Below are 121,896 nucleotides of genomic sequence, written 5' to 3'. Positions count from 1 at the left end.
GGCTCTGCTTGGAAACAAAGTGCGCCGGCATCTTGGGTTTCCACTGGGATCGATGGGGCCAAGGGGTGTCACGTTGCCCGTGGGGTCGAGTATCGGTGAGCGGCCGATCGCTATCATAATCACACTTCCCCCTCTCATCGCCTTCCTCCTGAATAAAACATCGGCCTTCCTGCTCACGGATCCCTGCGCTCGCCAAACTCTGGAGGGAGACGCAGAAGTAACGCGAGAGAAAGATGAGCTCTGTTTATCTCAAATGGACTTGATTTGACGGGGGTGGAGGGTGGGCTCACAATACTGAGGGACAAACACTGAAAGTTGTTGGCGCATCACGAGGGCCACCCTGCTGCTCCTCCAAACTGTTTCACAGAGGGACCAATGTGATGAGGTGGCCTCACTTTTGAGATGGCAAAGCCATGACTTAACCTTCACCAGGAAAATCGTCGGTCAAAACTAAATGAAAATGAACAGTGAGTGATCAGCACAGTGTTTTCAGGGACGCAGGCCGGGCCTCCACAGTGGGATGTCGGTGTTAAAGCCCAACTGTCGGAGGAGAAAGGCGACACTTGCCGTGGAGCTATTAGCACAATGAACAAAGTGGTCAGGAGGGGCAGCGGCCTGAAATGGAGCGCGCGGGGTGTGAAGTGACAGTCAGCACATCTGCTCTCATCAATAATGCAGCGGCCCTTTAAACGGCAGTTTGTCACGTATTGAGCGCTGCCGACTGAAATCAAGCTGGACACCCAAGATGCTGTCAGGGGAGAGTGACAGCAGAGGGAGGGAAGGAGAGGGGAGCACAAGCCAAAGTAAAAGTTTCACCCTCACTTTTCATTTCACCGCAGGTCAGGAGTGAAAAACTGAACTGTGACCAAAGGAAAAGACTCGTAATGTTACGGCCTCCTAATGTAACGTCCAGCGCAGGTGAGGCCAGCCTTTGAAGCAAAACATGTGCTTAAGACACAGAGGCATTTCTTTGTCGAGTTTATTATTAAAAACCAAAAAGACACGGTCAGGGTCGTGGAACAAATCAAGTTTCATTGGAGAAACACAAGGACTACTGGAGCAGTGCGACCCGAAACAAAAGACAAAAGAAACTTTCCTCCAACAGCCTGGAGGTGAAAGGAAAACAAAGGTGACACCAGAGTTCATTTTCCAGTGATGAGAGGATTCCTCAGCACCACAATGACAGAGTCTCCTCTCAGGAACATTTTCGAAATGTAGCGGTCCTTGTTGACGGGCTTGGACTTCTTCTTTCCTTTGCCACTCTTGGGAACCTCGGTCCACATCTCCTTCACGTTCTCCAGCACCATGTTGCAGTGTCTGGGATTGGAACAGGGAGGCGGAGACAGGGATTATGACCGACATGTTTTGATGCTTACATTGAGTCCATCCATTGTGCATGTGTTATTCAACCAAGTGCGATGCTGTGTCACGTTTGCTACTACTCGTATCCACAGCTTTTTCCCCCCCCTTTCTATTTGATGTTGATCATTCTTGATATTTCTGTTTTTAAAATCCTTTTCAAACAACAAATTTAGAAGATGAAAACAATCTGTAGACCAAACTGCTGCCACACAACGTGTCCTGGTTATTTATTATAATGTCCCTTTTCTTGACTGCCACCTCTTCAGGACCTTCAGGATGTCTCCAGGACCCAGAGACCACAGGTGGGATCAGAGCCTTTGACACTTGTCACCCTGGTCATGGACTGTTTGTCCCTCTTCCCTCGAGCATCCAGACCAGAACCTCCCATCACAGGAACAGCTTCTTCCCCTCGGCTGTCGGACTGATGAATTTGTGATCAACCTTTGTTGTTTGTGGTTATTTATTTTATGTTTATTTTATTATTATGATGATTATTACTATTATGTTCATGACTCCACCTTATTCCAAAGCAATTTCCTAGGAGGTGGGATCCCCACTGACCATGGATATAAAGCTGATTCTAATTCTAGATATTCAGCTAAAAACACACTGAAAACCACCAGAGGATCTAATCTCATCATGTGCACCTTCATGATGTGTGTTGTTTGCTGCTTGTTTCAATGTGTCGGATGATATTTTCTCTGGTGACGATAGGGAGGTGCGTCCGATCCAACGATAATCGAGATCGACCAGAGTTTCCACGATAATTCACTGTGAATGTTTCATGGTCCGGCCCTAATCGTATGTGACTAAAATTATGCTGTATTTTCTAGAGATGCAACAATGAGTCGATAAAAATCAACACGGACACTTGTTGTTTTCACTTTAAAACCATCAATTATGTTCTGAAACATTTTCCAACACGCAAATATCACAGTAGTTCAGACTCTGAAATCTGTTCCTGTGGACCACGTGTGAGAGGGAAGGGAGGGTGAGTACACCTAACAGCCGTCCCTGTGTGTCCAGATCCAAACTAACTCACATTACATTGAAAGACGTGGTTTAAATGGTTTTAAATCTCATCTTAATCTTAGCCAGCTCCAGGCCACAGCAATAATGGTGAAACACACTGCAGGCCATCAGTTTCAAGACACACGTGACTCAGGCGCATGACTCGACCCAATGAAACAAAATCTTCAATAAAATAAATAACAGTATGAGAAAAGGATCCATCAGTTGTTACCTGTCAAAAGCCTTGACTCTACCAAGTAGCTTCTTGTTGTTGCGGCAGTTGATGAGAACCTGAGTGTTGTTCTTCACTGACTGGGTCAGTACAGACAGAGGGCCTGTGTTGAACTCCTCCTCCTCTCGCTTCTGCAACTCCTCAGGAGTCATCTCTGACTTGGGCTTTGTTAACAGACTCCTGACATGCAGCCAAACAATACACAGGTCAGTGTGAGGCACATCAAATAAATATAATGCAAAACCAGACCACAAATGCTGAAGATTGTATAATAAACAAACTGTCACAAAAAACTGAAGGATACATCTCAATTGACTAAATGTTAACATTTACATAGTGATGGACACACGACACTCACTTTCAATAAAACTATAACTCATCTATTATTGAAGACACTGCAATATTTAGAGTCAAACACGTCACAATATTGCGGTTTGCATGAGATAGGGTGAAAACGTGGTTTAGAAACGGAAGTGTAAATGCATCGTACATGATCACACAAAGGCACAGAGGAAGACGGTAACTAAACACCGGGTCAAAACCAGTCAAAATGAAGTTAAACGATAGATCGCGACGAGTACAGTGATTCATAATACGATTGGTTATACGCTCAGTCAGATTTTACAGTAATCCAGAAACATGAAATACAGAAACAGCCACACAAAGGCACTTCTTCTTGGCTAGCTTCACAACATAAACCCATATTTGACGAACTTTTCCCACGTTGTAGAGCAAACATGGACCACGGGGAGCAATAGGAAATCGCCCGTTTGACTCAGGCGGAGAAGTTATAAAGTGCAGTTAGCCGATGCTAACCGGCCTAGCCTGCTAACACCTTAGCATGAAGGCTACCAGTTACCAGCCGATTAGCAACAGGAAAGGAAACACACAGTGAACAAGCGGTCGGTCACTCGCGCCGTCACGTCAGGTCAACTTACATGTTTGTTGGCGCCTTATGTTAGATGAGGTTTTAGAGGAAAAGCGCTGGACCGCCTCCGACAACCAAACGACAAAGCTACCTCGCGTGGACAAAAGCACTTCCGGGTGATCAAATCGGCGGTTCGGGCACATCGGACAACTTCCGGGTCAATTCAAGCGCAAGGACAAGTCCAAATCTCGTGGTTATCGAGCATGTTGGGAGCGTTTCATGTCGCCGTCGGGTGAATATGAAGGTTTTGTTGATTAAAAGGAAGAATATATATATATATATACTCAAACCTGGTTGAACATAACTTGGTTCAGATGACACCTGTTCGACAACTGTAACTGTGGTAACTGTTTCTGGTCAAACTGTGGAAAAGATGGTGCTTTGGTCTGAATAATAACGTGTAAGGCAGTTCCATATTCAGGTGTGGACTGACTGGTTGGTATCTCTTCAACACCCTCAGACACTCACCTGTTGGTCGTATACCTTCACCATAAACGCTCCTCTCTTGGCTCAGGCACCGGGGAACAAGTGTTGGTGTCAACACAATACTGAAGAGCTGTGCCAGTGTTGATACCTGACCCCGCCAAGTCTGGCTCTACACTGAGACAGTCATTGAACACACACAAGCAGCCTTTGTTCTACAGGATAAAGACACATTAAGGACATTCAGACATCTTTGAAGAGGTGACGGAAAGTTTGCACAGTCACATCAGCATCTTGTGGAAGATATCTAAACACAACAACACGGCCAGAGGAGGAACTGTGTCAGGACTGTTGGACAAAACACAATACTGCTCCGCTGAGATTCTTGTCTCACCTGTGTTTAACATGTACGTTGCAATGTAACCCCACTGTTTTTCATTTAAGTGAATACAAAACTGAGCTAGTATACTTAGAAAATCGAAGATTGAAATTATTAAATTGAATTAAAACCAGTGTCAGCAGATACAAATATTCTAAAGCCATTTTAAATCCTTTATTGCAAATAATGTCATGCATTACAGAGACAGTCCACACGTTTCAGAAATTAACATCCAGTCAACAATGGTTCAATGAAATCACCATATTTATATAAACGTGGCCTTCTCAACAGGCCCGCTGATGTTGGTGCAATATTTTTAGTAATTTGACACAATGGCCACAACATGATTTTCACATTTCACTTCCATGGTTATCAAAGTTAAAATACTGAATTGTTTAACATGTACATGGCTTTTTCTTAAAAAAAAAAAAAAAAAAAAAACCCAAAAACAAACACGAGGCCTCTTTGGTTTACAGTTTTAAGATTATTAACAGTCTTTAAAGTCAGACCACTGGTTTTACACAAGGATCATAGCAGTTAAGCAAGTTATAAATTATGAAGTTAACAAATTTAGCATTGTTACATATATATATTTCATATGGAAAAAACAAATTTCACTGCACTAATGTTACTTGCTCTTTTTTTTTTAATGGCATTGGATAACTTTCAATGGAAAAATCAACGAGTGAAAAGAAACTCGAAGAATTGAATACTTATTACAAATTTGTTTTTGGATTAAAGTGAGAGTGAAGCTTTCTTGACATATTTCAGTCACCGTTATTAATGCGCGACTGGCGTGAGTTTTAAATAATTCTAAATAACATATTGCTATTGAAGGTAAAAAGAAGAAGAAGAATACAATTGATGTATCTTGACAAGTATTAAAGTGACTATTTATATAAATTATAACGACACAGTACGCGCATTATTTATGATTGTTTTCAAATGAACAATACTTTGTCAAATTCTCTGTCCAAATGTCGCCGAGGGAATAATTCATATTTACCAACGAGCTGGAGGACCTTTAAATGCTTTTGAAATGGAACGAAAGTGTCTATGTTGTACACAATTGCATTTTGTGTCGTCGCCTGCCATTCATTTAAAGTTGGTATAACAGGCGTTAGAAAGCATGTGTATATGACATTCTGAATTGTTGCTACTTCCCCCCCACTAAACACGCAATAGCGACACATTTTAAACGGATCTTTTTTTTTGTCTGTCTATTTCTCAAAGTTCCAGCAAGCAGATGTGGCGCTGACTTGCGGGATGTAACTTTGACATTGGCCGCAACACCCCCTCCTGGAGCCAAACATTCCTGGCGCCACCCTGGTCGAGGCGCACTCCTCCTGACTGGGCCGCGGGATCTGGTGCGAGTAGAAGTAGCTGGCCTGTCCCGACACCACGTTCAGGGCGCAGGGCTCCGACATGTGCAGGGGGCGCGGCGGCATGGGTGCGGACCAGGCGGCGCCCAGCTGCTGACCCCGGCTCTGCGCGCAGCTGAGCCCGATGTAAGACATCTCCTGGTGCACCAATCGCTCCGAGTCAGCCGCACTCACCCTGGACCTTTGCGTGACGACGGCCGCTGCGTGGTGGTGGGAGAGCCGGGGGTGCGGGCTCAGGTAGCCGCCCAGGTGCGTGCGCACCGGCGCCGGCAAGAGAGGAGGCAGCGGCCAGTAGAAGGAGCCGGCGGCGGCCAGAGTCAGACCCACCGCCCCGCTGGAAGGCACGAGTCGACAGCCGCTTCTCTTCAAACCGAGCTTGCTTCTGGATCCCGGCACCGTCCTGCGCCTCAGCTTCCCAGACGCGCCCCCGATGAAGACGTCCTCGCTGCACGGGTCCAGCATCCAGTAGTTGCCCTTGCCCGGGTCGTCGTAGTGGCGCGGGACTTTGACGAAACACTTGTTCAGGCTCAGGTTGTGTCGGATGGAGTTCTGCCAGCCGGCCCGGTTCTGCCGGTAGAAGGGGAAGTGGTCCATGATGAACTGGTAGATGCCGCTGAGGGTCAGCCGCCGCTGCGGACTCTGGCGGATCGCCATCATGATGAGAGCGTTGTAACTGAAAGGCGGTTTGTCGGCTTTGACCGAAGACTCCTGCTTGTTGGTCACTTCGCTCAGGTCCGATTCCTCAGCGGAACCAGGGGCTTTGCGCTCCCTTACGCGCTGCTTGGACAGACAGTCCCGACTGGAGGCGCGAGTCCCCGGGTCACGCAGCCCCTCTCTCCTCCACAGCAGGCTGTTGATGCTGAATGGAGACTTGTGTGTGGCGCCATCAGCAGCCTTCAAACCCTCCATGTCAAAGTGAACTGACAGAGTGGTTCAAGTGGATCGCACGTGTGAAAGCGCGCTCGCACCAACAGCCGCGCAGCCGACGCGCACTGAGCAGACGCGCAAGTGCGCACGCTCTTTGTGGATCAGACTGAGCAGGAAAAGGTGTCTCTGCTCACAACTTATAGTCTTAAAGGTGCAGCCTGACATTTGTCCTTCATCTGATGCCAGGTCCGATCAATTGTACACGTAGCAAATATAATTTCACAGTCAAAACAATGAAAGGCCGTCACTACACATTGGTGAGGTTTGGAAAGAAAAAGAAAAACAGCGCGCAACAGTGGACTCCCTTACGACTGCATAATAACGTATATGACAGATTATTACTACGTAATAATACTGAAGCGATATTACTGCAGATCCAGCTTTAGTGACGAACGAATGCCATGGCACGTGCGCGCACACAGGATGTAAAATCGAACTCAACAGGAAGTCCGTGACACCTTTCAGATTTAACATTCAAGAAATTCGCTTTTCAGAATAGTGCTACTGTAGAATATTGTGAAACATTTTCACTCATTTTTGAGTCTGAGGATTTTAAATTGCAGAAATAAAAAATGGATTGTAGATTTTGAAAGATCAGACCTAAGAGCAGGAGCCAATAAATGTGTCTGATAGAGCAGCTTAATGGTTCAAAATGATATGTCTGAGAGTTGAGATTAAAGAGAGCTCACGCTCAATCTGGGTGACTGATCGATGAACTTTCAGGTTGAATGAAAACACTTCCGTGAGTCATGAAACTGAAGCCTCTCACGGGTCTTGCCCTCCGGCTGCTTCGCTCTCATCCACCTTGCTCCGCTCACCTCTGCTGACACCAGCACTTGGCTCCACTCCCCGCTGAGGAAGGAAGCGTTGATCTGTTGATGGCACCCAGTTCAAACCCCTGCTGTCTGAGGAGGCGTGTCATGGTGATCAAAGACGACACCACCACCGACACACAGAACGTGTGTCGCGACCAGGCCGTCCTAATCTGATACAGCCTCCCTCTGGTTACCTGCTGCTCCAGTCAGGACTCGCAGGGAATATTTTTCACCACACTCAAGGCCTGAGCTTTAACTTTGTAGTTATTTGAAACCTGGTATAGATGAAAGGAGCAAGGACCCATCAACTGCAAAAAAAAAAAAAGGATTCTCCTCTCATGTAGCAGGTCAGAGAGTTGATGAAGAAAATTATTATTGTTTTTAATTTGCGAGACTGTGATTTTCTAATCTCTCTTCTTTCTAATCGTCGTCTTGACTCGCTCCCCGCTGCAGAGCTTCCTTTCACTCTACAGGTCGCTGCAACTGACTCTCATCTCCACCCTGTCTGCACCCTCCTCTTCGCCCCGCGGGCCTGCAGTCACACAGTAACATCATAGGCACTGCCCATCACATCAACTGTTTTCACGTCCTGTCATCCCAGCGTTGATCGCTGTCATTGGCAAACATCATGGTCCCAGGGGAAGATGAAAAATAGATATTATTATAGATTATTATTATTAGGGAAGGTCTGATCAGGAGTATTGCTGCCGATCACCGATACCGATCACATGGATTGACAATGAATTTGTAATCAAAATGATGAGACCTTCTGTGTGCATGATGTGAAAACATGGACTTTAAATCATTATAATTCTGACACGTTTTATATACCTCTTCAAGCAGGCAAAAATAGAAAAACCTTGCAGAAACTATTGTGTCAGAAGGACAACTGAAAAACATTTCATTTGATGTGAGAAATCTCTAGAGACTGTGCTATGTAAATATTGACAATCCCATCAGTTGTTGTGATCGGCAGTGACAGGTAGTGATCAGCATTCACAGATCTCGCTGAAATCACCCCATCATGATCGGCATCCCTAATTATTATGATGATGATAAATATAAATCTTATAGAAAATCGCAATAAGAACAAGTCCAAAATGAAAACCAGATTTACCCAATTAAGTCTTCTTCATCCAACTTCTGATCAGCAGGAAGAGCTACTTTTGAACTACCGACGTGGTATATGGTAACGTATGTCTATTGGTATACAAGGTGCGCGCACACACACACACACACACACACACACACACACAGTATATATTACTACAAGACCAAAATCAACAACTGATTCACCCCTGTGCTGGAGAATAACAAGGTCAGAAATCCATGTACCTGGAGTGGGCTGAGAAGACTCGCTGCCACACAGTCCACAGAATATACCAGACGTTGTTGAACCGCAGGCCATGAGCACCTTTAATATCTATGAATTAAAAAAATAATTGAATGGAATCCAAGTATAAATTACAGTATCTGAACACAGAATACTAATTGGGATGCATTGACACTGGAAGCAGAGAAATGTTCACCTGTGTTGTTGTTGTTGCAAAATGCCCAGAATTTTGGAGAAAACAGTCAAGAAAAGGCCTGAAGTTGTTTGTCAGGTTCCAACACCACATGTGTTTAACGCTGCAGCTCAATACTGAAGTGAATTGTGAAAGAAGGAAGAATTTATTGGACACTTTAAGGAAAAGGGTTTGACAAAATGACCAAGACAAATGAAATGAGCAAAACAGAGATTGGTTCAAAGAAGACAGACTTGTTTTTCTTGTTCACTGATTTAAAGACAAACCTGTTATAGTACAATTGAAAGCTGCAATAAAAGCCATGAAACAAAACTGACAGAGACACAAAACAGTTCATCCACAAACATGAAAATGAAGACGACTTGACAGTTATCACATCTCCACAAGAATGGGCTTCCTCTGTAAAAACCACAGAATCTCTCCTGATGAAGAAGTCAGTTCAATGGAGCTGGACTGGCACTCTATTCTGTCCATCTGTGGCCACAGTGTGGCGCTGTGCAGACGTAGTAGAGTCTCATGGCGTCCTGTCAGCAGAAAAACTCATGAAAATACAGGCCACACAGCGGACCAACTGCAAAGCACACGACTGGACCAGAGGTTTACCTCGGCCTTCATACTGTGTGACTGGAAGAACACTGCCTCCTTGTGACCGCACCTAGGATGACACGTCATGTCAGCTTCAACACAAAAGCAGAGCGCAACACCACCAAGTCAGCATTAAGGACAAGTCGGTTCATTCTGAACAAAGTTTGGTCTGCCTAAAGCATCGCGTCAAAACTTGGCCGCCAATAGATTCCACCCAATGCTTAAGAATAACAGCCACTTTTGAAACATCTTTTAAGCGTGTGATTCTTAACTACATGGCTGGAGCCCATGGTTGGGCCATGAGCGCCTCCTAGAGGGCTGATAGAAGTTTATTTGTTTTACACCTTTGGTCCCTGAGATGCTCAGTTTTAATCCATGAGCCACGTATGGTGGCAGCAGTGTGTCACTGAACCGACTTGACAGCTGCAAATCTGTGACAGTTACCAACTATAGAGAAGTTCTTGAAAATGCTAAAGAAAGTGATGGCGCCCCCTACAGTAAACACCGTTCATGAAAGCACCTGTTGAAGCAGCTTTTTTTAATTAATTTGAACATTTTATGGCAACACTTTCATTTACACTTTACTTCTATCTTCTGAATGAAAAAATATATACGTTACATTCAAGCAATATATATATATATATATATATATATATACACACACACACACACACACACACACACACACACACACACACACACACACACACACACACACACACACACACACACACACACACACACACACACACACACACACACACACACACACACACACACACACACACACACACACACACACACACACACACACACACACACACACACAGCTTGGCCAAAAAAGAAACGGTCGCCACCAAAAAAAGGGTCATACACTCTAATATTTCGTTGGAACACCCATAGCTTTGTTTACAGCACGCATTCGCTGTGGCATTATTTCGATATGCTTCTGCAATGTCACAACATTGAGTTCCATCTAGTGGTGCATGAATTTTTCACCAAAATCTTGCACTGATCATGATCGAGTCTGACCGCTGAACAAAGCCTTCTACAGCACGTCACAAAGATTCTCAATGGGGTTCAGGTCTGGACTCTGTGGTGGCCGACCCATGTGTGAAAATGATGTCTCATGCTCCCTGAACCAGTCTTTCACAATTTGAGCCCGATGAATCCTGGCATTGTCATCTTGGAATATGCCCGTGCCATCAGGGAAGAAACAATCCATTGATGGAAACAACCTGGTGCGTAAATTTGATGAACATGACTTGCCTCTGGTTCTGCTGCTGGTTGGACTTTTCCATGAAAAATATCTTGGCGCTGATCACATGCTTTCATGTCATTTGACAAGGTTTTGGTTTGTTTACATGTATATGGTTATTGAACAGAAATGAAATGACAGTGATGAATCAGTCGAGTTGCTTGAATGTGCCCTGGATGTGTTTGCTCAGGAAAAGGTGAGAGCTGAGATCCAGCCCTGTTTAAAGCCAACAGAGGAGGAGCAGAGCAGAGCAGAGGCACTTACTTTGGACAGGGATGGTCTTCTGTTCGGGGTAATGTCGGGTCCTGCGACACATCAGCGATGATTTGTGTCAACTCACTGAAGAGGATTAAGACGCATGATGAGACAGAAATCCTCTACACAGTGAATCGTCAACGTCTTGCCAACACTCACTCAACCTCGTGGGTGATCTTGTTGACGTAGATGCAGCTGTTGTCTGCCTCCTGCTGGTAGTCACAGTTCCTGCACTGCGAATGACACGCCACTTATTAGACGGGGTGCGCTGAAGTAAACAGCAAGTCAAACACGCTGCACACGTTCACATCGCGCTAACTACACACGAGCGTGTGGCAAAGCAACACTCACGGCATACAGCAAGATCCGGTTCTCCTTGTCTTCCTTGGGGTACAGCATGTTGTTGCTGGAGACACAAAGCCACAGCGTCACAGTTATCCGTGTCAGTCTCCTCCGAAAAGGAAACCTATCGACTAGCATCCGCAGCTAAGTGGCTAGCCTCCACTTAGCTGTTTTAAACGTACCATTCTTGACAAAACCGGATGCCAACGAACCCAGGCTCATAATTCCCTCCTTCTAAGTCCATTCTCAAGTAGAAACACAAACTAAAATCGATTAGACGCGATGCTCTGGTGAGCTGTTCTCGGAAGCCGCGTCTGACTGAGCTCGGCGTTTGAAAACAGTGCGCGGGCGCATGCGCCAGGGATAACGGTTTGAGTGGAGAGAGAGCGCCCTCGAGAGGCTGGAGGACCAGCTGCACGTCTCAGTCCCGGCCGAATCGTGTGTGTTAGTGGCGTCACATGTGAACAATAATGCAGTCTTCCTGTCTGCTGAATGAAACAAAAGTTGTGTTTTTATTTGTGCTATTATTCATAAGCTGAATCAGTGCATTATATACTGCGTGAAGAGATGAGGTGGAGATATTTCCTGGGGCATTTAAGAAATAACAAAATGAACAAAATACATGAGGATTGTTCTGTTGCTGTAACAGAGACATGTGACACATGCTTCAAACCAAGATGAAACCAGGCGTGAAGATTGCAACTGTTTTTATTGGCAAATGTGGTCACCAGTTCTCCGGCCACTAACCCAACCGAACCCCGACAAACACGGTGTCATTGTCCTGCGTGGCAAAGATGTCGTTCCTGCCGGGTCCCCACAGATTCACTAAGACCTGGTCCTCCTTTTCCAGCCTGAACACGCAGCTGACACTGGCCACCTGGCTGCACTTGTCCGGCAGAGAGGTGTGATCCAGAGACACCACCTTCTTTCCGTTCTTGCAGATCCCGCACTGACCACGGCCGTACACGGAGGTGTGCACGGTGAAGTGGTAGAGGCCGTCCAGCGGGCAGGTGAAGACCCCCGTTCCAGGGCTGTAGCCCCCTCCCTGGTTGATCAGCACCGTGGCGAACCTCAAGACCCCAGAGTGGCAGGGGTCACCGAGGGCTCACTTGGCCGCGAAGGCCACTGGGCCTGACGCTGAAGACAGGCGTGGCGCTCAGTTCATGCTGGACTGACGCTTCCATTTCAGTTGGAATCTGAACCGATCCAGAGGCCGCAGATCTGCCAGATGGAGTCCTATGTTGAGTATATCTGGAGGAGGAGTAGGGTTGTCACCGCGTCTAGAATCCTGTGCCATGGACCTTGACTTGGTCTGACAGCATCCAAACCTGTTGAAAAATAGGTCTCACTACATTTTTCATGCGGTAATTACAAGCAAAGACACCCACTTTTATACCGAGTTCTCCCCCCACCCCCAACTCTCGGTTTGTTTCCCGCCGCGAGAGCGCGCACGCCTACTACGCAAGAGGAAGAGCATCGCATGACGTCACGTGACGCTCCTATTTCTCCACAACCGGTGCATCTGACTCATTTCACAGATAAACACGTCTTTCATTGAGCTTGGTTGGAGGGTGTTTTACTGCCGTGTTCCCGACCTGCGGACACGTCAAGCGTGTGTTAGTTACGCAACACACTTCAGTCAGGAAGCAGCCGAAATAAAAAAAAAAACAAAAAAATGATCTTTCAGTGATGTTTTACCAGTGTGCAGCGCTTAATGGTTGGAGAAAAGGAGCAAAAGAAAACAGTGGATAACATTGTTTTAAGGTCTTTGAATGGATCATCACACGAGGAACTCGGAATGGAAAATGGAAATAGAGACACGCTCACCTCTGTTCTCCTTGGAGCAAAACACTGGGTCTTTTGGACCTGAACCTCTGAATTCTGCTGCGCAGGGTGGGAAGACGAATCATTTGGAAGAAGGAAGGATTTATGGAGCAAATTGGTAGAGTGAACGAGAAAACAAGAAGAAAACAAAACCAAAAGAACAAAATAGAGATTGATTTGAAGGTAAAAGAAGAGAGAATTGTTATGACATGGAGATTCTTAATAATCTATCTACTTTTGTCCTCAACATGCTGATATTATCCTGACTGACGCGCTTATTTATATACAGTCTGGTATTATTGCCATTCTAAAGTAATAATGTGCTATGATGAGGAACTGACGCTTAAAAGATTCAGCGTTTGATGTGAATCATGATGATGGTCAGATCTAAAGACAGCGCCACCGAGAGGATGAAGGTGAAACTGCATGTCTTAGTCCAAGTCAAAACGGATTGTTTCGGAATTACCTTTAAACGTTTGCAGACAGGTTGAAAACAATTATCAACAGTAGAACGGATGGCAGTAAACTTGTTCATTTATTTCTTAGATACGTGAAGCATGTGCAGCTCATGTATCTGAAGCAGATGATTTAAGGTTGCTCTAACAAGTTAAAAATTATTCACACCACAGTTCTGATCTTTCAATACCAACAATGCTTAATTTAGCATGTACGTCCACTCACATTTGCCAATTCAAAACTCAACTTCCACCAACTCATGCAAAATATATTTTTTTATCTGCTCAGTATTCACATGGAAAAATGGTGGATAAAGTTGGTCATGTTTTGTGAGCTGTGTGCGTTTAGCAATGGCGGCTCCCTGTTATATATATATCTATCTCTCCGTCCCCTCCCCAACTCTGAGCCCTTGATCCCTGGGCTAATTCCATGATTCGTCCAAATCTAAATCCACTGAGGGAGTAACAGAAGACACACAATAGGATGGAGAGCAGGCTTGATGGAAGCAGTGAGCAAGCACCAGTGGGCGGTCAGTGGTCACCAAGACCCACTTTCCTAAAAACGTGTGTGTGTGTGTGTGTGAAGGTGCCCCGGTGCCCAGTGCGCCAGCTCATCTGCAGCGAGTCTCAGGCTCAGATGACGTCACCCTCGCAGCCTCTCTAATCGAAAGAGACGCTAATCCTGCTCCTCTCCAAAGCCTGGCGGTGGGTTGGGACTGGAAGGGATATGGAGCCAGACACCAGGAGGAAGTTGAACAGAGTGGACTCACTCAGTCTGAGGCAGGACCCACTGATCCTCCACGGAACTCTGACTGTTGCTGAGGGTGTCGGGCGCCCCTTCATCCAGGCTTCGCCGTGGAGGCCACACGCCTCACTGAGGGCTCTGCAGAAGGGGGCTGCTGTGGGAGCTGCTCCTCCCAACCTGCAACCCTGATCATGCCACCGGTACCTACCGTGGAGGAGCCCGGCTTCTCTTCCGTGGATCTGTGCCAGGACGGAGGAGACCGCTGCCGCCAGACCGTGAGGTAAGAGGGGCAGCTCCGCTCTACTGTTGCTGACCTCCATTTTCATCCACGGTGCCACTTTCTTTGTGGGTGTTTCTGAACTGAATATGACTCGGGGGAACCTTACGAACAGCCAGTGGTGGGTTTCCTTTCTTCAAGTTTGTCTTTGAGAGCGGCCTCAACAGAAAACAAAATCTTGCTTCTTACTTCTTTCACAACCCCCAGAAGAGTTTCCATTTCGTGGCCATTTCCTCATCAGGTTGCAACCCACCCACCAGAAAGCTGATTCCAGAGCGATATGTTGTGAAACCACGCTGCATTGAATTGAACAGTGAACTATCTTTCTAAATCAAAATAAAACTTCTGAGTCCGATTTTTTTTTTCATCTCTAGCCGCAAAAAGCCCAAATGAGCTCAATATCTGTCACCTTTTCTGTCCCATATCAGATGTTTTTATTCCTGGAACGGAGGGGAGAGCACACTTGCTCGACTCGCTGAGCTCAGTGGAAACTGCTGATGTGTTTGCCGCAGTTATCTCCGAAAATGAGTGACCGGTGAATTTTTATTTGCTTGGATTATATATATGGCCATATAAGTCCATACCCCAAATCCTATTATTGGGTTTATTATTATTATTATTATTATTATTATTGGGTTTTGTGTGTATTTTTCACAGAAACTGTCACATACAGTGATGAGAGCAAAGGTCAAACAAATTCAACCTCACCTCAAGATAAAATGTCTTCAAACTTTATTCTCATGAATACTAAATGCAAGACATCCAGTATAAATGACATCCTCCCAGCACACTGTTAGGAGTATAAAATAAAGTAAAACATGCATTCGATAGTCATAAATATTGGACTTTCCCAGGCGCCGACCGTCGTGCCACTCTGTGTCACCCTGCATCTCATCCATAAATGTAGTGACAGAGGCGGAGGAATCTGAACAGTTGTGTGATTATCAACTGGTCAGACAGCAGTTGTCAGCCCCAGCGGTGGAACAAACTTGATCCTCATATCAACACAAGACAGTTGTGTTGGTCAATTTGGCCTCATCAGCGTATGTTTTTGAACTGAGGGAGGAAACCAGAGCAAATCCACAAGGGCTCTCAGCAGGTGACACAGAAAGGACCAAGGTATGCATCAAAAACAAGAAAGAAAAAACAAGGTTCAACTCCAAACTTCCTTAAATGGGACTGCTAATGGCTGCTGTGCCTCTCACCCGCCTGGAGGGACTGAAAAAGCCTGGCCTCCTGGACGGAAAGTGAAGAGCTGCGAGGTTGATCACTTTCAAAAGTCTGTCCAGATAGTCAACAGTTTGTTGTGGACTGTCATGGTTCAGGCGGAAGGTTGGACTGTGATCAGTCAGTCAGGCTCCAGTTGGTGGAGGAATCCTCTCTAAAAACACCTGCCTTGGATGGTATTCACAGGTCACTGAAGTTGCCCCAGACATGGCATCCTACATGGCATCATGCCTGCCCTGGCCTCATCTTCCTGCTGGGAGTTTTCTCTTTCTTTCCAAAAAGAAGTGGCCACTGAGTGAAAACGTGCAGGTGTGTGGCGCTGTGTATCTGGCAGGGATTACATCCTGCCTAAGCTTCTTCATCATAATAGCTCCTGTAAGTTTCCATCCCAGGTGGCACAGAAACCGCTTAGCGTGCGACAGTTGTCACGGCCTCACATCAGAAACTGCACCGCGGGACGTCCATGCGCGTCAGCTGATCTCGTCCGGACGGGAACGGGACGTCCTCGCTCTCCAGTTCAGTTGTGGTGTTGAGAGCAGTTTGTTATCACGGCAGCCTGATTCAGACGAACATACAGAGTGTGAGTTCAGCAGAATTGCTCAGCTGCTGCATCAAAGCCAGTGGCTTCCACCTGTTGGGGACCTCTGCTCTTATTAAAGCATGTATGTTGAATAGTTCTGCTGCAGTATTGGCTTTAACACTTGGATTTACAGGTGGGAAAAGTGAGTATCCAGGTTTACGTGGTGACCTGGTCCATTTTTTCCACTTGGTTCTGCGTAATATGATCTGATTTACATCGGAGTTGGAGAGAAATACGAAGCCAGTGGAGCAGTTTCAGGGCTGTAGCATGGAGTCCAGCAAGAGGCAAGTGGGTTTCCCTCAGGCACTCCGCTTTCCTCTCACAGCCCAGTGAAAGGTTAACTGTCAGAACCCGCATGGATGAGCACATTTCTGAATTAAAAAATCACAGCTCTTTGCTTGACACCAACACATCTGTCACCCGTTCTTGACCTCATGTTCATGCTAGAATTCCCTCGATCAATGAAGTCTCTGTCATGCAGGAAGTAAAGACTTGAAAGAAATAGTAAGCAATAAGGAAAGAGTGTAAAAAAGAAAGGTAGAGTGAGAATCGCCATGTTCAGAATGACATCACTGACACCTGCAGCAGCAGTGGGGACCACAGCGGCTGCGTGAGAAGAAGCTGACAAGGCAGTTTTGTGCTTGTAAATGTAGTCGTCACAACAAGAGAAGTTGTCGAAGTTGTTTTTTTTTCAATAAATGTGTGAGTCAAGATGGAGGTGAGGAACTGGAAGATCATTAACTTTGCCTGAATGCCCATATGAACACTAGCACTGTGGTATTGTGTCATGTGTAAACTGTTACTGTCCTGAAAGTTTATCCCAGTTTTGCTTTGCGTAAACGTCAGACAAGCACAGTAAACGTGAGCTGCTGCGAGCAGCTGATGAGTCGCACGTCAGACGGCGTCAAACTAACTCAGCCGGTGAAGACGGTGAGTCCCAGGGTGCAAAGAGGATCCGGCTGCTGCCGAGGCCTCTCTAATCCCCTCTCAGCTTTTCTGGGAGCCACAGAAGCTGGATATGGACGGAGACTTGAGCCTGGAGGGTATCACCACTTCTGATCAAGTTCTGCTTCAGAGCCAGTTGACCCTCTTCCGCTCGCTAAAATGAGAATTTGCATTCATTTCCTCTTCACTGAAGCAAACCCCTCCATCACTCGAGGGACTTTTGTCTACATTTGTGGTAATAATCCCATGATCTGCCAGGGTTATGAAACAAATCCCCCGGATTAAAGTCAAATAATATTGAGTTATCTCTTCCAGAGACACAGGGCTTTAGTTGAAAACAGAAATGAAATCACTGATTCAAAATGGGATGAGGAAATGTAGATTCTAGTGAAGCCTACAGGAAGAAGAAATGATTTCACCAATAAATCTGTCGGGGGGATTTTTAAACCTTGAACAATGATCACGTTTGTGCACATTTCCACAGAGAGATGGAGGAGTTATGCAGCCAAACTGCCGATGACATGGAGAGGAAGGACCAGAGAGCACCGTTTCAGGTGGGTTCCCTGAAAACATGACGTCACTCGCCACCTGCTGGGCTCTGAAAATAAGGACACTGTTTCATGAAGCCTCATCTGCCCACCATTTGGAAATTTCGACCCGACATACTGAATAGATCAGGGCTTCTGAGCCTTTTTGATCTCGGGGCCCACCTTCCCAGAGCAAATGGCCCTGGGGCCCATTCAAGAAATAGAACTGATTCATGACTCTTGAGTGTGATGAATGACCATATTTAATCTACTGACGCGTGAAACAAACTTCTATGGTGCAACAACCCATTTTAATCTAGTTTAATTTTAACTTTTTAAATTTTATTATATATATATATATATGTATTTTATTTTATTTTATTTTATTTTTCTTCTCTGTGTGATGCTCTCCCTGACTGCATGCCCTTTCTTGCCTCTATTGCTGCTGGAAATGTAAATTCCCTGGAGGGAGTCATCCCAAAGTGATCAACAAAGTCTAGTCTAAGTCTCTAAGTCTAAACCAAAATGACACCAAACCATGTGTTCAGCGCAAAGATATTTGTCATGGAAAAGTCCAACCAGCAGCAGAAGCAGGTGCAAGTCATGTTCATCAAATTTACTCAGTGAAAATTGATCAAATTGTATATCATTAACATTATTATTAACAATTCACAGTTTTTACTCATTTTGTTTTTTGGTTGGTAACTGTCACAGATTTGCCAAGTCAGTTCAGTGACTCACTACTGCCTCCATACGTGGCAAGTGTATTAAAGCCGAGCGTCTCACGGCCCAGAGGTGTGGAACAAAAAAGCTTTTACTTCGCGGCCCGACCATGGATCATTCATTTTTAAACTCATTTTTACTTCTAAACTGTCGTGCATTTCTCAAGCCTTGGATGCTGAGAAACAACTCACCGGTGAAGACTGAAGCAGGTCATAATGCCGACTCAGGCGAGTTACATTAGTCACACCTACCTGTCTTGACATTCATAATGAAACACTGTAATATGGGAATAAAGTGATACATTTCAATGAAAATACTCAAGTCGCTGGACTAAACTTGAATGAATTTGTCTTGAGATGGTGAAAACTCTTATCAGGATTAAAAATGGACGTCTTCACCTCCCTGAATGTAAAGAGCAGCTTCAGCTGTTGCAGTGCATTGTGGGGGTTGTCGAGTGTGCTTTTCTCTGGCTGGCCGACGTGACCGCAGCTGCTGCTGCTGCTGCTGCTGGACTTGCTCTCCCTGCAGATCTTTCCGGAGCCCGTGGAGGTGGTCCTGATCCCCGACGTCTCCCTCCACAGCCTGGACAGCAGCCAGGAGAAGGAGCGGCTGCCCTCCATCGTGGTGGAGCCCACGGAGGTGAGCGAGGTGGAGAGCGGCGAGCTGCGCTGGCCGCCAGAGGCCGGGGACCTGGAGGAGGACGAGGAGGACCTCTTCCTGGAGCAGTGCATCCCCCCGGCCAACATCGCAGACTGGGGCGAAGAGGACGAGGACGAGACCACCCTCATCCACAGCCAGCAGACGGGCCTGACTCTGATCGGTGGGTCACTGCGGCCTCAGATGCTGCAGCTTGATGGGACTGAGTCGCACAAGTGTTCACAAGACGCTTGTCACACTCCGAGTGGAGATCAGGAGATGACACAGGCAGGAGGTCGAGCATGCGCCCGATCTCTCGGTCACTGCTGAACCTCTTACTTTCACTCCAACGGCCTGAGAGCAGCGAGGCGGGTCCGTGCTCACTTCCTGTCTGACCTGTCCTGTTTTTTGGAAATGTGGAAGCTCTTTTCTCAGAAGCCAATTCATCTCAGCAAAACAACTTCCCAAATAATTACTCTGGATGACTTTTCAGTTTTGCCGCTCCGTCGCTGCAGAGCAGACGTACAGTAGCTCCATGGACCTGAGCCACACAGTTTCACTGCTTTAGCTCACAGTCTCACACATCAGTCATCTTCACCCATGGAATATAGCCGGCATTTATTTTGTTTATATGCTTGTAGGAGATGTATTGATGTATATGTCAGCATCAGAATCAGAGAAGCTTTGTTGCAAATGTCAGTGAGGGTCACACCAACTAGGAAAGTGCTTCTGTACATCGTGCAATAAAAATAAAAATAAAAATAAAAACAAAATTAAAAATTAAAATTAAAATTAAAATAAAAAAAATTAATACAACAAACAGCAAGGCCTGCACCATATTGACCGGCATTAGTCTTTATTTTTTTCTTTTAATGACTATTATACAGCATGCTCCTGTTATTGCCCATAAATCACACTTTAGTTACAGCATTGCTGTAATTGTCATCATGGACAAAAAGAGCTGTATTTTCATCTGGAACGTCACAGGTCGGTGCTGTGATGTTTGTCGGCTCCAGCCCTGTGTTTCCTCTGTACGGCCTGTGACTTCGCCCCAGTGTTTGACATCACTCTCACGCCTGTTGATCTTGCAGACCTCCAGTCGGACGCGTTCCGGGACGAGACGCCGACCCTGCCGCCCAGCAGCGCCCCGGCCTTCAACTGAAGCAGCACTTCCTGTGTCACAACATCTCTCACCTCCGTGTTGCAACATCTGCCACCGACCACGGTCAGCTCAGCCTGAGGCAGAGCAACCAGCAAAGTTCGCTCTCAAACTCCCGCCAGTTCTGACCATATGAACACTTCACTACTGACTCGGAGTCTTGTTTCCAGCGCGTGATGATCAGCCTTCGGACATCAGCGGGTGAAAACCCTTCTCCCCTCCTTCACCTTCCTTAATCTCTCAGGACAATGGCCGTGCGCCTGCACGGCCACAACATTTGGGAAACACATTCCAAAACATGCTGTCTGTTATTTCAAATCAATTTCAAATGCTGAGGCTGCAGTTTTCGCTTCCTCCTCTCGGCACTATTTTCGGGATCCAACGAAGCTGCTGTGACAACATTGATGTAGTTATGTATATTTCCAGTGAGTCTAGATGAGCGTGGGAGGAAGTAGCTGTGATTCAGATCATGACTGACCTCATGAACAAGGGCTTCATCACTTTAGAAAAAAATAAAAACCTGCGTTAGAACGGTTTTATTTGAATATGAAGCATGTATTAGTCAGCAGTTTAGTTTCCCCACGTTGTCCTGGGTCGGTCGCTTGTCAGCGCCGTGACTCGTCTCACTGCTTCACAACCAAAGCATGCATTATGTTTGGCTCTCACCAGGGATTAGGCCAGACTCTTCAGCAGCCTAATCTGTATATGCAATGTTTTTGTTTGAGACGGAATCAAACGGTGGGCGGAGTCATCATGGGATTACTGTGACTCACAGCTGTGGAATAAAATTAACTGGAGATTAGTGATGTCACTTGTCTGTTGGAAACAAGTGTGTGTGTGTATATGTGTTTGTCCTACTTTGTGGGAACCCATTCTTGACAAAACACTATCCTTGTGAGGACCGTTTGTGGGGCTCTTTTGTTGGACCCCACAAAGTTAAGCCTCAAGATTTGAAAACAACTGGGTCATGACCGTTGGGTTCAAGTTTGCTTCAGAGTCCTGGTTGAGGCAGGTCATGTGATTTGGATGGTTAGGTTTAGGGTGAGAGGCAGGGGAAAGGGTGATGGACACGAGAGGTCCTCACAAGGATAGCAAAACCAAACGTGCGTGTGTGTGTGTGTGGGTATAAAATGGACAGAAACCACAGAGGCTTCAGACTTCCTCACAGCTGCTCACCAGTAACATCAGACTGCACAAGTAAGTAAAATGATTTGATCATTCATACTCTCCAGCGGAAACGGTGAATTTTTTGTTTCTTCTGATGCTGAGATGAACCGTAAATATTTTCCACTGCTGCTAACAAGACAATGAGACGCGGTGAAATCTAGGCGTGAGGCTGAATCCTCTGAGCCACGGCTCAGTAACAAGTCACTTCTGCTGAAGATCAGATCCACGCGACTCAAATGAAGCTGTGAAACCTTCAGGCAGATCTGTGTCGACTGCCATCCTCCACATTTGACTTGAACAAACTCAAACTGGGTCAGCAGTTTCAGGTGAAGTGGTTCTATATGGAGTAATCATGACCATCATGAAACAAACATCAAACAAAATGTACTAAATCAAAGGAATATTTGGTGTCATGAACTGAGTGAGTGGCATGAGAGCACATGCGCCGCAGCCTCAGCTGCAGATGCTTCCAGCCGTTTCACTGGAGCAACAGTGTTGACAGCTTCAACACACACACACACACACACACACACGAGCACCTTGGCTTGGTAACTGCCAATGAGACAATACGAGCCAGTAAAACATTTGTTTCTGTCCAGGTGACACTTATTACAAGTCATTATATCATGAGGCTTCCCGCCATCTAAACATGAGAGACGTGATCCAGGCCCTCCGCCTGTCTCCTGGGACCGAGCCTGTGTCGTCCACTCAGACTGAAAAGCTCCATGTAGAGGTCGACTTCAGGTCCTCACCGTTTCCTTCTGACTCGTCAAACCATGCTGTAAATGGCAAAAAACTGCGCACGCAGCGGTTTTCACCACCCGATGTTATTGCACCTTTCTTGTCTCATCATCAACATTTCCTGAGAATGAACGAACAGATGCATGAATAACTGAAAGATGAGAGAGTGAATTTTTCCTGTGTGAGATGAAGAAAGTCTCCTGCGGGTCAAAAATGCGAAAAGAAAAAAGTGATGAGCCCTGGAAGTGACATGCATGACTTTATTTTTTTCATCCTGAGATAACGGTTAACTCCAGATACGATGGTAAATGTCAGCGCATCCTCCTGTAACCACTGTGTCCCCCATGGCTTCGCAACTGTTTGTCAACGTCTGTGTCTGTGAGTGAGAATATCTCTGCGCTTTTAACACTCTGGTCAAGCGCCTTCTCCTCAAAACAATACCACATGTGACTAAGCTGCATGTATTGGAACTGGCATACGTGACTTTATCTTTTCTTATCCAGACAAAACATAACAGTTATCTCGGGTTGAGAAAAAGAAAGTCATGCATGTCCCTTCCAGGGCTCCGTAGTTTTGTGTGTGTGTTACTGAGCGCACGACTGATGTCCTCAGACAGAACCTTCCCATGGAGCCTTTCGACTACGGCCTGTTGGACGGCTTCCTGGACTACGACAGGAACGACACGGAGATTCCGCCGCCGGTCTTCCTGGAGCCCGGCCTGCTGCCGCAGCAGGTGGTGTCTCTGGTGTGCTACGGCGCCGTGCTGCTGCTGGGCGTGCCGGGGAACGCCCTGGTGGTGTGGGTGACGGGCTTCTGCATGCCGCGCTCCGTCACCTGCCTCTGGTTCCTCAACCTGGCGCTGGCCGACCTGCTGTGCTGCCTGTCCCTGCCGCTGCTCATGGTGCCGCTGGCGCACGACGACCACTGGCCCTTCGGCCCGCTGGCCTGCAAGCTGGTGAAGCCGGCCATCTACGTCATGATGCTGTGCAGCGTCCTGCAGCTGGTGCTGATCAGCCTGGACCGCTGGATGCTGGTGAGCCGGCCGGTGTGGTGCCAGAACCACAGGCGGCCCCGGGGCGCTGCTCTCCTCTGCGCGGCCGTCTGGCTGCTGGCCCTGCTCGGCAGCGTTCCCCACTTTGTCTTCACCATGGAGATCAGCGCCGGCACCAAGAAGAAGGAGTGCCTCCTCAACTACTCGTCCTCCCAGCAGAAGATCCTCGTCACCTGCTACAACTTCCTGCTGGGCTTCCTGCTGCCCCTGCTGGCCATCCTGGGCTCCCACTGCAGGGTCTACCAGAAGACGGAGAGCGGGGGGTCGCGCGGTCGCCACCGCTCCAGGAGGACTCTGAGGATCATCGTGGCGGTGGTGTTGAGCTTCTTCCTCTGCTGGTTCCCTCTGCACCTGGTCAACCTGGCCTCGCTGGGCGGGGCCTCCGCCCGCGGCCCCGCCCTCTACATGGCCCACGTGCTGGCCCTGTGCCTGGCCTACTTCAACAGCTGCCTCAACCCGCTGCTCTACGTCTGCCTGGGCCGTGGCTTCAAGGACAGCGTCCACCGCTCGCTGCGGAACCTCCTCCACTTCATCAACGAAGAAACCACCGTCAAGCACAGCGTCAACAACAACGACGACATCAACGAGACCAAGACATCCAGCCTCGGCCGAGAGATTCACCGACTCTGATTTGGGCCCCTAGACTCCAAGCATTTTCCTGTGCATTTTTGCTACGATACATCTCGTAACCGGCGACCGTTGCAGCTGTGGAACACCCGCGTCTCGTGAACACTCTCAGAAGGAAGTCATGTGACTCAGCCCGCTTTTGGTGCTGACTTTCGACACACAAGCTCCAAAAAAAGCAGCATGACAGGGACAGAGGAAGCGATGGTGTAACAGCTTGTGAGGAAATACTTTGCAAAGTATGTGATAACAGCTGGATTGTGATGCATATAATAAAACCTCTGTTATGTGCATTAAACCACAAGGTGCTTTTGTTTGTGTATTAAATCTCATTGAAGGCAGAAGCAAGTGATATGCACAAGTTTATTTTGAAAACTAAGCTCCACACAGGAAGACAGGTGGACACGTGTTGACAAGAGTGACAAACGCGTGCCATCGTGCACGGTACTGTGGCTGGGCCCTTCATGCTGAGAGAGATGTGGCCTGCAGTCAGTCGCTGGCTGAGTGAGGCTCCTGGCTGGTGTTTTTCTAAAGTCTATTGACGATCGCATCAGTGAGATTTCACCACTTCCTGTATCAAAAAATGACAAGTTAAAAAATGAATTTGCGGATGAGAGACGTCCACACCCGGCGGGTGAGTCTCTGTCACACAAACACACGTATCCTTATGAGGGCCTCTCATGGCCATCACCCTTTCCCCAGCCTCTCCCCCTGAACCTCACCATGCAGAGCACATGGCTCACCTGAACCAGGACAAACCAGAAGCCAGTTAGAATCATTTGACATTTTCACCCTCATAAGATCAGTGTCTTGTCAAAGATTGGTTCCTACAAGAACATGAATAAACGTACACACACACTGTGGTAAATGTGCAAACTCTGTCCGTCACTGTTCGTACTCAGTTGACCTCAGTGAACAAAATCCATCTGAGAAGCGTCTTGACAATAACCACCACTTCTGTAAAGGCGCTGTCACCACAGTGTTGTCACAGGAAGCTGAAGAACACTTCTTGTAATGACACAAAATCCTCTGTCGAGTGAACAACTGTCCTGGCACCACAGTGTGGCCGCCCACACCGCACCAGTTAAGATAAGCAGAACTACAGTGTGTGAAGAGCACAGTGAGAATTGACATGACAGCTCAATATCACTCTCTTGGATGGCATCGCCGCGCTCATGGCTACATTCATAAAAAAACAATTTGGTCATGGTGTCCAACACTGTAAACAAAATTGACACTTTAATACTAGTGATTTACATGAGACATAGCCAGAGTAACGTGAGAGTCTGGAGAGACGGATAGTTTGGGCTGAACAACAGAAGATACAAATGTGTGCTCTAACAAAGTGACAAAGAAAAGGAGTTTGGTTACAGGCTTTTCAATCACACTTGAAACAGTGTTGAGTCTCCATTCCAGATAAGTGGAACTAAATACTTCAGAGCAGCATAAATACATGAAAAAAAGATGTTAAAACATGTTTATATATGAACAGAAAAATCACGATTCTGGAGAGAAGTCAGAGAGGCAGGTAGGTGATGTTAATGAAAAAATACAAAATAAATAGAACAATGTCAAGTGCTGGTTTGGGTGGCTTCATTGTACCATGAAGTATGAACAAGTATCTGCTGCTGGGAGGCTTCGTGAAACACTTCATGGCTTTATTTTCAGTGGCCACTAGATGGCACTCACTATCATTTCAATGAAACCTCACTTCATTTGTAATCCAACAGCGACACCTACTGAGCACTTAAAGTAAGTGTACAGTGTCAAGAAGCCCCAGCAGTGACTGGGGAAGAGAGAGGTGATGCATGAAGAAGAAGCTGATCCAGGGAAGTGACTTCAATATGGTTGGCTTGGTTTATTAAAAAAACGTATGAAGAAACGATGGATGTGGTCATGAATCTGATGTCCAACGGGTTCATTGCCAGTCATCGGATCTGCAGGAAACGTCACTGCTGTGGTTCATGCGGTTGGTGTGTGAAGTTCAAATAGAGTTACAGTCACATTCAGGTGCTGGGGGTCTAATCTCTGCGCAGCCAACGCCTCCACTGACCCCAGGCTCAGTCCGAGTGCAGTGCTTTGGCCATGAAATGCTGCTCCTGCTCCAGCTTGAACACGGTCCGACGGACTTGATAGAAACACGTCCGGTGAGAGACGTCCGTTGCTTCTCTGTCAACAGTCTCAGATTTGGTCTGGCTCCTGCCGCGGCGTCTGCTCTGGACTGTCCTCACACAGTGGTCATGACTTTCAGAGAGCCAGAGCGAAACCTCAGGATCTTTTTCTTCAGAGCGTGCGACGCTTTTATCTTGACGAAGGCCTTGGGCTGAGCGGGCGGGTTGGCAGCAGCCTGTGGCGACGGCGTGGAGGCGGCGGCCAGGCGCGGCGGCAGCTGGTGGGGCCACACCAGGCCCCCGCTCTCGTCCGAATCGCTGGACAGCGAGCTGGAGGCCGGGGAGTACACCTCGCTCATGCTGGACTCGGACTCGGCGGGGGCGGCGGCCGAGTAGGCCTCCTCCCCCCGGCACAGCGGCGCCCTCTCCCGGTGCTCTGAGTGCCAGCGCTGGGGAAGCTGCTTCTGTGGCTGGGGGTAGTGACACGAGGAGCCCTGGCGGGGCCTCCTCGCAGGTCGTCGTTGCACCTGCTCAGGAGCAGGCTCCCCCTCGTCCTGGCTGAGCTCCAGGTTGGAGCACCATCGCCTCCCCCCGCCGCTGCAGCCGGCGGGGTGCGGCCCTGGCTCTTCACAGTGGTTCACACACTCCTCAGGTTTGCTGTGATGCCTCTCGCTGGTGCTGTACCTGCGCTCCAGCGCCACTCGCTGGGCCAGGACACTGCTCTCCGACTGGCTCCGGCTGGTTTTGCTGCTGGACTTCTTGCTTTTCTGTTTCTCGCTGTAACTCTTCTTGGCAGATCTGGATTTGGCACTGTGGGGCTCGGGGGGGGAGACGGAGCGGTGGGGTGAGGGCCGGTCTGGATGGTGGCGCCGGGGAGAGCGGCCAGAGTCCTGGCCAGGGATGAACTGAGCGCTCACCAGGTGATCCTTGGGAGGAGCCGAGGACGAGCCGTACAGGTAGCGCTGGGGAGACAAGGGCTCGCAGCAGAGATTTGGAGCAGCGAGGCTGCAGCTGGGGTCCTGGGAGGGCAAAGGTGAAGGCAGCCTCCCAGCCTCAGACTGTGTCCGGCACTGGGGGTAGGGCAGGTCCAGGTAACTGTCCTCTTCCAAAGATGGGGCCTCTCCCGCCACAGCCTGAGCCACGGGCGACTCACAAGCCCAGCCGTGGCTCCTGTGGCTGGAGGGCTCAGTCGGAGGTGGGTCTTTGGTCAGGGAGCGATGTCTCTTGTTCAGAGAGCTGTGACCCGACCCGTTGCAGAACAGGGGGTCCGGACTGATGCTGGTGCGGGGCTTGCAGGGCCGGGGAGGCAGAGCGTGGCGCTGGACAAGACTCAGGATGTAACTCTCCACCCTCAGGGCCTGCTGGTAGCAACCCTCTCCCACCTGCTCTGCATGCAGCTGCTCCTCGTCCCAGGGCGGGGAGCCGCGACTGCTGTCCCACTGCCAGGGGTCCCCGGCACTGGCTTCCTCTGCAATGCCCTCTAGTGGCGGGTAGGGAGCAGAGAAGGACCGAGGCAGGCCGCCGCGCAGGACTGATGACTCAGCATCTCCGTTGAGTAGATGGGGGTCTCCTGACGACAGACAAGAGACGGGACTGTGACAAAATCGCATACAAATTAAACACATCTGAATATTGGGGGGAAATAACTGGTTTAGAATTGATATTTAATTTCACCGATAGAAGCAACAGGAAGTGAGCAGAGACTTGAGAATCAATACTCTTTCATAGAAAGTTGAAGCCAACACTAGGGGCACTGTGGGGCCACATCCATGCAGACGCTAACAGCAATATGGCGAACCTGCTAACAGCTAATGGAGCGATTCGTGCTGAGTTTTTGAAGAGTTAGAGATGAGGGACGTGTTTGGTCTGCACCAGGGTGTGGAGCGTGCTCGGCTTGTATACCAGACACGCTGCCGGTTACAGCTAAACCAGTCATTCTTAACCATAGCGAGCGCCTCTCAGAGGGCCGCTAAATGTTTTTTGTTTTACACCTCTGGACCGTGACACGCTCAGTTTTAATCCATGAGCCACGTATGCTGGCAGTAGTGTGTCACTGACCTGACTTGGCAGCTGCAAATCTGTGACAGTTGGAGAACTATGGAGAAGTTGTTGGAAAGAAACAATGATGAAGAAAGTGATGGCGCCTCCACAAGAGTAAATACTGTTCATGAAAGCCCCTGGTGGAGCAGTTTTGAAATTGAATTAGAACATTTTATGGTGATACTTTCAATTACGCTTTACTTACATCATCTTTGGAGTTTAAATAAAATATATTGTTTTTATTTTATGATATTTCGACATGGTCTTATTTTATTCAGAATTGTATTTTCCAATTTTCTCAACAGTTTGCATCAAGTGTGTTTTTCCTTTAGTAAAATGAACATGACTTGCACCTGCTACTGCTGCTGGTTGGACTTTTCCATGACAAATAAATATCTTTGCACCGAAAACATGGCTTGGTTTCATGTCATTTCACAGGGTTGTGGTTTGTTTTACGTGTCAGTAGATTGAATATGGTTATTGATCACAAATGAAATCAAGAGTCATGAATCAGTCCTATGACTTTAATGGGCCCCGGGTCCATTTGTTCTGGGAAAGGTGGGCTACCAGATCAAATAGGTTCAGAAGCCCTGAGGTGAACACCAGCCGAACCCATCAGACCAGTCATTGCTGGCGTGAAACCACTCAGGATGGTAACAAGCTCGGCTTCACCGAGGACCTTCAACGCCGTCAGAACAGGGTTGGGAACAGTCCCTGCTCCCCCAAAGAAAGTCTGGATTTCTTTGCACCTTTTGTGAGAAACTTCTCATCCAGTCATGTATGACATCAACAATTCTTCATGTTCACCAAGTTTCTATGAGGTTGCTGGACTTCTGCCGGGTCAGTCCTCACCCAGAGACTTTGGTCTATCTTTGGCGTGCATCCTCGGCGAGGCGGCCTCCGTCGGGTCAGTGGGGTAAACCCTCGGCGACTGAGCTTCACTGGACTCGTAGAAACCTGGGGAGGAGACCTCAGTTAGGAGCGCCGTGCTCTCCAGAGCCAGCTGAGTCAGCGGTGCCTCACCTGAGCTGGGCCGACTGTCCCCTGCCTCTGCGTGCCCGTCACGGTCCTCGCTGTCCACCCTCAGCTCTCCCACTTGTTGCTCCAGCGTCTGCATCAGACCCCAGGGCGAGCTCTGCAGGGCGCTCTGAAGCACAGTCACACAGCGCACGGTAAACACTCCAGCTGCCAAGCACTCTTCCCCCCGACTCGGCTCCTTCTCAGGTTACTACAGCTGCAGCGGCCTCTGAAATCTGCCTGACACCAGGGTCCAGGAGGAAGTCAGGGATCTTTCCAAGTGTGTTTAACTCAAGGATGGAGCTGGAGTGAGTACTGCGTGGGACGTCCAGCTCAGCTAAACTACAGGACCATTCCTGTCAGCTCCATGACAATAACAACAAACAAGCACCGTTCAAATGAAAAGGTGTCCAGAAAAGAAAGGTCCTTTTCTTCTTCGGCACTTGAGCGCGCAACTCTGCGGCCACATGTAAACAGGAGCGGCGAGAGTGGATAAACACAAAGACTCTTAAGTGCATCTCTGCGCAGCCTTCCGTGCTCGGGTTCTTTTACGTAAGCCGGCTCATACAGGATGCAGTCAGTTGGAACATGAATTATTCAAAGGGCTGAGTCGTGGAGGGAGCAGAGGCCCCCTCTTTTATGTCAGGGAAGACTGATGCATGCATTTATATAAATACAGACACATGCTGACAAATGTGCCTGCTGCCCGGCTGCCTTCCCTTTGTATCCTGCCTCTTCAAAACAGGCTCTTGGGGGATTCTGTGCAGAGCAGTGCTGCTCATCGGAGGCCTTATTTATCATGTCCTCCTCAGTGACATACAAATAAAGAAACGTTGAATTAAGTTGTTGTTGTTTCATCATCTACAGACCAGTAAGCTCGGATCACAAGTGGAACGTGAAAGGGGTCATTCCTCGCAGGGTGCTTCCACAATCCCAGCACAAAGCAAATGTGCTTCTCAAATGAAACGTCGCGCCTCAGTTTGTGATGTTTTTCCCTGGCTGTCTCATGATAAAGCACAGCTGCGTGTTTGTCGAGGCCAGTTAGGATGAAATCACTTTCTGTTTTCAACTTCTTAATGAGATAACTCTTCATGTGATGTGCATGTGTTTTCAAACCACGAATACATGGAGGATATTCTGATCAAAATGCAAATACTATATGAAGAGTGAGGCCAGTGAAAACAACCTTAAACAAAATAAACAACGTTATCCAGCCACCAGAAAAGAGAAGTTCAGATTAAAACACAGGCAGCAGCAGCAGCAGCAGCAGGAGCAGGATTGAGAGTCATGCTCTCATGACGCAATGTCTGCGGGCAGGCAGCTGAACTGCCGCGTTTTCAAGTCTTTTGAGTGGGCGTGGCTTACACCATGACGACCTTTGCACCCCTCGGTTTGATTGATAATTAACAATCAGCTGTGTGGAGGAACACCTGATGTCAGTTTGCAGATACTTCATCTATGAAAGTCCAAATGAAAAATATGCAGATTTTCTTTGTGAGTTATTGTGTATGTGTATGTCATAAAAACATGGACATCACTCCCACTTTTATGGACAAAAAGATCTTATATTGTATTGTCAGGACATTGATAAGCCATATTTCATGTGGTTTCAATAGCATCATGTTGAAATCAGCATATTACAGGCACCAGTCGCTCTGACTCTCCGTTTGAAAGCAGACAGCAGAGACCTGACTGTCATCCAGACAGCTGACCGTGTGACCGGGGAGCTAATGCTAAAGCTAAACCTCAGACGATAAACAGTGTCTCAGTAACAAGTCCAGGCTTTAAGTCAAATCCTGCCTCATAACGGTGGAGCCAGCACAACTTCAGTCAGTCTCACAAGAAAATGGGCAACAGCTTTGTCCTCTCTATTTATAGGCTGCAACTGATCAGTGGCCAAGTGTGTCACATTCTTCCCATCAAGCTTCGTGACAGAGAGAGAGAGAGAGAGTCCTGACAATATTTGGAGTCTGCCCCGTGCTCCTCCGCATTCTGTCAAGCTGGGGCTGAAATACTGAGGGAAAGTTGGAAATAAAAAAAACAAAACTTAGAGAGATATAATTCATTCAAATCTGGAAGTATACAGAGACACTATATGAGGAAAAAAAGAAAAAAATACTATGAGAAAAGGAATATAACTGCATTGGAAACAACATCCACAGAAATGTAGAGATTAAAAAAACATTTTCAAATAGCATGACGAGGGAAACTGGGTCAGCCCCTCGCCTCCCCTCCCCGCCAAACTAAACTAAACATAAAAAGAACAAATTGAAATAAGTCAACTTCTATTGGAAAATATGAGCTTCCCCAAAAGATGCTGGAGGGTTGAGGCCCTCTGCTAGTGACAACACTTGGGTGGATGGTTGCCCACCCTCTGCTCGCGGCTCTCACCCTCTGAATTTCAGTCCGGGCCTGAAGGCTCCCATGATGCAAATGCAGTTGAGGGGCATTTGACCCACGCTAACCTCTGCCTCCCACACAACCTCTTCACCCCGGACATCAGCGGTGCATTGTCCCGACAAGAGTGCGCATTGTCTGCGCTGGACATGAGAATAGGAGGCCTTTTGTTTCAGCCTCTGACACGGGGGAAAGAAATGGATGGAGGGAGGAAGCACAATGGAAATCAATTCGTCAATAATGCGGTTTCCACTCCAGTGAATGGCCTTTCGGGATTAGACCCGACACATAGGAAGCCATGGTGCGAGCTGCTCAACACGGCCAGGTGCTGCTGCGCCTCCGCTGCAGGTTCCTCTTGCTCTGTAACTGCACTCCATTATTGATGGTCCCCCCCATGGGCCCGTGACAGTCTGGATCACCCCTGTTTGACTGCCTGCTCCGGCCCTGGCGGCTGGGGGAGGGGATGAAGAAGCACACGGCCCAGACGGGCCTCACCTCAGCACACAGCCAACACACAAAGGTGCACAGGCTGGGAGCACCGTCGGAATAGAACTGGACCCAGGCTCAGGGTTCATGGCTTATGAGCAGCTGCTGGGAGGGACTTTACACGAGCCTTTGATCCAGACAGAGACGGATGCGTGAAGAATGTTTGCATGAAGTGACAAGCGCTGTGTTGCGTGTCGAAGTGTCCTGGCTGTGTAGCCGTTTGTGTTGTTATGATCCGCTCACCACAGGACTTGACTTGACGTTGCTACACTTCTGGGTGACAACAGCGACGCTGCAGGAACTAGCTTCAAAGCTCCACCCAGAACTCAATGTTTCAGCATATATTGCATCAAATATCTCAAACCAATAAAATGATCTTATAATGTCTACTAACTTGGTTCTGCTGAATTTGAACAGCAAAACAGTGAAGGCTACTTCAGCGCAGACACTTCCTGGTGACAGCTGACCGTCAGGCGTCAACATAAAGTGAAAGTATGAGCCCATCTTTCTTCCCAAATGATGAAGATCTTCATGAAAAAATGGGTGAAGCAAGTTTAGAGACCAAGGGACGAGTGGCAACCAGTGCCATCTTGGTCCTGTGCTGCGCTGAAGATAATGGCAACATGGGCAAAACAACAAAAAAACAAGCTCAGAATAGAAACAAATTATGGAGTTCTCTGTCAGAAGTGCTTCACAGTGGGTGACGCAGACAAAAACTTCCACCTCAAACTATCTCCATCCTCTCTCCAACACGTTCCCGAACCTCCTCTCCACCAGATCACGTCCTCTCTGGAGCTTCAGCTCTGTGACGCCGAGCTCTGCCTCTATGGAATCAGATTTGGGTCAATAGTAATCAACAAAACTTTTTACATTGCAAACGAAACATGTTGTAAAACCTTTTGTTTGATTGTTATTGACCCAAATCTGATTCCATATGCCTCACGCCAATGTGTCAGAGCGACAGTCAACGCACATCGCAGACCCAAGACCAAGCGCTGGCACTCGCCTCTCTTCATCCCTTCACCATCATCTGCTCCAGCTGAAGTTAGAGATGAATAAATCTGCTGCCAGAGCCACAGCTGGGTCGAGCATGCAGCAGGCCAACACCCCTCTCGGCCCCGCCCCCCTTATTTTGGAAGCCGAAGAGCGTGACTGTTGTTTGGTGGCATGTGGGCTGAAGAGACCTGATCCAGTAGATGCTCACGCACAAGGACACAAATGGGAACGGTGTCTTCATCTGATCATTCCAACTCTTCAAACCTCCCCGCTCTGCTGCGGCCAGTTTCCGCTTCCATGCTGCGTTTCAGGGGAAACTTGGGGTGCAGGCAGACAATGTCAGCTTTGTGGCGCTGAGCCATAATCAGCCGCCGACGCCAGATAGAACTAGAGCGAGGAATGGAAGGAAGCCGAGGAGGCATGCGGCCGCACCGCTGGACGCTCTTTAATTAAAGCAATGTTGTGGCCGGCTGCAAACACAGGCGGCGGCAGGAGGCCGGAAACACACACACACACACACGCACGCGCGCGTCTGTGCTGGGGGATTTGGGGAGGCATTCACATGACATAAGCCTTTCCCTGGCCTTCGCCATTCGAACCAACCAGCCACACCATGAACACGAAGTGTGAGTCCCATCGTGATAAGGTGAAAACCTAAATCACTCCTGGCAGCCTCAACGCTCCACTTTCCCATCTGGAAACAGGAGGCTGAGCCAACACGATCTGATGCCATTTCTTTACAGCTTGCTTTAACTTTGTTCCACTTTTTTTCGGGTGAGCATAAGTTGCTATTTTTGCTCATATTGAAAGTCAAAGTCTGTGACAGACAGTTGAATATGTCACACAACCTAAACGCCTAATAAACTGAGCTCAACAGCTGTTCATGAAAGACAAAAAGAAAAAAACCTGTGGTCACAAAATATGTTCCTCAAAAGCAGGAAACAGTGCTTCAGAGGGTGATGAGTTTCAGAAATGTCTCGGGGGTTGGACAAGGGTGAGGGCTGCTCCCTCCATATGGAGAAAAAATCCTGGTGCGCACCGTGACCTCATTTCCCTCCAAGCTGTTCATGCACAAAACGGTCCGACGTATTTAGAAAACCAAATCTCTGTGTGTTTCAGCGACACGAGCTGGCAACGCTCGCGTCCTTCTCTTCTTCTTAGATGGTGTAGCAAGGCTCTCCGCAGCAGAAAGGACAACAAGAGAAATGAAGGACAGATGTTTGGAGACCCAGTCAGGGAGGCCGGACTTGGATGGTTTGGACAGGTGGGGAGAAGCCGCTGTGGAAACAAATGATCGACCAGGAATGTTGGGGATGGAGACACTTGGGACGTGGAGAGAGGACATAAAGAAGAGGCTGGCTCGTCGAGGAGCTGCGTCTAAACTGCAGAAGGCCCTGTTTCCTCTGCAGGACGCCCTAAATGTATTATTAGTGCTGTATACTGCCAGACTCGTAGTCTCAACTCACTGGTTCAATTGTGTTTCCGCTTGGTAATTTGGGGCCCAATACGATCCAAATTCGCAGCTTATTTTGGCCATCGCGGCCGCCATATTTGTTGTAATCTTGTGGTAAGTGGCGACAGTCGCGGCATGGAAGCGCTGCTATTGATGGGATGTCTGACGCTGATGACAGGAGGAAACCACAGATAAGTTCCAAACTGTAAACAATTGTTCACAAAACTAACTCATTGCTTTCTAATCGGAGGAATATTTGGCGGGGTTTCGGACGGCCAGTTTCAAAATCCTAGCTAAAAACCTGCCGAGGAGGAAGGAGAAACATGTATAGTCTGCCTCAGAAAAGCCGATGGAAAAGTGGGGGGCCTTCATCGTCACATGAAGTACTTGTGCACAGGGTTTTAACTATGACTGTGTCAGCGGCGGTGAGGACAGTAGAGGTGAGCGTCTGGTGCGTCACACTCATACAAGACTGATGGACTGTGTCCGGCTCCTCCAGCAGTGTGAGGTCAGAGCTCGGTGCTTCCCGGGTGCCGCCTGCTCTCTCTCCCACTGCTGTCAGCACCTCCAGCACCTCCAGCTCCAGGAGCCAGTGTGGGGCCACATTCACGGTCATGTCTGTACACGACACACAGCAAAGCGTCCCATCAGCTATTTTGGTTTCTCCCGCGATCCCTGGCGGGGCGGCAGCTGTGGGGAAAACAACCACGTGCTAACCCACTTTCCTCGACTTCTGTCGGCAGCTTTGAGACGCTTTTGTCTCACACAAACACAGACGCAGGCCGCTAACCTACATTTGCAGTCAGAGATTTGGCTGGGACGCAGATGGCGACCTGATATGATGAAGCGTCTGCACCAGAGCTCACTCACCACCGGCCCGTCGGGCTTCAGAAACACAGATCCACTTGGAAGGAAAGACGGAAAATTGCACATGAAACGGCGGCTTCCTGTTTCCGTGTGATTCAGGAGGGTTTCTCAGAACAGAACCGAGTCCAGACAAATGTAAAGGCGCCACAATTTCCCCTCACGAGTGAGAAACATTCCTCCACCAGACACAAGGACGAATCTACTGCAACATGGGGTCCACCATGTCTGTCCCGGGGAAGCTTGAGTTGAGCCAGGAGACAACACACATTCTGGCCATTTAAAATGCATCTGACACGCAGCGACTCGACTCATACGGCCTTATGAATCCTCAGGATCCTCATACGGCTGCTTGCCTTGACCGCGGCTCCACCAAAGTGAAAACTTGCATCGTCTTGATTCATGCTCGCGTCTGCTCACTCTGTTAGCATTTTCTGCTAACCATGACGGAGCTAGCATGAGACACGTGCTCTTCTCACTCACTGTCTGAGAGACACTCTGTGACGTTACCAACACAACGAGGATCCACAGAACACCGGCTTCTTCTTTGTTGTTTTCAAGCAGTCGCAGAGTGATGCAGCGCCACTCACAGGACTGGCATGTGTACAGCAATGACCACCATTTTCTGTGGGAACCCTCCATATATATTCACATTTTCCACCTCACATTTCTGAATCGCATGAACCAAAATTAGTTGAGTTATTTGAGGAATCCCTGCTACAAGTTGTGGACTGACTCTATTATTTCCACTCAGTTTTACAAGGTATCAAGAACGTAATTGATGTTATCTCTGCCAAGGAGGTTACGTTTCTAACCGTGTCGGTTCGTCCACTTCTGTTCAAAATCACGAGAAAAGTTAAGGATGGATTTGGGTGAAGGTTTCAGGAAATATGAGACAATTTTGGGAGTGATCCAGATCACTGCTTGGAATTCTTTTTAAACACTGGAAACAGGACCATTTTTTTTTTGACCAAATGATGTTGAGGTTGTGTGGACTGAAGCTGAAACTGTTCATCCTGAGAAACGTCTCATCATAATGCAGCACAGTGTGACAAGCTCAATTGTTTTACAGCGTGTGCGTTTGTTTCACGTACGTGTCATTTGTGGCTATTCAATTTGGGCTTGTGCCCCGGCAGATATTTGGACTCGTGACCAGTCAAACAAACTATCGCATCATGCCAAAACTATTAAGCTTCCCCGAGGCTTCCACTCGCGTCATTAGTATTCTGCTCCATATGCCTCCATTGTTAGGTCCTGAGTGAGGAAGAGGAGGAGGAGGAGGAGGAGGAGAGGCTGAGGTGTGGAGAGGAGGCGGCTGATTGAATTTCTCATACACCCCTTTTTAATAATCCTTCCTTTTGTGGTGATGTTGAGACAGCTGGCGCACGTGGGAGATGGAAGTCCAGATCCAGCCATGATGCACTGGAGTGGAATCTGAGGCCTGATGTGAAGATGCTGTGGCGTCGCTCAGTATTGGACACCTTTTGTCAGAGCCATCACAACACTTTCAGGTGGATTATTTAGGGAGAGAATCTAGTGTGGCTGTATAATAAAGATTTTCATCACAATTCAGTCATTATTTTGACAGAAAAAAAACATAAATCACATGTAAAAATAATTGTTTAAGGTTTATAATTATAAAAACACTTTCATATGCATTTAATTAAAAAATAGAAAAAATTTAAATACACCCTTTTGCTTCGGTAAAATAAATGTTTTCGTCAAAAGATGTAACGGGGAATCAACTAGAAACGAAAGGGTGTGAATAACGGAACGAGTTCGTGTTGCTTAGTGAGCGGTTTTTTGGTTTTACTCTCAGGACGGTCGCGGCAGCAGAGCAGTAAATCAGACGTGTGAAACCTAGGACGATATAGGACGATATCGGATGGTGTGTGAAGTGCGCGGTGACACTTGGTTCAGTTGTAAAAGTGCAAAAGTGCGTGTTGAAGGAACAATGGGCCATTAAATAGTGGGTCCGTGTCACATATGGGGGATCGCTCCTCCCCCTGTTTGCTTGCTCAAGGGCACAAATCTCCCCCAAAAGACAGAAACGCGGACTGTTGGTCAACTTTTCCATGAAAAAGAAAGACGGTGGCGCCTCAAACGAGAGAGTGAAGGACCTACCAGCTGGCGCCTGAGGGTCCAGTTCTCCTGGCCCCAGAAGGAGGGCAGCGCTGCTCGGCTCGGCTGCTCTCCCAGAGCCAGCGCCCCCACCACCAGACATTCCTGCCGCTGCCGGCGCAGCTCCAGCTCGCACAGTCCGGCCAGACTGGCCTCCAGCCGCTCCTTGGTCCGGCTGCGCTCCGCCGTCACCGGGAAGGAGAAGGCGCGCTGCATCCCACCGCCCCCCCGAGTAAAAACAAACAAACACCCGCTCCAGTCCGTTACAGCCCGGGGGTCCTCGCTCACTCCGCGTCCGGCTCCGGATTCACCAGCTCGGGACGGAGCTGTAGAGGTCCATGCTGGCGAAAGTGCGCTGGCGCAGGAGCCGCACGCGCTTCTATCTTCCAGCTGTCAAACACGGGCTTGACCCCGCCCACCGGCCCCCAAACCCCCAAAACCAGGCTCGAGCTTGACTGGGCGCGCGCCCCTCCCCCTTTGGTTCGTGCGCGGGACCGTCCACCTCAGCCGGGGCCCGGCTCGCTGCGGCTCAGGCGGAGGATCCGGACCGAGAGCGGACACACGATGTGACGGACGCGCTTTCACAGTGGGAGACACGCGTGACACCGGCCCCGCCGTGGTGCGTTCAACAGCTGCAGCCAGCTGCCCTCGCTCAAGCAAAACACGCATAAAACACCCCCCAAAGTGCGAGTCTTGACAGCGCTTGGACTGAAACGAGTGTTTGAAAGTTTGGAAAAAACTAAAAAAACATAGAAAAGTGGCGCTGAGACTGAACCTGCCAAGTTGGAATTGACATTTTCGAAAACCCGTGACGGTGGAATGACCGATGTTGCGTTCAGGACAGTTGAGAAATTTCCATCCGGCAAAGTTGAAGTGCGGGAAACATTTAGAAAACCGACTGGGAGTTGTTTTACCACCGAAAATACCACAGGATATTATATTAATATTTAAATTTCTTCCTTTCATTTCTTATTTGGCTCATTTGAGTGAGAAAGACATTTTTTCAGACTTGTAATCTGAAACCTCCGAGTCCACGGAACTGCTCCGGATGCTAAACCGTTAGCTGGAGCCGAACTTGGATGCTCGTCCTCGTTCCTCCGTCAGCGCTCGGCGTTTGTCGAGCACGCGCGTGTGATGACGCAGGGAGTCTACAAGCGCGTCAGTGTGATGATCAGTGATGAAAGTGCAAATGGCAGCTCATTGTGAGGTGACCGGACTGTTGACGCGTCTCAAGTGAGGACACGCACGTGTTCTGGACAGTTTCCCACCATTTAACCGACAAACCAAACAATATCGCAGAGCGTCAAGCTGTCGTCAGGTCAAAACAGAACAGATTTAATCACATTATGCAAAACACAAAACAATACGTATGATTTAAAAAGTAAATCTGGAATTTCATTTTAAATTTAGGTTTTATAAAAAGACGAAATTTGGACTCGATATTTTCATTGAATTCTATTAAAATGACAATATCTGTTTTGTTTTTTATTTTCAGTTTTTTTTTTCGGACAGAAATCGTTCATCAAATCAAACCTGTATATTCTACGATCAGACATGTATCGTGTCAAACATTTCTTATTTGTTAAAGTCTCGATAAAAGTGCTATTATTCCAGAAGGTTTCACATTTGAAAATAAAATGTCGCAGCTATTTACATTGTTTACAATTTACTCTCTACATGTTGAGCTCTCTCCAGAGCCTTTCTACATTTCTCATAAAGCTGTTTTATGAAAGTCATCCTGAAGATACTGAGAGTTGATTCCGGTTTTATAAAAATTATTTACCTTCTTGAAAATCAGTACATAAATAACCAGTTCCTGCACAGAAGCATGAGTTTGCTCAAAAGATTCTGGGTTATAAAGGTGAAAACATGACATCAAGAAACATCTGAATCGACTCTGTATTTTTATTTTTTTATGTCCAATCCCTACGTCACATGAACCAGAAAGCCACTTTGATCTTCGTTCTATGAGGCAAAGTCATCGGCGAGTGTCGACCTACGCGCAGCGCAGGCAACATGTACCTACTGTATAGTTATCTTGTATAAATCAACTGAAAATCTCTAGAGATCAAAATATTTTCTAAAAAAAAAACAAAAACAGAGTGGAACAGAAAAACACCCGCACATGAGTCAGTGTGATACAAAGGAACTTGACTGGTTCCATCATCCGTGTGAGCAGCTGAAATGTCTGGTCATTCTCTATATAGGTATAAATCGGTGGCAGAATGGTTCATTCCTACCAACTTTTCAAATCCCTCATCTTTTCCAGGCCGAACAACGCTTGAATAATAATAAAAAAATACGTCAATCAAACTTGAATGATTTGAATATTGAGCAGGTAAAGCAACAGTAATCACGTTTTCATGACTCGACAATCTCGTCTTCAAGTGGGTGAAAGTGATTTCTATAAAACAGAAAACATTTCCAGCAGCTCACATTCGTCACGACGCGGCGCCTTCTTCCCAAGCCACAGCAGGTGCAGCCTGCAGCAGATACAGGCACCTCACCACACACACCTTCACCCCTCACTCACTCGCTGCCTTCAGACAAAACTGAGATTGAAGAAGCAAATGTTTGGAAGTGGACTGCTCGTCTCAACGCACCGTCCCTGAAAAGGCCATAAAGTGCTTCAGCTTCTCGTCGCTCCGGACACCAGGAAGTGTCAACCTCAGCAAGTGCTGCCCGCCGGCGCTTGTTTCTTTTTAAAAAATACATTGAATACAACTAATATCTGATCAATACTTCATGTCAAAACTCTGGAAGATCCACTTGTTTTGGTTTCATTTCGTTGCAATCACGTTGGTCCTTTTGCTTTCTCTCTTTTTTTATTTTGTTTTAGTTTTTTAAACGTCTAACCAACTTGAAATGATGCCGGGAGTCGTGCAGGATGAAAAACAGTTATGGATATTTTTTCCATTGAAGTTAATATGAGCCTCTCCATCAACAACTCAAACAGCTTTGGACCCATTTAACCAGAATGTGAGAGCGAACGGAGGAATTTAGGGTGTTGGTCCTGCTGTGGAATCACAGAACAACTCCAAATATTGGAGGAAAAAAACACTAGAAGTGGGTGCAAATACATAGAAAAAAATCTTTTACAGAAAATTCATTTTTGCTTGCATTTTCTTATTGTTTAATTGAAATATATTCTTCAAATAAATCTTTGTCATGCCTAATGCAAGACGTCGGCTGGTCGTCACTGCGACTCCGCAGCCATTAACTTTAATATTTGAATCACTGTGTATTGGCTCCTTTTTCTGTCTTCAATCTAAAAAACACTTGAAATCACATGCGCTTGAAGAACATGTCAGCGCTCCCCCCGCCACACCCCGCGCCCCAAAAGGCTCAAGAGGTTCGAGCCACGGTGACACAACTGAATGGAACGGATGTTGCCAGTGATGACGAGGCTTCATGAAGCTTTGTCCTCATTTCCAGAGCCCACAAGGTGGCGGTCTGTGCCAACAAGTATTTGAATTTAAACAACCATTTCAATGAAGCCTCACCTCATTTTTCAACCAAGAACGCCACCTACTGAGCTCTAAAAATCAGGACATGGTTTGATGAAGCCTCATCACTAGTTTATGAGGCCTCATGAAGCAGTCTCCTCACTTTCTTAACCCACTTGATGGCGCTCTCTGCTCTAAAATCTTTGGACTCTAACATGCATTTCAATGAAACCTCACATCGCTTATAAATCAAGAGCGCCACCTACTGAGCTCTGATAATAAGCAGCGTGTTTCATGAAGCCTCATCGGCCCATCACTGGACCCAACACCTTGGTAACCAAGACACATCTTTTCATGAGAGATATTTGGATCAGTACAACGAGATGTCAGTGGAGTGGCGGAATGCAAGGCAGCATCCAGATGCATAACCCTTGAAAAAGGCGCTTTGGCTGCGAGAGCCAGACAGTAAAACGAGTGGAACCCGCAGGCGCTGGCCTGCGCACGCACGCGTGCGCCAACACCATGGCCGCTGCACACTGGACATGTCGCAGACACATCTGGCATGCGCTTGTTTTGAGAGTTAAAAATCAACTGCTTCAGATCTCTGATCGTATCTACATCGATGAACAATAAATACTATGTCATTTGAAATATATATATATTAAATAGTGAAATATTGTTATATATATTTCAAATATATTCTTTCTAACCGGAAACATTTGTGATACAGTCACAGGTAAGTCATCAAAGGAGTAGGAAGTGCGGTCTGGCTGCAGGGTCCCTTATGTGTGGTCGACGTGGGCTGCCAATACATTCGACCAGTCTCACACTGCGGAGCCAGACTGGGTCGGCCGGGGAACCCGCCCCGGCGCCGAGCGCTCCCAAGCAAACAAGGCAATCCTCCTGCTTACAACAGGGCGGAGGTGAAACTGCAGTTGGACCACGGTGAAGGGGACGCTGCAGCGAGGACCACGGGGGCCGGAACAGTCACGGGAGAGTAGAAAGACATTTAGATTTGGACCCCAGCGCCGGCTTGTTTTGGTGGACTGCACCTGCCCTCCGCTGCTTGTTCTGACACACAGACAGGAAGTGAGCACGATAACACGGACCGAGGGAGCTAAGTCGTCTAAACACATGCAGTAGTTCTCTCTTCATCCACCCACAGGAGGATGCACTTACTACTTAGAAGGGAGGAGAGAACTGACCCACAATCCCTCAGTGATACTGCAGACACCTCACTTCCTGTCTGCGCAGGAAGGAGCTGCTGGAGCTCTAGGTGTCAGATGGAGCGCCCACCCTGGGTGCCGCCTCCTCACGTGTCCCCGCCGCCGTCCTGCCGCATCTTTGCATTCTATCCTCAAACAATCAAGCTCTATATTGCACAGTTTCCCCTTGTGGCCTCCAGGGGGCGCGTCAGTGGTAGCGACTTCTCTTCTCCTCCGGCTCTGAGCTGTAGTCCCTCAGGCCAATGCCTCGCTGCAGGTTCAGCAAAGAGTCTTTCATCTTCGTGAAGAGAAGACAGAAGATAGAGATGAAAAACTCTAATTTCATTGAAATTGTGACAGAACTTTGACTCTATCGACACATCAAAGACATTGAATTATGATGTTTTTTTCTTCATTTCAGGTCTTAAATGTATTAGTTTTAGCAGCAAGAGTTCTGAGCTCACCTGATCCAGCAGCACGACGGATGACTTGAGAATCTCCCTCCACTTCTGCAACTCGCCGTCATGGTAACGCTGCTGTGCCTCCAGCAGTTGGGCCCATTCCATTTGTGTTTGCGGAAGTTTGCTGGCGAAATACAAGGGAGTTTGGAATTTGGTCACCTTTTGTTCACTTGCCGGTAAAAAATACAATATCAAAAAATGAAACATCGGCATGAACAATGATGATGCAATGCCATAATTATGAAAGTATATATTGGATTTTTAAACTTTTAATAAAAAGATTTGAGCTTTTTTAAGATTTTCACAGAAGTACATAAAATATTAAATTCTATACATAAATAAGTCTTCATAATTCATACTTTTGTTCATAATAAACATTTTATTGACCTTTATGTTTTCTGAAAAAAACTTTTCTCAAAAATCAACTCATACTCAATATCCTTAGTTATATTTATAAAATATTTTTCAATATTAACTTGGAATATAGCTCACTACAGGCCACTAAAATGCTTTTATATTTGCTAAAATATATAAATAATCATAAAAATTGTAATAATAAAAAACAATTAAATGGCTCACATAAAGTTGGACTCTGAACTGAAATTTAATTATTAAAAACCGAGTTATTTTGAAGTCTTCATCCACCAACTGAGGCTTGGAAGTGGCATGAGGCATGAGGTGTGATTGGTCCCCACAGATGAGGATAAACTAGGCGTGTGTGTGTGTGTGTGCTAGCGAACCTTTCATGAAGCCGCAGCCCTTGCCACGTGGTCAGAGACTGGGCCGAGTATTCCAGCATCCAGAGCTTGTAGAAGAGCATCATGTTGAGGAACACCAGCAGCACCAGACTGTGGGACAGAGAAGGGATTTCAACGACGCTCTCTGACAGCGGACCTCACAAGACTCAGCAGCTCTCAGAGCTCAAGCATCTCAGTGTGTACCTTAAACAGATCCTAAGGATGGCAATGCAGAGAGAAGAGAGAGGAGTTACACTGAGACCCGGGGTGGCGTGTCAGACAGACGATGGCCGCGTCACACAGACACCAGGTCAGCAGTGTGTGTCGGAGTGTGTGTGTGTTGCTTACACGAAGCTGATGATGAGCAGCAGTTTGGAGACGCTGTAAAGTGCCAGGCCCCCCGGCAGGTGATGGTGCTCCGGAGCCTGGTGCCGGGTCTGCGTGGAACCCGCCACCTGCTTGATGCGCTGGATCACCTCCTCGTCTGTGGGCGTGGTAACCGGACTGAGGGCCTCGTCCAGGTGCTGGCTGCGCAGGTGAGGTAGCGGCCGCTTCTTCCGTCGCACCGTCGAGTTCTTCACCACTTTGGCCTTGGGGGAGAGTTGGAGGGACTCGGACTGGATCTCCTCCAACTTGGACAACTCCAACTCTGAGAAGAAGAGGCGCGGGTCACACATCACTACACTCATCTGGCCACAACGATGTCTCTTAACATTTAAACAGACATTTATCTGTCCAGTCAGACACAGGAACAAGGTTGGAAATGCTAATGCTAACGTGCATGCTACACAGTGTCAGTATCAGTGCTGTGGGCTCAAGTTGTGTCGTCTCCTCATACAAACATTCAGGTTTTTCAGATAAAAACTGCGATCATGAGTAGTATCCAAATTTCCTGCGCACCCATCGACACATCATCACTATTTACAAACTCTCGCCGGCTCTATTCATGACCCAAAGATATTCTCAAAAAGATCAATAAAATGTTTACTTCGTCATCGTCAAAGTTCACTTTAGTTTCATATTTTACTACTTGGATATGAGAAGACTCTCCTGCGGGAGACCCACTTCTCCGGCTCCTGCTAGCAACGCTGATGTTTACCGAGCTGACGGAAGTTCTCCTCCAGCCCACTCCAGAAGTTTTTCTCAATGAAGCCTTTGACCAGGCCCCACGGCTGCTTCCTGAAGCGGAGCTCTGTTGATACCCTGCAGACATGCAGACATTTAACACCGTCGCTCCCAAACCTGGAGAGGCAAACGTGCGGCGGTGGGTCTGACCGTAGACGACACTTGTTCTTGGCCACCCTGGTGAGCATGTAGCGGTTGAGAGTGTAGAAGTAATCATGGTACGGCACGTCGTGCGTGATGACCTCGGCGTCGATGATGTAACACTCGCTCTCCTGACTGGCTTTGTACAGCGTCTGCAGCAGAGGCGCGTCACATGAGGAGCAGGTGAGACGGAGACGGAGCCTCTCTCGGCTCTTCCTACCTGCGTCTCTGTCACGGTGGCACTCTTGGGGGCCAGGGGGTTGGTGAGGGAGATGGTGTACATGATGTCTCTGGTCTGGTTCCCAGCATCCTCCTTCTTCCACGGATGGTACACCACATCTAATTGTGAAGTGCAGAATAACATGAAAATTGAAAAGCGCTTATTTCTGAAAGTCAGAAAGGTGTTTTGTTATTTCCTCCTTTTTTATTTGGATTTTTTTCTGATGTTTTTAAGTGATCATGGAGGTGTGTTTTCTACAAAGAGCTCAGAATAATGGTGAGGCGTTGTCATTTTTTCAGCCCACTAGATGGCACTCTCTGCTCTAGAGTCTTTGGATTTCTACAATCCTTTCAATGAAACCTCACAATGTTTTCAAACCGAGAGAGCTCTGAAAATAAAGACAGTGTGTCATGAAGCCTCACCAGGTCTACTGTCTGAGCCCAGTTCATACTCTCTGCTGCACTGAGGCTGAGTGAGCCACCGGTGCAACCTTGACGCGAGCTCCACCACTTCACAAGGACTGACCTGAGAACCGTCTCTGCTCCATGAAGTCGCTCATGAACTGGGACTCCGTGAAGAGAAGGTCATACAGCTTGTCCACGCTGAACTTGTAGACCTCGTTGATGTGCTGCCGGCCGTTCAGGTCCTCATGGAAAGCCTGGACTTCTCCTGAGCAGAGTCAGAGGCGGAGCTGAGGATCAGCCCCGGCTACTGCGCCAGCAGAGACGCTCACCTTCATCGTGCGTCTCCGAGGAGTCGCTCAGCTCCGTGGGGATGTCTTCATTGTCGTTGAAGTCCAGTGAGCGCGAGGGAACGGGAGCACCAGACCCGCTGGTTTCGTTCCTCTCGTCCACCAGCAGCGGCACGGCTAACAGCTCGCCGTCTGTTTGGCAGTCGGCAAATTCTTCCGTTTGGAGCTCGAACTGAGGGAAAGGAACGACCCTGTGACGACACACACCTGACGCGGCGGCTTCTTTTTGAGATGGAACTCACCGTGATGGGAGGCTCGTAGTTGCCTTTGCGGTCGATGGTGCTGTTCTGGACCTTCTTGTGCAGATGAGGTGGGCTGGCGTCAGGCTTGGCCTCGGCGCTGCTCTTGGAGATGTTGTCGTTGTTGATCTCGTTCTCTTCGTTGGGAATCTCTTCACTGAAGCTGGAGAAAAAACATCATTCTCATTGAGAAAATACTGTGCAGGAAAGTGGCCACACTTTCACATGGAAATTATGCATTTTCTCAGCCTCTTAAATGGCTGTTCGACCTGAACTATCTGATTTAAATGACACATTTTCAGTATCTACACCTGCCATATATTGTAACTTAATAATGCATGAATGATCTTGTCAAAATGAGCAAAGAAAAGACACATATTTTCACACATATATTCGTCAAAGTAGCTCCGATTGACCCTCAGTGCACAGCAAGTCAACAGTGTGACACTTCTGGATGAAGCTAGATGAAGTGTTAGCCTGTTAAAATGGTTTGCTGTGGTTCAGATGATTGACCCAACTCACCCCATGGTGTTGAAGTCGTCGTCGGGGGGAACGTAGTCCTCGTCGTCGCTGGTGAGGCCGAGCTCGTTGCCGTAGCACTGATGAACAAAGTGCCATAGTTCTTTGGGGCAAAGCGGCTGGGGAGCAAATGCAGAACAACTTCTCAATAAGCTGCTTCACGCTCAGGCCATGCCAGCGCAACGTACTTTGTCGAGCAGAGCGTTCTGCCACAGTCTGAACATCATCATGTACGTCCGGTCTCTGGCTCCGAACGAGGTGAAAAAGTGCTGCGGGAAAAGGTGAAGCAGTTTAGAAATGGCGATACTTTTATTTACACTTCACTTGTATCTTCTTTGGAGTATTATTTTCATTTTTGGATATTTAGACATGGTTTTATTATATAGATTTTATTCAGAATTGTATACAGTTTTTTCAATTTTCTGAACAGTTAGTTGGTAGTAAATTTGATGATTATGACTTGCACCTGCTTCTGTTGCTGGTTGGACTTTTCCATGACAAATATCTTAGCGATGATCACATGGTTTCATGTCATTTCACAAGGTTTGGCTTTGGAAATCAAGAGTCATGAATCAGTTCTGTTACTTGAATGGGCCCCGGGGCCATTTACTTGAATGGGCCCCTGCCACACATGGAAGTGGAGTTTTGTTCCCACCTTCTCGTTGTCTGTGCAGACCTGGATGGCGTTGGGGATGAGGCGGGCGGTCTTCTCTTTCGTCATGGAGCAGATGTCTTTTAGGCGCACCGTCAGCTGGACGCGACAACACAGGTTAGCCGGCGGCCGCGACTCCTCGCCGCTAACACGAGACGAGCTTACCAGCGTTTCCCAGCGAAAGATGTTGCTGTAGAAGCAGATCCAGTTCTCCGAGAGGTAGAGTCGTCCCTGCAGCAGGATGTCCCGTTGCAGAGCGCATGAGTAGTCTGAGGCAGAGCAGGGTGGCAGGTCACGTGACCAGTTGATCAGATGGATAAAGAGTGAGACGCTCAAATCATCTATAGAGCGACGGCTCACACTCGCCAAGCACCCTGTCTGCTTTAACTTTGCATTCGTGTCCCCTTTACTGTGAGCAGTGAAACAGAGCTGGACTGGCCAGACGTGAGCAGGAAGTCTCGTCTTCACGGATCAAACGGTGAGGAAAACAGATATTTTCTGCCAAATATTAACTTTTAGGTGCCAGTTAAAGGCTTCTTTGTGAGGCTTCTGAAAAAGTCAATCTCTGACTCATCAGCGATCAATGGCTGCCGAATGATTGACCAGCGGCTTGTCACTCACCCACGATGAGGCGTTCTGTGTCAGGTAGCTGCTTGAAGAGTTTCCGAAAGTCCTCGTTGCGCTGCTTGTACGTGGGGCTCAGCACCTGCACAGACATGCCATCACACACACAGGTCTGTGTCACCAGGGGTTCACGGTGAAGTGCAGCGTTCCCACACCCCCCAGCCACCATGCTGACACCAGTGAGCCTTCTTGGTCAAATAAGTCAGAGTCACGTTACAGAGCGACATGCTCTTTTAACAACGAGGCTTTTGTTGAAGGACGACGGATGGAAGCTCACACAGTAAACAACATGCACGACCCTGCTCGGCCTGACTATTGCTGCCCAGGAAACACTTGTGCCAGATGATTTCCTACGACCGGAAACAATAGCTGTCAGCGCTGAGCCCGCTCAGCAGTGGCTTCACTGAACTCCGCTCGGGACACACCTACTCCACAGACACGGTTGCGCAACCCTGATGGACGGCGCTGGGAGAGCCTCCCCCGAGCCGCGAATGGTCTGTGGGGACCCTTCAGGAGTGAGAAGACTTACAGCAGGGACCTGCTCGGCGTCCCAGTCTGGCTCCTTCAGGTCCGAGGCTGCCCAGCCCCACTCCCAGCCCCACTCCCCAGGAGACGGACCCTGCAGCAGCCACCCTGCCAGGGCTTCGTCCAGCTCCAGCACCGACTCCCAGTCCGAGCTCACGCAGTCCTCATCCTCTCCCATGATCCCTTCTGGTGAGCTGCTGCGTTTCAGTGTGAAGCAGTGGACGCAGCACACTCCAACCACATGATCCCCGTCTCGCTCGCTCGCTCTGTCCTCCTCTCTCTCTCTCACTCCCTCTCTTCCTTTCACACACATGGAGAAGAGCTACGGCCGTTGCCCTCTAGTAACCCCGGCCAACAAGTGCTTTATTATCATGCCTTTTTTCCCTCTTCCTCCTCTACCCTGGGAGTGTGTGAGCTCCGCGCGTCCGATGCTGTTGAGCCCCGACTGCCTTGTAACGACCTTGTTTACAACAACCAGAGCTGGCTAAGTTTGAGCCGAGCAGCCGGGCTCCAGGACCAGAGGAACTATGTGAGGAGTCTGGCTGGCTGTTTCAACAACTGATTGAATTACGGCGAGCAGATGTGAGTTTAACCTCCAGTTACCTCTGTGAGAGCAAAGCATCCAGCTCGCTTTTGTTTGGCTCAGACTCTAGCACGGGAAAGTGTGGATGATGATCTGTGACAGATATGTGGGCGTGTTCTTCTCTTTCCGTCTTCCCCAGCCTGGGGTTGCAACCATGAACTTATGATACTTGATCCTCCTGCCTCGCTCTCAGCAGGCACGCAACGCTTGCCTCCACCAATTTAGCAGCAGACAATCAGGATTCTCCACTGTTGGTCTGCCAGAAGAAAAAAAACGTGACTAGGTCATCTTCAGCTGCAGGTTCGTGGAAACGCTGTTGATCTTCCACTTAGCTGGGAAGGGCTGGAGTTTCTCAGCAACAGTGGTATATTTGTTCCAAACATTAAAAGCTTCAGAGTCTGGTGGTGTCGTTCACACAGAAGCCATTGTTGCTTCAGGTGAGCGCGGAGGTTGACTCGGCATCCGCAGCTTTTATTAGGTTAACTATTAACACCATGGACAAACAGACGGGGACGGGAGGGAGCGGCACCGGCACCAGAGAGCAGAGCAACTCTAATGCTAATCAGGAAATCATCTGGTGAAGCGCCATGTTCTGTGTAACGCAGCAGCGAGGTGTCGATGAGAAGCAAAGGCTTTTCAAGAGACTGCATGGTGCACACGTCCACCCGGCTCAGAACTCACAGGAGGACGGACTGGATTCTCGATCACTCTGTCTCAGTGCCATGGGAGGTCATCATCGCCATGGTGACGTGCACGTACAGTACTCATACATGCACAGGCTGCCTGACATGCAAGCGCATCGCCGATGGGACACGCGAGCAGAGTCGGGGGGGAGATCAGCGTGAGAGTGGATGGATCAGCAGCCAGTCGTTCATCAAAATACATTGAAGAAAACAAAGACGGGATCAGGTGGGAAATTCACCTGCAAATAATAAGGATCATGGATCAGCTTTAGAAACCCACGCGCCAAAACTATTTGGATAGTTTGAAGCGCAGTTTGAGAAAGTTTGAGCAGCAATCAGAGCTGCTGCAGAGGACTGGAGCAGCGGAAACGTGAGAGGTGCTTTCTGGCTCCTCTGAGCCTCCTGTGAACTCAGCAGGCCTTCAGGGTGGTCTCCTAAGTGAGTCCTGCTGCGATGCTCATTTCCAAACCCTGCAGCCAAAATGCCCATTTCCCGTTTTGATTAGTTCACAGGAAGCACAGCGCAGTGGCAGAAAATCAAAACCCTGCGTTGTTTACCACGAGCTGTTAGTTGATTCGCTGAGTACAGAAGCTGCCTGTGCTTGTTACCACCTGCTGCACCAAAGGGTTCATCTGCCGATGGAAGGACCTAGAACACATCAAGTGTTTAAGTTTGTGCCTGAGCTGCACCAGAACATATAAGGTCATACGATGAAAAGAGGACGCCATGTTTGACTTCATTCAGCCATTTGAGACCACGAATGAAAAATACAAATAATGTATCGCAATCATTACTACAAACTTTTTTTTGTAATAGTCACCTAACCTTACATTTTACAAATGTTTTTTTTATTCTTTTCATTAAGCGCTAAACTTTGTTACTCCTTTTTTTAAACAACATAGAATTCAAATTCATTCACCTATTTTATAGTTAAATTAATGAATTTTACTGTTGACTACTTCTTATATATCTTTGTTCATTTTATTTTTCATATTATTTATCATTATAATTCCATCATAACTATAGTTTTCATTTTTTGTTTCTGTTAAAAATGTCAAATACTATTTCTCTTACAACTTACTAAATGACACTTTACTGTAATTATAAAAATATTCTACTATTTCTACAGCCTTGTTTCTCATCACTATCATCCAACGGATATTTTCAGACCTGTTCCTGGTGATCTAACTAATAAAGAGTAGTGCATATTAAATAACAGGGAGCAGCCTGACAGCTTGTCCTCAGACGATCATGAGCATTATGAGTGACAACTACACTGGAGTCGGTTGAGCAGCGTCTGCAGGCCCTTGGTGAGTGGTTGCCATTTCTCAACTGCGGCAGTTAGGTGGGAACAGCACTGACAGGTTAGAATGAGAAGCAGGCAGGCGAGGGGTAGGTGGGGGGAGAGAGATTTGCTTCATCCAAAAACTCCGACAACCACTGAGTGAGAACCAGGGTTGCAAAAGAACACGAGTCATGCTTACTCTCAGGATGTGTTGCCTTTCATGCTGGGGAGAGAATGTACACACAGGGACAAATAAAAATAAAGAAATCCAAATTCAATCGTCGGTTCAACACTTTTCCGGTGCATGGAAACCACTACGACGCCCCTTAGTGGTGCAATTTTAAGCTGCGACTTGACAAAAACCTTATTGAGAAATGCTTGTTGTTGCTTGCACCCGTAACTCGCCGCACCACAAGCGTCCACCTGTTGCTCTTTTAAGCCTGAGCTAATCCTGCATGGAGACCAGTGACCCACAGAGGTGATCTGGTTCTTGCAGCAACAAGTCCAGGTCAAGGACGAGGACCCATCATCTGCTGAGGGCCGTTTATCACCAGCAGGGACTGTGTGACATGTAAGGCTCAGCACTCACTCCAAGCAAACATGCCACCAAGACACAACACAACACAAGAGGAAAGAAAATGGAGACTTACGTTGTACCAGCTTTGGCTTTTCTGCAGGGAGAGAGAGAGAGAGAGAGAGGGAGAAGATATTTTTACTCACACATTCAGATTGACTTGCAGAATTAAACATTGAAATGGTGAGGGAAAGCGCCCCCTGTTGGAACAAAGAGCATCTGCCTATTCCAGTGTTTTTCAAGTGGTGTGTCACGGCACGCTAGTGTGAGATACTGTCAGGAAGTGACCCCCATATCACCTCATTGGTCCAGAGACAGAGGTGGACGATGATTACATTAAATCATCAACCATGAGAACGTGCTGACAAGCTACCAACCACATGGATTCGGTCACATTCTCTCTATAGACGACAGATCTATGCAGAGGCTTTCATTCGTCCTTAGCTGGAAAACTAAATGCAGAACCAAACAAATGCACTCCAAAATGGGAAGAGTTGTTATGAAGCTGAGACAAAGAATGATTTGTCGGAAATTCCCCAAGATAGATTAAATCATAAATGCAAAATAGATAAAAAAAAAACCTCGATTTAAATAAATAAATCACGATATATTATTGCTCTCTCTGGAGACATGTTTTCCTGCTATTGTTTCAGCAAATATATATCAAGCCAGAATTGCTGAGTGAGTGAGATTTTTTTCACAAATTAAAAGGTATTTTCTACAGGACACCAGTGCACTTTGGCCGAGGTTCCTCTGGTGGTTGAGAGGTCTATTCTTTAGAACGGAGTGCTCTGGCTGACCTCTGGGTCCTGCTCATGGGCATGGCGGATTACATTTGATATCTCTAAATAGCTAATGCTTACTCACAGGCACTTATTATTTGCTTAGTTGTTCTTAGAGTAGATGCACAATGGAATTTGTCAAAATAGAGCGCACAAAAAGAGGCATGAGTATGGGAGGGTTACACTGCTCTAACGGCAGAGGGCAGCAGAGATAAACAATAGCTCAGTTAAAACAATGACGTAGCAATATTTTGTAACATCCACAGATTGTTAGAATTACTCATGGAGATCATCTGGGAAGGGAAGGTCTGAATCCAGAGCCTGAAAACACCACGTCCCTTAGTGACTTGTGGTGAGATTCTGTGTATAGTTCACCCGGCCAGTGAAGGGCAACAGCTCAGTGAACAAACTCTGTTTCTTCCAGAGAACCCATTTGGAGGCGCCGTGGTTGGCGCCTGTGTGTGTGGCGAGCACAGGTGACACATTACACAGCGCCTTATCGGAGCAGCTGTTTGAACCAGAGGCCCGGCGGTGACAACAGCGGCGGCTAATGTGGGCTAATCTGATTTGAAGGTGAGAGAGACACGAGAGCAGAATTACTTTGAGGCCCGGGGAACTAATCGCATGTGTGTTCCATGTGCACGCAGCCGCCATGACCACACTGATGTTTACACTCAGACTGCAGTTGAGATTTTGTCAATTTTGTGATCGACTGAGTGCAAAAGGACAGATTTTTTTACTGGATAAATACCAAAAATAAGTTTAGATGGGTCATGCAAACATTAAGAAAATAGCAAGAGAGCATGTGATGGGGTAAAATACCTCCAGTTATTTCTTTTGCTGAAAACAATACAAGTGGGGGAGACATGTCGTTTTCACAGGCCACTAGATGTCACTCCCCTGCTCTATAATCTGGGGCTTTGAACAAGCATTTCAAGGAAACCTCACATTGCTTTTAAACAAAGAGCGCCACCTACTGAGGTCTGAAACCTCATCAGCCCATCCAGCGTTCTAGAGTTGTGCGCCTGCATGGTGCGTACAACCCAGCAGCCACTGCTGTGGGATTGAAAGATGTTCCTTCATTCCTATCACTCCACTGGATCCTAATGTGCGTAACAAAGGTAGTTACTCAATAATGTATTCTAAGGGTTAACTTCTTGGATTATTGGGCCATTATTGACCGTCATAAAAACAGGAGTCCCATCATTCTTCATAAATGTGTATTACCAGTTCAGTATTCATCTTCCTTTGATTTTACTACTTCCACTGGAGGTCTTAAAAATAAATAAAAAATAGCCTGAAAACGAGCTTCTGCCAGACTGCTCAGGTGAGCTCCACAGATTTGACTGGTTTGGACATCTCACATGGTCATAAAAATAAATACATAAAATAAAGAACAATTATTCATTTTGAATAATGCAAGTAAACAGTGATTGCTTACAGTCCTGAGTGTGTTTTAAAATACGTATCATGACTCCTACATACATTATTGACCAGTGACTTGAAGATAGTGGAATGACGTGACATTATTAGAACAGCGTTACAGCCATTTCTTCGCATTTTTCCAGCAGAATACGATGCACAATTGTCGTCATTTAACATGTAGTGTTTCAGTTTAAATGCACAATCCCAGGCTTTACTTTACTTACCATTCAGCAGTAATTCTTAATAGTATCTAAGTGATTCCTCCAAAATAAATACATAAAAAAATAAACAAAAAAATAATATAATAAAACAATCATAATAATCGAGTTTCTACTATGCAGATAAATTACATTTGTTCAGATTAGGATTGATTGGATATCAGGCTATAAAATGACCATGACAAATGATTTAACAGTTTACTGCTTTGGTCAGTATTTGATCAATCATTTGTCATCACAGGGATGGGCAGAGCTTTGGGGAGAACACGAGGGGAAGGGAGAATCAGAGTGGGTCCCACAGTCACACGTCTACTTGTGGGGTCAACTGTCAGTGGGTGAGATGAAAACAAGAAGAAATCCTTACTTTAATCAGGTTTAGTCTGTCATACTGAAAGAAAATTAAAAGAGAAAACAAAACGTTAACCAAAAGCTGAGAGTGTCATGGAGCAGAAAAAAAAGACAAACAAATAGAGAAAATCAAAAAGGACTAAACATCCCAGGGCCAACTGTAAAAGCAGCCGGATTGATTGTTGGGGTACGAGCGGCGCTGCTGTCGTCATGTGAGGTCGGCCGTCCCATTTGTTGGAGGCCCTCTTTTATTTGGATTTCATTAGAGGCGGGATGATCGGGCTCACGTTGCCGGGACGACCTCACGCCATGCAAACGTGCATGTGACTGTCAATGGCTAGAGAGGCTTACGTCGTGGGATTGCTGAAACGTGGTGGGGGCGGGGGGAGTGACACACAAAACTGTGGAGTGATGTAATCGATTTGGCTGTGGACGGTTTGTCTGTCAAACCGATGCATCAGCACCTTCTGTTCCTTTACTTGGCTACGGATCACTATAAAGAGAAGTTAGTTCAACTGTGCACGGCACTTTGTCAACTTGAAAATGGATGGGAATCTGAGCACCACTTTTACACAGTATGTTATATGTATGTGCCTTTTCAGATGACATCACAAACAAGGAGCTTAGCAGCGTTAACTCCAGCACCACCATGCCAATGTTGTGCAGCACTAAAGAAATATGCAGCAGGGTGGACCAATGAAACAGAGGCCCACCCACCATCAACACAAACTTCTGAAACACACAAAGCTACAGCTACACGTCCGGACTCTAGTCATGAAGATGTGCACTCGATTATGCTCAGAATTTTGTCATTTTCATTGCCATTTTGTACAAGCAGTCTGAGTGGATAGTCATGTACTGCACACCTGACCTGGCAAGTACTTTCTCTGGATCTTAAAAACACAACGGATCCCCAAACTGCTGACATTATTTACAGGAGGAAACAGTGCTCTTCACCTTCCGCTGATCATTCTACTGTTGCGATTGCGATCTCACTAACACTCAATTTAAATGAACATTTAATGTCGCCATAATATGGCAACCAACATTCTTCCACTCCAGCTAACCATGTGTTTGATGGTGAGATTGTATTTCAATGTTTGGGGGAGGGGGGGGGGGAATTCAAACTTCTAGGAAAAATAATAAAATAAACAAAATATTAAATGTAATATATACAAAAATATTTGGGATCAGCAAATACACACAATTCTACATAATATAAACCTACAGCCAATAAATAAATTAAGAAAAAATAATAAAAAAAGCCATAGTTGCACACTGATGTTTCCAGCGTTAGATTAAAAATGTGCTTTGATAAAAATCCCCCATATATTTATTATAATGATAATGAAGCATGAAAACCGCTTCATATTTCAGCGGAGTGACGGGCAGATTTCTGGCGAAGCAGCACCATGTTTTGACTGACATAATTACCAAAATAAAACCTTGAAATGGCTTCCAGACCAAGAGAGACAGGGAAGACGGATGATATTAAGAGAGAACTCTGCTTTAGTATGTGTTTCCCATCTGGACGCACCACTGTGTGCTACAGAAGTGAAGGAAGAGGTGTCTCCCACAGTGGTACCATTTGCAATGACTGTTGCGAGCACACTGAGGGAGAGGCGAGGTTCAGGGGCAAGCATTGCAAACAGGGTACCAGACAAGGTGGCGGGAGCGGGGAAGATGGAGGACAGGAACATTTCACAGAACAGAAAGAAAGAGTAATGCTTACTTTGGAAAGTCGCTTGTGAGACTAGCATGCAATCAGGAGCAGAACAAAGAAAGATGAAGACAAAAAGAAAAAAATCAACGGCTGGAAGAAACAGCTGAAAGAATCAACAGAAACAGTCAGATGACACACGTTAATTCATGTCATGTAGCGGAGGCGGCGCTGAGGGAGGGGTGCACACCGTGTCTGGAGATGAATGAGTGAGGAAGACACAGCCTCAGAGGATGAAACGCTGCGCAGCAGCCATCTTGAAAGGGGACTTCGGTAATGCACAACTACTGTTATGTTCCGATATGGCATGATCGGTTCAGTTTGTAGATGCTGCTGCTGTTCCTCATGTATTATTCACAGCACAATAGCCAGCAGACTTGGACCCTCACAGCCAAATTCAATTGGACTTCATCAGCTTCAAATCGGAGCTACTGTTATCTTTACTAGCCTTTAAGAGGCGCACTTCGATCCCATGTCGCTAGATCTGTTCTGCATGCCCCTAGCACAGCTCTCCATGTGACCTTAGCAAAATGAGAGCTAGGACTCACAGCTGTGACTCAGATTTTACGTCGGTACATGCCATCAGAAACAAGGCCAGTCTCTGCCAAAGCCGGTACGTTAGGTCGGTATAGTTTGGTTGAGGAATGCTGGGTCTTCAGAAAGATCATTGAAGGCCCAGAGAGTTATGAGGAGAACTTAATAAAATATGCACGGTTATTATCATAAACTCAGCACTCACTTGCTACTAGTGAGGTGTGGCTCATGAACACGATGTGACCAGATCTTATTATTATTTGGACACACCTGTTGATTTATAAGACTTGGACTAGATTTATATGACACTAATTTTAAGTGTACACATGACCACCAAACTCCACTTGTCCAGCTCATGCTTTTCCTGTGTCCTATCGATCGATAATTTCTATGTTTATATTCTAAAGTTAAAAAAAGGCAGGTCTCTACTTGGAATCCTGGGAGTTCTGGGAACATAAAAAGCATTTTATTTCATAGAGCTATCTGCTTTGTCCATTATATATTTTTTCTTTGGCATGTGTAAAGTGCAGGTGCAACAAACTAAATGATTTCAGAGAATATATGTTAAATACTGGTTAAAGAAATAAGTCCTTATCAGCTCAGTATTTGTTGCGCAGACAGAAACGTGGTGGATTGAATGGATGTTTCGAACTCAGTACAGTGAGGCATGTTTCAGTCAGGACGGAGGATTGGCAGATGTCCACAATGTCATGTGACTAGGTGGAACAGGTGTTCAGAAAAACTCGGGACAGACATACAAATGGGAGGCAGAATATCATCCCAACTGGCTTCCCTTACTATAAACAGTACTTTGTGGGGCTTGGATGAAATGTTTGAGAGGGTGTCTTCATCGTATTCACTCATTGGACGATCAAACTCCCTACAATCCATGGTTCAGCCCACATGCTATCAAGTACGTGCAAATGAAGATGCAATGTGAGTTTCTGTAGTAGTTTAATATTTATAGTGAAAAGAACTTGACAGAAAGGAAATGTAATTTAATTTTTATTGTATATTATCATTCTATTTTTTTCAATTCATGCTATTCCTATAGCAGGTAATTCATGTTTCCTTTATTGAATTTTTTTTTTCCTATGGGATATTTTGATCAGCCAGCTATTTTGCCCATACTAGCTACTTATTCATCTTTATGACCTGAATTTATGGGTGAATGGGGGTTTTTATATTTAAACAGGGAGGAAATGGACACTTCATGAGCGCAGTTTTCTGTTCTCACCTTGGAATTTTTCCCGCCGCTCCGCGATGACTGCAGCGAGTAGGTCCTCTGGACGACCTGCTCCGGCGTGGAGGGGGACTTGTCAGAGGAGTGGTCCGAACCCTTCTCCACCATGTTGTCACCCTCGTGGCTCTGTGGCGGTGGTGAGCGCGAGCGTTTACGCAGGACTGGCGAGCAGGCGGGGGTGCTCTTGTTTGAGTTACTGGCAGTGCTGAGGAAGAGGGAGAGGAGGAGTGTTAACACAGTCAAATTTGGGGTTTTGTCTCATGTATTCACAGCAGTATTAGATTACAGAGCAACATGCTTCCGGAACATTCAGTCTGTTTTCTTCGCCTTACATCACAGAAGGCTTAGTAGGCTTCAAGTGCCATGTGTGAACCTGCTTAAAACAGCTAAGCTAATACTGGAAACCACAACAACAACAAGCGCAGCAGTGAGGGAGAAGAATGACGGCAGCCCACACGACCGGAGGACATCCAGCTCTTTATACACCACCACCAATCCATATAGATGGGTTATTAGGTTAAGAACGGCCCCGAATCCTCGACACAAATGATCACTGGGACGCTGATTTGATCAAATTCAACGTTTAGCCGTGCTTCACTGGCCTTTTATTCAATAGAGAGGTGAAATCAATAACTGGTGCAGAAACTAAACTCACTTTCAGACAAATCAATGAGGGCAACACCATTTCCTGAATCGAAGGCAAAAGAAAGTCAGCTGTTTGTTGGTCAGGTCCACAAGACAAGGACCTCCAGACAAGGCTTATAGAGCCACTGACATGGCTGAGGGAAACATGTAGCATGAAATGATCCTATATCAAGAGTGAAACCAAGTTTATGGTTAGTGCAGTGAGAAGTGGAAACGAACAGTCAGCACCTGTCGACGCATCCATGAGGTGAAGGAAAACAGGCTCTCCAACTTCAGTATCAAGAGATGCCCAGCTGTATAAGCCTGTTCTTCCAAAAAGATAAGGTCATCAGAAATGAGTGGAGCGACTTAAAAACGACCATCGGCTTCACACTGTGAAGAGATCATTTCACTGGCAGGAACCTTTTGGCCTGAAAGTTCACCTCTGGCTTCTGAAGCTGACTGCAATATCCATGAGTTCCAAACGTAAACAAGCAGGATGACATCAGCGGTGACAAAACTCAGCCGCAAAACAAGTCCCTCTGTTCACCCACTGACAGTATACCTTCTACTGCTGACCCTTCTGAAGAGAGTATCATACCAATTCATCTTCATCCTCACGGAGCCATTCATAGTCATGACTGACGTCCGACTCTGCTGCGTCAGACGCTTCATCCTTTGACAAGCGTGAGCCATTGCCTCCAGAACGATGTGGTTTGAATAAAAATAAGGCCCTTGTTTACATGGACTGTCTCTTCTTACTCAAAAACCACTGGCACAACGCTCAAATGTTCCTTGATTTCCTCGCAACCTCCTCCGCTTCTGTCCACTCAGCTCGGCTCGTTCACAGAGTTGGTGGCTCTGGTTATGTCGCATGATGTGGTGTAATTTATGGTGGAATATTGACATGAAATTGTATTGAATGTTTTAGGTTTTGGGTCCAAATTAGAGCAGATATCCTTCAGAGTCAGAACCAAGACAAACAATGGCATCCAAGGAGGAGGGACAGACCAGGGTGTTTCATGCTCTTATCTAATATAAGGACTTTAGTAAGTCTTGACCAAAACAAGAAAAATAGCCTCATCATTAGCACAAACCTCCACCAGGCAGCTTCACTCCACCCCAGACCAGTGTCATAGCCATATCATGCTGCCGGTGGCGTGTCTATACCTTACCTTATTCTCCTCCTATGATGAGCACCTATTGTTCTCCTGTTGGTTTAGGGATGGACCATTGTGTGGAGCGACAAACACACAACTGCCAAAAACCGTCCCATCCTCAAAGAAATTCCTGGATCCAGACGTTGATCCGGTCCACTCCCAAAATAGAGTTATTTATTCCTTCTACCATTTCCATTTATTTCCTGAAAATTCCATCCAAATCCAACCATAACTTTTCTGGTTATTCTGAACACAGACAAATCAACCCCATCCTCGGCAGAGGTCATTGCCAACACAATACTACTACGCTGGCAGGCCTACTGTGCCAAAAGTTGGACATGATAAAGTGCCCGCTATCATTTCTGAATAATAACATTTGAACCCACACATCTGTATGATGCCAGTGATATTCTTCCAATCTGTCTGAGTCTGAGAAGGACGTTTAATGATAAAAAAAACAGCACGTTTTTTTAAGATTTGCCAAGAGTCCAGCGGGCACCTGGATATGACTTATCCCCACTGACCTGAAGGGTCCATTTAGAGGCCATTTCTAGCCTGCAGATGATGATTGATAATGCACAGTTTCAAATAGCAGCCAGAGGCCGGTGCTGCTTCTATTTTTACCCTGTAAACACCAATAATCTCAACACAACAGGAAGCAGAAGACACTGACGGTCATGAAGTCTAATGATCAGCATCGGAGCCGGAGTTGTCAACACTGAGACCGTCAGCGGGTGGACAGGTCTCACTGCCACTTGCTTGGGCATCATTTCCAAGAAATTTGCTAGGAGGTATAGAAAATGCTACCATTGCTAGTCTACATCAGTCAAAAACAAAAACAAAGTGTTTACCTTTACCTAAGAAAATAGGAAATCTTGCGCCACACAAACGACCTCAGAGGTCCGTTTCCAGTGCAAGATGCTCATGAAAATATGTACAATTGGCTTAAACATTTCCAAACAATTGAGCCTTGCACATCAAAACAGGATTGAAATTGCCTTGCTGAACTTCACTTTTTAATTCTAACAGGTTTGTTGTGATTGATTGTTCTCATGGAGGGCAATTTAGTTCATCAGAGTGGGTGTTTCATTGAGAGTCTTGAGCAAAACAGCAGACGCATGAATGGATCGTTACTCTGGCAGGTCCTCCCTCCCTCACACACACACACACCAGAATGAACAGAGAGCCATCACCACCTGGTGAATGAGTGACTCCATCAGCAGTTTGATCTGGAGTCCAGCTTTAGTCGACATTGTCTTTAAAAATGAGGCTTGAGCTTCAGGCGCCTTGACTCAGTCAGGGTTCACATCTCGCCAAACGTTCACCGTCCATCAGCATCAATGACAGAGACGCTGAATGACAAACAATTGGAAAGCCGCATCGCTGTGATTACTGCCCACACGACTCTACTCAACTCAGAGTGAACATCGCTATAGCAACGGTGAGCAGATAGAGGGGTTTAAATATTCAGAGTGTGCGGCTAAATATACTGCACCAGGGCTGCCGTCGGAGCAGGAAACACAGCGCAGAGGCAAAAGTGACAGTCTGTGCCGACATTGGCACTTTCATGCTTAATTCAGTCAAATTCCAACATGCTTGAAATAAAGGGATCCACGCCTCCTCAGGAGCATCCTGGCAGAGCTAACACAGCTCACATAACAAGTGGCGCTCAGTTGCAAAAGTTTAATCAGCTTGACGTGTATTATGAGGATAATTATTGGCAGTAAATATGGAATATAGCGACCGCAGACTGCAGTTTGCTTGATGCAGCTGGAGCACCAGGGCTACCTGCTCCAGAGGTGCAGGGAAGTCTGGGCCGCTGTCTTTACAATGCTGATAGTCCAGCCATATATTATTGATGTTTTCATGCATAACAAAAAGCATGAATGTTAAATAAAGGCATCTATTCTGAAGTCTAATACACATGTCAAAGTATAGTGTACAATATCTACTTTTATTACACTATATTCCATTAAGTTGTTTAACACAGTTAAATAAATGGTAAAACGCAAACATGAATTTCTAGTCGCCTAAATTGGAATTAGAAATTCAACACATAATCTTGTTCTCCTTTTTTCTCTTTGAACTTCTCCCTTCAGGGGTGGCCACAGCGGATCATCTTCCTCCATCTCCCCCCTGTCCTCTGCTTCCTCGTCTCTCAAACCTCCAGACCTCATGTCCTCCTTCACCACCTCCATCAATCTCCTCTGTGGCCTTCCTCTCCACCTTCTGCCTGGCAGTTCCAACATCTCAACATCTCCATCTACCAATGTACTGGCTCTCTCTCTCTCCTCTGTACATGTCCAAACCATCTCCATCCAGCCTCTCTGACTTGGTCTCCTAAACACCTGAGCACATGTGCTGTCCCTCTGATCCTATCATCATCCTGCTCACTCCCAGAGAGAAGCTCAGCATTTTCATCTCTGCTACCTCCAGCTCTGCCTCCTGTCTTCTCCTCAGTGCCACTATTCCCAAACCATACAACGTTGCTGGCGTCACGATCCTTTTGAACACCTTCCCTTTCATCCTAGCCGACACCCTTTTGTCACACATCACACCTGACACTTTTCTCCAATGATTCCATCCTGCCTGCACCCTCTTCTTCACCTCTTTCTCACACTCTCCATGGCCCTGGACAGTTGAGCCTCAGTACTTCAAACCTCCCACCTTCTTTATCTCTGCATCCTGTAACTTCACCTGTCCACTCGGCTCAGTCTCATTCACACACATGGATTCCGTCTTACTGCGGCTGATCTTTATTTCTTTATTTATATTTATTCCAACATGAGTTTGAGGCAGAAAAAGAAGGAGACCGGCACAGAAACATGATGTCTGACCATTTTAAGAAGCACTTGGTTGGACCAAAATACTGTGAGGTCATTCACAGCATCATAGATTGCCACACACTACGCCACATGAACATCAGCCTTTATGATGTGACGCCTGAGTATTCCACTCATCTGCATCTTCAGTGGGGAACAGTGGCTCCCACCAGGAGCTCATCTGCATGACAAAGCGGCGCAGGGACCAGCAGTGACTTCACAGTGTTGCCACATGTCAGTGCTGAACAAAAAACAGGTTGAATTCTTACACAGCATGTGAGACGTGTTCTATAATGAGACAAGGATTCTGCCTGCACCACTTTGTTACAGTCTTTTATTTCAACAAGCGCCAAATCTCTAAATCCAGCTGGATCAAGCTGTCCAAACCTCTCGCTTCACCACAGTCCAAAGTTCCGGGCCTTTTATTAGGGCTTCACTTGTTTTCGCAGTGTTGCTGACCCTGGAAAATACCCATCTGGCACCGGCTCCTCCGCTCTGCCTGACTTGAGAGGCCACGAGGACCAACACGCTCAGCGGATAACAAGCACACATGCACTCACAGAATCACAACAGGAACGGTGAGTCAACAGAAACATACAGGCTGAAACGACTCGGGAATATTTGGACAGGTCATGTGATGACATCATCTCTTCCATAACTGCTCTATTTGGCAACAAAGAGTTAATGTTAAGCGCTAATACAGTTGGGAGAAATGGGGACCAAAAGGATGGATATGTCATTTTATTCTCTCTAGATTTTCCCACCGTCCCAAGAGGCAGGGGACACCTTAGTCCGACCCTCAATGGGCACCAATGGTTACCACCAACAGAGAGTCAACAATGAGGTTTTGGACTGTGGGAGGAAACCGGTGTTCCTGGAGTAACCAATACAAACACAGAGAGAACATGAAGTCTAAACCAATAGTAGCCTCAAAACCTCAGTCAAAAGGTAAGACATGCCCTCCTGGTGGTGCTAGAGTTAGAAAGTCGACAGGCTGGCAAACATTCCTTCACAGAGAAATATTGTCATTTATCTGACAACTTCTCTGACTAGGACAATAATCAGAATCAGCTTTTTTTACACCACCATACAACACCACATTCATTTGCTACTACATCCACACACAGCGCAGGACACATACAACTGCAGCCGCCATGTTTGTTATGATGGTGGGGGACCATTTAAGACACCAAGAAACACGTTTGAATGATATAACCAAAAGTCCAACCAGAGTCTGACTCAACTTGATGCTGTTGAGTGTTTTTTTCAACTATGTGTTCATCGACTAAGAAAACAATTGAGTCACTCCTTATGTAGGGACCATCCCACGCACCCGCTCGGCACGGAGCGACAGCATACCGTTGGTGAAAGACACAGTCCCTCAGCACCTCTCCGTAGCAGCCCTCCAGGCAGCGGCAGCCCTCGCTGGCCACCGTCACACACTCGAACACCACCATGTCCTCGAAGCCGGAGCCCAGTAATGAGCTGTTCACCCAGCGGATCATTTCAGAGGCGGCGCACGGCGTCGTGCCTCCTCTCCCAGCGTATGCAGACGAATGATGGCGGGAAAGGTAAATAGAGACGGTGGGAGAGGCAGGCAGGGAGATTTTCCTCAGCAGGATTAGAGACACTGATCTTCCCTGATCTCCTAACAACCAGATTACACTGCCCTTAACACCACCTGCCAAAGAAGAGGCATCGGTGGTCTGAGGTCCCGCAGCCCAATTTCACAAGCCTTCAGATGGTCACATGTTTGTGTCCGTCATCACTAACCTGCTGGTCGCCATGAAGAGCCGCTCGGCAGCGATCAGCCCTTTTCAAACAGCTTCATTCATGCAGCGGGAGCCGCAGTTGAGGCACAGGAGGAAGGAGGGATGGAGGATGGGAGGAGAGGGAGCGGGATGAAGGAGGGTGGAGGACTTCTCAAACATGCCAGGAGGAGAAAGAGCAAGAAGCAGATGCGCCAGCGGGAGGCGATGCAGATGCTTTACCCACAAGCAGACAAATACAAAGAAGCTGCAGATCAGTCTTCCTTTCCCTTTTTTTGGATCATTCAATGGCTCCTTCTTTGTTTAATCCCCTTCTCGCCATCCTGCGCTTCATCTGTCTGATCACCGAGTCCGCCACTGCACACGCTCTGCTCTGCTCTTCTCGCGAGCGCTCGCACGTTCATGGCTGCCGACTGAGGGAAAGAGATTGGTGGAGAGAGATGGATGTCTTTCACTTTGGTTCCACCTCTGCTTGGTGGTGAGCTTCACTGAGCCGACTGCCTCCTCAATTATTCATCGCTTTCATGAATGGAGGGGCTGACATCATCACCGCTCACTTTACATTCCAGCTCCCACTAAATCAGGCTATTTCATTCTGCCTGTCTGTCTGTCTGTCTGCCCATGTTGCAGGGACTGACCCCAAGGGAATAAGTTAATGATCATTTTCAGTTGAAATCACATTGTATTTTTAACACAAACATCATTTTCCTATATTTATTGTGTCTCCACGGTCCGATGCTATGTATGTTTGGAATGCAATGAGCCCAACGGGTCAGGCGGTGGCAGTAGTGCTATGAAGCTGCCACGACACACACAGCAGTTGCGCGAAGAAGAGCTAGCGCAGCAGTAAAGCCTTTCAAGTGGAAGACAAAACCTTCAAAACACCACCAGAGGGAATCCACTTCCATCCAACAGATGACTGTATCTCAGTCAACATGTGTTTGTTTATGAACAAACCAACGTCACCCTCGCTGCTCATGGATTGGTTGTTTAGAAGCACAAAGTTTTATTGATAACACAGGATAATAGCTGAGAGCTGCGAGTCTGTTACGAGATCAGGGTCTGGTGGTGCTGCAGTGTTCAGCCAGGCCAAGCTTTGGAACAAAAGGAGTGGGACCACTGCGTCCCGCCACACACCAACAGCTGACCTAGTTTGAGGACCTCTGCTCTCATTACTGCAGCACCCAGGGGTCCCTCATATGGCTACAGCGTTCAGCAGTCACTTCCGCTGGTGACTGACAGGCTGGTCTGAGGGGGCACTGGAGCGTTCCTCTCAATTTTGGATTTTTCTCTGAGCAGGAGGACAAGCAGCCTGGTGATCGGTCATCATGGCAACACTAATGTGGCGATGCCTGCTTAGTTTGGAAATGTCTGTCAGCCTGACTGAGGCACGGCCGTGCGGTTGCCATAGCAGCCTGTCAGACCATTCATGTGCACCGCCAAGTGACGGGTTCCCAACTGAAGAGTGAAGGAGCGTGCGCTCGTGTGCGTGTGTGTGTGTGAGCGGGGGCGACGACACCATCGTCTGATACCTGTACTGTCTGTATAAAAGTCGCCCGGAATACACGTGTCGAAAAAGTGTCACTCAACTTTGGTAATAGAATGACTATTTAAAAACCTCCCCTAGAAGAGGAACTGATTCCAAGGCCTAATTAAAAGGTATATTAAGGAGTCAGTACAGTCCCAGTCGCATTCACTCTGCGACCCATTCTTCCACTGGAGGCTATAATTAAACACGCTGATTTGGATTCAAGAGCACAGCCCTGAGTGAGCGAAGGCGCCGAGGACACGTCAGCGCGAGAGGCAGCAGGGCCGCGGCCGATGGACGGAGCCCTGTGGGACACCACGTCCTGATGGGTCAGGACACCAGCGCTGGCGGAAGAAGAAGAGAGCAGGATGGTGAGGGGCCGGCTGCACCGGGCCATGCACTCCCACTGCCAATATGACTTTGAGTTTGGCCACTAGGGGAACTATTGCCTCTGTTCTCGTGTCATTCAGACCCACCTGCATGTGAAAAACACAGCAACATGTTTGGCGTGTCCAACACTCACACACCGTTTGTGCTGCCAGGAGGCTCCCAGAGCCTTCATCAAAGGCACAGATAAATCGGACAAATGTCCCACACGCTGGTCGGTCGCTGTCTCATTAATGTTGAGCGTCTCCTTTAAATAGACGATAAGTGGTTTGCAGCACTTATCTTCTCGGAAAAGCCCAAACAAACAAGATCCAAATAGAGAACAGGCTCCGCTTAATGGAGACTGACTGTATTACTTGGTCAGGAAATATGGAGGAGGAAGTAGACAGAACATTACAGTGAGAGAGGTAAACATCATTTTCTGTCCCTGAACGCAGCACCCGATCCATTAATGACTGGACGCCGCGTCCAAGGACATCCATTAATGATGAGGTGGAGCCCGTCACCATTTCAGATTCCAAGCAGTAATTACTCCAGAGAAGTCCCTTTAAGGGAAGTGTAAATACAACACAGCACGTGGTTAGTGTTGAGAAGGTGGGTAGATTTCTTTCACAAAATATACACATTTTTTGGTATGTTTGTAATAATAACTGAAAGAAGGCTCAGCTCTATAATACGTGAAAATAAAATGGATAAAAAAATAAAAATCAAAAGTTCGAGAAAACCCCTGATAAAAATACAATAACATCCGATCTATTTTGGCCTTTGTGTTTAACACATACTATTAGCCACTACATGAGTATGCAATGATTAAAAAAATCACATTTAATTCATTAATATTGACATGACATGACTGCAGCAAAAGTACTTGATTCCACCACTGTGAAGTACGATGGGTCACCCTGACACTCGGGTGTGGAACGGTGAGCTTATCTGAGTCATATTTCCACATGGTGTGATCAATGTTACAGAAACACCGGTGCTTTTGTAAACAGTGCTCATATTTCACCGCTGCTATTCATCACACCGGCCCTTGATCCCACACGTCTTTGGGAAATGCACAGAAAGTGGAACAACCTGGAGCGGCGATGACAAATGGTCTACAGTGAACAATGCAGGAGTAAAGAAAGGGAAGCGAGTGTTGTCGCAGGAGGGAGGCAAGTCAGCGATTTCACTTTAACATGAAGCCCCTGCTGTGAACTCAGGGGCCCACAGAGGCGCCACGTGATGGTGCGGCGCTCCATCTTGAAGGCAACAGAGCCGAATGTTCACCACACTATAACTCGATGGATCAGTGCAGGCTGGTGGTTCACGCTTACAACAACAGTGTTCTGCATATGTAAGAGCGAGAGTGACAATATTGGACATAAAAAAATAATCCCCATTTGTCACTTTATTATAACTGATAAATAAATACTGTCACATGAGCAATGGAAATCATCTCATCATCCTTCTTCAGATGACAGTTTAGCGTGTTTGTTGTTATGCCACGCCGGGAGCAAGTGAACCGGCAGGTCAAGACAGGATTTGCATGGCAGTGAGCCACATTTATTGACCAGCCTTCCTTGCTCTCTTTCATCCTTCAAAGAAAGAAGGCAAAATGAGACTTATGGAGGCTCCAGACACATAGGATGCCACGTGCAGACTAAGCCCTGTCCTAACCTCCTGTCGATGCCTCGGCTGCGTGTGCACATCTGCGCCTCAGCGAGTGTCTGCAGATTTGAGTCACACCAAATGTCCTATCAAGAGCAAACACGCTGGCACCGAGGGCCACGGCCAAATCCCCAGCAACCTGCATCCTTCTCGCTCACTCACTTCCTTCCTTATCCAGCGTGAGGATCCGTGGGACGATCGTAAAACACACCACAATCCAAGTCACTCAATGAATCCCTGCGTCCACAAATAGCTGCTCTGGTTTGTAATTGGACACTACAACCGGAGATATTGACTGGCCAATTGACCTCGGGGTCACAAGGTTTTTGCCGACTTTGCAGATGAGGGAGGAGCAGCTAATCAGACGACAGAGGCTTGACCATTTGCTGCCTGACTGTTTTGACTGAGTGTGCAAAACAAGGCTGAAAATCAAGCGGGAGAAGGTCAACCCCGCTACAAACATTACGTAACACAAAGCATTATGGGATGAAACTTGTATTGACAGCTGTGCGGGTCAATGGGATGTCGCCGCAGTACGCAAACAGACAACTATTGCACCTGCCTGCCACTTTCCACGACCTCCAACCAAAACCGCAGTGCCGGTCTTTGTGCGTACAACAGCCATATGATTGGTGTGTTCCTGCTGAATTTATTCACAATCTCGTCTCTTCTGTGAGCTGGCATTTCAGTCAACAAAACAACTTTGGCTTAATCCTGGTTCTGCTCAGTTTCAGGTCACGATACACAATATAGAATTATAGTAGGTCGTAATATAATACTTGGAGGTGACAATGTTTTTAGCTTTGTCCCTCGCTGAAATCAATGCAGCTGAATAATAACAATAGTAGCAATAACCATAATAATTTTTCTCCCTGTACTTAACAAACCATTTTAAACAAGGTCCAGTAGAGAATAAGATTGATTGATGTGCAGATGTATTTATGGAGCATTTTGTTGCTTCATATTTTGCTTCAAAAGAGATCAATTAATAAACTTAATTTTCAATTCTCTTCTGGCTATAGACAATAGGGATACGCTTTTTTTTCTCTTCAATTCGAGGAACATTTAGGGCTCAATAAAAGTCAGTAATATTAAGTGCAGATTCAGTAAAATAAATTATAAATAAAAGAAAATAAAATAAAAAGTAAAACTTGTGTCATTCAGGAAAAAAACATTATTTAAATGAAATTTAAAGCCTAGTAAATGCTTCATACGAATTACTTTCCTTCTATTAGACTTTCAATGGTATACATATTTATCCTGAACTGCAGCATTAAAAGGTTGGGAAAAAAACAAAAACAAGAAAAAAAGAAAAGAAGAAAAGGTTTCCAAGGCAGGGAATCTGCAGCCTGATGAAAGAACATTGTCTGGAAAAGAGCGAACAGAGAGGAAGAGAGATATTCAAATTGAAGAAAGGCCTTGGAAGGAAGCAGGACGCACGTTGCCCAAACGGCTCCCTCTCATTTTTTTTCTTCCTGCAGTGCTCTGTAATTCGTCTCTAAAAATACCAGGCGAAAGGGGGAGGCGGAGCATAAACAAACAGAGACAGAGGAGACGGTGGAGCAGAGATGGAGCTGCAGGAGCAACAGCGGGCAAAACACAAACGTAGTCGCTCCACCTGGATGTTGGTGCAATCGTCAGTGGGAGGACGAGGAGAGAGCGGGGCGATGCGAGGCAGCATGTGTGGCTCTGCTCCGGCAGCCACGTGAGCCGCGTCTGCTCAGCTGTGCCGCTCTCACTGAGCACACCAGAGGGGACATGAGAGGGGTCACAGAGGGCAGAAGAGGCGCACATGAGCCCCGACAGCAGGGGAAGTTTGACACTGACTGTTGTCCTGATCTGGCCCCGCTCTTCACCACAACTCACATGCAACTTCAGGATGACAACACAGAGCCAGCCACGGCTGCCGAGTCTTACCAGGCGAGCTTGAAGCCTTTCATTAGTACCAGGAGAAGTGTCTAAGGTCCGTGGCGTGTTGTGGGCACCGAGCTGCCCGGTGACGCGGCTGCATGCTGCCTCCCCAGCCTCTCATGCTCAGAGCAGGAAGAGATGCGCGGACGATCCAGACACAGACGGATGGCAGAGGAGCGGCGGGACGCCCAGCTTCGCTCTACATTCCTGCCCTGCTCTTCATGTGCCGCAGTGTTCAGCACTGCTGCCAGAAACTCACATCTCCCCGGGGGTTCTTCAGTTTCCCCCAGAGAGAAGGAAGCGACCTGCACTGTAACCCGCAGCAGCAGAGACACCGGATCCCTCTCCTCCGGAACTTCGGCTGGCTTGCTCAGGATCCACCTGATTCCTGTGACGCGGGCCAAAACTCTGTCTGTCTCTCCCCCTGTCAGTCCTGTGCTGCGGATGAAAGCTGCACTTGCTGCACTGGCAGTGAGCAGGCGCAGCAGCCTCCCTCTCTCCCTCCTGCTCTCTCCCTCCTCTTCCCTAGATGGCTCTCTTTCGCCGGCTCCAGATAGCGTGGAGGACTGGAAGAGGACTGCAAAGCACTGACCATCACATCGCCAGAGCAATGACCCACAGCGCCCCGGTGGAATCTGTGACAAGGATATTGAGACGGGGGCAGGAGGAGGAGGAGGGGGAGGGGTGCTGCTGCGGTACTTCCCTCTTGTGCTGGACTCTGATCAGTGTCAGCAGCTCACCATGTTAATCTCTTAATGCATCCAGGGCACCAGAGAAGTGCCTGAGTCCAGCTCGTGATTTACAACAATAACACAACATTACGACCACTGGCAGGTGACAAGACCTGCCTCCATCCCATGTCGGCCGCACCTGTCTCACGATACCAGAGAAAAACACTCTCACCACTTATATTTGATGCCATGTTTTCCTAGTTATTTTCCAGATGTCTTAAGCACCATTATCCTTGTGAGGACCACTCATTGACATTAATGCTTTTTCTAGCCTCTCAGCCCAAACCCAACCATCCAAAACAAACAAACCTAATCAGGTTTCGTACTCTACAACTCCTCACTTGGGGGGAAGAGGTAGTAGTAGGGTACGCTACACTACATAGTAATGGACACTTGTTCAATGTGCAATACCCGTCTCTCTGGTGCAATAACCTATTGTAATCTAGTTTAATTTTAACTTTTTATTTTATTATCATTATTTTCTTTTTTTTTCAATTTTATTTTTATATTATTATTATTATTATTATTTTTATTTTCTTCTCTGTGTGATGCTCTCCCTGACTGCATGCCCTTTCTTGCCTCTATTGCTGCTGGAAATGTAAATTCCCTGGAGGGAGTCATCCCAAAGGGATCAACAAAGTCTAGTCTAAGACTAAGTCTAAGTCTTAACTAGTGATCGGCCACAGCCCACAGGATGGCGCTCTCTGCTCAAAAATCTTCTGACTCGACCGACCATTTCAATGAAACCTCACCTCATTTTTAAACCACACAGACTCTAAAAATAAGGATACTGTTTCATGAAGCTTCATCGAGCCATCACTACTCTTAACCAAACTTAAGTTTACTTATGACATTTTTAACCTCAAAACATTTGCGACGAGTCCTCACACACACGCACGCACGCACACACACACACACACCCACACACCGAAATTGCCCTGCCTCCAACCCTAAAAGAGTTTCACACACTGCTCCTTAAAACTAAAGGAAAATTTGTTGTTTGGACCAAATGACGCGAGGACACCGCAGATGAAAAGATGCCGTTTCCTACATCACACCCATGTTGTCAAGACCTCAACATGGATGCCGGCGCGGCAGCAATTCACAACAGTCCTTCATTTTCCGCTCCTGCTCAGTTTCATCGACAGGCGGTGAGAAGGTGAGACCAACTGGCTGCTCACTTCCAAAGAGGCCGTCATTAAAAACAGAGGATGGCTTGAGCGCAGGCTTGGGGTCAGGGAGCAACACATTCTTGCAGTTTAATCTTCTTAGAGCTCGGCACGCACATTACACCTAATTACTCTCTCCATTATCTGCGCCGCCATTCTTGTGAGGCCAAATTCAACCCACTGCCACTCTGTGATATCAATGCCTCCTGACTGCCACATTTCACTGCAGCTTTGGAAGATCCACAAGCAGGTGTCACTGGGTGTATTTAAGCACCACGTGTCACAGAAGCCAGAACAAAATGATCAGCGTGTTGGTGAATATAATGCTCATGCAATTCTTAAATAATTGTAAACTATACATGCCTGCATTATTACAACCACGATCACTCTTTTTTATTGATTTATGTTTATGTAACTGGCTCATTATTTGACAACAGGTTTGTTAACTATGGGCTGGATAGATTGTTAACCTGTTTTGTCTGAATAGCTGCCTCCATGAAAATGACTGATAAAGTTCTGATTCATGTACAAACACTGGCATGTGAAGGTGGAGTGTTGACTGTTTCCCCTGCATGAGAGCTGTGGGCCCTGGGGGGACAGAACAGTGAAGACATGAGTCCAGTGTGATCCCTCTCTGTGGAATAACAGTGAGATCTGCTTCGGGTGCCTCATCCTCGTGGGACCATCTGCTCATATTTCACGAACATTGTACGATAATTAATGACGCATTTCAGTTTACTTCTGTGAATTTGAAATGAATGAACAGAGCAGGCCGACCTCCACCAACCCTGCTGATGCACCACAGAGAATGATGTTGTCTGATGTTGCTCCTCAGTTCTTCTTCTTGGAAGTGATGTGTCACCATGACACTGTCTCTACTTGTAAATATCACAATCTGTCTACAACTTTGATTTGCTCAGACATTGATTCAGATTTCAGAGATTGAGAGAATGATTGTTATTCTACAGATTTTGAAGTGAAAAATGATACAGCGCTGTCTCCCTCCCTGGTGTCTTCAGGTACTGACATCTGCCTCTGCGATTAGATTTTGTTTTTTTTATTTACATTGATATTTATTTTTAAACAAAAAAAAACAAGGCTAAACACATTTCTCAAAAATATCCCACATCATTTCTAACACTAAATTCATGGGTGACTTTCAATTAAACTAAGATTGTTCTGTGGTTCAAAATAGAAAAAACATCAGATATAACATACAGTTTGATGTAAATAAGGGGACTATTAAACATAATCTCACATTGCATAAATAAATGCAGCAGTGTATTCATGAAATAAATATAATTAAAGAAACCTAATATATTGCTGGACATCTTTCTGATCGTGTATTTTACCGTCTATTTCTAAAGACAATTATTTGACAAGACAGATCAGTGCTGAATGGACAGCTCCTCCTGTTCGCTTCTCTCTAGCGCTCTCCAGTGGCCAATCTGTGACCATGACGCTTTAAAAAAACAACTAAAATTCCAAAATGCACTCACTACCATGAACACAACCATAAACTGCTTTCATTTTGCTTCACATGACTGACAAAAATAAGATATATATTTCATACCAAACACTGAAATACTGCAGAATGCAACACCTTCAATCATACATACACTTAATTTATAGCTGATTTATGGTACACTGACTTATGGCTCCTCCTATTATTGGTTTTCTTTAACTATAATCTGGTGTTTTCATTCATACCTAAGAATAGCGCCGCTCGCTAATCTGCATTAATCCCTCCCTGCACTGCCTTGTGGGATTGGATGGTGTGGTGATCTTTACTCCAATTCTGACCACCATGCGTCGCCTGCATTTTGTCACTGACAACTTTGGACGCACAATTGGAGACAAAAAAAGTCACAAGAACTAGAGAGAGAGAACGATGCGATGCATACTGATTCACACTCATCATTTCATTCTAGACCGAGATGAAAAAAGGGGATTTGGGGACAGTGAGAAAGAGAAAAGAGAAAGAAAGAGATGTTCTGTATCAGATCCTGCAAAATGATGTTAAGGTGACACACAGACGTCCTCCTGCCTGGACAATGAAAGATGAAAGGCATGAAAGCAGTGATTTTGCAGAGGCCCGGCTCTGTCCTTTGTCCCAAATTAGATTGGCCACGGACCAAAGAGAAAAGCATCGGGGGCAATGGCGTGTCGGGTTTCTATTTAGATCTGAAAAAGCGGGTTTGATGGATATCACAAATGAGGAAATATAAAGGCTGATGAAGCGTCTTTATGTTCATAGCTCTGTAGATGACACACTGTGTTAAAAAAAAACCGATGTGAGGTTCTGGAAAGGTTCAGCACAAAAAAAATGCGCACATCAAGGACGAAAAAAAGAGAATTAAAAAATGATGTTTGTCATTGTTGAATGAAGCTGTGAGCGCTGGACTTCCAGGAATGAGATCGACGTGTGTTCGGACCCGACCCGAGGCTGTAGCTGCGGATCAGAACGTCAATGACTCGACACGTCACCGGCCCTGAACTGCTGCTGCTTCCTTTCACAGAAATGATGCCGTGACATCAGGGATCGCACCATCAAAGGAGAACGTGCTGAAGATAACTACGTGCTACGTGTTTTGCTTTGCTCAGATGGCTGACTACTTTCAGAGCGTCTTGCAACGTGAGCCAGAGGGTGTGAGAAGGTGGGTGCTGAGTATTTTGGAGAGCCACAGTTCCCACCCCAAGCATGTGACCAGGGAAATGGACGCATCTTTAGTTACGTAGCCTAGCATGACCATCACTATGGCATTGCACGGCAGTGTGTATGGGATGTGGATGGTCCACAGCCAGCAGAAGCCATGTGTCGAAACACATTTGTGGCCGTGGTGGTACATGACATCTCCAGAACATTTATGTAATTTTCTATAGATTCCAGAAATATTTTTGACACAGTTTCCTAATTACATAAGAGGAGAGCGCCGGCGGTGTCGTCACACTATTATGAAATATCTCAGCCTGACCTCATCATCAGCAAGCGTGAAATACAGTGGTGTGGTTGTCGACATTGTCAGACGTGTTTCCCCAGCGGGCATGTTCACTCTTGGAAGAGCACACACACATACACACACGGGGAGAACTCTGTGAGAAGGAATACGCTCATCTGTGTCCTCCTTTCTCTGCTCGCTGGAGAAGCTTTTTTTCAGCAGATGATTAAGGGGCTGTGCCGACAGCGCGCGCCGTTTTTGCCGGTCAGCAGTAAGTATCTAAATAAATCATAAAACAGTACGGATGCAAGCTCAGCACACTGCAGTACTGAGGTCAGACATCAGGCTTGTAAGCTGATCCTGAGTCAGTAACTCAGGAACAACAAATACTTGCCGGTGTTTTCTAATCTGAGCGCATCCATCACCCTGGCGTGGACACATAACAAATCAATAAACAACAACAACAATAAGAATATTTGCAGCTGTCCGGAGGGACAAGAGTGCATGAGAAAAAATACATTTAATTCCAGGCTACAGTGAAGAGCTACCATGAATGAGCCACTTTCGAAACGTCCATCCTTCTGGTCACATTTGTCAGTGGAACTGCATACAGAACACAACATACAGGCTTCATGACGCCAGACCCAAGAATCAGTGACTGTTCACATCCAGATGTGCACAAGGCAACTCACACCATACCAGTTACCAGCCAGAAAAGCAACTGATGTTCACGTGAAGTCACTGTGGAGGCGCAAGTATATATTTCAAAATGATATGGCTGTGGGGTTTGGTGCATTTGGGACAGCAAGGTTTGCAGCCTCACTTCAAGTGACATTTGTAGCATCGCAAATCTGAATTCCAACAACAAATCCACAACCAATCTGAGGTCAGATTTTCATGTGACATATGAACAGAAGGAAAGTACACAAACAAGACCATGACACAAAATGGACGCAGCTTATGAGGCGGGGGATAGTCGCTTTGATGACTGCTAATCTGGTGCCCGACAGGTGTTGCGTTTGGAGAACACATGCACACAATGTGTGTGCACTTACCTTCACAAAACATGTTAAACCTCGAGTAAATGAGAGCTGCGGCACCCATGCTACTTTGCCCCATTCAAGGGACAACTGTGTGTTTCGTGATTCACTTCACAGGTTTGAACGCTCAAATCGTCAGTTAGTCTCTCCCTGAATATCAAAATAATATTGCCAAGACAAGCTTTGGCTTGTCAGTGGAAGAAGTTGGCAAACATTATCCACACATTCACCCATCCATCTCCACCTGTTCCTTCCCTTTCTCTTGTCGACGCACTGGAACGATGCAGTCCTAACACATACCGACGACAACTACTTTCCCACCTTGGTGTCTTTTCGCACTTAATATTTAAGAGTGGAACTGAAACTTTCTAAGTCCACTAAACATCTAATGCACTAACTAGACATGTTTTCCAGCCCCAAACCAGACAACAACAGGCTCCATCTCCTGATTTACCTGAAGGAATTCAAAAGTCTGATGTGTCTGCATGATCATCAAGAGAAACTGATACATGTGGACCCACATATCATCCACAAAACACCCAGCACAAGATAGGATTTGGATTACTGAGGTGCTGGTCTGGAAACAGAAACGTCAAATCATGCAACAAACATGTCATCTCTTAACAGTGATGCAACACTCCACTGACATGGCTTCACCGATCACACATCCACAGTGAGTGTGGTTACCATGGGAACAACCCCGTCCCAGTTGTCGAAGTTCATCCGTGGCCCTGGTCACCTCACACAGATGTAAGCAGGGGAAGACAAAGCAGCCACGGATGAAGACGCTGTGATTTGTTTACCCGCGGTTGCTAGGTCATTAGCTTCCAACCAGACAGTCATGAGGACAACACTCGAGCTATTCTGAGACGCACAAATGACCAAGGTAATGGTGACAAGGCAGGATTACGCAACCTCAACCATGGGGCTTCAAGTTTCAGATTTGTGAGGCAAATGTCTTGCAGGGGCTGGAGTCGACTCCAGACTGAACTAACGTGACTGACACTTCGCTCCCCAGAGCAAGCCTTCCATTATAGCCTCGGCTAATCCCAAAAACAAGGTCCACATATTCAACGGCCAAGACCCGACGCTGGAGCTACTCCTGGTCCCATGCAGACCCACCTTAAAATCACATGCTAAATATAGATTTCCAGATGTCTCAAGAGCTTCAGCATCACAGGCTCCGACAGGATAAGACCCAGACATCCTGTTTATTTATCCTGATTTTGCAACAAGATCCCTCATTTCCCATAATGCAATTTGACGTCTCTCTCAGGTGCATTCACAAGCTAATATCGGTCTTTGTCTCCTGATTCAATAAAGAGCAGAACCTTCGGACATCTCCGGAGGTCAGTGCTGACACCAGCGCAGTGAATCCACAATCCCAGACTCTGTGTAATCTGAGGACTAGCAGAAGTGGGCTGGAACTGGATACTCTAGTGGGACTTGGACTACATACCGAAACAGCTCCGTCGTAGCGCTGGTGAGGAATTAAAAACGATGACTAGGCTGATGTGAAATGATGCCGCGGCTGAGGCTACATGTGTAGTGGTGTTGAGTTCTTCCTACCTTTGAGGTTTCCATATCAGTTTCTTCCACTTCTTTTGCTTGGCCTAGCGGTGAAGGCACAGAAGAGGAAGTGAGTGCTCTGCTCTTTCAAGATATATGACGAGATATATAAAAGAAATTCCACACAAATACACACAAACCGCATCAGACTGACCTGTAATGCATTAGTAAACAGCAGGTATTCTCCGTCGTCACTATTATAAAAAGAGATGATTTAAAGACGTGACTTTAAGTGTCATTTTTATCAGGAACTTCCTCCTGTATGCGACCAAAATTTGGTTCTGCATGGTGATGGATTACAGTGCCAGACCAATGACCTGGATTACCATATGAATTACCAAAACTTTTTAAGAAGCCACTACTCTATGGGAAGTTACAGATCTCCTTCCTGTAATGCTACTGCCCTCTACTGTCCAATTGAGGTCATTGCTATCAATGACATTTCAAATGCTAAACAAGCTGAATGGTAAGTATCTGATGGATAATAGTCTTATTTGGGGTTTCGACCTTATCACGATCATTTTGATGAAATGATTACAGAGATAATTCATTGATGCAGCTAACAAAGATTAATGGCACATAAACTGTCCAATTCCATGTTCGCCACATCATACAATGTGATGTCATAACTACAGATTTTAAAGTTTTGAAAACAATGGGGTAAAAGTCCAAAAGTGTCGCCTGGGCACTATGACTTAAACTTTATCATTCTGGTGTCAAATATGAAAATGCGATTATTTCATGATGATACCTCTAAATTGACTTCATTTAAAACAACTTCACTTTGATTTCGAGGTAAAATAAATGTATCAATATATAGAAAACCATTCGGTCGGCCAGTGTTCCTCATGCTCTCTTGTGCACCCCAATAAAACTGCAGTGCTTCTGTCTAGTGGACCCCAGTTCTGCGTTTTCTTCTTTGGCCAAAAATTCGGATTTAACATAATTCAGGGACGAAATTCTTGATTGTGAAACTTAAATTATGAATGAATCACAAGTCGGATGCCGCCCTGTTTCCATGGAGGAGCAGGTCAGCTCCTCACTAAACTCCTCTGTGGTGAAACTGGCAATTGACCTCTGGTCCTTTCTGCTCCACGGATGTTGGTGCTGCGACTCAATACGACCCCTCCTCTCCACGCCATGAATCAGCGCACCCTGAGCACCGCCATCTATTCAATCAATTCATCTCTGCGGTGGCACCTGATCATACATTTGCCTCTGCAGTCCCTGCAATTCATGGCCGTTGCTGGGTCCAGCCAGTGCTGCTTCCCTCCTCATCACAGAGCTTGTGTCTCCTAAGTCAATGCGAAGTGATCAAGACATTGACTGGGTTTTCTAAATAACCAGATTGGCCATCTATGAAACACAAGAGATTTTTTTTCCCTCCTCTCAGGAAGCAGACGAGGCGAGGAAGACCCTAGACACGGACGCTGCGGCGACTGGAGGTAAATCCATCTTGTCTGCAGCGGCCGAGGAAGACCACTGAGAGTGCACGGATTATAGATGACGACGCGTGATTGATGACACCTGTAGAACACCGAGCCCATTTAAGAGACTTATGTTTAGGAACGACTGACGCCAGAGGGAATTGGAGACCTCAAATCATTCCTAGTCAAAGTGCTGGATCTCCAGTGCACAGAACGATCCGCAAGTGCTTCACACCCAGGCAATGTTAAATATAGAGATATTGTATGACGATGTGGAAACATTTAATTCATTTACCCCCTTTATTCTGATTTTTTAAAAAGTGAAGTGAATCAAAAACAAAAATAATATGCAAACAATACGGCCAAAAATCATGCTAAAACTTGGGGTGGGACTTGATTTAAAAAAATATCTAAATCATTATGTGGGCCTAAACTTATAGTGACGAGAGAAGGCTCTTTTTTTACTAAAATTATCATTATAATTTTTTTGGAATTATAAATTTTTGTTAGTACATTCAAAAATAAATCAGTAGTAGTAATAATAATAATAATCGTGTTATTATTATTGCACAACCCTCACGCAGGTTTTCTTGTTTCTTGGTTTACATTGACGCGTGTAACTCAGAACCTGGCTCAAATCAGAACACAGTTGTGTTGCATACGAGGCTCTCTCATCATGTATTAACAATTAGGGAGAGCAGTACTGATACTGCTGAGTGGCAGGTTCCAGGGCATTAACCACTGGCCAGGTACATAAAAGAATTTAGCATAATCAGCAGCTTGAGGACATTGTGTAGTGAACTTTGCTTCAACAGCTGACGCTTTCATTTCCATCATCATAGTCATGAGGTGCAACATGGGCGCCACCTCCGTGGCCCTCCATTCCACACGGCTCATCTGACTGTCCCTTCACTCAAGAACAAGCCCCTAGATGTAACAGGGAACAGGGAACTGGATCCATGACAAAGCACCACAAGTATTTCCTTTTACTCCTGATGGTAGGAAAGGTACCATGTTCCTCTCAGCTCATACTCCAGCTGCAGCCCCCACACCTTCACAGCTCATAGGAAGCGACGTCAGGTCCAACTGGAGGAGACAGCAGCGTCTCAAACAATGGACCCAGGAAGCCAGACTATATTTAGTTTTGGTGGCACGACACGTGGACATATGTGGCTGGCAACTCAGCTTGTGTAAGTCCACAGTGCAGGCAGATGTCCACCCAGCAGGAGAAGCAGACCTTTCACTGGGAGAATAAGTGGGTGTGTGCTGCTGACAGATCGTCCTCATGCAGGAATATTTAATGAGTCACCTTCAGCGGCCGGAGATGTGGGCGGCAAGATGGAGCCGTCATCCACCCAACTCTCGCTCTTTCACTTTGTTTACGGCGAAAAGTACTTCAAATTATTTTGGCCTTAATCCTACAGCTTTTTATTTTTCTCACTCTTTTCTTTAATATAATTGGGTTTTGTTCCCTAAATTTTAAATCAGGTTTTTGAGGACAATAATGAGAATAATCTAATTCATCACCTGACGTGTTTCCTGTAATAGCGATAAAAGGCATTTCATTTTCCTTTTTTTAATCATTGGACAGTTCATAAAGATAATAACAGTAACAACAAAAGAAAATGAATAAATGATTCATTTGGGGATGCCATTTTTTAAGCTTCCAAAAGAGTCTATGAAGCTTTTTCTGAAACAGAAAAGGTCGAACTATAAAGGGCACTGCTGCAGAGCAGAAGCAGGGCAGCTGAGGTCATGTGACCTGCTCATTGGAACCTGCACAACATTATCACCCAATTTTGTTTTGTACATTTTTATATATATATATTTACATTTTTTCTTTTTCTATCTTCCCATGAATAGTTGGCCTATAGGTATTTAAAAAAAAATATATATAATAAATTAAACTTCTTATTTATGGTCTCTTTATCATCCGTTTTCTTCAGAAGTGGATTAAAAAAAGGGAGTATGTTTTACTCATTTTACTTTCCAAGTAAATGCCAAAATAAAAATAAAAAGGTGTCATTTTGGAATGCTTCATTCCGTCTTCAAGAGGATTAAATACATGTTCTACTCTTAAATAACTCAAATTAGGGTTTGGGTGATGGACATAACATTCATTCTCAGGTGCGTTCAATGACCTCCTCATTCTTCCAGCTAGAGTCTTTGAGCAACCATCCGTTTTAAATCACGTACAGTTTCTCTTATGGTAAGATAAGATATTTAAAAAACACTATATTTTGGCAGTGTATTACATTCTGTTAAATATGAATTCCACAATTAAAATTCAAACAGGTTTACGTCTATGTTATGTTGCTCAGTTTCTTTTTAGATTTCTGTTACATTAAAGAAAATGAAAGTAGAATTCAGTACTGAATGACAAACAAAACGGCAGCATACTGAACCAACTTATACATGTTTCAACTACGACCTGGCCCTACTCTGGTGTTTGTGAACTCATCGTCCTCATCGTGTATCAGAGTGAAGAAATGGAGCAGAAGCTGGAGCTGACCTTATGTTTGTGCATGGTGAACAGGCAGACACCATCCTGGCCTCTCTCCTGGCTCTCATGGCCTCGTCGATCACTGTCCTCTCCTCCCGCTGTCAGATCTCAAACGTCCGGCACGCCTTGTCATCATCACCAAACCTCGGTCAGACCCCGTCCAAACTGCAGCAGAGGGACGCCGAACGATCCCTGCTCCGGAGCGCTCGCACACGGGGGTGACAAGTTCCTCTTCACTGGTGGGAAGAGAAGTCCCCGCCGGGGTGCAACCCAGCCACGTCCATCAGGTGTCGAGAAAGCACTGAGAGCTGAACGCTCAAAAGAGCCAGCGCCGCTTCATACTGCATCAGCCCGGATCTGCTTCGCTGAGCCATGGATGAGCCGTTGCACGAGGGAGGATGGGTCAAGGATGCGAGCGCTGTGATTGGCTAGCGGAGGATGGTGTGTGTGTGGGAAGGTCCTTATCGTAGGCTCCCTCAGAATGGCCGAGCTTGATAAGGGTGGTCCTTCACCTCCTTTTCTTTCTGCGGCTGCTCCCCCAGCGTTCCTCCCATACTCACTCAGCTTCCTCCTCTCCTCCCCTCTCCATCTGTGCCACAGGCTGGAGGGAGCTACAACTACACAGCTGCTAAGCTGCAACAGCGTCATCAATTCATCTTGCAGACATAACTATGTCGCTCCATGACCCAATTTCACCAAACAGCACATTTACATTACAATCTGCAGCGCCACTCACAACAGTCTTTTTGTGCAGTTCACAGCAGATTCTGACAAATCCATATTAAAAAAAACAGCAAACAAACCAAATCAGTCACAACCATGGTAAAGTGTATCTTTGTATGTATATAATAATATAATGAGGTTAAAGAGATAACGCGTATTTCACTGCATCTGTGTCAGGCTTTGTGAGGTTTTACATTTGTTTATTTGTAAAGTAATTACAGCCCGTTGGCCCGTTTCCCATTGTACTATAGCACCTAACGCTCGCATGTTCTCTTCATACACATCCAGCGAGCAGCCAATCACACAACAGTGCATTAAAGGACATGTTTGTGCACTCACCGCCACACTACAGCGGAACAATAGTTGCTGCTTACATATGATATTTACAGCCGCCACCGACGTACACACTGATTCCCTTGTGCCCGACCTATCCGCACAGAGTGAAGAGCCAACCACATGCATTCACTGAACATACACATGGTTGGATAAAATGAAGAAAAAACATTTGGAGGAAAAAAATAAGCTCACTTTCATTTTGATTTTGGAAACCATGCAACAACCAGACTTTGAATTAGCTAGGTGAGTCTCCAGCAATCCACAGTTAGACAAAAAGCTAGCATGTCAGGAAATTGGCGACAAGAAGTCACCATGGACCATATGAAAATAGATATAAAAATCCATTAATAAATATATTTTCTCTTGGTATCTAGCCATTTTACATTATTTGCAGACAACATTAAGATTAAAAATGGCTTGAATGTGTTTGAGAAGACGCCTGTCTGAGCAAACACAATAAGCGCCAAAACCATGACCGGCTGTGATCACTAACATACTGTATCAATGGAAGCAAAGTTAACAACCCCAGTATCACTTACTGCCTGTGTCAGACAGGGATGTGAGTCCCGGTTAAAAATCAGATCAGATTCTGCTGACCTCCATCAACGGAGGCTCATGTCTCCAACCACACAGGCAGATCAATAATCAGAAAAACATCGGAAGGGAAATGATGACATTAAAGTGAAAGACAGGAAGACTGCCAGCAGCATGGATACCACAGCGGACCGGGATACACAGTATAAGATAGTTCCCTTCAACTTCAGAGGTATGTAAAGGGGCCATATGCAGCAGCTCTCTTTTTAATGTTCCCCTTTTGTTCTTCATGACAAGTGAGAGGTCGTTGAAATATTTATGGTGCTTTCAAATCTCACAATTTTGAAGTTTTGCCCCACTTTTGTTTCAGCAGTTATTAACTTTTTGAATCTGTCAACTTCATTGAAGCTTCTGAAAAGAGAGGTGTTTGGATTAGAATTACTTTGGATGGTTAGAACAAAGACTACATCACAGTCTCAGTGGCTACTAAAATCCTTATTGAGATTTTCTGGTATTAAAACTCATCAGATTGTGCGGAGCTCTTGCTGGGTGATGTTAGACTGGAAATCACGTTAGGTGGCTAACCTTGCCCTTTAATAACAACAGTCTCACACAATGCAGCTGACCCTTGACCCCTGACGGTACTGTAGTGGCCCAATGAAGTCCCTGAAATTACCGGTGAGAAAAACCAAATGAAACAACATATTTAATCCAGCATGCATCAAATCTAACTCAGAATTACTGAAAATATATAGTGAGTAAATGAGATTAACACTATTCAAGTTAAATCATTTTCCTTAAAGGTGAAAGAAACTTGGCAAAAAAGCCTCTACATATCACCACGCTTCAATCACGACTCACTTCGGAAGCTACTCTTCAGGCACCGCAGCAGACAGCGAGTCAATTTATGGAATGGCTCACAGCGACTCCTAGTGGTTCGATCGTGAACGATCTCAACTCGCATGAGTGGCCAGGTGCACACACACACACACACACAGGCCACGGTTCAAAGTGTCGAGTCAGCTCTGAAAAATGTGCCGGACAAACCCAGCTGGGGACTAATGACAGCATGCAGACTCCACATGACACACACAAACCTTCCCTCACAGGTCTCAGGGAGACAAATGCAGATATGATCACGCTCCTTCAGGCTCTCCGAATCACAAACCACACACTCACCGGACCACGCTGAGCTGCCACTGTCTAGAGCGTGTTCGCTGCTCTGACCGGACTGAAAACAACCCACAACAACATCCAACTCACAAAAGCCCGTTTGCATCTGTTGGACCGATCAAAGCACACAAAGACATTCCATGGCTTGCAACTACATTCAGCGGTGGCCCCTCCGAACGCAACGCACTTTCACACACCTCAGCAGCAGGACAAAGCTGTCCACCGGTGTCACATGTGACGCAGCGGATCGGGACAAATCTGGAGACAGCACCGGCGTACCACAGCACAACAACAACAAAGCCAGGAGGTAAACACAGGCGGGTTTGTTGGACTCACCTGAGTTTGTCTGCTGCACTGTCAGACCTGCAGAGAAAAGCAAAGAATCGATCAGACACTGCCAGATAATGTGCTTTTATATCCGTACAGTTTCCCATCGATGACCACTATGAGAGGATTCACTCACACAACACTCTGTCCACTGGCTGGACCACGTTTGTTTTGGACGATCACAAAAGCTGTGGTCTTAGTTTGCAATGCAAACCTGGTTCCTTCCGCACTTCACTCATTTTAAAAGCCACACAACGTCCCCCAGAGCAGCCAGAAAGCTACTAAAACACTTGAGCTTCAACAAACTATGGCTTCGAATACAGTGGTGAACAGCACAGCTGTACACTGGGCAGAGCGTTACCTGGCAGCAGGGGCTAACCTGTGTACCGTCATCGCCATGTAGCATTAGCATTGCAAACTCCACAAGTTTTTGGGTTTTTTTTTTTCCAATTGTTTCTGTAAAAAGTCCAGTATTAAAGAACAGTGAAATAAATAACAGCTAATGATAGAAGATGAATAGTCTGGAAGCTCTTCTATTGAACACAGTAACCATAAAGACATTTAGTTTTTTAGTTTTTAATTGAGTTTTTAGTTCATTTAGTATTTTTTCCTGATCTTGGACATCTAATAAAGGACATCTAATCTAATCTAATACTGGAACTGAGAACCTTTTTTTTTATATTGAAGATTTCTACTTTTGAACTTGCTATATAAATCAAACAAACAATATGCCACTGTATGCCCCAGTCTTACCACACTATAAGAGCTTTTTTATATTAAATCATTCATTGGAGTTGGAAGAAAAACTGAGTTGTTCTTGCATGTGCGTTGTACTGGCGATGTTTTATTGAAAAATAAATAACCTACCGCATGTTTTCAACATTTGTTTTCAAAATGATACATAATATTTAACCCCATTCCTGGCTTGGAACAAACACTACCTCTCTCATGACAACACCCATGATATTTTCTGTTGATGACTGACAGTACCACTCGAAATATAAGTCCAATTCAAATGAGCTCATTCACAGCAAAAAACAGACTCCTAGAAAGAAGCCAAATATTCTTATATTCAATCGAATTACCTGGCTCGACACAAATTCTTCAAAAACCGACAATAAAAACCCACTAATTTAAGATTCAATTTCTCAAATGTTTAATTTCTAATTCAGTGTCCACTAAATTAAATAATAAAATGGCAATGAGCATAAAAGCTAAATTTTTTAAAACGGAGTCATGTGATGCCCTAACTCAAGACACCAAAACTTTCTCATTTAAACTTGGCAATGAATTGTTGCAAAGTTTAGATAGTTCACTTCAGCCACTGAACTTGGGAGTCGTCTCTTGAGCTACACAGACAGTGGAAGAGGAAACATGGTGGACCTCATGCAACAGCTGGAGTGATGACTCCCTCACCGAGATCCAGATACGAATACAAAACCCAAAGTCAACCCTGTCTTCCATGCCACATCATTAACCATGCCTGAAAAACAAACTCAAATCCCACTGTTTTTGACACCAGACAATAAAACGCTGACAACAACAAGCCCTCCTTGGCCGTAGCCTGTCAGGCAAGGTAAAGAACACAACTTCAAACAGGCACTACAGCCCAGAGAACGTCTGAGTCCAGATGAGATGGTTGAGAACAGAGCAGGAGGATCCGCTTCATCAACACAGAGCGCTGTTTGTGTGTTGGAGGCAAGAACATCATCGGCAGTGACGACCAAACCGGCGTCACTACAGCGCCACATCAGCAGTGGGTTGTGCCTGTCAGAAATCAGGCGTGTTCAAAAGTGCAAGCTCCTCATTGATCTGACAATCAAACTTTATTTGTAAGTACATGCTTGATGTGAGCTGATGTGTCAGTACGACAAGTTTCCACGGTCACAACAGCGGTAAAAGTGGATAGAATGTTGTTAGACGTGAGCGACGCCAGTGTCCCACTTTGTGTTCCTGACTCTGCGTCACCGCTGATGACTCATATTTTAGCAAAGTCACATTGTGATGTAACACAAGCAAATCTCCAGCGTCTAAAATCTGAAGATGTCAGCAAATGCGCTCCAAGCTGTCAATGCTACGACTCGGTCAGACGACTGCTGTCACCTCACCACTGCAGCTGCACACGGCTCCCGGCACACACTGCAGCACACCAGCACGCAGCACCACACAAGTCCCAGAGCGGCGGACACAAACAAGCCCCCGGCGCCGGCACCGACGCAGCTGCTTTACCTGCAGAGGAGACATGACATTCCGTGCCCTCTGCAGCCGGCCACAGAACGCTGCTCCCCCTGCAGCTGCCGCAGACACGCCTCACCAGCTATCACCAGCGCAGCCGAGGGAGGAAGAGCAGCCAGATATCCCATAGATTGGACAAGAGACGGGTCCGGATTGACACGGCGCGAGGGGAATGTGCAGTAGCAGCAGCAGGAGCAGCAGCAGAGAGGGAAGCATGCAGAAGAGAGAGGCAGCAGAGAGCAACACATTCAGCTTTGCTTACATGAAAGATCATTTCCACTGAGGCAGAGGCTGCACCTGTGCCGCACTCCGCACTTCCTCAAGTGGAAGAAGTTCATGTTATATGGTGTTTAGTGAAGTTATGTGGAAAGCTGAGTAAGAGACAGACACCTATAGCTCCAGACTGTCCGCAAGTGACGTCATCACCAGCAGCATTACAGTCCGGGAAAGTACGACAAGTTCAATGGGAGGAATGCAACTGTATTAAAGTTGTTCATTATTAAGTCTTATTTAAAAGTAGTTTTCATGATGGCAACGGAGCCATAGGAAATATAGACTTCTCAACAGTCATATGAAAAATTCATGTAACATGTTTTTGTTACAATACAATTAAAATTACAGACACACAAACAGAATTTTTTTTAAATAAAACAATTAATCAGAACTTTATTTTTTAAGCAACTTCTCAAATCAATGTTGATTTGATTCCACCATTTCCAGCTATTTTAAACACTAAAATATGGATTTAAAGATCCACAAATACATTTGAAAAAAGAAGATTATTACCACCCTATAAAAGGATGGGTGACCTTGGTTATCAAACCAAATCAATCAAACACATTTCTACACGCTCAGCTTCATTGTTTCTGACTGACGGTGAGGAGTGAATCTCAATTACTTGGGCTGCAGAACACACTTTCTTTCATGCAAAACTAACAAAGCTTTTCAAGTTTGAAGAGAGGAACGAGGAATGGGACCCCTCAGTGACCCCAGACTTCGGAGGAGACTTTTCCCTGCGTGCGTACCGTGCAGGTACAGACAAATTGAGAAGAGACATTTGCACAGCGTCAGCACCAGAACAGCTATTACATCAACAACATGCCTTTTGCAACCTTCTATGGTGCTTTCTGATGCCAACGTCAGCAACAACTCTTTTTTAAACATTTACCAGACAAGAGAGCCACTCAGAGAACAGGGATAACAAAGTGCACCACAGACACCAGCGACCTGACGTTTTGGAATGAATGAAATTTGGAGTTTGTCTGGATGATGTCACCAGAAAACATGGTTTGCCATCTTCCCATCACGTCATATAAGCAGCGAAACTGAGCCTTTGGAACCTTCCCAAATCCCGACCTGTCCAAATTGTTAGCCACTTGACTGTGACCTCCACCCTGACCACACATGTAAACAAACTTCACACTGCTCAAATCCATAATCCACTTTGTACACTTCTGATGCCAACAGGTAAAACATAAAGACTTACTTCATGACAATAGTCAAGTAAATCTTGCACCAATGGTGATCATTGATAAGACAAAAAGCTACCTACTTTTCTTCATGGATTGAGGGAGTCAAAAAGCGGTTGCCGTCATCCTCATGGCTGCTGTGCTGGCTGCTCTGCTGACTGCTCTGTTGACTGCTGCGAAAAAACGCAAACCAAGTCAGCCTGTCAGTTGGTGCTTATTAGCTGAACACAGTGGAGAAAAATCACGCATATGAAAATCAACAGAAAACATTTTCAGAAGCTTTAAAAAATGAAGCGTTTTTCTGTACATGCACAACACAGACACCAGAGGGAGCCATTTGACCCATCTTTCTCAAATCTAAAAAGGTCATTAATGCACGTGAAAATGAGCTGTTATGAGATAACAACCTCTTGTGTCTCAAGTCATGATTAATTCAGTCTCCCGCCGCACAATGCTTTCACATAGCAGGAGGTTTCCTCTCCTCATTCTGCAGCAATCTGATTATTCTCCACTGCTGCTATTTCCAGCTCCAGCCGCCTGACGGAGGCACACTCTGACATTTAAGACCAAAAGCTGCTCTGTGGGGAAAGGTCTTCATTAATTCCAGCTCCGCTCTGATCCGACTCCAGCAGCACAAGCGCTCCGGCCGGAGCGGAAGCAGGGTTCTATGTAAATCATGTCGGTTTAGGAGAGTTCTGCTCCCTGAAAAGGCAGTCGTTCAGCAAGCGAGTGACCCGGGCGCATTTCTTTAATAGGACGTAGACACAAAGGGTTTTCTCCCATCAGGCTTTAAAAACATGTCAAAACATGGACTGACCTTTTTATGGAATTTTATAATTCAATTACAGCCCAGTAAACTTGGAAATAATGGAAGTTGTTTGGACTGAAACATGAGGAAATAAGACGAAGAAGAAATTTGAAAAGCAACATGACTATATATTTAAAATGCTATCTATTAAAAAGTAGATGGAATAATCAACACAAATATTATTTGCACATGTGCATAACAATCCAATCGTTGTCATACATACACATAAATAAAAAAATGCATAAAATGTACAAAAACTACTGGGGAAAAAAGCTCACAAAAAGAAATTAGAGATTTAAGAAGAACATGGCGAACAGAAATTCATGACAGATGTATTTCAACACAGAATCCGCTCGAACACAATTCCCTGATCAGGCTGCTGGCACATGAAGAGTCGCGTTCGCAGGACATATGCCTTTTCGTCACTACTATGTTCATGTGAAAAACGACGAGAACAGAGCGATATTATAGCAATGAATAAAACATTGCTCATGAGCAACTCATATTGGATGCTAACCAGCCTTGGTGTTTGTTAAAAATGCAACTGTAAATCAAGAATATCATTAAGAATCAAGAATACAATCAGCACATTTTTAGACTCAAAGCTGTAGAACTTAGTACCAAAGTGGTGCATTGCTAACGTTCAAAATACAGACGTTAACAGCATTTTGAGTTGTAGGTGGTGTGTGGGACTCAAACATTATGATGGAGTGGTGAAACTTTGTGAAAGATTTTGCATCATGATCCTAAAATAGCCGCAGCTCTTATCAGAGGGCAGCACAGCACTTGTTCCCATCCCATCCAGACAGAGTGGAGGACGACACAGTATTAGGTTAGCTACAGATGTGGCCTCAAATGACAGTTGGAAGAACGGTTTCGAGAAGTTCAGCTGCAGTGACAGCACCTGCTTTCATAAGATATGAACTCTTATGGAGTGTTGCTCATCTGAGCCACGACGGCAGACAGCATCGCTAACAGAGCTGACGCTCAACACTTTCTTCATGTAAGCTAAGTGTAGCTCCCTGGCTACTACCATAAGAAACCTCTAGACAACGTCACATTTCCCCGGGCGACCCGCTCGACCCATGTGACCAGCAGGCTCCTTCACAGCAGAATGAGGTTGCATCATCAGGAGATGGCGCTCTCATTCACCATGGCAGAGGTCAACTTTCCTCATGAAGAGTCCAGGAAGAGAAAACAAGAACTCTTTGATGACGCTTCCTAGGCTCCTGATTGGAAAACGTCAAGTCATGTCAAGTTTGGAACAATAGAAAAAACTTTCTCAAATATGCTTGGGTTGCGACTATTGCCACCGGTGGTTATGCTTTTCACTGTTTGGCAAAATAATAAATGTGGTTTTAGTTTTGCATCAGTTTGCAATTACACTCCTTTCCCAGCATCGGCGCTGAAAACACACTTGAAACAACGTAATGCTGTGTTAACAGCCTGCTAGAAACTAAATGCTGAACCAAATACATGCACTTCACAATGTTAAGAAGAATTATTGCTATGGATGTGAAAAATGTGTCTGTAAATTCCGCAAAACCAGAAACAAATGATGCAAAAGAACTGTACGCCAACACTTACGCAGTACACACCACATACAGTTGACAAAAGTGTGCGAAGCCTGGACTTCCTTCAGAGGCTCCTCTGATCACAGATGCGGGAGCTTGGGCATTTCAGGATAAAAATCAAGCTATTCAAGTTTTCAAATTCGGAATAAGTCCTGTCGCTGATTGTAAGACAGTAATCAGCACAGATTATGATGCAGCTGCAAATTGTCAAGACAGAGTGGAACACTGGCACTAATTATAGGTAAAAATAGAAACAAGTGGAGCAGAGGGGAAGAAATATTTTAGTCCCTCAAACCGTGCAGTTGAACATTTCTATCTTCTACCCCTTACAGCAGTGTTTCTCCACCTTTCTCCAGCCACGGCACCCTTGGTTCATTGAAAAAATCCCAGGGCTCACCACCAAAGGAGGCTTAACGTCCTACAGAAAGTCCCTATTCATTTGTGAAAAACTGTAGGAAGTGACACTCGGTTGTTAGTTTGCCGGGCCATTTGCAGAAACAAATTGCAGAAAATGTATTTGTTTGAAATACATTCAAAACATATCATGATGTACTGATGTATTTACTGACTTTAAATCACTTCTCTTTTGCATGATTTGATTGTAGTTTCCAGACAAATCCTTCACGTCTTTGCCTGAACTTGCTTCATAAAAACAATGATTCTTTCTCTCTTCACATTTATTTTGTGGTGCATTTAGTTTTTCAAAGCCAACTTTTAAAGCACAGAGCAAACTTTGACAGTCCATGAGCATCAATACAGTTTGGAAGTGAGACAGTTCAGGTTAGCTGTTAGCTCTGTGGTGCAGACAGTCTTTGGCATGGTGGCGGCTCCTACAAGGATCCCTCCCCCCCTCCCTCCGCGGTTCTGGGATGAAAGTGTGTGGTCAAGTTTGAGGCGCATCAGCTTTAAAAACAGCTGCAAGTTGTACATGTGAGCGGCTTCTTGTCTGTGAGTGTGTGGGAAGAGGAGCGCGGCGCACCACAGCAGTGCTGCTTTGACTGAGGGAGGGATCAACACACTGGAGCTCTACTGTAGAGTGGAGAGGAAGAATGGCAGCCAATCCATGTGATCATCTCCTCACCTCGGTTGCTCCTCAACACCTTCTCATTGTCATGATTTAATGTCACCATGTCGCTCACCTCTATCTCCGGACACATGAGGTGAAACTGGATCATTTCCCATGGCACACCTCACTGTCTCTCACGGCTCACTAGCACCCGGTTGAAAAACACTGCCGTACAGCATGGCCAGGCAATACAAGCATAATGGGCTGGACAGTAGTGAGCGGCTGTCAAATCCAAAAATAGAATTTTTAATAAGATGGAAACTTTAAGGAAAAAAGTATGGAAAAAAAAAGATGAGGTCATTGTGCCACCACACCATAGGATGAAGCAGTAGATTGTCATTTCATATAGAAAAGTCAAACTTAAGGCCCCCAGGGTTCAAATCCGGTCAGTTATTTGACCTGTCAGACCCATGAATACATATTGATAAAATCAAATGAAAAAATTAATGTAAAGTGCAACGCAGCAAATAAACTCTATCTCATGTGATCTACTGGATCACCACCAAAAACATGACAATCAGTGCTCATGCTCTGCCGTGGGCGTTAAGAATGTCAAGGATTGACCTGGAAAAGTCCCAGACTGTCTCCTGTGTTCACGGCGGTGACAATGGGCACTTTTTCTTTTGAAGCGAAGAACAGAGAAAGCTTACGTTGAAATTCAGCATCAGTAATTGAAAAGAACGCTGATACCAGAGTCTGTTTCAGCTAACTCCATTATCAGCATAAACAAAAAAACAGTCTGGAACACAATGATCTTTATGGGGCTACTAAGGGAAAAACAGCTTTTCATTCATGGAGCTACAAACTGAAGGTTGTACAGTATGATGTCCAATTTCAAGGCAGCCTTTTCTTCTAAAATAGCTGCGACTGAATAATCTGGCTCCTGCATCTACACTGAGACTTGAATGAATGATGGAGCCCTTCATCAGAAATGAGGGTTTTGTGTTGTTGCCAAATGAGTACGCTGCAGTGGAGCAGAACATTTGACTCTGGAACTGAAGACAGAAACTAGTTTTGTCAACACACTTGTATGTGGGAAAACAAAGTGAAGTTCTAGTAGGTTTTCCTTCTGAATATTCAGGATTTTTGTTTACACAAAACTTCCATAAACGTACCGTAATAAAAATACCGTCGTGAATCAAGTTGAATAGAAACTAGGCTTGGACCACTTTAACATCAATCATCACAAATGTGTCTCTTTAAGTCACAAATTAGCATGATACTGTTCTAAAAATAGCTTTTCCCTGCTAGCAGCACCGAGCTTCCATACGTTCTCACCACATTGGTTGCTGTGAGTTCTCAATAGTGTCTGTGTCAGCCACAGATCTACAGGTGATGCAGGAGAAATCCAGTTACTGCAGCAGGAATCCCCAGGTCTGAAAGTGATCCGATTCTGATGATATTGTTAAAGGCAGCACGGTATTCCGATGGTGCGAGTGACACACCGTGTCCCTGACTGTTAAATGAAGATGGGCATTCCAAGCTGGATTACATCTGTCATGCAGCTCCCAAACATTTAAAGCTGAAAGAAACAGCAGGACACGTCTCGCCTTATCATCACGCCACAGCGGCAGGAACAAGCATCTTGGAAACGCTCTACACGACACTGGAGGAAACGGCGGGGGAGCGCGTTTGAAGCTGTGCCTGACAGAGAGTTCACACTGAGAAATGATCACTGGGTCTCATGTGCAAGTCCCTGGAGAGCGAGTGTGTTCCAGATGATGACCAAATGACAGTGTATAATGACATGAGACTCTGCTCATGGGATAGAATAAAGGAGCAAAACCTACAATGAGCCATATTTGCTGAGGGATTCTGGGCGTGTCCAACTGAGAGGACACCAAAACAGAGAGACTTGTTTGGACACTTTGGAATTTTCAGGGGAGAGAAAAGCCTGGGCTTCTTCGTGCTGCCCCCACAACACAGGAATGACTTGATTTTGGAAACAAGAAGGACTCTCTGATCACAACTGTTGGCTGCGTCAGGATGATTCCTCATGAGGAAAGAAAGACAGACCCAACACACACACTCAGATAATTATCCAGCAGAAAGACATCTATCTCCCATCTAAACCAGGAAGTCAAAAGTGCAGTTCCACTGTCCAGCACAAGCAGACATCACAGCAGATATAGATTAAAGATTGACCCAGTGACCTTTTATCTCTTGCTACTGAGTGATTTATCTTTGAGCGTACTGCTACTTGTGCTTATCAACAGCCATGGAAGTGCCATGTTTATTTTGGTCATGTCTGGTCCTCACTGGAAGAGAACGTTTTCTACAGGCAACGCGCCAAAAGGTCACAAGTCATGCCAGAGAAACAAGTCGAAAAAAGACGATACAGTATTCACATATAATCTAAAGAGGCTCACCTTATATCCATCCATATCTGAGATGGAGCTGTATTAACAACAGTGAGGTGTCAGTGTAGATCGAGTTTGGATTTTCCATTGCAAAACTGACACAGTTGATGGTATATTCAGACAAACCTGACAGAAATTAACCGCTTAATCTTGACTATACACTTTTGGATATTAAAATATTGAACCTTCCATTTTCTTTTTTTTTTGATTACGTTCACATGAACTGATATTTTACAAAAACAAACTTTTAAATTAACCTTGAACAATCAAATAACTAATACAAACCAATGAAAACCTCCTTCCGAACAAATAAATTACTGAAAATAAACGTAGTATAACTTCCACAATAACATACAGTGGTCGGGTTCATGTGTAATCACAAGTAAAAAGAGGACGTCGCATAATCTTTAACTTTAATAATCATTAACTTTTAAAACCAGGACGAAAAAAACATGGAAAAATACTGCTGGTCTTGTAAACTACTTCCTGTTTACCACATGATGTCCAAGTGGATCATTACATCAGGTGACAGCACAGATGTGCTCCTGCAGGCAGCATTCCATTATTCTGTGTTTGTTACTGTAAGAAAACTTTTTCTTTCTTCTATTCAGCATTGTCATGAAAGTTTTGAAGGGACTGGAATTACTTAATAACCTGTAAACATAGAAATACTTTAGTTATTAGGTTGGAAAGTTTCGGCTTGCGACGCTTAGTGAAATGGTAGTGTTATATTAAAGCAGTAAAATAGAAAACTGTGAGTGATTTGGGTTTTGGGAGATCCCTCCTAAACACAAATTTATTTTTCTTTAATGATGAGACTTAGCTGTGTTGTTTGTCATTGATGTGTCATTTTTCCTAAGTCAGACAATTTTAAATTAGCTCTGGGTTTTGCATAACTCCAGGGATTTTGGGGCATTATTGAGAATTCACAGGAATAAAGGATGAACCAGGAATAATCTATCAATTTTGCGTGGAATTTCCATGTTTAATGGGACATTTTGGAGGGGGAGGGACTTTTTTCATTACATTTCAACGTTTTGAATGAGACGTTGTGGAGGCAGTTTTGAATGAGTGGGTTTGAGAGATGTGCAGCATTGAACCCCATACGCCCTTTATTATCATCCTTTCCCCATAAAACAATTAGAAAGTGTTCTGGTGGACTTAATAAAACATTTGGTACGGGTGTCTTCTTCTTCTGCGCTTAGATATAATGTAGACCCAGTTAGTTCCACTAGATTCCCATAAAACAGGCGGAATAATTCACGTTATTCCATTGGTTTTCCAATAGGGAATATTTCCAAAATTCCCAAGCCTAACTTCCCTTGGAAATGTAATGTGACCCTTTGATCCCCTAATATATCTGCTGTATGAAGCATATTTCATTCCGATGCCACATGTAAACAAAAAGACTGGAAAACTAAAATGTTCATGGTCCTGCTTCAGATTAAAATGAACCTAGTATTCCAACAATATTCAACTTATTTCTATCCGGGCATAGCACGACTACAACTTGCGAGATGTGCAGCAGACAGCAGTACGTAGCAGGTGTAGCAACACACAACAGCAGAAGCATAGATTGAGAAGGACGCTGGTCAGAAACCAACCTGCTCTCACTGCCTTGCTCCTTCTTCTCTCGGACCTTCAGCCACTTCCTCAGCAGGAAGCGCTTGCGGCGCGGGGAGGCGCTGGGCGTGGAGCAGCTGGACCAGGACGAGGGTGCGTCTTCGTCACTGGACGGGGTGATCTCGATGGAAGGCAGCTGGAGGTACTCCTTGGAGCCGGTGCGCGATCGAGCCGCCAGGTGATTGCTAGCCAGCCGCCCGCGCTCCAGCTCCCGCTCGCTTGGCACGTTCCTCATTCGACGCATCTTGAAACGCTTGCGACGTAGCGTAGGGGTCGACGAGGTTGACTTCACAGAGCAGTCGGAAACTGCATTGTTTCCGCCGTCTGAGTAAACAGGTGCATCCTTAGGGACGCTCACCTGAAGCGACGGGGGCTTGAGAGTGTCACTCATGCTGCCCCTCTTCCACACAAGCCCTTACAAATGATAGAGCAGCTTGAAGGGCTAAGAACGAGGCACAAAATTGATCCTTCCGACAGTCGCCTCACTTCCTCTGGTTCATTGTTAAGTCTCCTGCTGACGACAGCAAATGGACTTCAAGAAAGGCAGACAGGTCCTGATAGCGGTTATCTCAGCTCGGAGTAAGTCCTGTAGCTTCCACGTTGGTTGATATGTATCATTTGAGGAGCAGACTTGTGGCAGCAAACTCTTCAGCCGGGGAGGAGAGGGCTGGATTAGATAACAAAAGGGTCTTCTGTTCTGAGCGCAGCAGATGAAACATGTATAAGGCCTGTCATGCAGTGTAACACAACTCCTTTGCCGGTCCTCCCCAGGGACACGCAGGCCGAGTTACACACACTGATGACACTTCAGTCCGAGCTGCCAAATGTGTTACACTAGCTGCTGATGCTACACAGGAAGGCACCAACTGTCATGTCAGCCCTCGTAATAATCACGCTGACGGGGCGTGACGGCTTGGAGGTCCTGGGTTGTCACTTTGTTGTGCTTTTTAGAATCTGCTCGCAGCGCAGGAGGAGAGGCTGTACCGCGTCCATGCCGCTCGGGGTGGTCGCTCCCGTCCCACAGGAGGTAGTGCTCTCCGCTTCCTACAGGTCAGAGGGAGGTGATAGGTGGCAAGGTTCAGCGGCAGATAAGAGGCCACACGCACACAAGCACAATCACAGACGTTACATTAGACACACAAAAGCAGATTAGATATCAGGAGGAACAGGCAGCATCTGAGAGAGGATGCACCAGCAGTCTGATTGAGTTTGAGCAACCACTGTCTACATCCACCACCGTGCATCAGCTACAGAACCACTTCCTACCTGAGTTCTCATGCCACAGAGACACAGACCAACCCCAGCAAGATGACAACCACTGGGACGAACACTGAGACCCACATCTATGGAGCTGGATCTCTGCCACCGAACCGTACAAATGTGTCTTGGTTATTGTGCACTCAAAACATGCTTTTCTGCGCTCAGGCATAATATAGAAGACCGTGCGTCTTTAAAATCCTACATTCATGACATGTGTTACATAACAAATCCCAACACTAAGAAAACTTACCTGAGGCTGTTCTCATTGTCTTGTGCCATTTTTATTAACTTACGATTTCTGTTCCTCAAGACCCGCCTTCCTCCCAATTGTGACATTTTGCGATTGGTGGAAAAGTTCAGCCAATGAGAGCAGACAACTTCAAGCGGTGGCTCAGTGATTGGCTGACTTTGAGTCAGCTCTGTAACAGCATGTGGTTGAGTGAGCAAAACCGAAGTTGAGCGTGAGCATATGACACTGAGCGAGCAGCTGAGAGGTTGAGCGCGCACGTATGCGTCGTTGAGCGAGTACCGGGATTATTTTGAGAGCAAAAAATGTGATGCGAGTGCAGAAAAACACGTTATGATTGTACAATAACCAAGACATATTTGTACCAGTCGGTGGCAGTGACCTAGCTCCATACACAACAAGCTAGAAACACATATTTGTGTCTCCCAACTCAGCCACACAGATGTCCTGCACTGTGTCACACAACCTGAGATGATAACCACAACAGGGGACCTCAAACTAATTATATTTGTTACACGCAAACATCTGTCCTCCACGACCCCGGAGCAACACGTGGCCCCTGACAGGCCGCTTCTTTAACCAAGAGCAACTAGATTTCACAGCATACTTAATCCAGTCAAACTTTGAAGTTTGGAGGAAGCTCCATTATATTTAAATATAACATCAGTGAATATTTCAGTGCTTAAAATACACTGTTTTGTTTGTCAGCAAAAAGACGACTTTACAAGCGACAAGTGTGTTGACCAAAACAGTGTAGTGTGTAGAACAACTGTTGCATCATGGTTAATGTCACACAGCGCTTGATCCCGTAAACACTTTAGCTTTTGTTTTGTGTTGTGAATGAGCAATGACTAAAATGAGGCGTTGTGTGTTTGCAGTATGCAATGCTAATGAATTCACCAGGTAATTACATTGCATTGTTCAATATTGTAACACAGTCAAATGAGTGATATCTTTTCGTCCATCCTGCGAGCTCTCGTGGAGTGATGTGCAATGATCTCCAGACGGTAATGTTTGCCGTTAATCTGGAACAATTTACCTCAGAGCATGAGAATAATTGCTACATCAATCATGGTCTGTGGGTGTGTGTCGCTTGTATAGCTGACATGTGGGGACCAATTCTAGGAAACACACCTCCTTGTGTAGACCTTTCGACGGCTCCAACAATTTTAAGTCTCAATTTCAAGATTAAAATTTGAAAATTATTTGATTTTAAGTTTGGTTAAGAGTTGTTGTTGTTAGGTACAAAGACTTGTAAACAATGATTGAAAAATTCATAACTTAAACTCAGCGGTGTTGTGATCATGCCTCATGCTGCCACTGTTATAAGACAATGTAATTACAGGCGTTTTAATGACATTAAAGTACTCAATGCACACTTTTAACCCATGTGAATTCCTGGCACTCTTCACTGCAGCGGAGGCAAAGCTCTGGAAACACCGGAACAGTGATGAATAGGGTTGACCAGGAATAAACACGGACCCAAAACAGCAGATTTTTCTTTTTTATTGGGCCGTGGCTTAATAGTTTTGCGGCAAGAAGTACGTTGTAAAAATCCACATATTAGCGGCAATGACATTTAAGCAGCAGGGATCAGATTGCATGAAAAAACTAGCGGCTTATCATCCAAAAATCACAGCAGTTCATGAAAAGTCTTGAACTCTCATTCGAAACAATCTCTATGAATGAGGAATACAGATATTTACAGGTGTCATGCGTCAGGAGGTTGAGAAAAGAACATGCCTACCTATGAGGACTTATGAACAAAAGTAGGGCAACTGATCAATATTTTCAAGCTTGTTGGTGCAGACAAGATGATGGAACTGAACTCTCTTTGTTATCTCCATGTTTTTTTTTTCTTTTTTTGAGAGATAAAACAATCATTATTTCACCTCAACGGATCAACACATGGAACAAAAAAAGTGGCTACAAAAAGCAACAGGCAACTAAAAAGAAAACATTAATACCAATTAATTAATAAACACATACATAAATACATACAAAATAAAGTAGCTGCACTAATCCAATCGCGTGCTCCAGTATCTGTGTCAGACCAGTCGTCCAGCTGTAGCACAAACACCAACACTCTTTTCTTTCTTGCAAAAAGCCATATAATCGGATGATACTTTGGAAAACCTCATAATCTGATCTTGCTGGAAAACAGCTTGATACATATTGAAGCAGGAACACTGCAACCCAATGGAGGGAAATGTGAGGTGGAATTACAATAGATGCCTCTCCCAGTCTATGACTTCAGGAACTAGAAGTCGTTACTCAGACCAAGATCTTTGTGATGGAAAGCCCTCTGAGATACACAAACGTGATCCTTCATGTTCAGCACGCCGATCAATAAATAAACCAGATGACACCGACAACACCTCTGTGGTAACAATCTAAACACTAATTAATCAAACACTCATTAATATTGAAGATTAACTGACTCAACTGAACAGTGAACTCAACTTTTTTCCACATGAATTATTGAACGAGTCATGAACTCATCAATGATTGAAATATGTTTTCATAATAAGTGGAACGAGTGGAATTTGAGCTAAGATTGAATGGAAATCCAATAAATGCATTTCACAGCACTGTTTATCCAAAGGCTGCTGTGACTTGAACTCTGCGAAGCATCAATATTAACCACTCAGTCTCTCATTACCGTTTCACACGTTCTACCCCGAGGTCACCCGCCCGCACCACTGCACCGCTGGTGGTGAAGCGTCCCGACTGACGTGTGAATGTGGCGGATGTTCTGCATTCAAGATCTGTTGGTTTATATGAGCCAGAAGTGAAAAGACAGAGTGAAGAAAAACTGGCCGCCCCATGTTTCCTGAGCGTTTCTCCACATTAGTGCAGTCCACAGACGGACCGAGCTGAAAAGTGATGTTGTTGTTGTGGCCGCACAAGCTGTCACACCTCATTACCAGGCTGCTTTGTTAACTGCCTCTTCATTCATTCATGTGCTCCAACTACACGTTTGAGGACACAGAAAAGGTCAGAGATGGGAATGGATGGAGAATTCATGCTGAACTACGATTCGTGTCACCGATGCTGCGTTTATCAATGCAGAACTTTCCACTCTCTCTTCAAAAGCAAGATAACAGCAGATGACCCACTTTCTATGGACAGAGTTTTCTGCTCTTTCATCTCCTACCAGGCAGGTTCTTATAGCGAGAATGAAGAGCTGAAAATGCTCACATGGGGTTGACCTCAATAGCCCGATAAAAAAGTCATGAGACAATCCAAGAAGGTGTTTTTCGAGTGATTCCTGTTGGAGCTTTTTATAGGACTGAGTCTGCGGAGCAAGTCTGTGGAGATTTGCTCTGCAGTTCAAAACACCATCCTTCATTTCTTATTAAACACAGAGCATTCTAAATATAGCTGGCGTACACTAGGTGACGACGGAAGCAGCGCAGGAACCTTCCATTAATAAAGACAGAGTTGCTTCGATACCAGACGACACGAAGATACAATAAGATTTAAAATTCTTGATTTCATTTTGATCAGCAAGATGAAAAGTGCGGTATATGGGAAAATAAAATTGCAGAAGTTGAGGCTTTACACTAGTGATGGGTAGATAACGCATCATGAAACAGTATTGCAGAGTTGATGAAACAGTGTCCTGATTTTCAGAGGTCTCTCGATGGTGCCCTTGGTTTAGAAATTTGTTGTTCACGTCCAAACATTTTATAGCCGACAGTGCCATCTGACAATCAGGACACTGTTTCATGATGCTCCTCATGGAGCCAATACCACTAACTGGGTTACAGTATGATTACGATGGTAGCCCCCGGTGCTTGTCTTGTACCATCACCCAAACAGAGATCCACCTTTCTCATGAGTTACACAGGATGAAATTTCAATTTTTGATCGGAGGACACATGTTCACAGATACATATTTAAACCTGAAATAATTAATGTGCCGCTCGGTGAAGGACTAAATGCAACACTTGTGAATAAACTTGAAGTGAGATTCAGACATTGATCAAACTACACACAATATATATGTCACACAGGAAAAAACAGATATCTCAGAAAATTCCGCAACACTCATATCGAAAGTTTCTGGTTTATCAGGTTCCCTTACAAGATCACACCAACCACTCAAAACCAAGTTCCAATAAACGGCAACGCGTATATTCAGAAGAAAAATCAGATTCAAATCATCACACACGTGAGCATGAGCAACAGCACAGGCGGCTCAACCACTGCCATTTCCTGTGTGGGTTGGAGGTCGTTTCCCAGGCCTGACAGTCACAAACAGCTGACAGGAGAGAGGCAGTCAGAAGAGCAGCAGACCCAAGTCTGTGACATGCATTCAAAGTTGTCTCATTCACAGAGACTTGGCATCCAACACAGCAGCAGAAGCACCACTGACTGCTGGCCCTGCTCTCAGTCAGCTCAGTCCAGTTCTCAGCCAGTCACAGCTCACCAAACTTAGTCATTCACTGCATAATCTATCAAACGATGCTGCTTTAGTGGACCTGTTTTCCTGATGCGCTCATCTAGATTTTGACAAAACATCTGCGTAATGACTGTATTGATCAACTGCGCCATCATAAAATGTAAGACAGCATCCATCTGGACCACACGACAGGTTGAAGGGTGAGTTTCAGCTGGGCACGGATCTCTGAAGTTCCTACTGTAGTTCTGTCACATGATACAGGATTTCCTAGTGATCCGCTCTGCTCTGTAGGTGGCGCCGTTGGTTTAAAAATGACGTAAGCTTTCATTGTAAGTGTCTCTTAAATCCAAAGATTTTAGGGCTCTGAAAATGTGGACACTGTTTCATGAAGCCTCGTCAGCCTATCACTAGTACAGGATAGAGAATCCACACCACCTGGAGTACGCAGTCCACTCGGCTGAGGCATCATTCCCAGCTCCCACTTCAGAATATGCTTACACAAGTACATATTTATGCTGTAACAAGGTCCAAGCTAACATCTTGAGCGCTATCAAGTTGATACATTCAAACATCAGACAGTAACAACTAAAATAATGGACAATACGAGTAAACACATATTAACCATTCATAAAGTCATTTCTAGTTTACTTATTGTTAATAGTCTTCAATTACAATATTGTTTTAGTGTGAATATTTGGGTCCACTCTAATATCCACGCTATAATCCAATATTATCAGGCCTGATATGTTCCCCAATCCATAATGTACAAATTTATTTTCTGAATAGCAAAACAACAAAAATTCATTGGATGTTTGCAGCTCCTCCCAGAGTGAGAGAGCTTCTAAAGACATCAAAATGAGAAACAAATGCTACTGTGCACCCTGTCAACACATCAGTGATAGCATTTGCTAAAATATGTCACACGTTCATTCTAGTCACTCCTCAAGTCATAGCAAACTAAATGATTCTGTTGTGACGCAGACAGTCAAGGGCTATTAGAAAGCTGGTGGGGCACTTCTGAGTCATGTGACCTATAATGCAACTCTCCGACACACGCCTGTTTCAGCAGTATCGGGGCGTCACCAATCATCCCAGTGCTTCACTATGTCATAATGCTCAATCACTGACACCGCATACTTGTGCTCCACCATCTTTGGGGTCAAGGGGTTCAACTATTCCTGGGTGTCTGTGATAAACACACGGCCTTATGAAGACCATCCCACTTGTGGCCACCATTTTTCAGACCCAAGAATCCACTTCCCGCCCTGACCCTCAACCCCTCAGTGGAGACAGCTCATTTGTATGGGTGCCGTCAGACGTTTACATGTCGGGTCAGACCAGCGACTGCCATCCGTGCCGACCAAATACACTTGTGCAGGTGTGTGTCTGCACAAGCAATTCGACCTTGTGTCATCACAACTGCATATTTATCCTATTCATGCTGACGTTTTGCTGGGGTCATAATCCAGGTACTCGGCCAGCGCACTAAATCACAAGACACCTGCAGTTATGCAGACGTACATGTACAGTACAGAGAGAACAAAAGACCAGAGGGGATACATGGGCAGAATCAGCTTCCCTGTGGAGGCTGCAGAGAACGCACAACTGTAAACACTTTGCTTACGTTGCTCTTGAAATCGCCTGAGACATAAAGAGCGAAAGAAAAGATTTTCCTCAGAAGCAGTTCATCTAATGTGGGAAACAACAAAACCATTTTGTAAACACAGCGAGGCTAAAAACCTGCACTGCAGTGGAATTGCACAGGGAATTTCACCCGAATTATTTAGTAATGAGCAGTACAAAGAAGTTTCTTTTGAAGTTCTGATGCACAGTTTTGTGTTCTGTGGGATGTTAGTCCAAAGACTACAGCAGTAATGTCGGCACCACATGACAGTTTTGCACTGCACTCTTTTCCCTCTTTGCTCTTTCACACACAGACTTTGTCCTGTATATTGCATGCAGGTGTGTACATATTATAATCGTGTGCTATTCTTAATGTGTGACACTACCGCTGGAAAAGACTTCCTGTACATCACTTGTCGTTACACTGGCCATTAAAGTTGTTTCTGATTCTGATCAGTGGAAAACACTCCACACTCAACAATGGAAACAGGGCTTTTGTTTCTCACACTCAACTGAACACACACACACACCACCGTAAATGAAAGTACTCTGACTATTACTACTGCTAGTGATGACTTGTCACTCAGCAGCCGATGATGCTCACAGTCATTTCCTTCTCAGTCACTTTCTCTCCTATTTATATTTGATTTGCTCGCCTGAAGAGATTTTGTTTTTACTGCATAGTAACAACCCACTTCCTCCCAAAGCATCCCCTAAAGTTTCTCACGGAGGTTAGACCCTCAACAAGTCCAGCACCGATGCACAAGGTTGGTGATTTTTCAAACGACAACGGTGTTAAATTCACTCCCAATGTCCTCTTTACATCCCAAACACAACAAATCAACTTGAAGTGAGCTTGAGTTTTAAGCTTCTTGAAAGAAGACGAGCATTTATTCGTTTAAAAGTTTGTTCGTGGGTGTGATTTCTGGAGACACAAACCGAGGAAGTTTCGCTCACAACGGCAGTTCGCGTCCTTCCAGCCTTTAAACGGACAGGTTGCTGCGTCAGCAGAACTCACCGGCGAAGGTCAGAAGTCACGAAACACCGTCAGGTCGGTCTGCATGAGAGCAGTTCCATCTCCTTCGCAGGGCTTCATGCACAGGTGGGACTGCAAGTGTCACCTCGCTGCGTCACGAGAGCCCGCGGAGCGTATCGTCACGCGGCGTCCTCATCCTTTCTGTCGGCTCGTTAAAAGCGAAAGTGATGACCAATCGCAGGGCATCAATCGCGGCTGTTGTGGGCGGAGCTCTGGCGCGCGTCTGCGGGGATGAGAGCCTGAGACCACCGCGCAGTGACCTATCAGTGACGGACCTCACTAGCGAGGACCCTCCTCTTTAACCTCTTCATGGCGGACAGGTCAGCCACACTCCTGTTTCTGGCCATTAGGACCATATCAACGACGCGTCGCAACTTGACCGACGCCAGCACGGAAGTACATGCATGACACACATCAGAAAACCACTTCAGCACAGTCCAAATATATCTTTATATGACTATGTCTCAGTATTTTCATGCGCCTCGGAAACCTTGCTCTGCCACACGTTCACACCTCTTTGTTTTATTTGGCAGTTTAATATGACAATTCAGCTCTGTACACAGTGGACTTTGTAAATCATCAACTAAAACGCAACCGGGTTTCATCAAAGCACAAGCAAATGCACCCAAAATAAAGAGATGAATTATGATTCTACTGGGAAAAAAAAGAAGCAGTCGTCAATAAATAAAGTGACTGAATCAATACAGAGCACATCCCTCAGGTATGGGACCTCAATAAAGTAACATTTTAAGAGGTAAACACACCACATATTTTCTAGGCCACTTCCTCTCGAACGCAGTTGTTTCAGAACCTCTCTCTTAAACACGCACACAGAGCCAGTTGCACGGCATCCGAGTGAAGATCCTGTGCCTCTTTTGGTCTGTCAAATGCAATTCGTAGCATATTATGATCAGTAAACTCACTCGGATCAACCCAGGCAGCCTTGTACTGCGTGGCTGTGGCATCTCATGCTGTTAGCATACAGTATTTGGCGACATGCAGCATCAATCGCAGTACACTTTCTTGGTTTCTGAAGGATCTTATCAAGTATCTTGACACTTTGTTGTGGTTTTTCTTCAACACACACACACAACCCATTATAATGCAAAAACAGTGAAGTGACTATCCCAGTTGTTTATGGTCACCTGAGCATCCTTATGTAAGGGAAGACAACCAGTGATGTCTCCGGGTTTCATGCGGCTGAGCGATATTTTTAGATACTCGACTCCTGTTTTCATGTTAAGGACCATGCCTGACCTTTAACAGAGGCCAACCAATTTAAAAATCAAAGTGATGTGCTGTCCACTGATGCGTAATCTGACAGGAAGCTTGACCTTCTACCGTCTCTCAGGGAACAAAGGGTCATAGTTGAAAAACATTACAGGCCGCCTGTCTCTCTTGTGAATTTCCACACCTTCTGTGAGCGTGGCTAGTTTTTATGCCTTAAGCTGTCGCTGGTCTGGAAGAGACAATAGAACACAAGGACACTATGGACTGTTCAAACAATGTCTCCATTGATGAGTACAGGCAGCGACAGAGTGAGGCTGTGCTGCTAGTGAAAGCGAGAGAGAGCCACAGTTCATAGCGCAGTTGCACTTAACAGCATCACAAATTCAGATTGATATCAGATCTTTCGATTCTTTCGATTCACATCATGTAAACGTGTCGACAAGCAAAGCTAAAATTCTGGCGTGCACTCATACAAGTCTGTTAGTTATGCAGGTGGCTGCCAAGACTTCAGATAAGCTGTGCAGGAGCCAGAGATGTAGACTGTAGACGCGCGGGATCCCATTTCCCAACACTGACTCATGACTCTAACAAAACGCACATAAAGGTGGTTGGGGATGGGAAGAGGAGCTATGATGAACCACTGTCTCCTCCTCTTTCTCCTCAGCTTGTCTCTGGGCGACTTCATGTCGCGTCTTGGGAGACTCCTTAATAGTCTTCCTCCAACCCGCTTTCAGGACGCCCACTGAGACCGAACGGCAGACAGTGGCATCTAGTGGCCTCTAAACCATTAGGACACTGTTTCATGAAGCCTCATCAGGCCATCACTAGCAGACTCTTTGGGACTGTGGGAGTGAGACTTATAATCCTACACAATAACACCGACTAACAATCTGCTTCCCTATTGACTGACTGAGGCAAACAGGAGGAATTTGTTTTGAACTTGAAAGCTGGTCAGTTTTATGACATTTCATCACATCCTGTATTTCAAATGTAACCATGAAAACATGGGCAGTGCAAACGTGTTTCTGTGCATCTGTGTGAAACGATCAGGTGTATCACTCTATGAGTTCGAAATGCACCTGCTTGTCTATTTAAATATGGATAAGCTGCGGAAATACACCAATAAAGGGCAATTATTTCCAAGCCTTCTGGCATCTGTCATGCCAGGTGACGTGTGAGTGGAGAACTACTGTTGTGAAAAGTTTCTAACTCAAACTGAAATAGCCTCCATTTGACACAACTCCAATTATACAGTTCTGAAATGCAGACAGTGTCAGTGTTGCTACAGCAAGTAATTCTCTCTTGCAAGTCCTCCATTCAGAGATGGAATCACAAACAACTCAGGTGACTCTCCACCACAGTCATCCACTAGGTCACACAGAATCAGTTATTTTAAAGCCACTGGACATCGTCGTGTCCAGCAATGCTACTTCATTTTTGTCTGATTCAGCAGGTTTGTTCGATGTATGATGACTAATGTAGATATATTTTGTACATGTCTAGAGTCAAACTTTGTTTCAGTTCCTTACAGAAGAATTTATTTCTTTTCAGAGTCACTGTGAGGTTTCAGGGAATGAGTATTTGCTACAGTAAGTGCACCTTGTTGCACCTTTAAAGGCGAGCCGCTACAATCTTCCTTTGAGTTCATGATGTCATGAACTGCAGCTGCTCAAGTGAAGAAGATTTCTTCACAAACAGAACACATTTTTTATTTGACTGTGGCTTATGCGGTCGTACGCTTACCAAAATCGGAACTGTGTCCTTAGGCAAATGTTCCTCACAAGCATTCATTCAAGCATTTTTTTGCTCTAGTTGGCCACCAGAATTGTTGGCTTCAAGTTCAAACTTGGGCATGCTGAGGCTAACAGTCCATTCAATGACTGTTTCTAGAGTAATTAAGACCTTGGAAGTTTTCCGCCGTCATGTGACATGCCCCGCTGCAATTAAAGGTACAGTTATAGCATCCCGGCCTGTTTGAATCGATGAAATGTGCTATGAAAACAGTCATTTTTTTGTTCCTTATGTATTATACCAGATGAAGAAAAATATCATCAAAAGGATTCGCAGGTTGCTTTGTTCAGGCAACAGATAGCGTAATAGTAGTTGCTCATGCAAAACAATTAGATCGGTTTGAAACATAGACCTCTATTGTTGGGTAAAATGTTTTTTTTACTCCTGCTACCGTCCCTCATGCCTGTTCAATTACGCAGGGGTGGGAGCAAGGAAACCTGCCTATCATCAGCACAAGTGCACAGGCTCCAAGAATGCAACTCAGGGAGTAATGCAATGTCAATGTTAGACCATTAAATTGCTGTAGGAAGGAAGGAGAACTGAAAGCTCGGGGAACTCATCCTCACACTTCAAAGTGATGGTATTTTCTGAGGGAAACTGTAGGATACCAGGCGGCACATACTTAGTGCTGCAGCTTCACAGCAGGAGCCCTGGGGTCAGACTCCTCCAGGAACCAACTCTTTGGGGAGAAACTGGAGTTGTTTTTTTTTGCCTTGTTCTCTCCAGGGTCTCTGGTCTAAACACATGCAGAGTGATGGGCTGGTGAGGCTTCATGAAACAGTGTCCCCATTTTCAGAGCCCACGATGAAACCGCGCCTCATTTTTAAGCCAACAGCACCTCCGATCGAGCTCTGAAAATCAGGACACTGCTTCACATAGCCTCATCAGCCCATCACTAATTTTATGAGTGACAACGTGAAAACAAAGGATTGATAAAGATTTCTTGCTGTCTTCACCCAGCGTACTGAATGTCATGCTTCTCTGCTTCAACTTGACAAATAGCAAAAAGTGAAGAGTCTGGCTGAATCACAACTAGAACAAGAGGGATAAACCAACAAACACATTTGTTTTCTCTGGCGCGAAGACATTTCACATTTCCAGTCTGCAGTGATTCCCAATCAACCAGCTGTGGCTCTGTCAACAAACACAAATATCTGTTTTTTTTCTGGTGTTGATCAAGCATCAGGTACGTTTGACAGCAAGTCCCAAGCAAATTGCCAGAAACTGTTGCCTTGACAACCATGTTGGGGATTTAAAAATATAGTATTGGGGAGTGATGTGGCGGAGAGGAGGGAGGTCACTGTCTGCTGAGGCTGAGTGACATCCTCCAATCCTTTTGGCTCTCAGTCTTTGTCAACAAGCTCTGACAACATTTTTGTCTCAGCTTGAGATGTCATTTCAGATATGTCAAGCATTGTGCAGCCAAGTGTGTTTCCATGGACGAGTCAGTGTTTGCAGAACCCACAATGTTGCTTGACGAACTTTCAAACAATGATAACTTCAGATTTTGGTTTCCGGAACGCCCACTTGATGGCCTCTCACTCACTCTGTACAAGTCATTTGGAACCTAAACTACGGCTGTGTCCCATTTCTCCCCCTAACGCTGGGCTCTGCCCGTCACGTGTCAGTGCCGTGTGTCCCAATCCTCCTCACTGGCCGTGCCCCACTTGAAATGATCCCTTGCAGAAACGTTGGAGCTGGCATTTCCAAACCGTTGTCTCCAACACTGGATATGCAGGAAACAAAACACAGCACGGCAGCCAATGACACGCTGTCTTTACGTGTGACATCATCATCAAGTGTCGTCCCAGTTCTGAGGGACACTTCACATCATAGTGGAGGGAACTCAGAACCAAGTGAGTGCTAGTGTTCGGGGGAGACATGGGACACAGCCGACATGTAATCGAGGTGTCGATGACGTGTCATTCATAAGCATGTGTGGTGTGACGATGGATTTCTCTTCTTAAAAAATGAACTTTGGACCCAGACTAGACACCGTCATATATGAATGAACATGATGCGTTCAGTAGTCCACACCTGGGGTGGAAACCCATCTGAGGGTAATGGCATGGCAACATTTGCCAGAGCAAATGAGAGAGATCCCTTATGTCGCGGTGGTGAGAGTGTTTGACTTGTAATTATCGAGTCTTCAGACGCACTGACACCACTCTTGCTGAGCAGCATGGAAGAGGAGTGCAGCACTTAGGCCTGAGAAAATACGACTGTGAAAATGTGCCGAAATTATGGAGAAGATCAGCAACATGATCTACCCCCCAACACTTAGAAAAGGAGCCGCTTTCATTTCCATAATGAATCTGCTTCTGTTTAAAAGTGAATCTTCAGCTCCCATTTCATGCCTCTCAACCCAACTGGGTGCTTCGCGCGTTTCATCCGGCCGTTTACAAGCGAGTCCGACTAATAATTGGCCCATGAGAAGTAATAAAATTGAAATGCCGGTCGTCCTCTGATCATAGAGTGGAACTTGTCAGCTTTTTAATTGGATTCAGCAACATGGGACAGAGTTCTTCCTCCATGGTGAATGACCATATGGCATCAGCAAACGCGCCATTTCCTGAGTCGTCAGATCAAATATTATAAAGTTTGCAGAATGGAACATTCACCTGACACGTTCATGTTTCCTTACTGTATAGAATCTGGCTACTTAAATATTAAAGAACAGATTGTTTGCTGCATTCATGGAATCGCAAAGTGAAGGAAAACGTCCGATAAGTCATCGAACTTTGACTGTTCTCTGTAAAGCGATTTACAAATATGTACATATCTGGAGAAGGATGCGCAAACATCTTGATATAGCCATTGTTCGCAATGGCTTCAATGCACAATGGCTTTACAGGCTACAGACAACCTTCCTGACAGAACTGAACACAGAGATTTAGCAGCTCATCATCCAAATAAATGACGCTGCCTCGATAACCTCACCACGTAGGATTTTGCTTCACCAGCTTTGAAACAATTTCTCCGCAGGACATCACTCCATCATGCTCCAAAGTAAAAACTTTTCTGCTGCTCGCCCTGCTCTGGAGCCCATTTATTTCAGGATCGATCGTGGGGAATTTTAACAAGACAGCAACAATAACCAGAGTGGAGAAACAAAAACAAAACAAAAAAACTGCCAGCAGTGACAAGCATATCACACTTGGGATTGGCAAAATACAGCCAAAAGAAAAACAGGAGGCATGACAAGAAAGAACACTCGCCCCGTGGTTCACAGTATATCACTGTGCTGTTTTACAGGAGATGCTCACAGAGCTTGTTCTTGCATCTCACTAGAAAACCAAACAAAGCAGGCAAAACGTGGTTGAATATGACAGAAAGCCCACCATAATTCCAACTGTAGTTAATGCATTATATCGTATAGGCATTCGTTTTTTGTGCTATACTTATTATGATATAAAGAAAACAGCAAGTCAACTGCCAAGTACTGAAACATGAGAAACTAAAGTTGATTTCAGATGAGAGACTAAAACCTACGGAGCCCTGGAAGTGACATGCATGTGTTTATTTTTTTGGATGTGGCATGCATGGCACACTCTGATCAAGTGCCTTCTACTCAAAATAATACCACATGTGGCTAAGCTATACGTATTACGCCTCCCTGGAAGCCACATGCAAGACTTTATTTTTTCTTATCCTGAGATCAAAATGATGTCAAGATACAAATTCTTTCGAGATAACTGTTATCTTGGGAGAAAAAAAAATAAAGTCATGCATGTCACATGTGGTTTTATTTTGAGTAGAAGGCACTTGATCAGAGTGTTAAAAGCGCACAGACTTTGCCGTCTGCAACTTTCTGACTTGCAGACAGTGAATGACAACGTTGCCGAACAGTTACGAAGCCATGGGCGACACAGTGGTTACAGGAAGTAATTGTTAAAAATGATCTCAAGATACTAATTATCATGAGATAACAGTTATCTTGAGATAACTGTTATCTCGGGCTAAAAAAATAAATAAAGTCATGCATGTCACATCCAAAAAAAATAAACACATACATGTCACTTCCGTAAAAACCATCACCAGAACTGAATAGAAAACAAGGCGTCCTCATTTTTACGCCCACTAGATGGCGCCTCTTTGAAGTTGAACAGCCATCTGATCCAATGAAACCTCACATCCGATTTAGACTGAGCGGTTAAAATAAGGTGATTGTTTCATGAAGCCTCACGATCCCATCACAACATCATAGTAAGCAGAGTTAGGTGATGATACAAATCAAAGTGTCGCGTTTTCCATGTCCATCTAGTGGTTTGCAGGGGTCTAATCACAGCTTCTGAGGACACTGAGGATAGATCCCACGCAGCAGCACCCACCCCCTCACTCACCCTTGGTTTGCAGGAGCGTGCCCAGAGGAAACCCTCTCAAGTACAGGGTACATAAACACCTCAGAATTCTGTCACTTCACGATGCCTCAAGCTATTATCAACCTCCCTAACCTACAAGCTGTGAGGTCACAACAGGAAGTGCGCTGCCAACGTGACCTCCACGACTGCTGTGCCAAACAGATTCAGTCCAGTTTCAATGACTGTAGTGCATCGATGCCTCTGCAACGCTCTTTACTCCGATTCAATTGTGTTGTGGACCTGATCCTGCCTCATAAAGAGCTGCATGTTTGTAGATGTTTGGACTCAATGATCAACAGGAAATGACTAAATATCTCATGTTTAGAAAAGATGGGAACTGGGAAAATCCTCAAAGCGCCAGGAAACCAAAGCATTTCCAACAGATGGAGTAGAAAGAAGGTGTTTGGATTAGTTCCCCTTCCGCTTCCTTTGCTGCCATCCTCCAAACCTATCACCTCTCAATTCAGAGAAGCCAGTAAGGTGAGGAGTCTACAAAGGTCTACTAAGTCAGACCATGACCTTGTCAGAAGCAACACATCTGCCTCCTGCACCTCCTAATACAAACAGCGCCATCCTGACGGCTCACACTGAAGGATCAAAGCACCTTCAAGGTCCTGATAGTGCGGTGAGAAAATCTCTCCATCTGGTCGGAGGTTGCTCTGCTCTTTCCTCTCTGCTGATAGGGCTAGATATGTCAAACTGAGAATTATCTAGTGACACACACGCTGACGTCAGATCCTCTTCGACATCATCCTCTCCAGACTGAGAAGTCGTCTCTGCACCAAAGGCTCGATCCACGGAGGCAAAAGATTAATGTCTGGCTGCTCCACCAAGAACAATCTGATGCCCTTCGAAATTGCACCGTCAATATTGTGTGGTAGCAATAGTGGAAAGCAGCTCGTCTCTTATCAGCTGCTGCGAGGAGTTTCATTTCTTCCATTTGGGACATGCGTACAGCCCCTCGATGCATTGCAGGCATCTGGCCACTTGATATTTTGAGCATTAAAAATCCATATCTCTCATCACTCTTCCATAGAGGCCGCGTGTCAGAGCACTCTCCATTTTGATGACACTAATTCATTCAACCTTAAATTTTCAGTCACAGGCTTCTTGGTGGGCAGTAGATCAAGCCTCAAAAAAACTATTAACAAAATCGACAGTGTTAATTATGGTCATGTGACCATGTCTCCTGGTGAATGTCTAAGTAACAACATACAATTGAGTGACAGGAACGGACCAACTTTCATAGCTCTGATCACAAACTTTATCAGGCACAGCCGTTCAACATCAAGTACCGTTGGAAGCGATGTGGCTCAGTGGCTAGTACTGCACTGGACAGAAACGTCTGTCACTGTTACGGCTGTTTTTGGCAGCTCAGCACTGCCTGGGGAGGAGTGGCAGGAAGAGAATGTGGCTTCTCTTCTCAATAGTTTAGAGATGAAGCAAAAAGGGCTGGTGCTTGAGCACCACTCGGGGGCTATTTTGCATAATGATTATTTTCAGCTGCTTTCCACTGAGGGGCTCAAGTCCATTCAGTAAGTGCAGGACTTCCCTATTCTCCTGGTACATTCAGACATTTTTGAAACAGAGTCCACATTTTCAGATGGCACTCTCTGCTCTAAAACCTTTGGATTGGACCAGAGCAAATGCATTTTCAGAGGTTTGTATAGATTGATTCTGGATGCAAAAGAGGTGAGACTCACCACTGAACGTCATCAATCCAGTGCGAAATGGAAAAGAAATAAACAAACGGTTCTCGTTGAGAACTTTTCAGTAAGACTTCGAAGAGCCTCACATTCGGCTGCATGAATGAGAAGAGCTGGCGAGAAGTGATTTAAGCTGAAGTCAGACGTTGAATTATTCTCTCTGATTTGCATTACTTGATGAAAGAGCCGCTCATGAATGAACTCGCGCTTGCTCAACATGTGTCATAGCAATGAACTAAATCACCCATTAACTTGGATTATGTAACCCTTCTCTGCCGCTTAAAGACACATTTTCACACTTTAAAGCTGATGTCAGTTAACAGCTATGAAATGATTTCTAAGTAATCAGCCTGTCCTAAAGATTGAGCCATTCTTAAACCCTTTCATAAGCTCATAAGCTTTTATTCACGTTTTTTTATTTCTATTTTTTAGCCAAAGCAATTCATTACATTTTCTTTATTTTGATTTCTTTCTTTTTTCATGTATTACATTTCACCCATTTTGATCATTGTGATGGAAAATATTAAAAGCAAAATATATTTCCTTTGTTATATTATGAATGTCCCCTTTGTTACTCCGATTATAAACAATATCTGGTTATAATTCAACATTAATGTACGTTTTTAACTTTGCAATGGCAGTTCAAACAGGAAGGAAAGACAGAAAAACAGCAGCTGGAATTTTCCAATGACTGTTGTTACTATTCTACATTGTAACAAAGTCAAACATTTTCATTGTGACAGTTTTCTTATCTCGTGTGGGTCGAACTGAGCTGCGTGGCCTTCTCACTCCCAGCGACGGTCACAGCCTGGCACACAGCCAGTCTGTGCAAGTTAATTCACATGAACAGAGGATCATAAACATTCAAAGAGGTGTGTGCTGCAGGGACAGCTTGAATTTTTAAAATCACAACGAGCGCACACGAGTGACTGTACTGTGAAGTCTGCATCTCTGTTTGGTTCGTCATCATTGAATGAAAAAAATAGACTGTTTTATATTTTTGTAATTTTGTATTAGTTTCCCCCCATTATTAATGATAGTGTATTGATGGCCGTCTGTCCCCTGCAGCCGGTCAGATAGCAGGTTTGCTGAACACCTGCTGATAAACCACACTTCTCTGTCCGCTGTTTGTTTTTGATTAAATGCTGCGCAGGAGTGCAGATAATAACTGTTGATGAGCTGAGGGATAAAAAGAGGCGCCACTGTTGTAATTGGTTATTAGACGACTGGTGTGGCAGTTATGTAACAGAGACCAGCGGAGGAGAGGCGCCGTAAAGTAGAGGAGCGGCAGATGAGGTGGAGACCATGCTGCCGTCAGGGATCTTGGAGACACCGCTACCAGTCAAAGAGGCAGTGTCATATTGGAAGGTTAGGACCATTATATTTCATTTTACATGCTGCCAAGCTGCGTGCAGGTGTTACTCTTGGGGCTAACAATCTAAACCAGGGGTGGCCAACCAGTCCGAGGCTCAGAGCCCCACTGTTTTACTGTGTTGCTGAGCAGAGCCACATGCTGCAAACATGTCAGGCTGCGGGTCACGTGACAAAGCTCATCCCTGTGGGTCACAAGGTTGCTGGTTCACATCCAGCGTACGTCTCTTGTGCATGTATTTTTCAAATCCCTCCGTTTGACCCTGATCCTCCTGGAAATATCAAGCGGCGGTAGAAATGCGTGCGCCATTGACTTGACTTCTCTATGTTTGGACGTGGCTCCTGCCACCAATAACGTGGCCCCGGTCTGTGTGTGTGTGTGTGTGAGCCACGCTGCAGACTGGAGCGTCTCATCTTCACTCCACTGAATTCAACGGACTTCACCACCATCAGCAATGAACCACAGGTGAAACACGTGCCAGACCTTTAGTTTAGGGAAGGACAAAGTCAGACGTGGAACTAAATCTTGGTTTGTTTACGTTTACGCATTGTTCACGTTTCAAAGTTAAACAAGTCTTGGACCTATATCTTGAAATTTCTTTTGCGACTGATTTTCGGAAGTTTTCTTTTGAAAAGTCTTTAAGATTGTTGCAATAAATTATTAGAATGTATTAGAGGGGCACTTAAAGTCAACTTGCGGACTTTTGTCAGGGACTAGCAGGAATGGGCTCGACACACGCCCCTGTATTAACTGCTTGGAGTGTGTTGGCGGAGAAATGAAGATAATGAGGGTTCAATGGGAGTGAGATCAGAAGTGTGTTGGGATTCAGCCGCGGGAAGAGAAACGTCAGACATAGTGAGTACTGTTTCATGTTGCTACATCCTGTGAAGATCCAGAAATGTAGTGTTGCGTCAGTCACCAAACATCATGTCGCGACACTAAGCTGGAATTATTTAAAGTAAAGTAAGTAAATCAGACTGAAGCCGCCGCCTGTGAAAGGCTGAGTCTGATCAATATCTAATGAAGCAACCTTCAGCCAGTCGCTTGAGAGAAGCCGAGCGTCCCTGGGAAGCAGCCTGGCATCAATCTTCATTCTCAGCTCAGTCAGTAGAGTCTAAAAATAAAGGCTGACGGTGATACCACATCAGAATTGAAAATCTTCACATCTGTTTTTATGAATGGATTATGTAACATTGCTGCCAGAAGACAGCGGCTCTGATCCAGAGTCTGAATTTCAGACCCAGTCCAGATAATGGTGCTGATGCAAGAGACGCTTCTAACCACCCGGAACTGTGGTCTGAATGAGTCATATTGAGGTGAGGGGGAGCAAAGCAACTTCTGTCCGGGTTGATGGGAAGAAAAAAGTGCCCGTTCATAGGTGATGAATCTTTTTCAACTGTAACTGTTGATTCTTTAACGGGCACTTCCTCGACAGCAGATCAGCAGCTGAGTCGGCTGCTGAACCTTTTCAGACAGTCTGCGCTTTAGATTGATTTCAAACAAGAGACTTCCTGTGCCACTGCGGTAACTTGACCTGTGTCCTCTGTGGGTCGCGTGGCGGATCCCGCTCCACTCGTCCTGCCAGTGCTCTGCTCTGAGACCGTCAACAGTGCATGTGTGTTTCAGGAAATCCGATCCATGCTCAAGTGAAAGTTATGCCTCAGTGCTTGGGTCTGAGCTGCATTTGTCGGTAGTGTGGGGCGACCTCTTGACTGACTGATGTTTTCTTCAGGGTTTTTTTGAATGTGACTACATCATTTCTTCCCTGCCGTTTGTCCTCAGTAATCCTTCCAAATACAGTCATCTACTATTTCAAATAGCTTCTATTCAAATCTGGAGAGTTTAGCGCTGTACTTCCATACGTAGGAATCATTAAAATAAACATTAAAATGAATCTGTTAAGCTCCAACAAAGGTACGGCACGTTGCCTCTTAGTTTTTCCACGGAAACTGAACAATGCAGCTCCTGCAGAGTTGGTTGTTTGGAGGAACATTGTGTTGAGATCACAGGTCTCTGAAGAGGGCTGGCAAAGATCCAAGTCATGTGATAATCCCACTTACACAATACTCAACACATGAGGGAATATAGGTCATGTTTCTGGCACGTTTAGATTGAAACATTCCTCACATAATCCTGCGCGCCATTTTCCAAACAGCACCTGCATCTGCTGACACCCGTGTCACATCATTTGTCTGCTCAGCCGCAGCAAGTTTAGCTGTCGAGGAGGGCAACTATTTATGGGAGGTGAAAAAAGTGCAGGTGCACAGTGAGAGAGGATGGAGGCGCCTTTACCTCTGGTGACTCACAGCTGAGGATGGCCATCAAACTATCCGGTCTCAAGGAGTTGAATCCCGTGAGCCCAGTCAAAATAATCGATTGAAAAACGAACCGATTTTCATCTTTATAATGGACAGATTACAACATTGCTCTAGTTGTAGTTTTTTTGGGGCAGCCATCTCTAAATCTTTCCAGAGAGGAAGCAAAAGAGAGGCAACCTGTGTTGTTTAATGTAACCAATAGCAATTTCATGGATTCTCAAATAAAGAAACTGACACAGATTATTATATAGTCTGATAATAAAAAATAATAAATTACAAGTAAATATAAAAAATGAGAAAAAGTCGGTAGATTTATGTTTTATGACAGGCTATTCAACTCACTCAGTTCCATACATAGAAGATGTATCTGTGGTATATCAAGCACAGTGAGAGTCAAAGTAAACACAATCTAATGTCAGAACAAAGAGATTTCCTCTTTCTCTAAAAACCATCACACTCTCAGCGGCGTGCCTCAGCTGAGGCACAACTCTGCTGATTCCCGTACAACTTCCATCCCTAGCAACGCCAAGAGTCCAGCGGAGCGACTCTGGCTGCTGATGAGGTGGTGACCCGCTGAAGTGCATCCGTCTAAGTGCTGCCTGTGCGTTACAATACCAACTCACACACACAGAAGGAGCGTTGTCAACGCATGAAGCACACGTTTTGCTTATGTAAAAGCCGCGGGGAGCAGGGGACGTACCTCAGAGAGAGGAGCGGCGACGGGTCGGCAGGTGAACTCCTGAGATCATTCTGCCAGTGCCACCTGTCAGGCAGGTTGGCCAGACAGAAAGTAAGCGTCAGCCCCCGCCTTCCCCTCGCTCCACATGCAGGGGAACCCTCCTCAAATCCTCAGTGGGAAGATGAGAGGACGCAGCGCTCTTCGTTCACAGCAGTCGCCAGTTGCTGCCGCTCGATCTGCCACAGCACAAAGCTGCTTTCTAACGTGCCTCTCCTGACTCCTCAGCCTCTCTTTCTCTCCACTTCCTGATCCTGCTCCCCTCGTAGGCGCGCTCCCTCACTCTGGGAAGCGTTCCTATCCACCATGGCACACACACACACACACACACACACACATGCATTGCACTGTACACAAATATATGTAAATGAAGAGACTGGTATCAAACTCCCGCCGGCTGCCTTGGAATGGTTTCTCTGCTATAAATACATGCTGCTTCCACTGGAATGTTCTTCAGAGAGAGATCCCTGTTTATTATGTTCACAGCCCGAGTTGCTCTCATGAATGAAGGCGGATTAATCCAGATCACTGTCTCATCACGAGCTTATCAAGGTACGACACTATACGCCGTCACTCCGGGTGAGTACAGATGCAGGGTTCTATTTTCAGCCCGCAGTCGTAATGCTCAACAGAAGAAAGAGAACAGCTCCAAGCTATTCAGAGAATCCCCCCTAAAACCAACCTCCCCCACCACCTCGTCTCCCTCCTGGCTGAAAGACTCCGCTATAATGGGCAAAACAGCAGGAGAGATGCAGAGACGTACTTGTCTAAAAATAGAGTGGTGGGTGACCTCAGCCATTAGCAGATGGTCCAGGAGCAGGAATAGTGACAGGTAGTTACAACACTCCACTTCCGACCACTGCCCCAGGAGTCTGCTGTGAATCATACGTCCACTGTTGTCAAGCGTCAACAATGAGCAGCGTGCGTGAGTGAGCGGGAGAGAGCCATGATGAGGAGGAGCAGGAGACCCAGTGATCAAGGCTCCCTCACCATCAGGGATGAAAAATACAACTTTAAATTGTCTCTCCAGCCGCGCTAAAGAAAGAAAATAAAAGGTTGGTTAGTGGCTTATAATGGCTGAGCCGAGCGTTGCTCATGTGTTGGTGGGAGGATGAGGCAGGAGGTTTGCGCTGAAGGTTCGTGATGTGGCAACATTGAAAGTAGCAGATTCATCTGCTGGGGGGCGGGTCTAAAGTTTGTGGAGGGGCACACTGGACGCCAGCATCCATGGCTCCAATCATCTGCTCAGGGTTGCAGCAACCGCTGCCATCAGATTTCAGTTCTTCTGCTTCTCGATGAGACTTCCCTCGCTGCCGTCTGAACACTGTCATTGGTCGGTTCATGGGTTGAACATCACAAGATAGTTACGAGGCAAAGTAGGACACTAGGTACGTTGGTGTCTTGTTGCATGAAAACGTGAGATACGTTTTTATTTTTGTCATGGAGAGCGTAAAAGCTTCTGCAGCAATTAAAAGGTTTTTCTAAATTCAGGTGTTTTTAATTGTTTCCATTTTGATCAATGGAAACTTTTGTCGGTTCTTAATGACTCAATTACAAGGGATGCTCCGATCGATCGGTCGTGGTCGGTCGATTTCAGCATGATCGGTGAATGCCGATCGCCACCTGTCACCGTCGATCACAACTGTGTGACATCCGGCGCTCTGATGAAGCCTCGCTAGTTGTGATGCGTCCGCTCTTCCTCCTCGCTGCTACTGGGCAGCTGTGGAGCTTCTTTCAATATGTCATGTAAAGTTAGCATCCTGCAGCACATGCACGGGACAATGCTGTGCAGCGAAGCGTCATCATGAAACAGTATCCATATAGTTACAGCTCAGAAGGTGGCGCTGTTGGTTTAATAATGAGGTTAAGTTTCATTCAAATGGTCCAAATACTCGTGAGCAGAGAGCGCCATCTAGTGGGCTCTGAAAATGGAGGCACTGTTTCATGAAGCCTCATGAGCCCATCACTACTGTTGCCACATCCAGAAAACTTCAGAAATCCTCTTGTTATTTTGTTACCAGATCAACGCCAGCCAAGCCAGCGCCTCCTCTGTGGAAGTCATATTTGCACTGTTAGTCAGCAGCTTCCACACCAGGGCCATTTCAGTCACTGGCCATTGGTTTTATTCGGCATGAAAGTTATCGGAGGACATTAGCACGCTGGGAGCTTTTAAGTGGCCAATCTCTCGACAAAGCAACCTTGAAATTAATGGCCCCGTTGCGTCTAAGAAAACATGTCTGTGATTGGATCACGCTGATTTGTGCTCTGCTTTACTGTTTTCACAGAAACGTAAAAGGTCAGTCCTCGAAAACGCCAAAGCACAAGCTGACGTCATCTGAAGAGCTACTGAGAAGCCACTGTTGAGGGACTCTCTCTGGCTGCACACAGCAATCACTTGCCGTCCAACAGCAAGGTGGCTATTTAGGCAAAGCAAACTCATGTCCTGCGGATTATTTCCCTGTATATGAAAATTAATCATGGAATTCTTCAGCGAATTTAAAGCGTGAAGGACTCTTTGTGATTAAAAAGCTAAGCTGCGCAGCTCAAATCTGTGGATTAACACAAGGTTTAAAAACATCCATAAGGTCACCTGCCTGCAGCTCTAACCCCAACGCTTGGTGTTCTTCAGTACTCTGGGCTGGTTTCTTGCAGCTTTGCGGTTAAATAAAGGAGCCAAAACAGAGTATTATTTCAAAGTGAATCTGCGTTCAAGACTCACAGTAAACTAAAACCACCCATCCCAGAGATTTGTCTCTGTGCCGCTTCTCTTTACCTGCTGGTGTACGTTAACGTCACTCAGCCAAATAGATGGAGTGATTAACCTTTCATTTTTTTGAAACTCTGGCAGAAGTGTATATAATGAGCAGTTCCATTTTTAGATGACATTTCCGTTAAATGATGCCATTCAACACCTTCCAACTCATCACCCTTTCAACCTGGTTAAGAATAGAATACAAATAGAAACTGATTTGAGAGGAATATAAGGCTGGCAACTGTTGGCGACTCATAACAGCAAAATCTGAGCAGGAAAATGAGATGGACTCGGACTTTTTGTTTGTGACTCGCATGTCTCGTTTATACATACCGGTAAGCTGCAGCGGTCTATAAGCTGCGGATGCAGTGGTGCTGTCTGTGCCGTAGAAAGGTCAGTGGTGCACCGGGTTTAAAAACGCTTTTCAAAACTAGTTTTGAAATTTGGCTCTGGCACCGAGACTGACTCCTGAAACGAACTGTGCAATGTTCTGAACTTGAATCATGAACTCCTCACATCTTTTATTCACATTAAAGCCCTCAAAATGCACCGTTTTCACCCGTGTGCCTAAAGTTCTGACACCACAGCCGGTCTCAACGGCTGCTTCTCGACTCCAGACTTCCAGGAGATCGATTCTGTTGCCAGAGCTGCCGACACACGGGCGAAAATAGCACATTTTATGTCATGATTGCCTGGAAGTGACCCAGGTGCAGATGATTGCAGGGTGACAGAAGGCACGGACAACAATATTACAAAAGAAAATACAAAAAGGTACATACACAGAGGGACTGGGGAAAAATCTGTAACAAAAGAGAGGTGAATTAGGTTCAACCTTCAAAACTAGGGAGAACACAAACACGCTCGGATACAAACTCATGAGGTCCAGATCAACTCAAAGCGCTACGTGGAGGAGAAGACTCCAACTCACACGCAGGAAAAATCTACAACAATCGATCAATGAAAAGTGAGTTTAAGAACACTCACACGCGGTCTGGCTAAAGAATTGAGGAGATGAAAACAGAAGCGGAGCAAGGAGGAGAAAGCTAAACTCAGGAAGAGGCTGAAGAGAAATTGAAGCGCACACAAAAATCTAGAAAGCTCAGAAAATGTTAGTCTTGGGAGATATACCGAGTGACACGAAGTGACCATCTAGCAACCAGGAGCTCGCCAGGTGATATCCACAGGAGAGTTGATGACGGCATGAGGTCCAGCTGCGCTGCCATCAACTGGGTGGGACAAAGGAAAAGGAAACTACAGGGGGTTAACAAAATAAAAGCACGGCAAAAACACTGAACAGACAAAACGCACAGTGAGAACATGACATTTTGAGCACTTTAAGGATAAATAAAAAGCCTTGGATTACATTGGTTTCAGCCTGTAAAAATCCATATATTAGCCGTGCCGTTGTAATTATGTGCCTCAATCGTTCACAGGTCCATATACCTCTATATGGAAGCTGCAATTACGTGGAGCTGCTGGCTTCAGCCAAACAAAAGCAAATAAATGAGCCTCTGCTGAAACATTCAGGCTGATGGTCTTGTCAGAGATGACTTGAAACGCGGAGGGGAAAACAGTTGAGTGTCATTAGAAACGTGTGTCAGCAGAAAAGACTGAGCTGTGAGGTCGAGTTGACAAATGTTCCTATGTACAGTCATAAAATGGACGCGTGGAACCCAGCGACAGATCAGCACGAGGTCAGGTGCGGAGGCTTTTAGGTAGATAGTTGGTGCTTACATAAACCGCAGGGGAGAATGGTGGACACTGGTGCTGCCTTTCCTCCTGACTGCACCTGAGAAGCTTGCTTCAGCCTCCTCTGGGCTTTTTGCCGACAGAAAGACACAACACTCGCAGCACTTGATCTAAAGAAGAGAGAAGGTCTCTCTTCTTGAGGGGATTTCATGACACTTTCCGCACATGTTGCATCCAGGAAAGTCGAGTGACATGGCAGTGAAGCGCCCTGTGTAT

General features: G+C 45.7%; 7 protein-coding genes across 25 annotated transcripts; 2 read left to right on the top strand and 5 right to left on the bottom strand.

Annotated features, from left to right (window-relative positions):
* Positions 1-967: 967 nt before the first annotated feature.
* snrpd2 (small nuclear ribonucleoprotein D2 polypeptide) lies at positions 968-4,127 on the bottom strand. 2 transcript variants are annotated; one of them, XM_053873614.1, is made up of 3 exons: positions 4,002-4,127; positions 2,606-2,785; positions 968-1,317 (listed from the first exon to the last, which is right to left on the bottom strand). In XM_053873614.1, the coding sequence occupies exons 2-3, from the start codon at positions 2,755-2,757 to the stop codon at positions 1,143-1,145; spliced, it is 327 nt and encodes a 108-aa protein (XP_053729589.1). In that variant the 5' UTR covers positions 2,758-2,785; positions 4,002-4,127; the 3' UTR covers positions 968-1,142. The 2 variants fall into 2 exon arrangements, with proteins under 2 accessions (XP_053729589.1, XP_053729588.1); XM_053873613.1 differs by lacking the exon at positions 4,002-4,127 and adding an exon at positions 3,544-3,689.
* A 657-nt stretch (positions 4,128-4,784) lies between these two features.
* foxg1c (forkhead box G1c) lies at positions 4,785-6,626 on the bottom strand. The gene has a single exon (XM_053873611.1). The coding sequence runs from the start codon at positions 6,624-6,626 to the stop codon at positions 5,556-5,558; it is 1,071 nt and encodes a 356-aa protein (XP_053729586.1). The 3' UTR covers positions 4,785-5,555.
* polr2i (RNA polymerase II subunit I) lies at positions 6,250-11,762 on the bottom strand. Of its 2 annotated transcripts, XR_008415715.1 has the most exons (8): positions 11,608-11,762; positions 11,435-11,489; positions 11,243-11,316; positions 11,093-11,167; positions 9,589-9,640; positions 8,989-9,509; positions 8,795-8,882; positions 6,250-6,284 (listed from the first exon to the last, which is right to left on the bottom strand). XR_008415715.1 is itself a non-coding variant. In XM_053873612.1 (6 exons), exons 1-6 carry the CDS (start codon positions 11,667-11,669, stop codon positions 9,447-9,449), a joined length of 381 nt encoding a protein of 126 aa, XP_053729587.1. In that variant the 5' UTR covers positions 11,670-11,762; the 3' UTR covers positions 8,871-9,446. The 2 variants fall into 2 exon arrangements, 1 of the variants encoding a protein (XP_053729587.1); XM_053873612.1 differs by lacking the exon at positions 6,250-6,284 and having other exon boundaries at positions 8,871-9,509.
* A 2,536-nt stretch (positions 11,763-14,298) lies between these two features.
* On the top strand, positions 14,299-21,326 carry lbhl (LBH regulator of WNT signaling pathway, like). The gene is made up of 4 exons (XM_053873761.1): positions 14,299-14,729; positions 17,963-18,032; positions 19,257-19,548; positions 20,456-21,326. The coding sequence occupies exons 1-4, from the start codon at positions 14,641-14,643 to the stop codon at positions 20,524-20,526; spliced, it is 522 nt and encodes a 173-aa protein (XP_053729736.1). The 5' UTR covers positions 14,299-14,640; the 3' UTR covers positions 20,527-21,326.
* A 251-nt stretch (positions 21,327-21,577) lies between these two features.
* c5ar1 (complement C5a receptor 1) lies at positions 21,578-24,350 on the top strand. Its single transcript, XM_053873760.1, has 2 exons — positions 21,578-21,720; positions 23,044-24,350. Exon 2 carries the CDS (start codon positions 23,057-23,059, stop codon positions 24,110-24,112), a length of 1,056 nt encoding a protein of 351 aa, XP_053729735.1. The 5' UTR covers positions 21,578-21,720; positions 23,044-23,056; the 3' UTR covers positions 24,113-24,350.
* Positions 24,351-24,490: 140 nt separating this feature from the next.
* Positions 24,491-38,001, bottom strand: LOC128764276 (dapper homolog 3). Of its 2 annotated transcripts, XM_053873922.1 has the most exons (4): positions 37,595-38,001; positions 29,281-29,404; positions 29,110-29,214; positions 24,491-27,787 (listed from the first exon to the last, which is right to left on the bottom strand). In XM_053873922.1, exons 1-4 carry the CDS (start codon positions 37,805-37,807, stop codon positions 26,334-26,336), a joined length of 1,896 nt encoding a protein of 631 aa, XP_053729897.1. In that variant the 5' UTR covers positions 37,808-38,001; the 3' UTR covers positions 24,491-26,333. The 2 variants fall into 2 exon arrangements, with proteins under 2 accessions (XP_053729897.1, XP_053729898.1); XM_053873923.1 differs by lacking the exons at positions 29,110-29,214; positions 29,281-29,404.
* Positions 38,002-38,280: 279 nt separating this feature from the next.
* On the bottom strand, positions 38,281-117,366 carry gramd1bb (GRAM domain containing 1Bb). 16 transcript variants are annotated; one of them, XM_053873904.1, is made up of 24 exons: positions 117,144-117,366; positions 95,073-96,135; positions 87,744-87,833; positions 83,966-83,992; positions 57,626-57,836; positions 55,867-55,887; positions 54,151-54,174; positions 51,438-51,458; positions 50,987-51,010; positions 47,709-47,793; positions 47,253-47,356; positions 47,091-47,186; positions 46,624-46,704; positions 46,439-46,554; positions 45,920-46,079; positions 45,660-45,849; positions 45,452-45,595; positions 44,927-45,045; positions 44,716-44,858; positions 44,540-44,643; positions 43,789-44,089; positions 43,444-43,551; positions 42,707-42,827; positions 38,281-42,540 (listed from the first exon to the last, which is right to left on the bottom strand). In XM_053873904.1, exons 2-24 carry the CDS (start codon positions 95,480-95,482, stop codon positions 42,451-42,453), a joined length of 2,790 nt encoding a protein of 929 aa, XP_053729879.1. In that variant the 5' UTR covers positions 95,483-96,135; positions 117,144-117,366; the 3' UTR covers positions 38,281-42,450. The 16 variants fall into 16 exon arrangements, with proteins under 16 accessions (XP_053729879.1, XP_053729881.1, XP_053729880.1 ...); XM_053873906.1 differs by lacking the exon at positions 54,151-54,174; XM_053873905.1 differs by lacking the exon at positions 55,867-55,887.
* Positions 117,367-121,896: the final 4,530 nt, after the last annotated feature.

The sequence above is a fragment of the Synchiropus splendidus genome, chromosome 8, assembly GCF_027744825.2.
Source record: "Synchiropus splendidus isolate RoL2022-P1 chromosome 8, RoL_Sspl_1.0, whole genome shotgun sequence".
Lineage (NCBI taxonomy): Eukaryota > Metazoa > Chordata > Actinopteri > Syngnathiformes > Callionymidae > Synchiropus > Synchiropus splendidus.
The sequence above is the reverse complement of the archived record's forward strand: the minus strand, read 5'-3'. Positions and strand labels throughout refer to the sequence as shown.

Coding starts and splice junctions, on each gene's coding strand:
- gramd1bb (XM_053873904.1), bottom strand. CDS start 95,482: ATGAGTGACACTCTCAAGCCCCCGTCGCTTCAGGTGAGCGTCCCTAAG. Junction 55,888..57,625: donor GCGGCGGGAAAAATTCCAAG/GTGAGAACAGAA, acceptor ATTGCATGCTAG/TCTCACAAGCGACTTTCCAA. Junction 51,459..54,150: donor ACAGACTAAACCTGATTAAA/GTAAGGATTTCT, acceptor CTCTCCCTGCAG/AAAAGCCAAAGCTGGTACAA.
- LOC128764276 (XM_053873922.1), bottom strand. CDS start 37,807: ATGCAGCGCGCCTTCTCCTTCCCGGTGACGGCGGAGCGCAGCCGGACC. Junction 29,215..29,280: donor GGACAGTCGGCCCAGCTCAG/GTGAGGCACCGC, acceptor TCTCCTCCCCAG/GTTTCTACGAGTCCAGTGAA. Junction 27,788..29,109: donor AGATAGACCAAAGTCTCTGG/GTGAGGACTGAC, acceptor GTCTGTCGTCAG/GAGACCCCCATCTACTCAAC.
- lbhl (XM_053873761.1), top strand. CDS start 14,641: ATGCCACCGGTACCTACCGTGGAGGAGCCCGGCTTCTCTTCCGTGGAT. Junction 18,033..19,256: donor ACCAGAGAGCACCGTTTCAG/GTGGGTTCCCTG, acceptor CTCTCCCTGCAG/ATCTTTCCGGAGCCCGTGGA. Junction 19,549..20,455: donor GACGGGCCTGACTCTGATCG/GTGGGTCACTGC, acceptor TTGATCTTGCAG/ACCTCCAGTCGGACGCGTTC.
- c5ar1 (XM_053873760.1), top strand. CDS start 23,057: ATGGAGCCTTTCGACTACGGCCTGTTGGACGGCTTCCTGGACTACGAC.
- polr2i (XM_053873612.1), bottom strand. CDS start 11,669: ATGGACTTAGAAGGAGGGAATTATGAGCCTGGGTTCGTTGGCATCCGG. Junction 11,317..11,434: donor ACCGGATCTTGCTGTATGCC/GTGAGTGTTGCT, acceptor TGTCATTCGCAG/TGCAGGAACTGTGACTACCA. Junction 11,168..11,242: donor AAGATCACCCACGAGGTTGA/GTGAGTGTTGGC, acceptor AATCCTCTTCAG/TGAGTTGACACAAATCATCG.
- foxg1c (XM_053873611.1), bottom strand. CDS start 6,626: ATGGAGGGTTTGAAGGCTGCTGATGGCGCCACACACAAGTCTCCATTC.
- snrpd2 (XM_053873613.1), bottom strand. Junction 1,318..2,605: donor AGAGTCAAGGCTTTTGACAG/GTAACAACTGAT, acceptor TTCCAATCCCAG/ACACTGCAACATGGTGCTGG.